Below are 144,179 nucleotides of genomic sequence, written 5' to 3'. Positions count from 1 at the left end.
AGCAAGTGCTTTTTATCTGCTGATCCATCTCCATGGCCCTATTCTTTCTATATTCTGATGCATATATCTTTTTTGGGGGGAGGTGTTTCTCTTATAGTCGTGGCTGTCCTGGACTCTCTTTGTAGACCTGGCTGGCCTTGAACTCACAGAGATCCCCTGCCTCTGCCTCCCAAGTGCTGGGATTAAAGGCGTGTGTCATCACACCCAGCAAAGACTTATTTATTTATTATTTATACAGTATTCTGCCCTCATGTATACCTGCAGGCCAGAAGAGGGCGCCAGATCTCATTATAGATGATTGTGAGCCACCATGTAGTTACTGGGAACTGAACTCAGGACCTTTGGGAAGAACAGACAGTGCTCTTAACCTCTGAGCCATTTCTCTAGCCCCATATATCAATTTTTTAATAGTGCCACTTGTTTGCCTATAAGCACTTCAGATTCCTTATCTAATATGGACCTTCTCATCTTCTGGAGATTTCTCCACCAGTTACCCGGCTAGAACTCATCCTGGTTTCCCCCCCCCCAGGTAGTCCTACTTTACTTTTGTAGCTGTGATAAGACACTGATCAAAACCAACCTGGGAGCCAGGCGGTGGTGGCCCACACCTGTAATCCCAGCACTGGGGAGGCAGAGGCAGGTGGATCTCTGTGAGTTCGAGGCCAGCCTGGTCTACAAAGCTAGTCCAGGACCGCCAAGGCTACACAGAGAAACCCTGTCCTCAAAAACAAACAAACCACACCAAACCAAACCAAACCCAACTCGGGCAGGAAATGGTTTATCTCAGTTCACAGGTTATATAGGCTACAGCTGAGGGAAGCCAGGGCAGGCACTCAGGGCCTTAGCTTGCTTGCTTTCCTTTCTCATATAGTCCAGGCTCATCTGTCTAGGAATGACATTACCCACAGTTAACTCATTGCTCCAGTTTCAATTAGCAATTAAGAAAATGCCCCACAGCACGGCCACCAGCATCAGATCTGATCTGAGCTGTTTTGTTTTGTTTTTGTTTTTTTCAGCTGAGGGTCCCTCTTCCTGTTTGACTTTTGTTTTGTGTCAAGCTGACAATTGAAGCTAACTATGACACTCTTGTCAACTTTGATACATATCCTATATCAGTTTCCTGTTGCTGTGACAAACACCATAACCAAAAGCACACTGGGGAAGAAAGGATTTATTTGACTCCTAGGTCACAGTGCATGTTCTGGGGACCCCGAGGCAGGAACTCAAGGCAGGAGCCGGAAAGTAAGAGCTGAAGCTGAGACCATGGGAAACAAAGCTTGTTCTTCACGGCTTTCTCAGCTTGATTTCTGTTAATCAAGAAAAGACCCTGAAGACGTGGGGGGCCCATGAGCCAAACAAATGGAGCCAATTTCTCAATTTAGATTTCCTCTTCCAAGATGACCCCAGTTGGTGTCAGGTTGACAAAACTAACCAGCACACCACCCCAAACATGTCACTTTAAAACCATAACCTCTCCTTTCTTGTTTGTCCCCAAGATCTCACATTATATCATAATATAAAATACGATACAACTTTAAAAATCTTATAGTTCGAGGGAACGGGAAGATACAAGTTAGGGGATAACAACTGGGATGTAAATGCCGGGTGGTGGTGGCACACGCCTTTAATCCCAGCACTCGGGAGGCAGAGGCAGGTGGATTGCTGTGAGTTCGAGGCCATCCTGGTCTACAAAGCAAGTCCAGGACAGCCAAGGCTACACAGAGAAACCCTGTCTTTAAAAAACAACAAAACAAAAATTGGGATGTAATCTGAATAAATTACTTTAGAAAAAAAAAAGAAGTAAAGATTACGTAACCCCTTCCCCCCCCAAAAAAAAACCCAAACTTACAATTCTCAGCTACTCAGAGACACCCTGTCTCCAAAACCAAGAAAAACAAATAAACAAATCTTATAGTTCTTTAAGACCTCCAATGCTGCTCTGGAGAGATGGCTCAGTGGTTGCTGCTCTTCCAGAGGACCTTGGTTCAATTCCCAGCACCCACATGTAGCTCACAACTGTCTATAACTCCAGTTCCAGGGGATTGGATGCCCTCACACAAACATACATGCAGGCAAATTACCAATGCAAATGAAAAATAAATATAAATAAATCATAAAAAAAAGCAAACCCACTGAATGCTTGCCATGTGGTGGTGGCATGTGTCTTTAATCTCAGCACTTGGGAGGCAGAGGCAGGTGGAGCTCTGTGAGTTTGAGGCTAGCCTGATCTATAGATAGAGTTTCAGGACAGCCAAGGCTACACTAAGAGACACTTGAAACCACCCCCACTAAAAACTCAACAAAACAAAATCCATACCTTAAAAAGGTCAATCTCTCTTTAAAATATTCAGTCTCTTAACTGGGTGTGGGCTAAAAATAAATAAATAAAAATAAAATTAAATAATTTTACTTCCAAAACAAACAAACAGCTGGGGCGTAGTGGCACACGCCTTTGATCCCAGCACTCAGGAGGCAGAGGCAGGTGGATCTCTGTCAGTTTGAGGCCAGTCTGGTTTACAAAGTGAGTCTAGGACAACCAAGGCGACACAGAGAAACCCTGTCTCTGGAAAAAACAAACAAACAAACAAACAAACAAACAAAAACCACAAAAAAACAGAAACCCAAACAAACAAAAAACCCCAAAACAAAAATGCTGTAACTCAATGTCCAGCTTCTTAGACTTACTCATGACCTTCTGGTCTTCTGTCTCAAAACAACAACAACAAAAACTAACCAAACAAAACAAAAACCTGCAGATAAATAAATAAATAAATAGATTTTACGCTTCTTTACTGAGTGGCCTTGGGCATTCCTTAGTTCCCCTTAGCCTACCTCCTCATCTTTAACATGGTGGTAAAATACTGCTTTTAAATGAGATTTTACAGCTCAGACAGACAGACACCCAGCACTGTAAGCTGAGGCCAATAAGGACTTAAGGGAGTGGCCTATTTAAGGCCTGGTCGTCGCCACTGATCTTCTCCACCCCTACTAACGTCATCCAAACACTTATCTGGGTCTCAGAACACAGTGTCTACGCCCCTCAGCTTCCTTGCTACATTTTGTTCTTTGTGCCTGACCTAGTTACATTGAGGGCTTGGCTCCTCCCTCCCAATCCCTCACTAAGGATTTGACTCTTTCCTGGGGCTCCATGACTGATAAGCTGACTGCCTCAGTTGGCTGAGCTTTGGGATTGTGGAGGGCTGGAATGTTATAGGTTAAAAGCCCGGACAATCTTGGACTGTTACTAGCCATTTGCCTTTTTTTTTTTTTTTTTTTTTTTTGGGTTTTCCGAGACAGGGTTTCGCCTTAATTTTTGTATCCGGCCTAATCTTGCTATAGCTAATGCGCAGCTGTTCCTAAGCGCAACAGACCCCTAGCCTCTGCCACCCCTAAAGCTAAGAGCACTAGAGAGTAACATGTGAGCGGCAGAGCTGAGATCTTTGGCTCTGCTGCTGCTCACCTAGCTGGTGCCCCACGACGCAGTTGACAAGTGCATTGAATTGTGACCATCCGACATGGATTCCGTGACTGTATAAGCTCATATAACCTCATGTGTGTTAAAGCATGGCATTCAGGGGAACTTGAATCAATGTCCCTGGACTAAGGTTGTTTCTATGTGACTTGGAATAAGCTACTATTAAAAATATTTTTTTAGGAGCTGGAGAGATGGCTCAGTGGTTAAGAGCACTGACTGCTCTTCCAAAGGTCTTGAGTTCAATTCCCAGCAACCACATGGTGGCTCACAACCATCTATAACGAGATCTGGTGCCTTCTTCTAGCCTGCAGGCAGAATGCTGTATACATCATAAGTAAATAAATCTTAAAAAAATATTTTTTAAAGATTTGTTTACTTATCTTATGTATATGAGTGCTGTGTCTTCATGCACCCCAGAGGAGGGATTCAGATCACATTATAGATGGTTGTGAGCCACTACGTGGTTGCTGGGAATTGAACTCTGGAAGAGCAGCCAGTGCTCTTAAACTCTGAGCCATCTCTCCAGCCCCTATAAGCTAGTTCCGTAAATTAAACAGTCACCGTTTTATTATTATTTTCATTCTTCCAGCCAGTCTGTGAGCTTTGGGGGTCTGCCTGCCTTCACCTCCTATCCTGAGTGCTAGGGTGATATATGTGTGCCACTGGGCTTTGGCATTTACATGGGTGTTGGGGACTCAAACTCGGGTCCCCATGCTTATGAACCAAGTGCTTTATCCATAGGGCCATCTCTTCTTCCCCTAGTTGTTGTTTTTTTTTAAATAAAAAGATCCATTTTATAATTATTGTTGTCGTTGTTGTTGTTGTTGTTGTGTGTGTGTGTGTGTGTGTGTGTATGTATGTATCAGGTGCCATCGGCCAGAAGAGGGCATTGGATCCTCTGGAGCTGTAGTTATTGATCATTGTGAGCTGCCTAATGGAGGATAATGCAAATTGTACCTGGACCCTTTGTGAGAGCTCTTAACTGATGAGCCATCTCTTAGCTTTCCATCCTGTTTGTGAGACAGGCTCTTGTTATGTAGCCCCAAGATACTAGTCTTGAACTTGCTATCAAGGCTGAGCTTGAAGTCTCAGTGAGACCCACTGAATAGTGGTTATACTTTGGACTATCTTTTTTGTTTGTTTGTTTTTTTCTAGACATAGCTCTGGCTGCCCTGGAACTCACTCTGTAGACCAGGCTGGCCTTGAACTCAAAGATCCACCTACCTCTGCCTCCTGAGTGCTGGGATTAAAGGCGTGCGCCACCCGGTTTTAGTAACTTTTCAAAAAAAAAGGTCTCATGTAGTCTAGGCTGGCTTCAGACAGTATGTCACCAAGGATGACCTTGAACTGTTGATCCTCCTGCCTCCACCTCCCATGTGCTGAGATTACAGGTGTGGGCCGCCATGTTTGGCTTTTTACTGCTTGTTTCTTCAGCCCTTTCCAGCTACCCATTATCATCCCAACACATTCAAATCTCTAAAGCTAAAAGCCTCAGCCTGGCCTTGACCAGATTTCTTCTTCCTACCTTTGTCGTCTTCTTCGCGTTGAGAATATCCCGAAAATGAATCCATGCTATGCTGCTCTACTCCTTTCATCCCGCCTCCTTCTTTGGTCCATTCATCACAGGATGGCCTTTGCCTCCAGACGCCCCTAAGCCATCTCTCTCAGGTAATGAATGCTCTCTCCCATTGCCACATCTCTTGGCTGCTCTGAAAACAATTTGGATGCATCTTCCATTGCAGCTGTATCAAAAGGGCTCCCTAACACTGCCCTCCTCCTATTCACTCCCTTTGGTGATCTCTTTCTCGTGTGTTAGCTAAACCTAACAACTTGCTTCAAATAAACAGAGAAAGACAAAAGTGAGATGGATGGCATAGCTCTGTGGAGAGCCAGCGCTATTTGGCTTCATGCTGCTTTGAGAAATGTCCCCAATAGGCTCTGGTATTTGAATATTTGGTCTCCAGTATTGGTACCCTGTGGGGACGATTAGGAGGTGCAGCCTTGCTGCAGGAAGTATGTCACTGAGGAGAGGTGGTTTTTTGTTTGTTTGTTTGTTTGTTTGTTTTGTTTTTTGTTTTCCGAGTCAGGGTTTCCCTCTGTAGCCTTGGCTGTCCTGGACTTTGTAGATCAGGCTGGCCTGGAACTCACCGTGATCTGTCTGCCTCTGCCTCCTGAGTGCTGGGATTGAAGGCGTGTGCCACCATGCTCTGCGGGGAGCGGTTGTGAGAGCATTTTGTCCTCATCCATGTCCAGCTTGCTCTCGCTGCTTTCTGCTTGCTTTTGAGGATATGAGCTCCCGGCTTCCTGCTCCTGCCTCCGTGCCTGCCACACGCTGCTATACCTCTGCTATCTGCTGTAATAGATTCTTACCCTTCTGGAATCTGAGCCCAAATAGGCTCTCTCTTCCTTAGGGTGCCTGTGGTCATGGTGTTTTATCATAGCAGCAGAAGAGTGACTAATCCAGGCTTGCCTGCTCACTATAGTCCTGCTGAGAGCAGGCTACTTTCCAGCCACTAGTGCGCTCTCTCTCTCTCTCTCTCTCTCTCTCTCTCTCTCTCTCTCTCTCTCTCTTCTCTCTTCTCTCTTCTCTCTTCTCTCTTCTCTCTTCTCTCTTCTCTCTTCTCTCTTCTCTCTTCTCTCTTCTCTCTCTCTCTCTCTCTCTCTCTCTCTCTCTCTCTCTCTCTCTCTCTCTCTCCTTGCATGGCCCTTTGAGGAGGCCCTGCTTCATGAGTTGTGCTAACAGAGACCCACAAGAGAAGGAACTGATGTCCTTAGTCTGACACCCTTAGGAAAATGGAGTGCTGCCAACTGTTTGGGAGAGGGTCCCTTCCCAGGCAAGCCTCCAGATGATACCACAGGCAGGTATTAATTTTGGCTGCTGCCTTCTGAGAGACTTTGGAAGAGAGGACTCAGCTAAGCAATGCAGACTCCTCGTCCACTGTCTGTGTCTAAGGTTCCTGCCACAGACCTCCTAAACCACTTAGAGTCTCCGGAATAATACTACATCCCTTCCTCCTGTCTCCCTCTCTTCTCCCTCCTCTCTCCCCTCTCCCTTTCCCCCCTCCCCCCTCCATCGTCTCTCCTCTTATGTCTTTGTCTGCTGCTGCAGAACGTGAGCTTGCTGGACAACTTGACAATGTCTACTGTCACCTGGGAGCTGGGCCTCTGGAGCATACCTGTGGGGGATTATCTTAAATGAGATGGAAAGGCTTTCCCACTGTGGGCGGCGCCATTCCCTTACCGGGTTCTAGGTAGTATATACATGGAGGAAGGGGGCCGCGCACGTGCGTGCACTCATCATGTGCTCTCTCCTCCTCTGCTGTGACTCCTGCCTCTGGGACTTCCCCCGTGGAAGAAGTGGACTGTGACCTTGAACCGTGAGCTGAAATAAGCCCTTGTCCCCTGAAGTTACCTGTTTCAGAGTATTTCATCACAGTGACGCAAAAGACGCTAACAGAAGTGCACTACCACTGAACTCTATCCCTAAGCTCCCGAGTCATAAGGGTGCCTCTTGTTATTTAGACAAGGCCTCTTTCTAAAAAACTCATATTTATTTATTCCGTGTGTATGCACGCACATGCGCCACAGTGTGGGTGTAGAGGATAACTTGCCGGAGACGATGGTTTCCTTTCTCCATGTCGGCGTTGGGTGATGACATCAAGCTTTCAGGCTCCCTGGCAAAAGCCTAAACCCATTGGGCCATCTTACCATCCCATAATGAGCACCTTGACCAGCATTAAATCACACCTGAGTTTATAAGCCTGAGCTAACTCCCCTCCACATGGAGCTAGTCACCAGAAAACAAAAAGAAACAACAACCACCTCCTATTTTCTGCTCTAAATACCATAAAGGGCTGGAGGATGAGTTTTTGTTTTGTTTTGCTTTTAAAACTTGAAATACTAGATTTGACGAGTTTCTGAGCTGGGGAATGTATCCACATGCCAGGGGGTTAGCATACCCTGATTTCATGGAGGTTAGAGTTTCCTACACATCAGACTTGTCTAGACCTCACCGTGGGAGCCTCCTCCCAATGCTGTCTGTCTTGTGTAACATTCTGGTAGGTGGGGCAAAGTATTTCTTTGAGATCTGTGAGCTGTTTAGTAAATCATCCTGAGGAAGGAGCCCCCAGGAAACTAGGCTTGTACTTGGCATCTGAAGTGGGGCAAGGAGTCGTCTCTGCAGCCCTGAACCCCTACCCTACATTGTGAGGTCTGGCCCTGATTCTAGGCAAGTGGGGCCAGGATTGAGGTTTGGCATAGCTAATTGGCTGTTGGGGTAAAACCCTGTGTAGTTGGTACTTGGAGTGGTCTGTGAATAAGTGCACAAAAAGAGGGTGTCTTATTGAACAAATAGATGACAAATGTGTTTTAAGCCATTAAGTTTGATTTCTTTCTGTTTCCTTGTTTGGTTTTGGTTTTGAGATAGGATCTCTCTGTGTAGCCTTGGCTGTCCTGGAATTTGCTTATGTAGACCAGGGTAGCCTCGAACTCACAGAGATCTGCCTTCTGCCTTGCAGTGCGGCCTTTCTTTCTTTCTTTTTTTTTTATTTTAAATATTTATTTATTTGTTGTATATGAATGCTTTATCTGCAGAAGAGGGCATCAGATCACATTATAGATGGTTTTGAGCCACCATGTGCTTGCTGGGAATTGAACTCAGGATCTCTGGAAGAGCAGGTGGCACTCTTAACCACTGAGCCATCTCTCCAGCCCCCAGCCTTTCTTTTTAGAATACTTTCTATGGCCTTGTGTGGTAGTGCATGCCTTTAATCCCAGCAGCCAGGGAGGGTGGATCTCTGAGTTCGAGGCCAGCCTGGTTTACAAAGTGAGTTGAGGACAGCCAAGGCTACACAGAAAAACCTTGTCTTGAAAAAAAACCCCACCACTTTCTATAGTCAGCTGCAACTCCTTTCCCTCCTAACTCTTGGTGTGTTTCCTAATGTTCTCTTTGCCTCAACTCCAAGTTTTCTTTCCCATCTCACCTGTTCAATGCCACGTATAAGCCAGTGCTAAATTTATATCTCTGGTTCTTTTGCTCACTCACCAGATCCACGTATTGAACTGCCTCAATGACATTCACCACCCGGGCTCTGGTCTCACAGGACCCTCAGACACAGCATGTCCAAACCTGAGTTGATACTCCCTCACAATCCCCGTACCCCACACTGCCTCCAAAACCACTATTGCTTAGTTGTTCAAGGTAGAAAGCTGGGAGTTGCTTTTTGTTTTCTCAACAGTGTTTACTGTGGGGTGTGGTGGTGCCTGCCTGCAGTCCTGGCCTGTGGGAGGCATAGGCAGGAGGATCATCGCAAGTTAGCCTGCTGTTCATAGTGAGATTTTCTCTCTCTCTCTCTCTCTCTCTCTCTCTCTCTCTCTCTCTCTCTCTCTCTCTCTCACACACACACACACACACACACACACACACACACACACACGCAGAGAGAGAAGGGGCGGGGATCAAGCTACAAAGTGCCACCTAATGCTCTAGGCTCAAGGAAAGTTAAATTCCTGTGGGGATGGAGATAGTAAAGTTATAGCCTGTTAGAGTCTAGTATCTATCCATCTCTCTCCCAAGAAGGGCTAAAGGGTGATGGAGAAAAACTGAGCAGACAGAGTAATGGTGTGCAGCGTCTGTTACAGCATCAGGCCAATGAGAACAGACCTCTTTAAAAGGCCAGCATTGTGCTGCATGAATATTTTGCAGCAAAAGGAACACCTGGTCCAGAGGCCTTGATCAGGACCCTAACAGCAAACTTGAGAACAGCAAGGTGGCCCCAGATGGCTGGAACAGAGAGAAACAGGGGAGATTATCAGAGAAGCAGCTGGTGAGCCCAGATCACAGACAGCCTTAACGATTGCAAGGATTTGGGGTTTTACTCTGAGTACTACAGGGACCTGTGGGAGGGTTCTGCTCAGAGAAGTCACATGATCACTCTGGCTACTATGTTTAGCACAGGCTGGAGAGAAATCGGCCCTGTTCTGTTTTTATCTCTCAGCCCTCAGTCTATTTTTCTCACCTGTTTGTTTCACCTCTTAAATATGCAGTGAGCCATCTGCTTCTCCCAATTTCTGTTGTCACTTCTCAAGTCAAAACCAGCCACGTCTCTGAGTTCTTTTATTTGCTCAGGTAACACTTAGGGACCAGCTACTGTGTTCTAGGCTTGAGAGCTTTGGACACAGTCGCGACAAAACAGATTTTGTGGCACCTATGTTCTCCCTTAAATTTATTTATTATTATTATTATTATTATTATTATTATTATTATTATTATTATTATTATTATTATTATTTCTTTTGAGATATGGGTCTCACTATGTAGCCTTTGATGTGCTGGAAAACTTACTATGTAGACCAGGCTGGCCTCAAACTCACAAGAGTTTGTCCAGTGCTGGGATTAAGGCATGTACCACCACACTCAGCTTGAATTTATTATTTTTATGAGATTGTTGTCTCTTAAGTTGCCTAGAGCTTCATTTGGTCACATTTGTTCCTGGTAGCCTGTCCTTAGCCAAGTTGAAGTTTGGGGGCTGGGGTGTCCTTTGCATGAGCAAAGTTTTAGTTCCCCAGCACCCCCCCAAAAAAGCACAAACTCAACCGTAGTATCTAGTTTGTTCACCGTCTATAACCCGAGGGCCTGGAACATCGCTGGTTAAATGAACGAGTGAGTGAAACGCTGCAACAGTGTCCTAAATGATTTAACTCCAATAGCTTGAAACTTTTTCTGTGGGACTAGAGAGACAGCTCAGCAGTTACAGGCAGCTGTTGCCAAACATTAAGCACCGTGTTCACTCCCTGGGACCCATATTACAGAAGAGAACCAGTTCCCACAGGTCCTTTTCTCGCTTCCCTGTGCACACCATGCTGTGCCACCTAATAAAGAAATAAAATGTAGTGAAAAATGACCGTTCTTTGATGCTGACCCATGGCAAGAATAGCACGTTACAGTATGAGCAGAGAGGCTCACATGGAGGCGCATGTGCAGGGGTGTGTGTATTGTGATGTGGAGGCGTGTCCCTAAAGGTCCTTCAGTGATTTGGACCCCGGTCTATGGCACTAGTGAGAGATGGTGGCTCCATTAAGAGTGGCAATCGGAAAGCCGGGCACGGTGGCGCATGCCTTTAATCCTAGCACTCAGGAGGCAGAAGTTGGTGGATCATTGTAAGTTCAAGGCCAGCCTGGTCTACGAAGTGAGTTCCAGGACAGCCAAGGCCAACACAGAGAAACCCTGTCTTGAAAAACCAATAAATAAATAAATAAATTTAAAAGTAAATTAATAAAAAGAAGAGTGGGAGGTAGGTGTGGTGGCACACACCTTTAATCTGAGCACTTGGGAGGCACAGGCAGGCAAATCTCTGTGAGTTCGAGGCCAGCCTGGTCTACAAAGTCCAGGATAGCCAAGGCTGCATGGAGAAACCTTGTCAAGAAGGAGGAGGAGGAGGAGGAGGAGGAGGAGGAGGAGGAAGAGGAGGAGAGTGGGAGCCTGGTGGGGAAAGAAATGTTGGGGCTTCTGTTTCCTTCTTTTCTTTCTTTAACATACTGGCCATGAAGCAGAGGCAGGCACATCTGTGAGTTCGAGGCCAGCCTGGTTTACATTGAGAGTTCCAGGACAGCCAGGGCTATGCACTGAGACCTTGCCAGTTGCTTTAACTTGGCCTCAGGTGCACAGATGCTTTTGATGCTCTCTGCTGACACATGCCACACACATACATATAAATAAAATAGAGCTTAAAATGTTTATTATGGGCCGGAATGGTTGTGCACACCTGTAATACCAGCACTTGGGAGGCAGAGGCAGGCAGATCTCTGTGAGTTCAAGGCCAGCCTGGTCTACAAAGTGAGTCCAGGACATCCAGGACTACAAGAGAAACACTGTCTTGAAAAACAAAAACAAAAAAAATTATTATGTAGCAATAAAACTATTTTATTGTATAATATGCTAACATCATAAATGTATCATATGATATATAATTTTATATTATACAATGAATACTTTTTATTGTTAATCTATATTATTACATATAATTGAAAGGAATAAAAGTTATATATTATAAAACTCTATAATAGTTATAGAAGTAGGTAATAAAGTTATCTATTATACACAGTGTTATATACAATAAAATTCTCATTCTTTTTTTATTGCATTAGATATGTACATTTTCTCACTTCCTAAGATTCTGGATAATTTGCATGTCCCTGAATGCAGTGCGTGTTTCTGGCAGCTGGGCTTTCATTACAAAGGCCATTTCTTCCTCTCCAGCCCTCCACCTGCCCCTCCCTTGCCCGGCTCAGCTTCAATGTCACCTTGGGGAAGCTGTTCTGGCTCTGGGTTGGGCCGTATCCTCCCCCAGCATCCTGTGCCCATCCCTGGGTTAGAGTGAATTTCCTGGACTGAATCACATGGTCCACTCCTCCAACTGGATGCTGTCGTTTCTTACCGTGGTGGAAGAGTGTTCTTGTTAGTCATAGCCTTTTTAGCATCAATTACCAGACGCTCAACAACAAAGTGGTCTGTGAACAAAGAATCCCAGTGGAAGTATTATTCTTTTTGTTTGTTTGTTTTGTTTTGTTTTCTCGAGATAGGGTTTCTCTTATAGCCCTGCCTGTCCTGGACTCACTTTGTAGACCAGGCTGTCCTTGAAGTCACAGCGATCCACCTGCCTCTGCCTCCCCAGTACTGGGATTAGAGGCTCCTATACTGCACTTTTACACTGACTTTCTGAAACAAAATGTTCCAAATAGTAACTGTCCTTGCTGACGGGGCTATTTGTGTATGCCAGCCATTTGTATATTGTATCTGTCTCTGCTTAGAGAGGACACACAGGCTTGAGCATATGCAGGCAAATGATGTGTGGCCTGAGGACAGGTGGGTAATGATTTTAAATAATTGATTTTTTGGTGGGGTTTTTTTGTTGTTGTTTTGTTTTGTAGCCTTGGCTGTCCTGGACTCCCTTTGTAGCCCAGGCTGGCCTTGAAACTCACAGCGATCCTGCTGGCTCTGCCTCCCGTGTGCTGACATTACAGGTGTGCACCGCCACGCCTGGCCAATAATTGATTTTTATTTCATGTGCATTAATGGTTTCCCTGCATTTGGTCTGTGTGGGGGTGAGTTGCCAACAGTTGTGAGCTGCTATGTACGTGCTAGGAATTGAACTCAGGATCTCTGAAAGAACAGTAAGTGCTCTTAACCTCTGAGCCATTTTTCTCCAGCCCTGAGTAGTGATTTTAACAGTAATCCGAAAACTTACCTTCTTATTGTTTTTGTTGTTGTTGTTTTGTTTTTTTTTTTAAACAGGGTTTCTGTGTGTCACCCTGATCATTTTTATTGTTGTTTGAGTCAGATTCTCATGTCATAGCCCACACTGTCCAAGAACTCACTATGTCCACCAGGCTGGCCTTTAATTTTCAGCAATCTGTCTGCCTCAGCCTTCAGAGTTCTGGGATTATAGGTGTGAGCCACTACACTGGCCTGAAAGTTATTTATTTATTTATTTCACAAACAAAACAAATCTCAAACCAGCTGATGTTTGAGCTTTTCTCTGTGCACCGCCTCCCTTTTGAAAGGGAGTAACAAAGCTTACAGAGATGCGTAATCTTTCAGAGAGAATAAAATGGCTGCCTCCAGGAAGCAGTGCTTATTAAAAAGAAAGTGAGTCACTGCATGGCGTGTGTGAAAGGGGATTTGCCTCGGGGTTTAGACGCCTTAAATCCTGTCTCCTGCAGCAGTCTGTGAGTTTAGTCTAGCTCCCCTCTGGACCATAGCAATGGAGGACTTTCTGGCCTTGGTCTTTAGGATTTGGGGCATAGGAACTGAACCCAGGCAGCGACTTACTCTAGCGTTGAGCTTTACCCCCAGCCAAACCCTTCAGTTCTGTGTGGCTGCGTAGTTCTCTCTCTCTCTCTTTTTGCTTTTTTGTTTTGTTTGTTCGACACAGGGTTTCTCTGTGTAGCCTTGGCTGTCCTGCACTCGCTTTGTAGACCAGGCTGGCCTCGAACTCGTATCGATCCACCTACCTCTGCCTCCCAGGTGCTGGGATTAAAGACGTGCTGCGCCACCACGCCGGTGCTACATAGTTCTCTTTAGGAAGGTATGAAACAGTTGCTGTTGGGAAAAACCAGCCAATGAGTGAGGATGTAAAATAGGGAGCACTTCTTGCTGTGCCCCCCTCCCTTTTGGTCCCCGCTTTCCCGTGTCCGTTTACACCACATCGTGGACCTTAGGGTAACCAATACCTCCTTTACCCTTTTTAGTGTCTTTTCACTGTCTTCCACATGGACTTTGTGTTGATGAGTATTAATAATTAATATTCAGTCATATAATTTAGTAAAACCTTACCAGGCTCTGGAAGTCAGGGGAGTTGAGGAGAAGGTGCAGGAAAGAGGAGAATGGATGGATTCCAGACACAATAATAACGCAAGTACCTGGGACCCTGGATGGGAGGATGGTAAGTTGATGGGGATAATAGTTTAATTATTATGTTCACCTCTGTGCTTAATTTTGAATGAGTCATAGTCTCTATACATGGTTATCTGGGAACATTATTGAAATGATGAATAAACAAGGCTTTACTAGATTTATGACTAAATATTAATTATTAATATTCTCAACAACTTTTAATAAATACTTAGACTGAATACTGGTTGGTAGGAAGTTTGTTTTGGTTTTTCAAACCAACCAGTCTTTGTGTTGATCTAAACAGTTGCGTAGTAACAGGGTAACTTTAACACACTTTGATAGTTTTTGTAAAATTTATCACTGGCTTGATGGTTTCCAGCCTACTAAAGGAATTGAGCTCTAGGTTCAGGAAGAGACCCTGCTTCTAAGGACAGAAAGACACTGGGTGCCTTCTTCTGGCCTCTACACATATGCACAGGTAAACATACTTGTGTGGTGTGCACACCGGCATGCAAAAAACATACACATGTGCACACACCCACACACCTTAGCAATAAACAAATTGCATGAAATCTTTATTTTTTTGCATTAAATTTTTTTTTTTTATTGTCAGAAATTGTACTTATTTAGACAGAATCTTATGTAGTCCTGGCTGGCCTTGAATTCTCCATGCAGCTAAAGTTAACCCTGAACTCAGGATCCCTCTGCTTCCAATCCCAAGGACTGGACCTACAGGCATGATGATCTGCTGTACCAGTCTTTGAAATGTGTGTTGTTCCTTTACTTTTGTTTTAAGACTGGTTTGCTTACACTAGCCTCACAGTCCTAGACTTAATTGGTTCTCCTGCCTCGGCCTCTCCAGTGGCTAAAACCACACAGGTGCTTACTACCCACACCCAGCTTAAACAGGTGGAATCTTTACACTCTAGAAAAAGAAAAATTCTGGTGTCAGGGGGTGGGTGGGTGGGGTGGGGTGGTAGCACATGCCTTTAATCCCAGCACTTGGGAGGCAGAGGCAGGTGGATTGCTGTGAGTTCGATGCCAGCCTGGTCTACAAAGTCCAGGATAGTCAAGGCTGACACAGAGAGACCCGTCTCAAAAAAACCAAAAAACCAAAACCAAAACCAAAAACAACAACAACAAAACCAACAACAACAACAAAAAACCCCACCACTTTGAATTGACATTACTTCTGCTTAAATAGAAACCCTAGCTTTAATGTGGAAAAGAGTAGTCAGCTTGTCTTCATTGGGCTAAACCCTTGTCAGGCACTAGGTCTGTCTTTCCTTCCTTCCTTCCTTCATTCCTTGCTTCCTTCCTTCCTTCCTGACAGGGTCTCATTATGTAGCTCTGGCTATTCTGGAACTTTCTATATATACAGGTTGGTCTTGAACTCACAGAGATCCACCAGTCTTTACCTCCCAAGTGCTGGCACAGCACAGCAAGTAACTTTACAATAGGCCAATTTCATTAGCCTTACCAAATTGTTCAGCCAAAGAACATGTTCAGAGCCTGGCGATGGTAGTGCATGCCTGTAATCCCAGCACTCATGGAGGCAGAGGCAGGCAGATCTCTGTGAGTTCGAGGCTAGCTGCCTGGTCTATAGAGCGAGTCCAGGACAGCCAGGACTACAAGAGAAACCCTGTCTCAAAAAAAACAAAACAACAACAAAGAAAGAAAGAAAGGCAGAAAGAAATCCTCTGAAAACTGTTCTATATTTTTTTCCTGCAACTTCATTGTTTATTTTGCCCTCAGTCCTGAGTATGATTTCCATGCTAAACACTCTGCATATTTTCTCACCCAAAGCATATTTCTCATGTTCTTTTTGTGGAACTGGGGAGACATCTGTATAGATTTTGTATTTTCTCTCACCCCTGTCTACTTGCAAGAACTTTTTCCCTTTCTTGAATCTATAAATTTTAGTTTGGAGAAATTTGGACTGCTGTGTGGTTTTTTGTTTGTTTTTTTCAAGACAGGTTTTTATGTGGCTCTGGCTGTCCTTGAACTCTCTTTGTAGACCAGGCTGGCATTGAACTCAGAGATTCCTCTTCCTCTGGAGTGCTGGGATTAATGTAGTGTGCCACCAATGCCCTTTGGCATACTGTGGGCTTTTTTTTTTCCGTTTGTTTGTTTTGTTTTTTGTTTTTTCTAGACAGGGTTTCTCTGTGTTAGTCTTGGATGTCCTAGACTCACCTTGTAGACCAGGCTGGCTTTGAACTCAGAGCAATCTGCCTGCCTCTGCCTCCCGAGTGCTGGGATTAAAGGTGTGCGCCACCACACCCGCTTTCTTTCTTTCTTTCTTTCTTTCTTTCTTTCCTCAACTTTTCACTTGTGTGCTTGCTAGTTTTATGTCAACCTGACATAGCTGGAATAATTTGGGAAGCAGGAACTTCAGTTGAGAAAATGCCCCCACCCGACTGACCTGTGGGCAAGCCTATTGTGTGTTCTGGATTGATGACTGATATAGGAGGGCCCAGCTCACTGTAGTGATGACACCCCTGGGCTGGTGGTCCAGAATGGTGTAAGCAAGCAGGCTGAGCAAGCCAGGAAGCAGCACCGCTCCATGGCCTCTGCATCAGCTCCTACTCCTGCTTCCCTGGATGATGGGCTACAAGCTGTAAGAAGAAATGAACCCTTTTGCTACCACGTTGCTTTCGGTCATGGTGTTTCATCACAGCGATAGAAGGCCCAAGATAACTTCTATTTTCCTGGGGGTGGGGGGGTTCTTCCAGATCATAATAATCTCATAGTCAGTGAACTTTGGTGTAGATGTAAGAAACACTTTTTTTGTTTTTGTTTTTGTTTTTTGAGATAAGGTTTCTCTGTTACACAGAGCCCTGGCTTGTCCTGGACTCTCTTTGTAGTTCAGGCTGGCCTTGAACTCACAAAGATCCCCCTGCCTCTGCCTCCTGAGTGCTGAGATTAAAGACATGCCCTACCACACGCAGCTTTTTTTTTCAATGATGTATTTAATTTTATTTTATGTGCATTGGTGTTCTGCCTGCTTGCATGTGTGTGCTTGATGGTGTCATATCTCCCGGAACTGGAGTTAAGGACAGTTGTGAGCTGCTATGTTGGTGCTGGGAATTGAACCCAGGTCTTTTGGAAGTGCAACTAGTGCTCTTAACTGCTGAACCAACTCTCCAGCCCAAGAAATACTCCTTTTTTTCCCCCCCTTAAATCAAAGTTAGTCAATAAGTACTCATATTTCCTGAGCCTTCCCTTTGTGCGGATTAGCCAATGGCGTCAGATTGTGACATAGAGCTTCCACAGATGGGGTAAGACTTATCCTGGCGGCCTGTCCCAGATAAAAGATAGGAGCTATGTTGGCCTCAGTGTGTTGCTAACCCTGACTGGGTTTTGGCGCACCCATTTCACAAAAATAAGTGAGTGCTTTGCCAAGTTACTTCCTCTTTGTGTGCTCCTTTGTGCAATGCCAAGGATTCTCTGTTTCTAGCACAGCCCAGAACCTTCCAGAGCTGCTTCTGAGATGCTGTGGGCGTTCTACTGTGTAGGACTCAAGATCTGACCTACGCCCCGTCTTTTGAGTTGGAGCGAGCAGGCCATTTAATTCGTTTTAGAGGCAGGATGTACCTTTCTTAGTATCTGTGGGAGGAGGTTTGTGGACCCCAAATCTGCATGTGTTCAAGTTGCTTATATAAACTAGCACTTGAATCCAGCTCTGGTTCTTCTAATACCTCACACAACTGAATATGGCAACGCCTTTTATCCCAGCACTCAGGGAGGCAGAGGCAGGTGGATCTCTGTGAGTTCGAGGCCAGCCTGGTCTACAAAGTGAGTCCAGGACAGCCAAGGCTACACAGAAAAGCTGTCTCGAAAAACAAAACAAATCTATGTTATAGGTAGTGTTTTCCCTAAATATTTTCGTTCCTGAGTACTTGTGTCCACTGATATAGATAGCGCTGACAGGGGTGGAGGCTGACTGCTTAGCACTGACCTTGAAATGCCCTTCCGGTCTGAAGCTGGGGACCCAGGTAACAAGGGTTCTCAGGACAAGCTCGTGGGACTGACAGATCTAGTGAAGGAGGCTCCTATGGTCTTGAATTTCATGCTCTGAAAAAAAAAAAATCCAAGTTTTCTTTCCTCCAGGTGGAGCTAGCCCTGACAAATGCCCTGCCAGGCAGCCCAGTGGGCAGAAAAGTAGGGGTCCATATTGTCCTGAGCCTGAGTCCCAGGAACCTCAAAGACAGTTAGCTTAGGAGGCTCTGCAGGTCCGGAGAAGCCGTTGGGGATTGGGATGGAAGTACATTGCTCTGCGAAAGAAGCCAGGCCATCAAGATCTAAGCAAGTACATTCCAGAGGTGGAGTCCCGAGGGACCGTGGGAGGTCCTGCAGTCCTCTCCAAGCTGCTGTTCTGTCTAGCCCTCTGCTTGTTGGGCCACACCAGAGGGGGAGACACCGGTGTCTGTCAGGAGCCTGGATCTGGCCCACAGACATACTCTGTCTGACATGGTTCTGTCATGGCTCCAGAAGTGGGATGAAAGCTGCACACGCCTAAGATCATGCATGGCACATGGAGGATAGAGGCGGGTGGATCAAGGGTTCACGGCCAGTTTGGGCTATGTGAGACTTTCCCCAAAACAAACAACCAGAGAAGCAACAAACAAACAAACACAAGCTGAGCAGTTGGTGCACACCTGTTAACCCAGCACTTGAGGGTGAAGGCAGGAGGATCCGACGCTCCAGGCCAGTAGTGCTACATAGCAGGTCCAGGTCCCCTCCTTCCCCCTCCTCCCCTCCCACTAAGCTGCCCCCCACCCCCCCATTCCCGAGACAGAGTTTCTCTGTGTAGCCTTGGTTGTCCTGGACTCGCTTTGTAGACCAGGTTGGCCTTGAACTCATAGCGATCTGCCTGCCTCTGCCTCCCAAGTGCTGGGATTAAAGGCGTGCGCCACCATGCCCGGCCATTTGTAGCAAGCTTTAAGGCAGCTTGAGCTACATGAGACTTTAAAACAACAACAACAACAACAACAACAACAACAACAACAACGGCAGGGGGGAAGCTGAAGACTCACTAGCTGCTCTTCCAGAGGACCCAGGTTCAATTCCCAGAACCCACATGGCAGCTCACAACTGTCTGAAACTCTGGTTCCAGGAGATCTGATACCCTCACATAGACAAGACATGCAGGCGAAACACTAATGCACCTAAAAGTAAATGATTTATTAGATAATAAAGTTACTACTAACTCACCCTCAATTTAGATTCCTAATTTTTCTGGGGGCTGGAGAGATGGCTCAGCAGTTGGATCCCCCACTTCCCTTATTTCCTCACTTTCATGTTCCTAACCTGGGAACGTCCGCTGGTACCGAGCGACTGTGACATTTAGACTAGTTGGAACACACTGTCTTTTCCGTCTCCTTCACTATCAATCTTTTCCACATTTGCTTCACTCCCTTCCCCTCACCTGCTTGGTTTGTTGCACATGGGACCTGCTGCTCGGGTTGCTCCCGAACACCTTAGTTAAATCTCTGCTGCATCTCACCAGTAATTGCTAGACCCATTTACCAGAAAGATCTTAGCGCCATCTCAACAAGGAAGTCAAGGGCCAGTAAGATGGCTCAGCTGGTAAGGGTGCTTGCCACACAAGCTTGGTGACCTGTACTTTCCGTCCCTGGGAATGCAACACAGGTGGGAAGAGAGAACTGACAAACTGTCGAAGGAAGTTGTCATCTGACATCCGTAGGGTGGCACGGCATGAACTGCACCCGCCTCGTGCCCACACAGATCCAAGGAAAAGACTAAAGAGTTAAAGGACACAAACTGTACTACTTTAAGAGCCCTCCTAACTTGTCAAAGGATTGTTTCCCCTGTCATGGGAGACGTTTCAGTTAAAGGTGTCTGTGCACTTTCACAAACCCATTAGTGAAAGCGGGATTTAGGAGAGTGTGTCCCACTCAGCAGTTAGTGTGGAAGAGAAGAAGCCTTCATTTGTTTTGTTTTTATAAAAGGAAGAGAACTGAAATAATATGCCTCTGTGGAATGCTATAACATAAAATCAACACCACCCACTGGAGAATGCCAGCAAGGATGGGGAAGGACTAGATTTCTCAAACATTGTTGCTGGACGGGACCGGACAGAACCAGGGCTGAGGTATCTCAGTGGCAAAAGGCATGATGACCTAAGTTCCATCTCTACCGACCCACACAGTGGAGGGAGAGAACTGACCCCAGGAAGTTGTCCTCTGACGTTTATGCATTTGACGTGGCATGTACCCCGCAGCCACACAAATAAATGTAATAAAATTATTTTATAATGCTAATTCACTGAGGATCATAGTATAGTGGTTTCTTTCTTTCCCTTCATATTCTTTCTCTCTTTCCTTCTTTTCCTCCTCCTCTTTTTTTTTTTCAAGAGGGTTTCTCTGTGTAGCCTTGGCTGTCCTGGACTCACTTTGTAGACCAGGCTGGCCTTGAACTCACAGCGATCCTCCTGCCTCTGCCTCCTGAGTGCTGGGGTTAAAGGTGTGCACCAACATGTCTGGCTCTTTTCCTCCTTTCTTTAACAGACTCTCATAATCTCCCAGAATAGCCTTGGGCTCAATATATATATATTTGTGTGTGTGTGTGATATGTATATGTTAAACACTTTATGCTTACCTAGCATTTTCTAAAGGGCTGAAAACAAACAGATGGGTAGCAAAGAGAAGGAGAATAATTACTTGAGATAAACAAAGGAGGAATGTGGATTTTGACTTGTGTCTTTGGGACATGGTGAGGAAGAAGCTCATGCCAAGTGGTACAGTAGCTGCTCAGCTCATGTGGCTAAGGGAGAGGAAGGCTGTGTCCAGGACAAAGCACACTCTTGAAAGGCATATGGCCTGTTTTGTCCAACTAGGGCTTGCTTCCTATGCTTTCTCAGTAGTATGCTAAACTATGACACTAATCCCTTGCTAAGGTGAGAGCACGGGCCCTCCTCTGAACACCAAGGCACTGAGGACCAAGTCTTCAACAGGTGAGCTGCTCGGGAGAGACAGTCAAACATTCAGACACAAACTCTTAACAGGTGCTATGAGGGGGTTCTTTTGTAATAAAAATAGTGGCTCTTTTTTCTTTTGATTTTTTAAGACAGGGTTTCTTTTCTTTTTTCTCTTCTTCTTCTTCTTCTTCTTCTTCTTCTTCTTCTTCTTCTTCTTCTTCTTCTTCTTCTTCTTCTTCGGGGGGTAGGTTTGAGACAGGATTTCTCTGTAGGCCAGCCTGGTCTACAAAGTGAGTTATAAGATAGCCAGGGCTATACAAAGAAACCCTGTCTCAAAAGGACTCCAGGTTAGCCAAGGCTACAGAGAAACCCTGTCTTGAAACACCCCCACCCCCCCCAAAAAAAAAAGAAAAAAAAAAGAAAAAAAAAAGAAAAGAAAAAGAAAGCCAGATGTGGTAGCACATGCTTTTAATCCCAGTACTTGGGAGGCAGAGGCAGGTGGATCTCTGTGATTTTGAGGCCAGCCTGATCTACAAAGCTAGTCCAGGTCAGCCAGGCACACACGCGGAGGCTGAGAGGGCAACTTTGTGGGATTGGTTCTCGGTTCTCTCCATCGATCTTTAATGGGCATAGTGGTTTGGCTGCCAGTGTTTTGAAACAAGTGCCTTCACTAGATAACCCCTCTTGCTGGTCCTTTTTAAAAAAGAGTTATTTTCATTCATGCATGTGGTGTGTGCCTGTGTGTTATCTGCCATCTGTATGCAGGTTCTTTCTCTCTCTCTCCCTCTCCCTATTTTGTTTTTTGTTTTTGAGACAGGGTTTCTCTGTGTAGCCCTGGCTGTCCTGGACTCGCTTTGTTGACCAGGCTGGCCTCGAACTCAGAGATCTGCCTGCCTCTGCCTCCCAAGTGCTGCGATTACAGGCATGTGCCACCACACCTGGCCTGTATGCAGGTTCTCTTGGAGACCAGAAAACAAGAGTCAGATCCCTGGAGCTGGAGTAATACAGTGGGTGACAGGAACCAAATCTGGGTCCTCTGAAAGAGCAGTAAGTACTCTGAAATGCTGAGCCATCTCTCTAGCTTCTCCTTATTGAAGAAAGGAAGCAAGCTGAGTGGTTTGAAACTGGCACTGGGGGGCCGGACATGGTGGTGCAAACCTTTAATCCCAGCACTCGGGAGGCAGAGGCAGGCAGACACCTGTGAGTTCGAGGCCAGCCTGGTCTATTTACAAAGTGAGTCCAGGACAGCCAGGGCTACAGGAAAAATTCTTTCTGAAAACAACAAACAAACAAACAACACCCCCCACCAAACCCAAACAAACTGGCATTGGGAAGGTAAGCAACAGCAGTATGGGTAACAACGCAGCCAGGAAGTATTTTAGAGGTTTAAGCTATCATCAAGGGCCGACACTCTTTGTTGTGGTCTGTAGTCTTCTATGCTCTGCCCATTTTAGATGTTTGTTTCTTCATTGCCTCTTCATTATCACAGAAACAAAGAATTAGATCTAGGGCTGGAGAGATGGCTCAGAGGTTAAGAGCACTGGGTGCTCGTCCAGAGGTCCTGAGTTCAATTCCCAGCACCCACATGATGGCTCACAACCACCTATAATGAGATCTGGTGCCCCCTGCTGGTCTGCAGGCCTACATGCAGGCCGACTACTGTATATATACTAAATAAATAAATCTTAAAAAAAAAAAAAAGAATTAGGCTTCCAGTTCTTTTTACTTATTAGCTTCTGCACAGCTTAAAACTTAAAGTTGGCTTCTTTGCTGCCAGAGATTTTTTACATCCGAATTTGATGCCATTGCAGTTGGTAGAAGTTGCCAGAAGGCTGTCCTCCAGATAACTGTCTCTTGCTCTAGCTTATATTGATGTTACAATTACAATTCAGAATATGCACTGTCATCTTATTAAAAAATATATTATATAGAAAGATGGAAAGGAAGCAAGATTATATATATATATATATTGGAGAAAGCCCATGTGAGTTTATTGTGAAGCAGTTGGCTCATCCTTGCTTTTCTTAGTTAACTGTGTTTGAATTCAGCTCAACTTCAGAGCCTCAGCTATTTCAAACTCGCACACCATGATTTACTAAGGTTAAAGCCTGGAGGAATATTAACCTTGCAGACAGTAATCTAATTCAGTGTCATCACAAGTGCATAACGCAGGAGTTTGGAGTTTTACCAAAAAGCACTATTCAAATGAACATTCCGGGGTGGGGAGGTGGGTGTGGACAAAGAGAATTCCAGAAATGGTTATGTAGATATTTTAATGTCTTTTCCCTCTCACCTCAAAGGTTATGTTTAAGTATTGCAGAGAGGTGCTAAATAAAACCTTGAGGTTGTGATGAGAAAAAAAAATCATGACGGTGCTCCATCTCTCACCGAGTTCCCGATAAATGCACAATATTCACTGAACATATTAGGTTACCTAGCTGACTAGTGTGTTGGTACAAAGGTGAGTAATTGTAAGCCCTCCTTTAGTAGAGGCGACCCAGGCATTGATGGTAGTTAAACGTTTTAGTGAAGGTCACTAATGGCCTCCAGACAACTAGACAACAAAGCGACCTTAGGTCTGTATAGATCATAACCAAGTCTTTGTTGGCATGCAGACCTAGGTTTGGGCCCAACAAAGTCCTGACGGGGATCTCTTCCTTTTTCTTCGTGCCCACATCCTGCATCAAGGTTTGCAGACTCCAATAAGGTTTCTTAGTTTCAAGGGTGCAGGGTTGCATCTTCCGGAAAAGGTGACATTCGAGGTCGCCGAGGAGAAGCTAGATAAGAGGCTAAAAGGAAGATCCAAGAAATCCTGGCTAAACCTTTCATCTACGTTCCCGCCCCTTCCACTTCTCAGGGCCTGGACTGCTATGAATCCCCGTTTCTCACTTCTTGGGGCGCCAAGCACACAAGCCTCTAGAGGAGGACGTTCCTCCCAGGAGCGTTCACAGCTCCGATCTAATTCAAAGCGTCTTCCTTCCAGGCCCATCAGGGGTACCCGCGGCGCAGGGCCAGCTTCCCCGGCCACGCCGCGCTGCTTGACACGCAAGCGCCGGAACCGAAGCCACGCTGGTTCTCGCAGCCAGGTCTCCGCGCCAGGCGAGGGCGGGCGGCCCGGAGCGCTTCCTGTCTGCGGGGCTTCCCACAATGCTCTGCGCCGGCAGCGGCGGCGACCGCGGCGGCGCTCTAGCCGCGCCATGTCTGCCTCTCGACTGCTCTGGGAGGAGGAAGAGAAGGAGGAAGAGGAGGAGGAGGAGGGGGAGGAAGAGGAGAAAGGCGCAGGGGTGGGAGCTGTCGCCGGAGCTGCCACTGCAAAAGTTCTCTCCCCTCCCCCTCGCCCTCCTCGCCGGGCCCGTGGGAAGGTCGGAGCGGCCGCCGTCTGCAGTCAGTGACCGCGCGCCTCGGCGCCAGCCCGCGGTAAACGCTCGGCCTGGAAGGCCCGGGCCCGGGAGGGCGGGGGAGGGGAGGGGGCGGCGCGCGTTGGGGGGGGGGGGGAGCGCGGCGGCGGCGACGGCCTGACCCGCGGGAGCGGCGGTCCAGCCGGGGGGCGGCCCGGGAGGCGGCGGGCTCAGGCCGCGGGAGCGCGGGGCTGGGGGACGCGAGGAAGCGGGGCGAGGATGGTGGGTCGGGGCTTGGAGAACGGAGAATGACGGGGGCGGCGGAGGCGAGCGGGCGGCCTCCGAGGCCTGCGGCCGGTGTCGGGTAGGAAGGAGGTGGGATGCTTATGGGGAGGCCTCGGGGTGCCAGGCTGTGGGGCGAGGAGGCCGGCCAGACCCCGGAGCTCTCGGTCTTCTTGGTGCAGTGCTTTATGCACCGCAGGCCTCGGTCCGCCGCTGCTGCCTCCGTGTGCTCTTTGGCTGCAGGGAAGGGCAGGGGCTGGAGAAAGGGGATTGCTTGCAGGAAGCATAGTGGGAGTGCGAAAGGGAGAAAGGGGCCGGAGGGAAGATGCCGGATAGGCGGAGGAATGCCGGGGGTGGCTGTGGAGCAGTCGAGGATTCTGGGGGTGTTCATTGTGCAGATCTGTTAGGTGTTACATTATGGAAAGAACCGAAGCGTTTCCAAGGCGAGGCAAGAAGGCTCGAGTAGTTTCTGCGGATAGAAGGGAGACGCGTTTGAAGCCACAGGAGTGCTAAATATTAGAGAAGATGCAGGGAATGCATAATAGAATAGGCAGATGTAGCGTAATTATCAAATGCTGGCCCAAGGTCTAAAGAGTTATTCCAGATGGGCCAGAGTGGCCTAGTTCGGAACCTGTTTGGGCTCTTCAGTAGATGACATCCGGTAAGTGTGGGTCCCCGCTGTGGTTGGGGTCATTGAGGATTAATCACTTAGCCTGTAGATTGGTTTGAGACATTTTTAGTGCCGCACTAGTGAACTGAAAATCTTTGAAAGAGACCTTGAGAAACCGCCTGGCCGACGGGAATTCTTTAAGGCCAAGGAGTTGAGACTGTTAGCGGACTGGAGTATTGTCACTTACCGGAGGCTGGGTGAGCATCATCCTGGCAGACGCTGGAGTAGGAATTAACTTGGTCTGGCGGTTTTCTTCACTGCCTAGCTTACATGGCTCCAGAAGAGCTGGTGCCGTATTTCAGTCTAGGTTTCAGGACACAAGATTATAATTGTCGGGAGTCGAGAGTTGGTGCATTACAGTCGCTTTTGGAGGCTCTGTTTGTAGCCCAAAGGAGTCTAGTTGAATTGGTTCTATACCTCGGATTGGCGGGAGATCCTTTTCCATTCACAATTGCTGAGTCTCTGTCACCGAGGCATGGTGTTATTGAGGAAAATAACAGCTGCCAGCAAAATGTAGGCATGTAGAACGGAGGATCTGGAACATCTGTGTGGATCTTAGGTTATAAGGAGGTCAAGGGTGGTTATCATGATGGGTAAGGAAACCTTAAGTGACAGATGAGTCTAGGTCTGACGAGGAGGGACAGTTAGCACCTCCATGTCAGGAAATGAAGTTCTTGATTACTGAATGCCATTAGACCTGATTTTTCAAAAAGGAACACTGGGTGACAAAAATGTCTTGCCCTTTTTTGTTTTGTTTTGTTTTTGTGTTTTCGAGACAAGGGTTCTCGGTGCAGTTCTGGCTGTCCTGGAACTTGCTCTGTACACCAGGCTGGCTTTGAACTCAGATCCATCTTCCTCTGCCTCCCTAACGGCATGCACCGCTTGCTGGCCTGGGACATTGTCTTAAAACCTACTTGGATAATTCACCTTTTGTTATTAAGAGAAATGACATACATAATATGTTGTAATATCATTTCAGCTGAAGAGAAGATAAGTGTGTTAAATGTGACAAATCTTTTTATAGAAGTTGAAGGAAAAGAGACCACTGTGGGGGAGATGGAGTGAAATTTGGGAGAGGGAAGGGGAACTCAGTTGTCATTCGTTCCTTTAGCAAGAATTTCATTTCTTTAGCCAAGATAGTACTTAGAGTGGGGAGATTTCTTTCATTAGCAATTTTTCTTATATAAATATCAGAATTTTTAAAAAAAACTTGGAAACTTTGCTGTCAGTTCATTTGGATTTGCTCAGTTTTAAAACTTTCATTTTAACTTAAGTGTATGTCGTTTGTCTGTGTGAACGTATGCCTTGGGTGTCCAGGTACCCACGGAGGCTGGAAGAGAAGGTTGGGCCCCGGAGCTGGCACCACAGGCAGGTTTGAAGTTTTGGGTGCTGTTGGCAGGGCAGGAAGCACTCTTAACCTGATTAGCCGATGTGGTCACTTTAAAAAGGGCCTATTTGGTGCGATGCACCCATTTTAATAGTCTCGCAGCTCGATGAGAGCTTCAGCTTCCCTCTCTTGCTCTAGTACTGTGTCTTGTCAGCTCTTGTACTACAGTGCACCTAAATACAGTGTGTTGTTTTTCTTATGCAAACAATATGAACGAATATATATGTGATTTTAAAACAGTTCTAAGGGGACTAACAGGGAAAAGCAACACCTGTTTCCCCCCTTCTGAGACAGGGTTTCACCGTGTAACTCTGGCTGCTTTGGAACTGGCTTTGTAGACCAGGCTGGCTTCAAACTTAACAGAGATCCACCTGCCTCTGCCTTCCAGGTGCTCAGATTAAAAGAGTGCATCACCATGCCCAGCTTACTTTGTTGTTGTTCTTGAGACAGGGGCTTTTGTCACCCAGGCTGGCCTCAAGTATGTAGGGAAGATGACCTTGACCTTCAGAACCTTTTGCCTCCTTGATTTCTGGCATTACAGGTGTGAGTTCCACATCTAGTTTTATGCAGTGCTGAGAACTGAACTCAGGACCCCACCCGCACTCCCCTCCCCTGAACCCCCCTCAGCTCCCCCCTACACCCCTCCACCCCACACCAGGGTTTTTGTATGTAGCCCCGGTTGTTTTGGAACTTATTATGTAGACCAGGCAGGCCTTGAACTTGGAGATCCACCTGCCTCTGCCTCCTGCATGATGGGACTAAAGGCCTGGCTGGACCCAAGGCTTTTTTTTCATGCTGGGTAAGCACTACCAGCTAAGCTGCAACTCCAGCCCACAATTTTTCTTAACCTTACTCTCACCTTAAGAAAATAAACACACTTTATACAAAACAATGGGTCACCTTATGGCGTTTTCATACATGTACATAACACACTTTGATCTTACTTATCGCTCTGTTACCTTGCCTTGTGTGTCCCCTCCCCCACATTTGTCCTCTAGTACAGGCTGCTATTTCGAAGCATTATTTATTTATTTATTTATTTTATGTTTTTCTCCAGCTCTCACAGTAGTTAGTAGGCTTATATAATTTCTGTCCTTTGGTTTATGTAGCCCAGATTGCCTTTAGACTCCTCTTGCCTTTTCCTCCCAGGTGCTAGGATTATAGATGAATGCCACCGTGCTTTGCTCCCTGGGTTCTATCAAAATGACATCATCACTTTGGATAATGACTACAGAAGTCAGCTTTCCCAGAGTGAAATGGATGAGTGTCATTGACATTTGTTCTTTTTCATCCTCCATTCTGATCTTTAGTTATTAGATGCCTTATGCTTTCAAATGATGTACTTAAGTCTTGATATTAAATTTTTAATTTTTATTTTAAATTTAAATTTTATTTAAGTTAAAACTATTATTTCATGTGTGTAGGCACAAGGTGAATGTGTGTAGAGGTCAGAGGACAATTTTAAGAAGTTAGTTTTTCTCAGGTCCTCAGGCTACATCATTAAGCCGCAAAGCACATTTACTCACTGAACTATCTTGCTGGCCCTACCCAAGCCATGAGGTTTTTGTTTTTATTTTTTGAGACAGGGTTTCTTTGTGTTAGAAGAAGCTTTAAGCTTCTAACTTTAAAGAGGGCTTTGTTAAAGTAGTATTGGGTGAGATGAGAAAGGGAAGCTTGAACCCAAACAAGACTTGTAGAAAACACCATCTTTGCCGTATTAGATTTGGTCGCTAGAGATGAGTTGCTGGAAAGTAGTAAGTGCTTCTTCATTTTGGGATTACCTACCAGGGTTATTTGATAGTGTTCTGGAGAGTTTTAGTTGATGAAATGTGGGAATGTGTTAAAATGACCCTTACTGTTCATTTCAGGTATCTAAGGTGTTTGTTTGCTCATTCATTCATTTGAAATAGGCCCTTGCTAAATAGTTCAGACTGGCCTGGATCTTTCTTTTTTTTCTCCTCAAGACAGGGTTTCTCTGTGTAGCCTTGGCTGTCCTGGACTTCCTTTGTAGACTAGGTTGGCCTTGAAGTCACAGAGATCCACCTGTCTCTGCCACCCGAGTGCTGGGATTAAAAGTGTGCGCCCACGCCCGGCTGACCTGGAACTTGTTAAGTTGTCCAGGTTTACTTAGGTCTTGAAATCTCTCTTCTTCCGTCTTTTGGATTACTGGCACACCATGCCTGGCTGTAATTAAAAAAAAAAAAAAATTTTTTTTTTTTTTTGAGACAGGGTTTCTCTGTGTTACAGTCTTGGCTGTTCTGGACTTTCTTTGTAGACCAGGCTGGCCTTGAACTCACAAAGATCCAACTGTGTCTGCCTCCCTAGTGCCGGGATTAAAGGCGTGTGCCACCACAGCCTGCTTGTAATTTTAAAAATTGCATTCATTTATCATGTTATTTATTATTGTACCATGCACCATGGTACAAGTGTGGAGGACAACTTGAGCGAGTCAGTATTACCTTGTGGGTCTGTGGGCTTAAACTTGGGTCACCAGGATTTGCAACAGATTTCTTTCTTCACTGGATGATTTCCCTGGCCCCTCGCTATAACTCTTATATTTTTATTAAGTAATGGATTGGTGGGAACATAGAGTGGACAAATCCGTGCTGCTCGTTTAGAAGAGTGGCGTCATTAGGGTTGGTGAGATTGCTCAGCTGGTAAAAGTGTTAGCTGCCGGGTCTGATAACCTGAGTTCAATTCCTGGGACCAGCATGGTAGAAGGAGACAGCTGGCTCTTGCAATTACCCACTGTCCTCTACATGCAAGCGGTGCCTGTGTGCGCATGCACACACAGAATAGATAATAAATAATAAAAAGAATGGAGTTAGTGTTTCAAAACTGTGTGTATGAAGTTCAGGTTGGCAGCATAGGTATGGGGAGCAGGAAGACACTGTTCTAGTTCCTTCAGGAAATCTTGTTTAGGTAGTTGTATGTCTCTTAACTTGACAGAGTTTCTCCGTATAACCGTCCTGGAGCTCACTTTGTAGACTAGGCTGGTCTTGAAATCACAGAACCTGGTCTACCTCTGCCTTTCTAGTGCTGGGATTACAGGCTTGTGCTACCACGCCTGCACTTCTCTTCCTGTTAATGTCAAGGTTTCTTTCACATGCAGGTGTGAATATTGAATATTCTATTTTATGTATATTATTCACTTAAATTTTTTTTTTTTTTTGGTTCTGCAGATTATATCTAGGGTCTTGTGCATGCATGTTAGTCGGGGATTCCGCCACTGAGCTATCTGTATTCCCTTTGTATGCTCGTTTGTATCAGTTCTCTACTTTGCCTTCTCTTTGAAATTTGAAAATGCTAACTAGGTTGAAAACTGTTGTAGAGCTGAGACTTCGGGCTGGAGAGCACTGACTGCTCTTCCAAAGGACTTGAGTTTAATTCCCAGCACCCACATGGCAGCTCACAACTGTCTGTAACTCCAAGATCTGACATTTTCACACAGATATACGTGCAGGCAAAATACCAATGAACAGAAAGTAAAAACAAATAAACGAGAACTGAGATTTTATTTAATTTTTGGTGAAACTGAACAGTTTGGTTTTTAGTAAATACCCGTTGAATGATTATAGAAGGTAGTATTGAGTCTATAATAATATGACATTTGAAATTACTGACTGGGTAGGCGTGCGGTTGACAAAAGTATATAGCTGAGTGGTTTTGGTACATACCTTTAGTCATAGCACTTAGGAGGCAGAGGCAGGAGGCCCTCTGAGTTTCAGGCTATCCTGGTTCATATAGGGAGCTCCAAGATGGGGCTACATAGCAAGACCTTGTCTCAACAAACCAATACAAATCTGTGTCTGTGAGCATGTGCGTGTGAGAACACAGAGGACAAAACGGGCATTTAATTGGAGACTCTACATTCATGGACAAAGACGGATAGACTAGTTTGTAGCTCTAATTCTGTGTAAACATTGAAGGGTGACACCTCTAATCTGAGATGGTTTGATCTGATCTGGAGAAGGGCACTGGTTTTAGTTTGTATATTCTTTTTGTTTGCCTGGATTTTTTGAGACCGGGTTTCTGTGTGTAGCCTTGGGTATGTTGGAACTCACTCTAGACCATGCTGGCCTCTAACTCAGAGATCTACCTGCTTGCCTCTGCTTCCTGAGTGCTGGGATTGAAGGCCTGCCCCCCAACTCCTGGCAGTTAGTATTTTCTTTTCTTTTTTCTTTTTCTTTCTTTTTTTTTCTCTAAATAGGGTCTCTCTGTATTAGCCTTTGCTGTCCTGGACTCGCTTTGTAGCCCAGGCTGGCCTTGCACTCACAGAGACCTGCCTGCCTCTGCCTCCCGAGTGCAGGGATTAAAGGTGTGCGCCACCACTTACCTCTTACTATTTTAAGGTTCTGATTTAAGGGTTAGGGAGATAAGTCAGGGTAAGAACCTTGTTGTACAAGCATGAAGATCTGAGTTTAAATCTGCAGGACCCATAGAAAAGGCTAGTGTGCTTGCACCTATGCCTGTAACCCCAACACTCTGTGGGGTTGGTGGGGTATGGGGGGCTAGGGGGTGGGCAGAGACAGGAATGGCTAGGTAGTTGCAGATTCACTGAGAGACCTTGGCTCCTGGGAGTAAGGCACAGAGCAGGACAACTGACCTGTCATTCTCTGGCCTCCAAGGACAAACCTGTGAGTGGATACACCACCCACCCACCCACCCACACACATACACACACACACTCACACTCCACATACATACACACATCTACACACAGAGACCTACCCACATATCTACACCTATGTACACACATACGTACATACACGCACACAACACACATACACACATATACTACACACACCCCTACACCTATATTCACACACTACACACACACACACACACACACACACACACACACACACACACCCCTATACAAGCACACACATTCACACATACCAAAACAAATTAAAGGAAGAATCTGACTTACCAGGCATGATGACACAAGTCTGATATTCCAATACTCTTAAGAGGTGGAGGGTGAGGCAGGAAGATTGTGAGTTCTGAGTCAGCCATAGTTACAATATGAGACTATGTCCTTCTTTTCCCCAAGCCTCAAACAATTTAATTCATTTTGGGGAAAAACTAAAACAATAAAAATAAATAAAAAATAAAAAAGTTTTTTTTTTCCCTCTGTGAGGTGAATTCTCAATTTCTCAATTGTGGAACAATTCAGTAAGATTTCAGGAAATTGCACGGTGTGGTGGCACACATGTTTAATCCCACCATTTGGGAGGCAGAGGCAGACGGATTGCTGTGAGTTCAAGGCCAGCCTGGTCTACAAAGCAAATCTAGGACAGCCAAGGATACACAGAGAAACCCTATCTTGAAAAACCAAACAATAACAACAACAACAACAAAACAAAATCAAGAAATTGGTTTTTACATTTAAAAAAATTATTTATTTTGATGCATGCATGTGCACATGTGCCACTGTGCATGTGGAGGTCATGGGACAGCTTGCAGGAGTTCATTCTCTTCAACCTTGTAGGTTCCAGGGATTGACTCAGGCTGAGGCCTGGCAGCAAGTGAGCTGTCTCACCAGCCTGAAGCTGCTCTTTTAAAATACAAATATCTTCAGACGAGAGGGTTAACATTTCCTAATAGTGCTCAGACCTCTTGGGGAAACACCTTTTCTAGTTACCTTTCAACCTTTAGGACCACTTTATACAGCTGTTGCTGAGTGTCTGTTATGTGCTGTTGGGGGAGGATTGGGTTTTTTGTTTGTTTGTTTGTCTGCGTAGCCTTGGCTTTTCTAGACCTACTTTGTAGACCAAGCTGGCCTTGAACTTACAGCGGTCTGCCTGCCTCTGCCTCCCGTGTGGGGGCAGTTTTTAAAGTATACTTGAGATGTGGCCCTTATGAGTACGTAATTCTTTCAGAGTGGTGCATTTAGAAGTAGGACCAAGGGTAATAGTTTGAGTATCCTCAGTGTTGACAAGTCTATTTAAAAATATCTTTTACATTTATTTATCATGTGCATGTGGAAGTCAGAGGACAACTTGTGACAATCTTCTTCCACCATGGGGATCCCAGAGATCAAAGTCAGGCTGTCAGGCTTGGTGACAAGTGTCATTACTTGATGGGCTATCTACTGGCTCCTGACAGGTCTTTTTTTAACCCCAAAAGTTTTGATTTTTAGAAGTGCTAAAGACCAATCAATATCAAATAGAGAAAACAGAATAGTTTAATTTATAATTCAGTTAGTCAAAGACATGGGAATGATTTTCTTGGTTGAGTTATTAACTAGCTTTGGAAAAATGCTCTCAAAGAGAAAGCTGGGAATATACTGGGTAGAGGTGACCACATACAGTTAGGCACACTTCTAAGTGTTAGTGAGCAGATCAGGTGGTTGGTTGGATGGATGGACTGAGTAAAGTAAGGGGTAGCTTTGTTTGTGTGTGCTTTGTCAGGGTCTCATTGTGTCTCTAGCTGTCCTGGAACTCTGTGTAGACCAGGCTGGCCTTGAACTGACAGTGGTCTCCTGCCTCAGCCTCCTGGGATTAAAGGTGTGGGCCACCCAGCCTGGCTGGACACTTTTGAACACTGTCAGAGTTCAGAGTGTTGGGACTATTGCTTAATAGTTTGGGGAAGGACGGAAGAGGATGCTGCTGAGATGCTTGTGAGAGAGTCCCTAGGGGTTTCAGAGGGAGGCAGAGGGCTCCAGGCTTCTAGGGCAGCCATAGAGTGAGCCTAGGCACATGACTTTATTCCCAGCAGTTGGGAGGCAGAGGCAGGCAGATCACTGTGGGTTGGCGGCCAGCCTGGTCTACAAAGTGAGTCCAGGACAGCCAAGGCTACACAGAGAAATCCTTTCTCGAAAAACAAAACAAAACAAAACAAAACAAAACAAAAAGATGTTCCACAGTAAGAAATACAAGGCATATTTCAGTTAATATGTGTGTATACAAATGTGTGTATATAAAACAAAAAATTCACAGTACAACCAAAACCATCCTTAACAAGTTGGATTTCCTTATAATAGTATACTTCTTTAAAAAATGTTATTTTATTATTTTATGCGTATAGTGTTTTTGCCTGCATGTGTGTCTGCACCCATGTGTATGCGGTATCCCTGGAGATCAGAAGAGAGCGTTGGATCCTCTAGGATAGAGTTAGAGACAGTTGGAAGCTGGCATGTGGGTGCTAGGGATTACATTAGGTCATCTGAAGGAACAGGCCATGCTCTTAACTGCTGACCCTTCCCTCTAGCGCTTCACCTCTCTTTTTTAAAAGATGGGGTGGCTTACTATGTGTAGTCCTTACTCACTGTATAGGCTAGGCCTTGAATTCAGAGATTTGTCTGACTCTGCTTCCTGAGTGCTGTGATAAAAGACATGTGCTGCTATGTCCAGGAAAATATCCCTGCCTCCCAAAACAAACAAACAAATAAACAAAACCCCCAAAAATCTGGCTTAGGGGTTTGGGATAGGAATCTGATTTCATGTATAAAGTGGGTTTCATGAGTTGCTAAATAGCCACAACCTGTAGTTTAAGTAATTCATGAGTAGAGTATATTATCCTTTAAAGCGGGAATAGTTAGTTTTGGTTGGATGTAATGTGGGGACTAAGTAGGTAGTTTGTATTTGATGTGAGTGAGCATTGTGCTTTGTAAGCAAATAGAAGCTGGGTTTTTGTCTTGGCTCTCAGACTTAACCCAGTCTAGGATTGTAGAGAATAATTTCCTTTCCTGAACCTCCACTTTCTCATCAGGAAATTGGTAATCATGTACCTTTCTGATGAAGGTTGTAGAGATTTGATTAAAATGTTAGCATATCATTGAAGTATGTTAACATATCATTAATGTATAGCTATTGAATTTTGAGAATTAAGTCAAGAACTATATATTAGACAAACTGACTGACTTACTTCTTCCTTCCCTTTTTTTCTTCCCTTACAAGCTAGGCAAGTGCTCTACCACTGAGTTATGTCCCTAGACATGTGTTTAACCTGCCAGTAGCTATGCCGTACAGCTTGGGGCAGTGTGGTAGTACCATAAGCTAGCAGAGGAGCTGAAGCTCAGAAGGGCTTGAGTTAGGTAGCAGTAGGGTTGGAGATGAGAGGATGGGACGGGATGATGGCAGTGGAGAGCCTGGGTGACAGCAGCTGAAACTGGATTTTATTTTTGGGTAGCATACTGGGTGCATTACAGCAATTTAATCATTTGTTGTATGATTAAATATGCAAACCGGGATGGATTGTAAATAGAAATAGCAGTGAGTAGGATATGAGGAGGGATTAGATTACAGGCTATTTTTGATGGTCTGTCAGAATTTACTCAAGAATCTTTGTACACTTAAACTATGCAAGGTTTTATGGTAGGCAATGAAAGGATACATCTATGTTTATGAATGCATAAACCATTTTCTTCAGGAGTTTATCTAGGGACAAATTGTTTGACAGCTTTGATCAGGCTTTGGAGGAATTGGAGTGTAGCTTAGAACCTGAAGGCTAGGGATGACATTACACACGCGATGACGAGAGCGACAGAAGTGACGACTTCGGGTGTGTTTAGGGCTTGGTGGTTTAAATCAGCTGTAGTTAAGGTTCGTGCTGAGGACCAGAAAGAAATAAAACTAGAAAACAATACCAGGGAGAGCTCAAAATCCAGACAAAAATGGTTTAAAGCATTTTATTTAGTAGATGGCTACCTCCTAGCTTGATATGTAGGTGGTTTCTAACATTTCTTACATTTCCATAAGGTCCCTCTCCCTGTGTGCCACCAGGGAGTAGGGAGATGTCTCCTCCAAACCACAGTAATTATTCTAATCTCTGTTGTAACAGAGCAGTTCTGTGGGACTTTAAACTTTTATTTATTTATTTGTTTGTTTGTTTTTGGTTTTTGGAGACAGGGTCTCTATTTGTTAGTCTTGGCTCTCCTGGACTCTCTTTGCCACCATGCCCATCTTGAACTTCTCTTTTTTCTTTTTCTTTTTGGGTTTTCCAGACAAGGTTTCTCTGTGTAGTCCAATTTACAGAGATCCTCCTGCCTCTGCCTCTGGAGTGCTGAGATTAAAGGCGTGCAGCGCCACGCCCGGCTGGACTTCTTATAAACAAAGTCATACCTATGTCTGTTTTCCTTTGCTCAAAATTATGGCAGTGAGATCCATTTCTGTTGCATATAGCAGTAATGTATTGGTTTTCACTGCCTCCTGTGTCACTGTTCCACAGTGTATTTACCCATTCTACAATTGTTGGACAGTTGAATAGTCTATGCTTTGAGGACCTTGAAGGAACTTGAATACGACTTAAGATGCAGTGGGGAACCATTGATGAAATTGTGTTTTCCCCGATAAGTTTCGATGAGGGAAGTAAGAGGGGTTTGAGGATGGAGTCCTGTGTGATGGAGGCGTTACTGGAAGACATTTACAAGGCTGTGGCCAAGTGTGAAGCGCTGAGGATGTAAGTTGGCAGTAGTGCTAGTGGGAATAAAAGGTGACTGAAGACTGATGCTGCTAACTGAAATAAGTTGCTTACTTAGCACTGTTTCAGTGTCTTAGGACATTGGAGCAAGTGTCGGGGTCACACACCTGTAGTCCCAGCACTAGAGTGGCTGAAGTAGGAAGATGCAATGAATTTGATACCAACACAGTGGATTCAGAGACACCCTGGGCTATACAAGGAAATCTAGTCTCAAAACAAACAAAAGGAAAACAAAACAAAACAGAAACATAAAGGAATTATCTAGAGGAATTAAAATTACTGGATGTAGAGCCACAAGGCCCAACAGAGACGTGAGAATACATGTGTGGGTTGGTAATTGACACTGCTACTGGATTTGGCAGGACAGTCACTGATGGTTATACAAAAATTTGGACTGAGCTGGTCTGTGATATTTAATCCCTGTGTTCGGGAGGTAGAGGCAGGCGATCTCTTGAGTTCAAGGCCAGCCTAGTTGACAAAGTGAGTTCCAGGACATCAGTGGCTACAACAGAGAAACCCCGCCTCAAAAATAAATAAATTAATTAAAATTAAATTAAAATAAAAAAAGAAAGAAAAGAAAAAACTTGGATTGATAATTTAAGTGTTAATTGAAGCACTGTATGGGGGTTGAGAGGTAGCTGAGTGGTTAAGAGCCTTGCCTGCTCTTCCAAAGGAGCCAGTTCGATTTCCAGGACCCACATAGTGGCTCACAACTGTCCATAACTCCAGTCCCAGGGTATCTGTCACCCTCGCTTCTCCATAGGCACTGCACACATGTGGTGCACAGGTATACACAAATATAAAAACACCCATACACATACATAAATAAAACTTTTTTTTCATCTTTTTATTTATTTATTTTTGGTTTTTCTAGACAGGGTCTCTCTGTGTTAGCCTTGGCTGTCCTGGACTTGCTTGGTAGACCAGGCTGGCCTTGAACTCGCAGAAGTGATGGATGTAGGGATTGTATTGAGTTAACTTTAAGAAGGATGAATACCTTCTTCTGAAACTGGAGGCAACAAGTAACAGATGGGTGAAGGGAGATACAGCATTTTAGAAGCTGAAGAGGATTATAAATGCCAAAGGTATGATCTGAGAATTTCATGGAAGGACTTGAGTACTTGACTAGGATTAAACATTTAAGTATGGAAATGATTTAGATTAGTTGATGGGATGAATAGTTATATTTAGGATAAATCATGGAAGATTTAGTGGCTTTCTGCTGATGCTTTTAATACCCAGTGTGTGAGTGTGAAGAAAACAGGTGAGGGTGGTCGCTCTCAGCTCTCAGGAGATGCATAGTAAGGATAGGAGACAGCGACGCTCTGAGGAGGGTGGTACTGAAGCGCCTGCTAGCTTCACGGTGTGTGCGGAACACGTGAGCCTAAATGCCACTACAAAGTAGGGGTGAAGCCAGGCACATGCTTGTGACTCCAGCACTCAGTAAGCCGAGGCAAGAAAACAGACGTCTCTATGTTTTATAGACTTTCTGTGTTGTGGGCTTTGCCATTATGAAGCACATTGAGTTGCTGGGCTGTTTTCCAGTATGTATGTGTGGATTGCTGACGGGTGGATTCTTGAGGAAATGAGGAGGGAACTGAAGAAAGTTCTGAGCGTGTTCTTGAACTCACTGACAACAATGTCTATTATAGAACAAAGTGGAATTGAAGTCATTGGAAAAGGACAAGAAAATATTTTAGAGATTGGTGGGTATTGCAGAGGGAATGGTTGAAGTGCATAGTGGGAACTACACAACCTTTTTTTTTCCCCCCCGGTTTTTCTAGACAGAGTTTCTCTGAGTAGCCTTTGTTGTCCTGGACTCACTCTGTAGACCAGGTTGGCCTCGAACTCAGATCCGCCTGTCGCTGCCTCCTGAGTGCTGGGATTACAGGTGTGCGCCACCACTGCCCGGCTTCCACAACCATCTTTAGTGATACAGTAGTAAAAGGAGAAACAGAAAGACACTGTATCATGCTGAAGGAGTAGGAGAATGGTACTTTAGACACAGAAGCAGTGTTTTTGTTTATTTTTTAAAGATTTATTTATTCATTATTATGTATACAGAGCTATGCAGGCCAGAGGAGGGTATCAGATCAAATTATAGATGGTTGTGAGCCACCATGTGGTTGCTGGGAATTGAACTCACAACCTCTGGAAGAGCAGCCAGTGCTCTTAACTGCTGAGCCATCTCTCCAGCCCCTGACACAGAAGCAGTTTATGCAGGAAAGGACAAGTTTGATAGAAGAGGAAGTGGTCACAACAGTCTGCTCAAGAGTTCAAAAAGTCTTAGATTGTTTTTGAGGTATGGGATTGAGAGAAATAGACTTGTTATATTTACCAGTTCTTTGATTTTTCTCTACAAAATAACATTTGTAGAATCATAATTTTTCACATGTAATATATACAGATAAACTTAGCTGAGAGATATGTGGGTTAGAAAGGAAACATTAAACATAAGATAGGAGTATATCAAAGATGAGATAAAAGGTTTTTTTTTGTTAACTGTAGAGCATTGACAAGGCCTCCCCTGTTTTTTCTTTTGTCTTTTTTGAGAGTTTGCCAGCAGTAGTAGCCCAGGCTGGCCTTGAGCTTGCTATCTGGTGGAGGATGACCTTGAACTCTGATTCTCCTGCCTCTCCCAAGAGCTAGCTTTACAGGTTTGTATACTTCATCTGGTTTTATGTGGTACTTGCATCTAGCTACTGAGCCACATCCCCAGCCAGGATATGGACAGGTTAAGTTGATAGAAGCTAGTGAAATCAGTGCTTCTTGGCCTGTGGGTTGCAATCTCTTGACAAATCTCTATCCCCCAAAAATACTCACATTAAAAATTCATAACAGCAGCAAAATTAGTTATGAAGTAGCAACAGAAATACTTTTATGGTTGTGGGTCACCACACCATAAAGAAAGAGTCACAGCATTAAGAAGGTTGAGAACTGCTGAGTTAAAGTAGATAGGCTGGAAATGAACGAGAAGGTCAGAGAGGACCGGAATATGATGAAAATAGTGAGGAGGAGAGAGCAGAGCAGCTGCATGAGAGCAGACGGGAAGACGTACTAGTGCTACCTAGGAATGCATACAGTGACGTTAGCACAGCTTAGACAGAGGAGGGCCACCCTGCTGAGGAACCTAACCGTCTCATGCCTTCTACCTCATATATATTTTCTCTCCCTCTCTCTGCTTCCCTCCCTCCCTCCCTCCCCTCCCTCCCCCTCCCTCCCTCTCTCTCAGCTTTTAAATGAGAGCCAGTCTTCTTATTCTTCCTGAAATTGCAGTGCCTGTCTGTGAACCACCCTCCTATCCAGTGGCTGAGACCGTGCATTCCATACCTCACTTACGTCATGCATTCTCTCAGTTTTAGGAGTTTGCTTTTCTTATTTATTACCAATGTATAGATGCCTCCCTCACACAATTCTAAATATGTTTTCTTGGCTTATTCTGTTTCTTTAATTTTTTTTTATAATTTTGTACATGTATATTTTAGTCTTCTATATTGAACATCTCTGAAGGCATTGACTTGCTAATCTCAAAGACAAAATATAATTTAAATGGAAACGTTGCCACCTAAATCCTTTATCTTCTTCCATACACTTACCGTGATTGAGGAAAGATATTTAAGACCCAGGCCAGGCTTCTATCTCTGCTCCCAAACTCAGCCCGTCCAGATCTGTACTCATTTTTTTTTTTGTCACCTTTTTATTTTACTACCAAGGATACGACTCTTTAAAGAAAGTGCTTATTAGTGTCTGTGTGCATGTAGAGGTTAGAGGCAGACTTTGTCTCCACCGTTCTGTGGGTTTTGGGGATGAGTGCTTCAACTGACTTTTTAGAATTGTTTGTTTTTCGAGACAGGGTTTCTCTGAGTAACACCGTTGGCTGTCTGGAAGTCAGAGCTGTAGATTTAGCCGTGAACTCCCAGAGATCCACCTGCCTCTCTGCCTTCCTCCAGCTTAGATAAAAGTTTTAAAGATTGATGTTAAGTTTTTGAGGGCAATGTTGAGATCTAGTGGTGGAATGCTTTTCTAGAATTCCTGCCCTTGGTTTGATTCTATCCCTAGCACTACCAAAGGGGAAAACAAGGGGAGGGGGGCGAGACATACCTAGAAAATGGATTTAAAAAAAAAAAAAGACTCCTCTCTGGAGTAGTTTGTATGAGCATGAGCATGTTAGTTAAGCTTGGAAATACTAACTTTGAGAGAAGGGAACAGAGCAGAAAAATAAGTGATGGAGGAGACTATGAATTATTTAGCAGGAGCTGGTACAAATTATAAAAGTTAAATTTGGTGAGATTTTGAATAGCAGAGCGAGAGTGTTAATGGAAGAGACTTAGGAAACTTGCTAGGTAAAAACTTACAAAGTAAATGGAAAGATGGGTTACAGAAAAATTTCCTACAGAAAAATACAGTTTTTATGTTAAAACCAGAGGGAGGGAAGACTAAAATGAGCAAATTAAGGGATTGAGAAGTAAGAGTAAAAGCAAGGACCAAAGTTACTGAAAAGTTTCCTATTTAAGCTGTGTTCTACCATGTGCCTGGTTGCTTCTGAGGACAGGCTGCGGTCTGTAAGGGTGCAGGGTTTTATCAAAGCTCCTGAAGCCTCACAGTTTTCATTTTAGACACCCGGGAGTAGGGAGTCTTCAAGTCTCCTGGGCTTTTGGAACCCTGGACAGATTGGGGAGCCTGGCCGACTGAGCCAATCAGCCGAGGCGAGCACAGCCATGCGCCCGCGGGACCCACGCGCTCGCAGCCAAGGCCCCTTGGCGGCGGTCAAGCGAGCTAAGTGAGCCGGGAGGAGGAGCCTTTTGTGTGGAGCGCGTGCGCCTGAGGCCTCTCTGCGTTGCTTCCGGATCGGCGGGGCCGCTCTGCCAGTGTTCCTCCGTGCGGTGTCGGCCAGGGGCCAGGGGCTGCTGCTTCTCCTGTTGTCTGCACTGTGCTTGCAGCTTTATGGTTCGTGAGAAGGTCAGGCCGGAACTCGTTTTACAAGACAACCTAAAAAAAACAGAACTTGGACTTAGGCAGAATTTGTGCGCCGCAGTCCTTACGTGGACTGCTCGTAAGACCTGCATGGCTAGTGGTGAGACCGCTCCTGAGGCCTTTCCAGGATTAGGCTGTGGGGCAAACTTCTGCTCTCCAGACTGTGAAGTGCTTTTTACAGTTACAGAGAACGGCTGCTTGTGTAGTGGCCTCAAAACTAAAGTTAGGAAATGCAAACTGGAAGCTCTCCCCTCCCGCTTGCGTTTAAGGCTTTTATATAATTATGACTTGTTCAATTTTTCATATAGAACTTAGAAAAATCGGGCATGATTTAAAAAAGACTCACTAGAACCATGATAAAAGTACCACATGGTTTGGAAATGTCGAGTTTATGAAATGTTACTATAAGTAAGTTATACAGAAGCTTAGAACTAATAAATCTAAAAACATGTTTGCAGTCGTCTTTTGGGTGTCAGGGCAGCCCCTGTCCTCTGCATTTCTGGATAGCAGTATCAGCATGGTAGGCGTGTGGAGCCTCAACCCGAGTGAGCACTGCTTGAGATTACCCGAGTGTTTAGCTGCTGGGAATAGACTCTGGGTCTCTTATTCCCAGTCTGGTGACCTATCCAAGAATAGACTAATGAAACTGGCTATTTATCTGTTTGGAGGGAAATATGGCTGAGCTGGTTTTATAGTAAGCATTAAAAAGCTAAGAAAGTGAATGTGGCAATATTTAGTTCATTGTTGAAATGTGTTAGCTTTAGTGTAATTTATTTTCCTTTTTTTTTTTTTTTAACATAAAGGCCTTGAGAATATTCCTTAGTGTTACTTCCTTTTATGGGATTTATGCTGCATTTATATTTGGTTAAATAGATCGATGTAGATGCTGTGGCATTTAACTGGGTGGATGTGTTTTTCATGTGGATATTCTTAGTGGTTACAAGTAACTTGAATGCCTTTAAAAATGCCAAGGAGAAGAGGAGTTGTGTTAATAGTAATCTCAGTTTAGTACTTGCCAGCCTGGCTGTTGACAGGACCGTGATGCCAGAACTCAGGGGGCTTGAGGCAGGAGGATTGCCGCTTCCAGGCGAGTCTGGGCTACATAGCCAGGCTGTCTCAAAATAAAAAAGGAAATAAAACCTTTGGATCTCTTTATTGAGGATGCTTAACAAGGTACACAGAAATATTTATGAATGTCTCCTACAGCTTTTAAAAACACATAAGATATTTAACTTTAAAAATTTCAATTTTTAATGTGTATCTGTGTTTTTCTTGCCTGCATGTCTGAGTGCTGGAGGCCAGAGGCAAGGGTGCAAGATCCTCTGAACTCGAGTTACAGCTGATTGTGAACAGCCATGTGGGTTCTGGAAATTGAGTCTGGGTCTTGTGGTAGAGTAGCAACTGTTCTTCACTGTGGAGCCATCTCTCAGCCTCTCTCCCACAGCTGGATAAGCTGGTATTCTCTTTTTTTTTTTTTGGTTTTTCGAGACAGCGTTTCTCTGTGTAGCCTTGACTGTCCTGGACTTACTTTGTAGACCAGGTTGGCCTCGAACTCACAGCAATCCGCCTGCCTCTGCCTCCCGAGTGCTGGGATTAAAGGCGTGCGCCACCACGCCCGGCTAAGCTGGTATTCTCATTTCCACACTGGCCCTACAACAGCATTTGCTTAATGGTCTTTTCGAGTGTTTTGAGGCAGGGCTTCTCTGGGTGATGGGCCTGGCTGTCCCAGAACTCACTCTGTAGACCATGCTGCCATCTACCTGCCTCTGCCTCCCCAGTGCTGGGACTAAAGGCGTGTGCCACTGTAGCTGTAGTTTAAATTTACGTATTTTATTGAAATTACTTGTAATCGTCACTAAAGGAAAGAGTAGTGTCTGTCTCTGTGTCTCTGTCTCTGTCTCTGTCTCTGTCTCTGTCTCTGTCTCTGTCTCTCTCTCTCTCTCTCTCTCTCTCTCTGAGACAGGGTTTCCCTGTATAGCCTTGGCTGTCCTGGAACAAGTATCTGTAGGTGAACTGTGTTCATATTGTGTAATCAGTGTATTGTTAAAGGAGGAAGTATCAGCAGGGTTCTTTTTATGTTAAACCCTCATCCCATAGTGTTAAAAAAACAAACAAGCTCATCCCCCACCCACCCAATCAAGAAAACAAACGCGCGCGCGCGCGCGCGCACACACACACACACACACACACACACACACACACACACACACACACACACACACCTCTCCACATACAGACAGTAAAAGAAGGAAAAATACAAGTTATTAATTTAACCTGCTAAAAGTGATTACTTTATATTTAAAACTTAATTGTTCTGTAATTATGTATGATATGTTTGTGGGTACCATGGTATGTATGTGTGAGACCAGAGGACAGCTTTGTGGAGTCAGTTCTTCTCTTCTCCCTTTGCTTGGTTTTTGGGGACTGAACTCAGGTTGTTGAATACAGGAAGTACCTTTACCTAATGAGCCCAAAAATCATCCTATAGAATCACGTTTATTTTACAGAATTGAAATGCATGTTAGGAAAAGAAAAAACAAGAATAACTATTGTTAATACTTTGGTTTGTAGATGGAATGGCTTTTTTACATTTTTATTAACTTTTATTGTGGATAAATTTTAATAGAGGCAAGCAAAATCTTAGGAACTCTACAGTTAGCAAATTTTGGCCGTTCTTGTTTCATATAGCCTTCTACCCTCTTGTTTTTTCCTTTAGGATTTTATGTGTTTACTGTGTGCACGTGAGTGTATGGGTGCATATGCTTTTACATCAGCAGAGGCTGGATGAGGCTGTTAGAGCCATTGGAGCTGGCGTTAATAGGTTATTTGCGGCTTTACATAGATAGGTGTGTTGGGATCTGTACTCCAGTCTTAATGATTCTGCAGCAAACACTTAACTACTGATCCATCTCCCTATCTCTCCTTTTGTCTTTTGTTTATTTACTTGGTGTGTGTGCTAGCTTGCGTGCGTGCTTGCACTGGAGCATACACACTCATTTTCCTGGTTTACCTGTTGAGGTCAAAGGACAGCTTCTAAGAGTCAGACCCTTCCACCACATGGTCCCCAGCATCACAGTCTCGGGTCCATAGGCTTGGCATGCAAGTGCCTTTCCTTGCCCAACCTGCTGGCTCCATAACTCTTACTATTTTTAGTATAACTTTATTTTGAAAAATTATAGGAAGTGTCAGATTAGTATAGAAGGCTGTGCAAGTGGGCGTGGTGGTTCACACCTTTAATTCCAGCACCAAGGAGTCAGAAGTGGACTTATCTCTGTGAGTTTGAGGCCAACTTGGTCTACATAGCAATTTCCAGACCAGCCAGGGCTACAAATTGAGACCTTATGTCTCAAAAAATAAAAACAGAAAAAATGTTGTGTTTCTTACATTCAGACATCTTTTAAGTTACCAAACTTAGAAAGTTGACAGTGGTTCTTGACTGTTAACAGTACTACTGAATTTGTAGTTTTCACAAATTTTAGACACACACCTTAATTGTCTATGTATAATTTTGTGCTATCGTTTTTCTCGTGTTGAAATTTATATAGCTACTACTGTGAAGATACAAAACTCAGGTTACTACAAAGGCCATCCTCCTGCCACACCCTGAAACAGTCCCTTCCCAAGGTTGCTCCCTGACCCCTGGCAGCATGTCCCCTAGTTCTATGGTTTTCTCCATTTCTAGAATGGTATGTAGTTGAAGTTAAAGATAGTTTGTGTAACCTTTCACCTGTTGATGGACTCCTTGTGTGTGGTGTGGGTGTGCGCGGTGTCTGTACGTGTGTGTACGTGCTGAAGCCAGAGGGAGGAGTAGCACTCTTGGTCCTCTTTGTCCCATTTTGGTGAGACAGGGTCTCTTGCTGAACCTGGAGCTAGGCTGGCGGCCAGCAGCCCTTTCTCCACCCGTCCCCAGTGCTGGATTGCAGGCACACCTGGCCTTTCATGCGCGCTGGAGCTCTGAGCTCAGTTCTTTGTGCGTACAGAGCTCCTTATCTGCTGAGCCATCCCAGAGCCTTGAAGGATGGTCAAGATTTTGCATTGTAAACCAGGGGCTAGTGAAAATTTGTGCTGGAAATGTTAGGATTTTATGAAAATAAAAGTTTTTCTGCCAAGCTTGGTGGTGCATGCCTGTAATCCCAGCAATCTCAGGGAGGTGGGTCTCTGAGTTTGAGGCCAGCCTAGTCTACAAAGTGACTCCAGGACAGCCAAGGCTATACAGAGAAACAAAACAAAACAAAACAAAAAAGGTTTTCTTCCCCACTTCCCCTTAAAAAATAGGTGTCCAAGGATGAGATTGCTGAGTTGTGTGCTAAGTGTATGCTTAGTTACTTGGTGTGATGGCTAATGATTTTGATCATCTTTTTATGTTTTCATTTTGCTTAGCTTTTTCCTCCTTCAGTGAAATGCTTGATATCTTTTGCTCAGTCAAAATAATTTTCTTATTTATAGAGTTGTCATTTAAGAATTTTTTGGTTTTTTTTTTTTTTTTTTTTTGAGACAGGATTTCTCTCTGTAGCCCTGGCTGTCCTGGAACTGACAGTGATCCGCCTGCCTCTGCCTCCCAAGTGCTGGGATTAAAGGTGTGCACCACACTGCTTGACCTATTATGTAGACTTGGAATCAATGACTAGTAATTCCTGTTTATTTAGATATTTCCTGTCATTTGTGAAACGCATTTTAGTCACCATTGAGTTTTCTTTGAACATATTTGAGGTATTTCTAACATACCATGTAACTCATCTATTTATAACAGATTGATAGGGGTTTTAGTATAGTCACAGAGCTATATGGCTGTCACCATACTCAATTAAAGTATTTAGAATATTTTCATTACCTTAAAAAGAAACTGTCCTTATTTCCTTTTCTGCTTAGCCTCTAGAGGTCGCTCACCACACTTCCTGTTGCTAGGAGTTTGCCTGCTTTGGACATTTCATTCATCCATTGCTTTTTCAAGGGGGGGAGCTGAAGGAGGGTTGGCTGTCCTGGAACTCTATATAGTCCAGGCTAGCCTCAAACTTAGAGATCCGCCTGCCTCTGCCTCCCCTAGTGGTGGGATTACAGGTGTGCGCCACCACGCTTGGCTCTTGTTTTGAACATTGTAATGGAATCAAAGTGGATGATTTTGTATGTCTTGTTTATTACGCTCTTACATGATGTGAGATGTGTCAGTAGTTGATTACTTAATGGATTAATTGTAACCGATATGAATATACTACATTTTGTCTGTTAACTGATCAACACTTGGGTTGGTTAGACTTTTTAGGTATTTTGAATAATTATATTTTGACTTATGTGTCCTTTTCATTTATGGGTTTTTTTTCTCCTTTTTTGTTTTTGAGACAGGATTTCCCTGGATAGTCCTGACTGTCTGGACTCAGTTTGTAGACGAGGCTGGCCTTGAACTCACTGAGATCCGCCTGCCTCTGCCTCCCAAGTGCTGGGATTATAGGCATGCACCACCATGTCCAGCCTATTTTTGGTTTTTCTTTTTCTTTTCTTTCTTTTTGTTTTTTTCGCGACAGGGTTTTCCAGTGTAGCCTTGGCTGTCCTGGGCTTGCTTTGTAGACCAGGTTGGCCTCGAACTCACAGTGATCCGCCTGCCTCTGCCTCCCGAGTGCTGGGATTAAAGGCGTGCACCACCACCGCCCAGCTGTTCTTGGTTTTTCAAGACAAGGTTTTTCTGTGTAGCCTTGGCTGCCCTAGAACTCCCTACGTAGACTAGGCTGGCCTCTAACTAATAGTGATCCATCTGCCTCTGCCTCCCGAGTGCTGGAATTAAAGGTGTGTGGTAACACTGCCTGGCTTGTGTCTCCATTTTTTAAAAGAGGATTTTTTCCCTTTTGTGTACGCTGTGTATATATGCATATTTGCATGTTAGTGGGCATATTTGTGAGCTGAGACTCAAGGTTGATATCTGGGAGCTTCCTGATCACTCTTGCCCCTTAATGTAGGCAAGTTCTCTTAGTCAAACCCAGAGCTCACTACTAGTCTCATTAGCCAGCTTGCTCTGGGACCCTGCCTCCAGTCTTCAGTTTTTGAGACTGAAATTGCAGGTGAGCTACTATACCCATCATTTGCTCTTAATGTGGGTTCTGGGGATCTGACCTCTGTAAGTACTTTGACCACTGAGCTGTGTTCCCCAGATATCTCCCCCTTCCCCTTCTTGGTGAGACAGAATCTCACTATATAGGCTACGTAGGCTTTGCTGGCTTGGCTATGTAGTCAAGGCTGGGCTTGAACTCACAGAGGCCCACCGGCTTCTCCTGGCATTAAAGACATGCATTACCATGCTCTGCTGACAAGAGACTTTAAAAATGGAAGTTTGACAGGTTCTCTACAGCTGAGCTACATCCATAGCCCCTGGTTTTGGTGCCAGCCTTTGCTTTCATTGTTTTGTGTATGTGCCTAGTAGTAGAACAGCTGAGTATTTGTATCGCCTCAATGTTTAGTCGTTTAAGAGAGTGCAGTCTTTTCCAGAGTGACTGTCCTGTTTTACTTTCCCATCACAATGTAGGAAGCCTTCAGTTTTCCCATGTCTTACCAATATCACCCGAATCTCCCATCCTTTCCCCCCAAGTTAGCACTTGCTCCAGACTGAATTCAGTTTAGGATCTTCTTACTCCCAACTTCCCTAGTGCTGGGGTGACAGGGATGTACTATAGTGCCAGGCTAGTAACAGCCTTTTTGATTATAGCATTCTTTGTGAGTGTAAAGTATTACTTAATGACGTGGTATTGTGGAATGTATATTTGGTCTTTATCCATTTCCTGATATGTAACTGCTAAAATGCTTGGAATCTTCAATAAGTTTCTTTTGTATTTATTGAGTGTAGTGAGGTTATAACCCCCTAGCTAGTTCAGGGTGGGGACCAGTCACAGGAAAGAAGAACACGTTTCTTTGAGAAGATCATCATTGGATAGTGGTATGTATAATAATTTATGCTTACGTAGTGAGACCTCCTTTTGAACCCCAGAGAGTTGAGTTTGGGGAGCTTCTGGATAGCTCAACTTGTGGAGGAGGTCCCTGGAACATATTGTGCTGGAAAGGGCATGTAAACAAGGCTGTACTTCCCATACTCTTTATGTGAACATGTCTCATCTGATGGTTATTGGTGTCTTTTGCAATATCCTTTGTAGTAGGATAATAATTGTGTGTTCCTGAGTTCTCTGAGAAGCTCTAGCAAATTAATTGGACCAAAATGAGTTTCATGGAACCCTGATTTATAGCAGGCTAATCACAAGCCTTAAGACGACCAACCTGGGGGCTAGAGAGATGGCTCAGATGTTAAGAGCACTGCCTGTTCTTCCAAAGGTCCTGAGTTCAATTCCCAGCAACCACATGGTGGCCCACACCATCCATAATGAGATCTGGTGCTCTCCTCTGGTGTGCAGGCACCCGTGTGGGCAGAGCACTGTATACATAATAGAGAAATAAATCTTAAAAAAAAAAAAAAAAAAAGAGGACCAACCTGGGAGTGCATAATTAACATGTACAGTGAAGCAGCTTTTCCGTGTCTTAGAGTGCTCCCCCGCCTCATTGCTGTAATGAAACACCATGCCTAAGAACAACATGGGCGAACAGGACCCAGCCCATCAGTAAGGGGAGCCAGGGCAGGAGGAGCTCAAGGCAGCGTATGGATGCAGGGCCTGAAGAAGACGCTATGGAGGAATGTTGCTTACTGGCTTGCTCCTCATGCTTGGCCTGCTTTCCTACACAATCTTGGACCAACTTCCAAGGGGGACACCCTCCTACTGATTAATCAGTCATTAATCAAGACAATACCCCACAGACTTGCCCCACAGGCCAATCATATGGGGACATTTTCTCAATTAAGGCTCCCTTTTCCCAGATATGTTTATGTTTGTGTCAAGCTGACAAAACCAGCCAGCACAGATGCCCAGGTATATCTGCTGCAGAGTTTGGAGAGATCCCTCCCGTACTTCTTGGTGACTGGAGGTCAGAGTCTTTGTGTATTCTGATATGGTTTGTACATACTCCTCTGTAAGTGTTGTCTTTATTTTCCTCCCCCTCCTTTCTTTTTCTTTTCTCTTTTTTCTCGAGACCTGGAATCACTTTGTAGATCAGGCTGGCCTTGAACTCAAAAAAGATCTGCCTGTCTCTGCCTCTCGAGTGCTGGGTTGACAGCCGTGTGCCACCATGGTACTTTTTACCTGATTGTTTTTGTTGATTAGTAGACTCCTTTTAGTTTGATGTAGTCTCACTTAACCTATTTTTCCCTTTTGTTGCATATGTGTTTTGGGGGTCATGTTCAAGAAACCATTGATGTATCATGAAGTTTCCCTCCTCCCCTTTCCCACTGGGAGATTGATGGTTTCAGGTCTTCTATTTAAGCCTCTAAGGGAGGAGGTGGCGGCGGCAGCAGGCATGCTGGGGTTGAACCTACAGCCTTGCCATGATACGGGTGTGCTTTACTGAGCTGCATTCCCAAGCTGCAAGGTTTTGTGTATTAGTTGCATTAAATCTGTAGATGAGTTTGGTAAAGTAGTCATCTTAACAGTACTAAAATTTCTGATCCATAAATACCAGTACATGTTTTGATCTTGCTTAATTCCTTTCAGTCAGGTTTTGTAATTTTCAGTTAAAAGTACCTTTTTGTTAACTTTGTAAGGAAGTACTTTATATACAACTGGCCTTGAACTTTTGAGTCTCTGTCTCAGCTCCTGAGTGTGCATGTGCCTGGAGTATAAATGCACTCCCCACCCCCCCAGGTTTCATGGTGTTGCACACGTTCTGTGCCACTGAGCTTCATCCTTAGCCAGTACAGGAAATATAATAGGGCTGTTTGCTTGTTGTTACTGAGATGGGGTCTGGGAATCCCAAACTGGCCTTGAACTCACTGTGTAGCTGATGATGACCACGAACTTCTGATGCTCTTGCCTCATCTCCTCAAGTGATGGGATCACAGGCGTGCACCACCGTGCCTGGTTTATGTGGTGCTGGAGAGCAAACCCAGGGCTTTGTGCTACCATCTGAGCTGCATTCCCAGCCTGATTCTTGCAGTTGTGTTGCATTATGCAATCTTGTTGACTTTATTGGTCCTAGTATTTTTTATTGGGTTCTTTAGACATGTCTGTCTTCTAGAGCGTGCCACCTGGAGCTGTCTTACTTCCTTTACAATATTAATGACTTTTATTTAATTTTCTTGCTTAATTGTCTAATTACTCTATAACAGTGTTTCTAGAAATGGCAAGCACAGACATCTTGTTTTGTTTTGTTTTTTTTTCTGATCTTAGGGAGAAGCATTTACTATTTCAGCATTAATTATGATGTTAACTGTGGCTTTCTGGTTGACAGTGTTTATTAGATTGCAGCAATTTAATCAGTCTGTTCTCTTTCTTGTGTGTAATGGTGTGAGCATGCAAAGGCAGTGGATTGTATACATTTTTTCACATCACTTGAGATGATTTGTTAAAAGTCATGCTCTGACCTCTAGTTCTTCATTGTTTTGATGTTGTGTATGTCTTAAGTTTTTTTAGGGGGGAGTGGGGTTGCTATGATAAAACACCATGATCAGAAGCAACTTGGAAGGATTTATGTCATCTTACAGCTCTCAGGTCACTGAGGGAAGTCAGAGCAGGAAGTCAAGGCAGGACCCTGGAGGAAGAAACTGAAGCAGAAGCCTTCGAGGAGTGCTGCTTAGTGTCTTCATGACGTGCTCAGTCTGCTTTGTTAAACAGCTCAGGCCGCCTGCCCGGGTGGCACCTTCTCCTCTAGACTGGGCCTGTGTGAATCAGGACCATGCCCTATGGACCCGAGCCTCGGGCAGTCAGGGTTTAATTCAGTATGTGTAGGTTTGTGTCAAGTTGACAGAAACAAACCAGCACAGCTTATTATTACATTGATTATCAGTTTAAACCAACCTGGCATTTCTGAGATGACTTTTGTTTGGCTGTGCTGCATAATCCTTGTGATGAATTTTTCATCTGTATTCATAAGTGATATGACCTGTCTTGTCTTTTTTTGAGGCGGGGGAGGGGGGATGGTTTCTGAGACAAGAGTTTTTCTGTATAGCCTTGGTTGTCCTGGACTCACTTGGCTTGCCTTGAACTCACTGCCTTCTTTTCACCCCAGAGTGCTGGGATTAAAGGCTGCACCACCACTGCTCAGCGACTTGTCATTCATGTGGTGTATTTGCCTTGTTTTGATATTTATTTATTTGGAATTTTGAGGTAGGGTCTCTCTGTGTAGCCTTGGCTGTTCTGGAACTCTTTTTTTTTTTTTTTAAAGTTTTATTTATATATTATTATGTATGCAGTATTCTGCCCTGCATGTACACCTGCCGGCCAGAGGAGGGCATCAGATCACATTATAGATGGTTGTGCGCCACTATGTGGTTGCTGGGAATTGAACTCATGACCTCTGGAGGGGAGCAGCCAGTGCTTTTAAACCACACTCACCCCCCACCCCCCAATATGAGCACAGCCTATATCAGATCTCATCTGGATAGCCTGCTTCCCCTTCTGTGTGCTTAGTTTTTTGTTGTTGTTGTTGTTTTAAGAAGTGTGTGTGTGTGTGTGTGTGTGTGTGTGTGTGTGTCTGTCTGTCTGTCTGTCTGTCTGTCTTGTCTGTCTCATGTTCCACACTGCAGACGTATAAGTTAAGAACTATTGGACCCTGGGGATTGAACTCAGGTTCTCAGGCCAAGTGACACCAACCTAGCCATCTCCCTGGTCCTGTGACTCATCCGTCCGTCCGTCCATCCATCCATCCATCCGTCCATCCATCCATCCATCCATTCGTCCATCTATCTCTTTATTCATTTATCCATCTACTTATTTATTTTGAAAGCTCTAAGATTTTTAGAATCTTATCATTTTATGTGTCTGGGTGTTTTGCCTGAATGTATGTCTGTGCACCTCTTGCTTGAGAGGGCCAAAAGAAGGCATCCAATCTCTGGAAATGGAGTTTATTTAATTATGTGTGTGGGTATATGCATGTGAATGTAGGTACAGGGCAGGCAGAGAGACCTTTGTTTTCTTAAAGTTAGAGTCACAGATGGCTGTGAGCCATCTGATGTGGGTGCCGGGACCTGAACTCTGGGATTCTGCAGTATGTCTCCAGCCCCCCATGTAATTTTTTGAGACAGAGTCTCTCAGTGGATTTGTAGTTCACTGTTTTGGCTAGGTTGGCCATCCAGTGAGGTCCAGGAATCCTCCTGTCTTCATTTCCTAAGTGTAGGATTATGTACACGTGCCACAGAGCCTGGCTTTTTTATGTGTGTTCTGGGGGCACAAACCATGGTTCCTGTCATTGTCCCTAACAGTTTGCCAACTGAGCCAGCTTCTCCCTTTTTGTAGGTTTTTTTTTTTTTTTTTTGGTAGCTAAATAATGTTGATTTGAGTTGTGTTTTTAATGTAAGCATTTAGTGCTGCTGATTTAAAACAGAGTTTCTTACATTTACTTGTTGTACGTCTGTGTGTGTGTGTGTCGTGATCCCCATGTGGAGGTCAGAAGACATCCTGTGGAGCTGCTTCTCTCCTTCACTCATGTGAGTCTGGGGACTGAACTCAGGCCGGCTAGCTTGGTGGCTGTTTCAGTTTTTAAAAAATTATTTTTTAGTTGCGTCCCTCATACTTGAGGCCCTCTGTTTTTACTTTCATGTTTTTTATATTCAAAGTTTTCTTTGACACTCATTTGACCCATGAATCAATTCTCCCTCTCCCTTCCCCTCCCTCCCTCAAACTCATGAACTTTTTAGAAATGTGCTTTATTTTTGTGTAGTGGTTTTTGTTTGTTTGTTTGTTTTTTGGTTGTTGTTGCCTCTTACGTATTTCTAGTCTTGGTTGACTACAGTCAGAGAATAAACTCAGTTTTCAATACATTTTCCAGCTTCAGTGTGTGAGCCAGTGTGTGGTGTGCTAAGGGTAATGTTTCATACGTGCTTGAGAAAAACGCATACTCTGCTGCTGCCTACTGGAGCATTAACTCCTCTCGGTTGATGAGATGGCTTAGCAGGTGAGGGAGCTTGCCTCCAGTCCTGGTGATCGAAGTGTGCTCCTTGGAACCCACTTCATGGAAGAACACAGACTCCTGCAAATTGTTCTCTGACTGTCACATACATAAGTGCTGTGTTGTATGTACACATACATTTTTGTTTGTTTGTTTTGTTTTTCGAGACAGGGTTTCTCTGTGTAGTCCTGGCTGTCCTGGACACTCTTTGTAGACCAGGCTGGCTTCAAATTCACAGAGATCCGCCTGCCTCTGCCTCCCGAGTGCTGGGATTAAAGGCGTGCACCACAATCTTCTGACAACACCCACCATTTTATTTCCTCTGTCTTTTACTCCCACTTCTCCCTTGCTCCCTTCAGTTTTGGAGACAGGGTCTCACATAGTCTCTCTGTGCAGCTCCTTTTTGGTATTCTCTGACACTGTGTGGCTGCTTATCCCAGGGTGATCTTGAATTTAAGACCTTCCTGCAGCTGCTTGCTCAGTTAAGGAATTATAGACATGGCCCCACACCTGGCTCCATTAGTGCTTGCCTTCTTGTGAATTACTTGAACAGTTCCTGGGATTCCATCATTATCTATGAAGTTCTGGAGTCTTTTGTATAATGTTCCTAGTGACTGTTCTCCTCATTACAATATGCACATATGCCTTAAAGCTGTCTTATTTCTTAGTCTGTTTTACCTGTAAGATATCTAAACTTTACTTTTTGTTTTTCACCTTGTTCAGTTTTTTTGTTTGTTTGTTTGTTTGTTTTGTTTTTCGAGACAGGCTTTCTCTGTGTAGCCTTGGCTGTCCTGGGCTTGCTTTGTAGACCAGGTTGGCCTCGAACTCACAGTGATCCGCCTGCCTCTGCCTCCTGAGTGCTGGAATTAAAGGTGTGCACCACCACACCCAGCTGTGCTTTGTTTTGTTTTGGTTTTGGTTTCTGATTTTTCGAGACAAGTTTTCTCTGGGTAGCCTCGTAGATCAGGCTAGCCTCAAACTCACAGAGATCCTCCGCCTGCCTCTGCTGGAGTTACAGATGTGCTCCACTGCTCCCGGCTCACTTTGTTCAGTTTTAGGTTGACTTAAGAGCAGGTTTTTCCTGCTGTTGTTGTCCCTTTTTTCTTTTTTCTTTTTTTCTTTTTTTCCCTCGAGGCAGGATTTCTCTGTGTAACCTTGGCTGTCCTGGATTCACACTATAGACCAGGCTGCCCTGGAACTAACAGCGATCCACCTGCCTCTGCCTCTCCAGTGCTGCGATTAAAAGTGTGCGCCACCACTGCCCAGATTTTTTTTTTTAAAACGGGGTTTCTCTGTGTAGCCTTGGCTGTCCTGGACTCACTTTGTAGACCAGGCTGGTCTCGAACTCACAGCAATCCACCTGCCTCTGCCTCCTGAGTGCTGGGATTAAAGGTGTGTGCCACCACCGCTTGGTGTTACTAAATGTATTTTTAAATCTTGGTTGGCAGGTATTTGAAAAAATACAATTCCACATTTATTTTTGGTTTCTGGTTTCAGATGAGAAATCTTGGTGTGTGTGTTTGTGTATGTGAATGCAGTGCCTGCAGAGGTCTGAAAAAGGAACCCCATGGAATTAGAAGCCGTGTGAGCTGCCCAGCTCACATGCTGGGGACTGATCTCCAGTCCTTTGGAAGAGCAGCAAGCTCTCTTAACTGCCGAGCCATCGCTCTAGCCCCCAAGCCCAATTTTTGAATAAACATTTTTCATATTAAATGTAACAGTTTTAGTTTTCTTCTTGACTTTTCATATTGTTTGCCTTCTTTTTTTTCATTTTTTAGACGGTCTTTTTTATGTAGTTCAAGCCCAACTGGACTTGGGATTGTGCTGCTGCTGCTCAGCAGCTTCCCAGTGCTGATATGCTCGCCATGTGCCACCCTTCCTGGCTTTAGAAGTACTTTTATTAGTACATGCCTTTTGTTCATGAAGCATTGACACATTTGGATTGTGTCGCACATATGCAGATGGCAGAGATTTATATCAGGTGTCTCTTACTGCTTTCCACTTTATTTTTGAATCTTAAAAAAAAAAATCACGCCGGGCATGGTGGCGCACAGCTTTAATCCCAGCACTCGGGAGGCAGAGGCAGGCGGATCTCTGAGTTTGAGGCCAGCCTGGTCTACAAAGTGAGTCCAGGACAGTCTAGGCTACACAGAGAAACCCTGTCTCCAAAAAACAAACAAACAAACAAACAAAAAATCACATACTTATTTCGTTTGTGTGTGTATATACAGAAGCATGACATGGTGCACATGTGACCGTCGGGAAGAGCGTGTGGAAGTCGGTTCTCGTCTTCCACTGTATGGGCCCTAGGGATCACACTCAGGTCAGCAGGCTTGACAGTGGAGTGGCCCTCCAGCCTGTCTTTCCTTAAAAAAAAAGGGGGGGGGTTTATTTTATTTTTGTTTGTGTATATTTGCACAAATGGAGCTTGAGTTAAACAGCAGGAAGTTATAAGCTATCACTGTGGGCGCCAGGAATACAAGGTGGCTCCTCTGGAAGAGCACTCAGCTCTTACAGCTGCTAAGCCCTCCATCACCAGCCCTTTCTCTTCAATTTTTTGAGATAAGATCTCTCTCTAGGACCCATGGATCACTGATTGGCCAGGCTTTTAAAACGGCACTAAGCTAGATAGGACTGGCCTACTACTCTTTACATAGCTAAGACTGATCAGGGTGTATTTGCTACAGTGTTTCATAACTTTAAGTGGACTCATAGCCTTGCAGGATCTACTGTGAAGACCAGAGCCTTTGAAGGGAAGTTTCCAAATAGTGAGCCTGCACTTACTAGTTGGGTGTTTTTGTTTTTAATAAATTCCAGGAGCCTCCAGTCCTTTTACTTGTAGAGTGTGAGTAATGTGTAGTAACAGTAAGGACTGAGTGTCCCTGACTTGAAATTCCTAGGACCAGAAGTGTTTTGGGTGGTGAGGTGTGTGCTGATTTCCCTCCCTTCCCTCCCCCCTTCCACCCTTCCTCCACTCCCTCTCTTTCCTTGAGAATATTTGAGAGCTTGAGATTGCAAATATTGAGAGAATATTTGCATACATGTAATGAGATATCTTAGGGATGGCATCTAAATCTAAACATGAATTTCATTTATACCTAAAGTACATACAATAAAGGCTCTTTTTTTTTTTTTTTGGTGGTGGTGGTGAGTTTTCAAGACAAGGTTTTTCTGGGTAGCCTTGGCTGTCCTGGACTCCCTTTGTAGACCAGGCTGGCCTCGAACTCATGGCAATCCACCTGCCCTTGCCTCCCGAAAATGAAGGCAATTTTATATAGTGTTTTAAGAAATAATTTTGTGTGTGGAAAAAAGTTTTATGGCATGGAATTTTTTATTTGCATCAAATTGACACTCAAAAAGTTTGAGAATTTAGAGCATTTTGAATTCCGCATTAGAGATACTCGCCTCCTGTATCAGTTGTGGGTTTATTTCTTGGACACCTGTAAGCTCCTGTGAAGCTCAGCGAAATCCAAGTAGTGTTTCCTGCATTCTTGTATGTGAGGTCAACATTAAGAGGTCATTCTTTTTTGGTTTTGAAAAGTAAGCAGAGGCAGATTAATTACTCCCACTTTGATTCTTCCTGTGATAAATTGCTTAAACTTTTGTTATAGGATGTAGTACTTTGGTATCCCAAACCTCTACTGTCTATGTACACACCATTGCAAAATGTTAATACCTTTGGACAGTGTCTTAGTCTTTTCCTGTGGCTGAAATAAAGTTCTAGGACAAAAGCAACTTATGAGAGAAAGGGTTATTTTCTGGTTCACAGGTCAAGGTACGCACGGCTCACTGTGGCAAGCAAGGAGGTCAGGGCAACAGTAGCTTGAGGCAGTGTTCATATGACATCCACAATCAGGAAACAGATGAATGCGCATACTAGTGCTCAGTCTTCTCTCTCCATTTTATACAGTCCAAGACCCCAGCCCTGGGAGTGGGCGCTACTCACAGTGGCTAGGTGTTGTACCTCAGTTACCTTCATAATCCCTTCCCAGCAAGCTCAGGGATGCAAACATACCCTCCTTCGCTCTTTCTCTCCCTCTCCCACTTTACTGCCCCCCCCCCCTTTTAAATTGTTTGGTTTTTTGAGACAGAGTTTCTCTGTGTAGCCCTGGCTACCCTAGAACTCACTTTAGGCTGGCCTTGGTCCACTGGTCCACCTGCCTCTGCCTCCTGAGTGCTGGGATTAAAGGCCTGCGCCACCATGTCCAGCCACATATGCTTTCTTTCACAGTAATAACAATAACAATATTTTGTGTTATGTGTAGCATGCTTCTTTTTCCCTCTTGCTTCATTAATTTAATTTAATTTTTTTGTCTTCTTGAGATAGGGTTTCTCTTTTTAATAGCCCTGGCTGTCCTAGAACTCTCTTTATAGACCAGGCTGGCCTCGAACTCACAGAGATCCCCCTGTCTCTGCCTACCCAGTGCTAGTATTAAAGGCGTGCACCACCACACTTGGCTTTATTTTTATTTTTAATAAAGTTAGTTTTATTCTTTTATATGTGACTTTTACTTGATATGTTCAGTAAAAAGTTATGTAAGAAGATGAATATCCTTTTATGAAAATATTCTGTGGAACTTGTAACATTTCAGACCCATTTCTGAGCTGGGTGTGGTGGCATATGCCTTTAATCCCATCACTCAGGGAGGTAGAGGCAGGTGGATCTCTGTGAGTCCGAGGCCAGCCTGGTCTACATTATGAGTCCAGGACAGCCAGGCCTACACAGAGAAACTCTGTCTTGAAAAACAAGCAAACAAATCAGAACCGTTTTTCTAGGCAATAGCTGTTAACACATTTTGTGATTAGATAGTAATACTGTCGCCATTGTGGAGGAGGTATATTAAACCAACTGTTAAGAAGGCTCAGATGTAAATGTGGAGAAATATTTGTTAAAATTTTGTTTTTGTTTTTTTTTTTTTTTTTTTTGCATACCAGCGTATGCCTGTATGTCACTAGGTATGTGCTGGTGCCTTGGAGCTCAGAAGAGGGGTCACATCTCCTGAACAGGCGTTACAGATGGTTTTGAACCACATGTGGGTGCTGGGAATTGACTGTGGTTCTGATGCAAGAGCAACACGTGCTCTTAACCTTTGAGCATCTTTCTTAGCTCCAGAAATCTAGAATTTGATAACAGCTTTATTATCTGTAGATAGACTTCAGTTCTTTTTATATTTAGTCATGCAGCTATGCTAACAGTTGTAAAGATTGAGTACAGTGATTGATGTAGGAATAGAGAAAGTGTGTTCTTTTCAAATAACACCAAATTAAATTTATTCATTTACTATTTTGGTGAGAATGTGTATTCTTTTTCTTCTTTTTTTTTAGTCTTGAGACTATATTCTAATAGGCTAGAATAGGATGGTGAGTGGCAGGTCAAGTGTAGTGCAGATACTCCTCAGTGTAGTTTTGAGTTGCATGGCTTCCATTGTTCTGTTTTTCTATTACTGTAGAAATATATATTTAAAAATAATTTTGAGTGTGGCACAGTAACATGTTTCCATAGTTCTGGATGTTTGGAAGCAGAGGTGGGAGGATTGCTTAAGCTCAGGTATTTGAGATCAGCCTGGGTAACGTAGTAGGACTCTGCTCCAACAGTACTAAGCGCAGTTGAGACAACTGGCATGTCGGCTTTTTTGAATACCTGACTTCGGGCCAGGCAGTGAACCACGTACTAGGAAATTTTTGTTGTCGTGCTGTGGGCAGAGCTGTTGTATGGCAAAACTTCTGGGGAGACACAACACACACATCTGTTCTCCCCAGATAGGGATCCCACTGCAGATCAAAGTACGGATCCCACCAAAGTCCAACGTGGTGAGCCAATGAGCTTTACTGAGGTTACTTACAGGAATATGGGTAAGGGGTTACTTACAGGAGCAGAAATAACTCAAAGACAGTTGCATCACCAAAGCTCACCCCAGCTTGGGTGACAGCTCACAAACACTGGGATCTTGGAAGACATTGCACAGCCAGAGTACAGCTCAACCGGTTGGAGAGTGTCCTTTCTAGGTGCCGCAGTTGGCCTAAACCTCTTTCAGTTTCTGCTTCTTCCAGGCAGATGGTCTGGTCTCAGGCTCTTCTCTCCTTGCCTGAGAACCTTTTTTTTGTTTTTTTACTGCTTATTCTGTTACAGAGGGGCCTAGTGAATCTTGTCAGTTTACAAAATTCTGGGCAAGTCACCCATGCTGGGATGACCTTTGGTTTGTGGTGGGATCTCTTATCTGGGGTGACAAGGTGTGTGTGTGTGTGTGTGTGTGTGTGTGTGTGTGTGTGTGTGTGTGTGTGTGTGTTTATGATTTTCCTAGGAAAAGTCGTCTCACACAAGAGCTCAGCGTGTTCAGCACGCTAGGCAGGTGGTCTTCCACTTAGCTACATCATTGTCCCATGAACTACTTTAAAGTAATTGAGAAAATAATCATCACTAGGTCAGCAACTGAGCTACTCACTGGCTAGAAAGTGATAAATTGCCAGAAGGAACTTTTTGAAACTCTTTGATAAAACTTATATCAACAGAATTTTTGATTACTTGCTTATTTCATAGTTATGACATTGATGGCTTTTATTGATTTGCAGGATACTTACTAAGGCTTAAAAATGGGCTAGAAGTGAGGAGATGGCTCAGTGGGTGAAGGGCCTGGGGACCTGAGTTCAGGCATGGTGGCTGTCGCTAATCCCAGGACTTGGGAGGCAGAGACAAGGAATCCCTGGGGCAAACTGGCCAGCTAGACTTTTCAAATTGTCCATCTCTAGCTTCACTTTGGAGACCTTGCCTCAGGAGAGTGAGTGACATCAACTTCAGGCTTTTACACGCACATGTGTGTACGCCACATGCACATGTGTGTACGCCACATGCACATGTGTGTATGGCACATGCACTGGTGATACTTCAGGGTTACAGATGACAGGTGAAGTACCATATCTGTTGTTTCAGAATATAATTTACTTTTGGTCTATTCTGTGTCTGAGAATTCAGGTTTTATTTAAAAGTCATAGCATTCCTTTCAGACACCTGGAAAAATATCCCAGTTAATGTGAAGAAAGTGGATCTGTCCTTATCAGCACAATGCAAATGGAACATTAATTTTCTTAGTTTTTGTTAAAAAATTGATTATTATATGTAAATTTTTTGACATTATTAAGTAATTTTTGCTACGATTTGCTACCACTTTTATTTTAACTGAATATGTGGTGTGTGTGTGTGTGTGTGTGTGTGTGTGTGTGTGTGTGTGTGTGTGTGTGTAGGTGGCTTCAGGTGCCTGTGAAGTCCAGAGAGGGTATTGGATCCTTTGGAGCTAGAGTTACAGGTTTCCCAGTATGAGTGCTGAGAATTGAACTTGGGTCCTGCATTGAGCCATCTTTCCAGCAGTGTTGCTGTGGGTTTTACCTAGAAATAGTATCATGTGATTAATTAACTCTTTGAGAGCATCAGTGTATTCTTTGTTTTTATATTTTTATTTTTGAGACAAGTTTTTTGTAAGCACACCAGGCAGTTCACAACTTGCTTGTGATCTTCCTGCGCTACCTTTTTTTTTTTTTTTTGAGACAGGGTTTCTCTGTCACCTTGGCTGTTCTAGACTGGCTTTGTAGACCAAGCTGGCCTCAAACTCACAGAGATCTTCCTGTCTCTGCCTCCCAAGTGCTGGGGTTAAAGGTGTGCCACCACCCCCTGACTCTGTACCAGCCTCTTTATACCAGCAACACATTTGTTTCTTTTTTCTTTTTTTAAAGATTTATTTATTTATTGTTTGTACAGTAAGTATTCTGCTCGAATGTGTGCCTGCAGGCTGGAAGAAGGCACCAGATCTCATTATAGATGGTCATGAGCCACCGTGAGTTTGTTGGGAATTGAACTCAGGACCTTTGGAAGAACAGACAGTGTTCTTAACCTCTGATCCATGTCTCCAGCCCTCTTTTTTCTTTTTTAAGCTTAAAATGACTCAAAATTTTTGTTCTAACTTTTAAGATAAGATGTTATTAATTAAATTATTAATCCTTAATAACTAGAACTTTGATGAAGTCCAACTTACCATCCTTGAGAATCAGTATTGATGGGCTGGTACAGTTGAATCATTAGCTGTGAGTTGTGTTTAATCCAATAGTGTCTACTTAGGAAAAAATTCTGTTAGATTTTTCATATTTAGTTAGAACTATTTTGCCTAGCTGTAAGAATGTGTTGAGTTAAATTCTTATGGGCTACTTGTATTTTCATACTTTTACAGACTAGAAGAGAAGAATCAGTGACTTGGAGTTTCAGCCCACTGACCCGGCGGGATGGGCATTGGCCTGACACATTTTGTAGAGGTAATTAATTCATCATTGCTTTACCAGGCCTTTGACAGTTGTCCTCGTGCTTATACAGGCACTCCCTTTACTTCCTGGGTCGTGCCTTTATCGTGCTTATGCATAACATAAACCTCAAAGAACAGCATGGTAGTGCCACATGCTTTGCTCAGCTGTAAACAGAAAAGGATGAATGTACTTGACTTGTAAGGTGAAGTCCATGGTCTTTCTCATTTAACTAGATTCTCTTTTTAGCCTCTGTTGTTGTTGTTGTTGTTTAATGTGAGGACATTGATCCTTTGCTTTCTTTGCATCATATCTTGATGTTTGTATTAAATCTGTGCCTTTATCAGACACGAAAGTAAATGAAATACTTAATAGTCACAAGGATATTTATGTACTGCAGTGACACTTATTCTTTTTATTTTTTATTTTTTTATTTTTTGGGTTTTTAAATTTTTTTGTTTTTGTTCTTGTTCTTGCTTTTTGAGTCTCTCTGTGTAGCCTTGGCTGTCCTGGATTCGCTTTGTAGACTAGGCTGGCCTTGAACTCACAGTGATCCACCTGCTTCTGCCTCCCTAGTGCTGGGATTAAAGGCGTGCACCACCACTGCCTGGCTGAGAATGGCTGGACAGATAGGCTCAGCCATTAAAGGCTAAGCTCACAACCAAAAATATAAGAGAAATCAGCATGTGAATGAATAAAAGTATGTTCACAGTCCACAAGAACATTATACTAACCTATAAGCATTTAAAAAATTTGTATGTGTCCGTCTATGTGAGTATATGTGCATCCTAGTTCCCAGAGGCCAGAAGAGCACAGTCAGTATTCCTCTTTATTACTCCCATCTTTTTCCTTTGCGGTAGGGGATTTGTTTTCTTGATTAAGCTGCTCTCGCCGTCACCCTTGAAGCTGGAGTTACAGGCACTTGCAGGGATGCCTAGCTTGTGTGGGTGCTAACTTTGACCATCGTGGTTTTGGAATAAACATTTTAAACTGTTGAGTGATCTCTCTAGCCTCTACTGCTTAATTTTCTAAGCAAATAATTGTTGGGCCAACGAGTGGTGGATGATTGACAGTTTGGATGAGTGTGCACCTGTCCAGAGTATGCCCAACATCAATAATTATCAGAGCGAGCACCTGTTTATCTCTTTGACAACACCAGCAAATGATTTGTTTGTCCATGTGATATATTTTCCTGGTATATTTGTCTCTGAGGGATGGGATCCTTGTCATTATGCTAGGAAAATTATTTTCACTTAGCATATGCTTTTTAAACATTTTTGGTTTTGTTTCAGTACTACAGAAGTTAATTATTTTCTAAATAGCTAGATATTCCTTATTCTTGGGTCTGGTAAGTGTAGGGTGGAGATTTCTGTGTGAACGTGAAGAGATGATCATCCCTGACTATGGCTGTACGTCCCCCTGCGTCATAACTCTGCGAATGACCCACATCCCTAACTGTTCTAGTTTGACATTCTTTTTTCTCTCTTGGTGATATAAAGTAGTGTGTATAATAATAGTTTTAGACTTAGTAAACTATGATGCTTAAAAAGTCAACAATAGACTACAGAAATAGGAACATAGAAAATACAGTAAGTGGGCTACACTCCGTGGTGTGCATCTGTATTTCCAGCACTTGGGAGGTAGAGGCAGAAGCAGGAGGTCAGGGCTAGTTTTGGATACATCATAAATTTGAGGACAGGCTGGGCTACTTGAGACCATGTCTCCAAAAAAGGGAGAAAAGTTAATAAATGATAAATTTGATGTTTAAAAAATATAGAAAAGAAAACAATAATGTACAAGACCTCTTTAGCTGACCCATCTGCATTTGTGGCTGTTGCCATAACTGCTGCTGCAGCCCCAGCCACAGTGAAGCCAAGGAAGAGTTGGAGGAGTCAGGTGAGGAAATGGGATTTTTTTTTTTCCCCTTTAATTCATCTCTCCAAAGCACCCAACTCAGCCAGCTTTATTTGAGAAACATGGAAAGAAAGGCTTACTTCTTACAAACAGACAAACAAACAAACAAAGGAAACAAGTAATCTGGTAAACAAGTCACAATAGTTGGCTCATCATTTGGAAAACTGTAGTGCTGGATCTCTGCATTTATTACCTATATAAAGATATCTATAAATTCAGATTTTATTTTATTTATTTTTTGGTACCAGGTCTTAGTGTGTAGTCCTGGCTGGCCTGGAACTCACTATGTAGACCAGGATGGCCACAAACTCACAGAGCTTGCCTGCCTCTACCTCCCAAATGCTGGGATTAAAATTGTGTGATACAATGCCCAGCTCATAAATTCAGATTTTAAACAATTCAAGTTATAAAAAGTAGTAGAATATTTACTTGTCCAATTTGAATTCATCACGGTACAGGAAAATACTTTGTAGGAGTTTAGTTCTTTTCATTTTATGGAAGCTGCCTTACTGCTTGGTAGACTGTCTTAAACTTTAGCCTGGTGTTCTGCTGGACATTGTTAACATAGTATGGTCTCTGCTGGGGAATATGTACATTTAGAAGCAATATTTCCTTTGACTGTCAGCTCACACTCCTCTGTGGGTCTGTGATTCTACCATCTCCTGACCTCTGTTGTTACTGGTTGGAAATTGATTATTAACGTTCTTGATGGTTGCATTAGAGTTACTTCTCTGTTGCTGTGACAAAACACCATGGCCACAGCAACTTTTAAGAGAAAGCATTTACTTTGATTTATGGTTTTAGAGGGTGAGAATTCATGAAGATGGAGCAAACACAGGGAGGCAAGAACAGCTGATGGCTCTCGTCTTCAACAGAGAGCATACTGGCATAGCCTAGTCTTCAACCCTCAAAACCTGGACCAAGTATTGAAACATGAGCCTATGAGCCATTCGCATTCAGACTACCACAGTGATTTCCAGCACATGCACTACATTTTCCTTTTCTGTTCTGTAGATCTTTTTCTCCTTGTGTTTGCTTTCAACATTTTTTTTTTTTTGATGGATCTAGTAATAGGCCTTTTTGTATCTGTTCCAATGGAAGTTCATTGAGCCTTTTGGATTTGTAAGTTTATTTTGTTTTGTTTTTCAAGACAAGGTTTTCTCAATGTAGCCTTGGCTATCCTGGATTTGTTTTGTAAACCAGGCTGGTCTCGAACTTACAGAGCTCCGCCTGCCTCTTGCTTTAATCCCAAGTGCTGGGATTAAAGGCGGGTGCCATCATGCCTGGTTTATAAGCTTTTTTTGTTTGTTTGTTTTTTGTTTTTTTGTTTTATGAAACAGGGTTTATCTGTGTAGCCCTGGCTGTCCTGGACTCACTTTGTAGACCAGGCTGGCTTTGACTCACAGAGCCCCACCTGCCTCTGCCTCCCAAGTGCTGGGATTAAAGGTGTGTGCTACCACGCCTGGCTGATAAAGTCATTTTTTAAAAATAGTCAAATTTGAACAATATTTGGCTTCTGTTTTACTAAATTTTGCTTTTTAATCTTTGATCCTTATATTAAGAAATGCTGGTACGCGGGGTGTTGGTTCTCATATCTCTGGAGCGCTCTTCATTTTTCTCGCTATATTTAACTGGGCATTTTTTTCTTTTTTCTTTGTTTTTCAATAAAGATTAACTTACTACATTTATTTATTCTTGTTTGTGCATGCATGGAAATCAGGCTACAATTTGTAGGAGTTGCCTTTCTCCTTCTACTCAGGTCACCAGGCCTGCACCTCACTGAGCCATCTGGTCAACCCTAATGAGTAATTTTTATAGATGAACAGTTAAGGCTACTGATTGTTTTTTGCAGTGGTGGTTGGTTTTGAATACTTGGCATACATTTCATATTTCAATAACCATATTCTTTGATCCCCAAATTTCTATAGGTCCTTTGAAATAATTTCTTTGCTTTATTGAGAATTTTACTTCCTAGCTGATTGTTTTCACAGTTAAAGCAAAATTGAAATGGGAGTTGAGTTCATAATGTAATAAATGTTTTGAAATCTTTGTTTAAACTAACCCATGAGAACACTTAGAAACAACTTACGTTGCCTGTTGCTTTTGATGAATATGTGCCTGCCTGCCTGTCCTCCTTCCTTCCCGTTTCCTTCCCTCCCTCCTTTTTCCTTCCTTCCTTCCTTCCTTCCTTCCTTCCTTCCTTCCTTCCTTCCCTCCCCTCCCTCCCTCCCTCCCTCCCTATTGATTTTTTGAGACAGAGTCTGTCTATATAGCCCTCACTGTCTTCTTGGTACTGGATGTGTATAAACCAGTCTGCTCTTGAACTCACAGAGATCTGGCTGCCTCTGCCTCCCAAGTGCTGGGGTTAAAGGTGTGCACCACCACCACATCTGGGTTTTGTCACCTTTTTGGGGGGCTATTCTAGGGACTGAGCCTAGGCCCCGTGCATACTATGCTGGTTCTCTACTACAACCCATTAGTATGAGTTACATTTTCTGGTATTTTTAAGTGTTTTATGATTGTTGAAGTGGGTTTTTTACAAGTCTAGAGTATTGTTCCTCCTACTTCTCATGTGGTTATTTTTCATATTGTTTATGTATGATAACAGTCCTGTTGAACAAGAGAGCAAAAGTGCGTTTTATTTTGTGTGTGTTTTGTTAGGAAAAATAAATAAGTATAAATATTCAGGAAAATTTAGGAGTAGAGTACTAAGCATGAATAGGTTTGTCTTTTAACTTCAGAGTTTATAGAAGTTTTCTTTTATTTATTGGAACAGGCGTCGCTGTAGGCCTGGCTGGGTTGGAACAAACCATGTACGTTAGGCTGTCCCTGCTTCCCAGAGTACTCGGGAATTATTACTATTCTGCTTTAAGTGGGCAAGGTTATTCTTGTTGCCTTTGTACCATTGTAAACATGTGTAGTCATAGTGTTCTGTAAGTCCCATGCAAACCGTCCGTGGACTCCATAGGTTAGGAAGTATCATAAAGTCATTAGCTTGATACTATCTCAGAAGTACTTGCTGTCAGTACGTTTTCTTTTGTGTAGCCTGTGCTTTTTAGTGAAGGTTTTCTGCATGGTTGTTTCCATCTTTTATCAGCTGTTTTTCATCTAAGACAACCCTGATGATCACGTTTTTATATCTAGATGCTTAGATGATTTTCAGATGGTTCTCTTTCTATTATGAATACAGTCACTACTTGTATTTGTTATTTTTGAGACCTACATTTGTTCGCTTCTCTCACTTCATGTACTTTTTTGGGGTGGGGGTGGGGCAAGGTTTTATTCTGTACGCTTGGCTGGTCTGGAGCTCACTATGTAGTTCAGGCTAGCCGAGAACTCAAAGAGATCCACCTCCCTCTGCCTTTCTGTGCTGGGGCTAGAAGCACGCACTGCCACGCCAGTCCACAGACCTAACAGAGTAGATACAAAGTAGTCTTTGTTCGGTTGCTTAATCTTTGTTTTTCATTTTCTTATCTTTTAGTTCTGTAGCTCTCTGAAATTTGATGTAATATTTCATGTCTCAAAGTGGTAGATTCCAGGACTAGCAATTTATATTTGCTTAAAATCTTGCCCATCCCTCCCTCCCTCCCTCCCTCCCTCCCTCCCTCCCTCCCTCCCTCCCTCCCTCCCTCCCTCCCTCTCTCCCTCCCTCCCTCTGTGCACATAACATGTGGGGGTGGGTGAACTTGTAGAGCTCTGAGGTCACCTTGCTGGAATCAGTTCTCTCCCTCCTTCATGTGGGTCCCAGGAATGAAACTCAGGTCATCAGGTTTGGCAGCATGCGTCTTTACCTGTTGAGCCATCATTCTGGCCCCAAGGCGAATTTTCTTAAAACCCCAGGTTGTTTGTCATTTCCTACCTGTCACTATTGTATTTTCTCAGTTTCATACCTGAAAACTAAGTCTGCATTCTCATGCAAGCTTTACTCACTAGATTTACATTAATCACTTCAGTATTGATGCAGTTTGCATACACGGTGTCACAGCATTTTTCCCTCTCTGGAAGTAATAGACTTTGCTTATTGTGTATGGATTCTGTCCTAGGAATTGGATGGCACAAGTGACTGAGAGGAGCTTGAGAGTTTCTGGAGCCTGTGAAAGGTAGAAACTCAACCATGATTTCTTTCTCAACTCAACAGCATTCCCTTCCTTGAAGTCTTCGTTTTTACTTCAGCCTCAGGTAACTTTATTTCTCATAATCTTTGTTTGTTTGTTTTTTTGAGACAGGGCTTCTCTGTTGCCTTGGTTGTCCTGGACTCACTTTGTAGACAGTGATCTACCTGCTTCTGCCTCCCTGAATGCTGGGATTACAGGCGTGTGCCACTGCTTATTTCTCATAATCTTGAAGAAGTACATTTATTTATTTTTTAAACTGTAGTTTGGGGGGCTGGAGAGATGGCTCAGTGGTTAAGAGCATTGCCTGCTCTTCCAAAGGACCCGGGTTCAATTCACAGCACCCACATGGCAGCTCGCAACTGTCTGTAACTCCAAGATCTGACACCCCTACACCAATGCACATAAATTAAAATTAAAAAAAAAAAAAACAACTGTAGTTTGGTTAAATCATGAATAAAATCAGCACACACATTTGAAGTGGCTATTCTAGCCGTGTAGGGCACTGATGTACTGTTTTGGACTGGGCAGGTGTTTTGAGTGGCTTCTTAAACCATCAGTGTTGAAGAAATTACTTTTTTCAAATATATATAAACACTTATTTGTTGGATGATAGATTTCGTGTTGGGTTTGTATAGTAGTTTCTGTTTGAATTTTTATATCTGGAGGAGACTTTAATATATTTATCTATGTGTCTGTCTATCTATCTGCCTGCCTCCCAAGGGCTGGGGTTAAAGGTTTGCTCCACTACGTCTGGCTTCTTAAGTTTTTAAGATGAAACTAATTAATATATTGTGTAATGATAAATAGTCCTTGTTTTCTTGGTTAATCCTCTTTAACAGAGATTACACTTTTTACCCCACTATCCCAGCATTACATTTTCCAGGATGTCTAGATAAACTTTTTATACCTGAAAAATATTAGACTATTAATATAATTGTATCTGCCATATAGTTTTTGAATATTGGTAGAAATGTAAGTAATTGTTAATAATGTCAACTTGTTAGGATCTTGTTGGGTGAGGAGCAGGGTGGTCAGGGAAGAGGTCAGGGATGTGGTCAGGGAGGAGGTGGGGGTGGTCAGGGAGGAGGTTGCAATTAGTGTGATTAGTAGGGCTCAGGCGTTGGTATTAGACGTGTTGATTGCTTCGATGATTAGGTCTTTGGAATAAAATCCAGTGAGGAATGGTATGCCGGTTAAGGCTAGGCTTCCGATAGTTAGGCAGGAGGTAGTGAATGGGAGAGTTTGAATTGTATTTCCTATTTTTCGAATGTCTTGCTCATCAGGTGAGGGGCGGTCAGTGAGGAGGTGAGGGGTGATCAGGGAGGAGGTGAGGGGCAGTCAGTGAGGAGATAAGGGGCAGTCAGGGAGGAGGTGAGGGGCAGTCAGTGAGGAGGTGAGGGGTGGTCAGGGAGGAGGTGAGGGGCAGTCAGTGAGGAGGTGAGGGGCAGTCAGGGAGGAGGTGAGGGGCAGTCAGTGAGGAGGTGAGGGGTGGTCAGGGAGGAGGTGAGGGGCAGTCAGTGAGGAGGTGAGGGGTGGTCAGTGAGGAGGTGAGGGGCAGTCAGTGAGGAGATAAGGGGCAGTCAGGGAGGAGGTGAGGGGCAGTCAGTGAGGAGGTGAGGGGTGGTCAGGGAGGAGGTGAGGGGCAGTCAGTGAGGAGGTGAGGGGCAGTCAGGGAGGAGGTGAGGGGCAGTCAGTGAGGAGGTGAGGGGTGGTCAGGGAGGAGGTGAGGGGCAGTCAGGGAGGAGGTGAGGGGTGGTCAGTGAGGAGGTGAGGGGCAGTCAGGGAGGAGGTGAGGGGCGGTCAGTGAGGAGGTGAGGGGTGGTCAGTGAGGAGGTGAGGGGTGGTCAGTGAGGAGGTGAGGGGTGATCAGGGAGGAGGTGAGGGGCAGTCAGGGAGGAGGTGAGGGGCGGTCAGGGAGGAGGTGAGGGGCAGTCAGTGAGGAGGTGAGGGGTGGTCAGTGAGGAGGTGAGGGGTGGTCAGTGAGGAGGTGAGGGGCAGTCAGGGAGGAGGTGAGGGGCGGTCAGTGAGGAGGTGAGGGGCGGTCAGTGAGGAGGTGAGGGGCGGTCAGGGAGGAGGTGAGGGGTGGTCAGTGAGGAGGTGAGGGGTGATCAGTGAGGAGGTGAGGGGCGGTCAGTGAGGAGGTGAGGGGCGGTCAGTGAGGAGGTGAGGGGCGGTCAGTGAGGAGGTGAGGGGCGGTCAGGGAGGAGGTGAGGGGTGGTCAGTGAGGAGGTGAGGGGTGATCAGTGAGGAGGTGAGGGGCGGTCAGGGAGGAGGTGAGGGGCGGTCAGTGAGGAGGTGAGGGGCGGTCAGTGAGGAGGTGAGGGGCGGTCAGTGAGGAGGTGAGGGGTGGTCAGTGAGGAGGTGAGGGGTGATCAGTGAGGAGGTGAGGGGCAGTCAGGGAGGAGGTGAGGGGCAGTCAGGGAGGAGGTGAGGGGCAGTCAGGGAGGAGGTGAGGGGTGATCAGGGAGGAGGTGAGGGGCGGTCAGTGAGGAGGTGAGGGGCGGTCAGTGAGGAGGTGAGGGGCGGTCAGTGAGGAGGTGAGGGGCGGTCAGTGAGGAGGTGAGGGGTGGTCAGTGAGGAGGTGAGGGGCGGTCAGGGAGGAGGTGAGGGGCGGTCAGGGAGGAGGTGAGGGGCGGTCAGTGAGGAGGTGAGGGGTGGTCAGGGAGGAGGTGAGGGGCGGTCAGGGAGGAGGTGAGGGGCGGTCAGGGAGGAGGTGAGGGGCGGTCAGGGAGGAGGTGAGGGGTGGTCAGGGAGGAGGTGAGGGGCGGTCAGGGAGGAGGTGAGGGGCGGTCAGGGAGGAGGTGAGGGGCGGTCAGGGAGGAGGTGAGGGGCGGTCAGGGAGGAGGTGAGGGTCGGTCAGTGAGGAGGTGAGGGGCAGTCAGGGAGGAGGTGAGGGTCGGTCAGTGAGGAGGTGAGGGGTGGTCAGTGAGGAGTGAGGGGTGGTCAGTGAGGAGGTGAGGGGTGATCAGTGAGGAGGTGAGGGGTGGTCAGTGAGGAGGTGAGGGGTGGTCAGGGAGGAGGTGAGGGGTGGTCAGGGAGGAGGTGAGGGGCGGTCAGGTAGGAGGTGAGGGGTAGTTAGGAGATGAGGGGCGGTCAGGGAGAATGTGAGGGGTCGTCAGGGAGGAGGTGAGGGGTGGCCAGTGAGGAGTTGAGAGGTAGTCAGGACTGAGTAATGGATTTGCGACACTGAGTAGTGGTGTCGGAGTTAGCCTCAATAGATACTGAAAAAAGAATGAGCCCAACTTTTTGACAGTTCTAGGGCCTTTTTGGCTCTGGAAGTGACTTGATGTTAAAAAGTACATTGAATCAGAGAAGTTTCATTTTAATTTCCAGTTAATTTCTAGCTGTGCAACCATATGAATGCCTGGGTTCTTTGTTAAAAGAGGATTATTATCTTCAGGGCTATTAAAATACTGAGCAAAGTAACCTATATAACAATGCCCAGCCTAATGCTTTGTACCTAGTAAATCATCACACACATTAATTGTCAACACAATACTTGTCCTTCCTCTTTAGTCAATACTGTAATGATTTATAATACAGATACAATCCAGCTCATGACTTTAGAAAGATAGTTTTTATATTATTTGCATAAAGTTCCACTAAAAACTTAAAGCTATTTTAGTGTCTTGTATAATGGCTTAAAACGAGGAATGCTCAACTTGTCTAGATGAGACCCTTCTGTTAACTTCTGACTCAAGCTCCCTCCCAGACTCCCTGAGTCTTAGAAGTAATTAATTAGGACAAGTGCTTGTATTAAAAACTCATTTTAGCTGTGCATGGTGGTGCACGCCTTTAATCCCAGCACTCGAGAGGCAGAGGTAGGAGGATCTCTGTGAATTTGAGACCAGACAGATGGTCTACAAAGTGAGTCCAGGACAGCCAGGACTACACAGAGCAACCCCGTCTCAAAACCCACCCACCCCCAACCCTTACAGTTTAGCCAGTCATGTGGTGCAAGCCTTTAGTCCTGGCACTTGAGAGGCAGAGGTAGGCAGATCTCTTGAGTTCAAGGCCAGCTTGGTTTATAGAGTGAGGTCCCTGCCAGCCAAGGCTACACAGAGAAACCATGTCTAGGGAAAAACAAAAAAAGCAAACAAAAAACCCAAACTAAAAACCAAAACCATATATTTTAAATTTTTTAATAAAAGCACCAATGCAAATCTCCTTTACTCTGTCTCTTTGTAAATCTGTACAGCTCAGTTTCTAAGGACTCTGCTATTTCCTCAGAACATTCACTTAGACGAGAACAGTAGGAGTCTTCCTGAAGGCAGCAGAAAATGCTGCTAATTGATGTTCTCCGCAAGCCTTCAATTCTCCACTCTAGCCTTAAAAAACTAGAATTACCTAAACTGCTACTGTAAAGATGGTTTCTACATAGATGAGCCAAACAGTTGTCAATAAGAAAGGCTGGTAGATGTGACAGAGAGGAACACACACACACACACAGACAGAGACAGACACACAGACACACAGACACTGATTGAGCTCTATCTGTACAAGCTTGAGGAGGAGGAGAACAGGACAGGCCTAGGACACAGGGTCTCAGAGAGAGCTCTCATGTGCTGCCTTACTGTACTTTCAAAACCTAAATGCAACTGCAGCAGGAATCTACTGTCCTGTCCCCAGCACTGGAAGAGAACACGAAACAGAAAGCTGGTGCATGGTTTGAAAGAGAATGTCCGTGGCTAGTCTTTTTCTATGAATTTTGTGTGTGTGTGTGTGTGTGTGTGTGTGTGTGTGTGTGTGTGTGTGTGTGTGTGTGTGTGTTCAGGATAGGATTTCTGTGTGTAGCTCTGGCTATCCTGGACTCACTTTGTAGACCAAGCTGGTCTTGAACTCACAGAGATCCATCTGCCTCTGCCTCCTGAGTGCTGGGATTAAAGATGTGTAACACCATGCCTAGCTTCCAATGGATTCTTTATTAGTTCATTTTCAAAATTTTTACTGTTGTTTCTTTATAGGGGAAAAAAATCTCCATGATAATGCTTGATCCGAGTTATTTATTCTTTAAAGATGAATGCATTTAACATTCTTCTTATTACCTATGAAGTCACCTTAACTCTCATTTGTTTTCTCCTATGGAACCATTATAGACAACTAATTTCATTCCCTTTAGTGTGTAGGCGTTCTATTGTGTGATGGGTGAATTCAGGTCTCCTGTCACTGAGTACTTGGGCTGTGGTTTTTCCATTAAAAGGTTGCAGTAAGCATTGCTTTGTGTAGATCTTAGGTAGGCTTCTGTGAATAGAAACACAGCTTGGGTATCTCCCTTCGCCCTAGCAGTTAGCTAGGTAGATGTGATAGTTACTTTTGGCTGCTTAAATCAGATACCTGGCAAAACTTAAAAGGAGGAAAAACTTACGGTCTTGGGCAAAACAACACAGGAGTCTTTTGAAGATAGGAAGTAGAGAAGGACAGAGATATTGTTCCCAAAGACCCAGCCCATGACCTCCCTGCTCCAGCTAGGTCTCACTGCTTTAAGGTTTCTAGAATCTCCTCAGATACTACGCCCATTGCGGTGCCAACCTTTTAATAAATAAGCCTCTTGGGGTAGGGGGAGCAATTCATAGCCAAACCATTTTTTTCTCTTGATAGCTATTTCCAGGCTTACTTTAAAGTCTGAGCAGTGACACTGATACCAAAGTGTTCTCTGATACTGCAGAGAAACTGTCCAACACAGTCTGTGGCTGCCCAGTTTATGGCTAAACATTTGGCTTAACTGAGAATTGTAGGAGTGGGTAACCATGTGCACAAAGGAAGTCTTCATCTGAGCATCTAATTGTTTTCAGGAAGATGTTTGGAGAGGCCAGGTCTATTTTCTACTTGAATTATTTCTCCTCATTTTTAATTTACTCTATTTGAAGCATGCTGTTTCCTGTTTAAGATCCTCCTGAAGCACTGGGCGCTTCTCCCATGCCCAGCACGTGTTATCTCTAAAGTGCTTCCTGAATCGTTAGTGAGTCAACTGGATGCTTTTTATTGATAAACAAGAACTGAGTTTCTTCTAAGCCATTTGCTTAGGTTGTTTTTGTTTTTAATTTCTTTTACATCTTCCATATTCTCTAAAACGCACAAGTTTTGTTTCTTCCCCACCTCCCCCTTCCCCTTCTTTCTTTTTTGTAGCCCTGGCTGTCCTGGTCTGTAGACCAGGTTGGCCTTGAACTCAGAGATCTGCCAGCCTCTGCCTCCCAAGTGTTGGGATTAAAGATGTGCATCACTACTGCCTGGCTTTTTTTTCTTTTTCTTTTTCTTTCTTTTTTTTTAAATAATGGTATTTGTGACAGCAGATGCAGTAAAAGGTCTCTTGTGTATGTGTAAATTCCTGTAAGTTGGGAGCTTTTCATGTTCTTTGGCGGGAAAAACAGTAGATAGTTTAGAAACAGAATAAATGGTTTGCAAGGATTTCCAAAGAATTGACCAGAACAATCAACTTTTAGTCCTTTAAATAAGATTTATTTTGTTGTAGAATAGCTTATTCTCTAAGAAATGTGTAAAACAGAACATGAAGATGGCAGATATTTGGTAATATGTTTAAAACAATTGACCTTTAAGAGTCTGTTTGCTATGTGAAGATTTTGAAAAGTAAAATTGAATGTTGTGCTTTGGTCATATCTTCCAGACTGATAACATCTGGTACCTGGGAAGGCAAGAAAAGCAAGTCTGAATTAGCCTTTTGTGTACTCTGCTGTTTATAAAGGTCTATAAAGTGTTCCTTTAAGAAAAGGTCACTCCTTGATCCTAGCTAGCTTCAGTCAATGAAAGGGTATTTTGATTTTAGTAGTGATTGGAATTGAAGGTACATTTTGGTCTTCCATCGCGAAACTGAAGGTGCTCTTCAACACTGTCTTAAAGAGGAGACACCGAGACTAAAGCCCAGTGTTCTTCCTCCTTGTAGGCTTTCCCTTGGGGACTGACGGTCACACTCACTTTGTGTAGTGTCATGTCCTTCAGCTTGCAGCAGCAGTCCTGCCTCCTCGGTGCTTGGCTTGCAGGCACATGAGTGCACCGTGCCCATTTTACACTGGGCGAGGACTTTTGATGCATGCTAGCAAGTGCTATACTAAACGAGTTGTATCACTGCCCTTTCCTGGGCTTTATGAGGATCTTTGTTTGTGTTAGTGGTTTTCCGGGTAGTGTTCTCTGTCAGGTTGTTTTACTGAGCTCTTCATTTTAAATTTTATGACACTATAATATGTTGAGACCTGACAGTTCTTGAACTGAGGCTACAAACACTTCCTCTAATCTAGTTTGTGTAAAGTAGATTAAGAGTATGTCTTAATTTCAAAATGAAAACTTGTTTTACTTTTCTAGCCTCTGGTAATTATATGAATAAAATTTTCTATTTGAATGCGTACCTTTTATAATTTGAAATAAACTCCCAAGTTAGACCTGTAAACTAATTTGTTATGCTTTGTTGCCAAACTTGGTCTTTCTAGGCAGTTATACTTAAGCATGAACATTGACGACAAACTGGAAGGATTGTTTCTTAAATGTGGCGGCATAGACGAAATGCAGTCTTCCAGGGCAATGGTTGTGATGGGCGGAGTGTCTGGCCAGTCCGGCGTGTCTGCAGAACTGCAGGAGTCAGTTCTTCAAGATCGAAGTTTGCCTCACCAGGAGATCCTTGCTGCAGATGAAGTTTTACAAGAGAGTGAAATGAGACAACAGGATATGATATCACATGATGAACTCATGGTCCATGAGGAGACAGTGAAAAATGATGAAGAACAGATGGAAACACATGAGCGGCTTCCTCAAGGACTGCAGTATGCACTTAACGTCCCCGTAAGTCCTAACTCTAAGACAGTGAACTATACTAAGAATGTTAAGTAACCCTGGTGGTCACCAAAGCGATTACAAAGTTTAGAGGCTAATTGTTTTTAATAGACTGACGGAGCTGTGAACAGTTACCGCCATAGTTTAGAAATCTATCTTCTAACATTTACCTTTTGGTCAGGGTTATGTGTGTACTGGATTTTATGTGCTTTTAGCATTTAGCATTTGGTTTGTTTGTTTTGATTTTTCAGGCAGGGTTTCTCTGTAGTCCTGGCTAATTTGGAACTTGCTCTGTAGACCAGGCTGGCCTTAACATGTTTGCCTGCCTCTGCCTCCTGAGTGCTGGGATCACCGCCGCCTGCCTAGCAGCTAGGTCCTTAAAGAGCACGAGCCCGACTGTTAAACATATTAGAGAAAGATCATACCCTGGGGTATTTGTGCATATTTTGTTTTTGTTTTGGGAGAAGGGTTCATGACAGGGTTTCTTTGTGTAGCCTTGGCAGTCCTGGACTCGCTTTGTAGATCAGGCTGGCTTCAAACTCATAAAGATCCACCTGCCTCTGCCTCCCCAAGTGCTGAGAGTACAGCTGTGTGACCCTGTGCATCTTATTCTTGCTTTTCTCTTGAATGCTGTTAAGATTTGACCCCAGGGCATCATGTGCACGAAGAATGCGCTGCACCCGTTTCTTTCTTTTCTCCGGATGCCCTACTTGTACACATCTGGCTGACTTCTGTCTCTGGGAACTGCATTAGCCCTATACTCTTCCTTGTCATGGACATTAGGGTTCAGCACCCAGGGTGTTCTGTTTGGCTTTTTGTTTGTTTTTGGTTGATATTTGTTTGTTTTCTTGTTTGTGTCAGGCTGTCATTACGTAGCCCAGGTTGACCTAAAATTTGCTGTGTGGACCAGGCCATCCTTACACTTGCTGACATCCTCCTGCCTTGCCTCCTTAGTGATGGAATTATACCCAGCCCCAAGAGATTCAATTTTAGGCATTCATGTCTTCTTCCTTTATATTTACTTATATTTCATTTGTTTTGACGAAGATTATTGTTGTGTAGCCCAGGGTATCTTTAAACTCCTTGGCAATCCTCTTCGTGCAGCTTTCTGCCACCTCCAGTACTGGTGTTTATAGGCTTGCTGACCCCATGCCCAATTGTCTATTTTATTTTCACTCAATGATGAGTAAAACCAGAACTGTATTCTAAGCCTTAGCTCTTCGACCACTAGTACTAGACCTTGAGGTTTTTTCTCACCTTTACAGTGCAGCACTCTTTCTTTGCTTGAGGGCCATCATATGCCTAAATATTTACTTCAGCCATAACTCATTGCCGTTTTCCCGTATAAATAGTGTATCTTCATCACCATCCTGCACTCCTAGGGACTCTAGGTTGAGCCCTGAAATAGAGACTTGTGATGACTTGTTCAGTGTCCACTCTCTTGATAGACGGTGGATTCTAGAAAGCAGCGGTTCTGTCTGTGTTCTCTGTAACCTAACTGGAGAACTGTTGGCAGTTACGCATATGTGCACTGACTTGTACCTGGCCCATTGCAGAGGCTGGTGCTTGAGTGTTAAGTCAGCTTCACATGCCTTTAATAAATCTCAGTATAATTCTTTTTATACACTGCTGGATTCGATTTGATTTTTCCCTCCAAGACAGGGTTTCTCTGTTTAACAGCCCTGGCTGTCCTGGACTCACTTTGTACACCAGGTTGGCCTTGAACTCATAGCAATTGGCCTGCCTCTGCCTCCCAAGAGCTGGGATTAAAGTCATATACTACCATACCTGGCTACATCATCATCGTCGTCGTCGTCATCATCATCATCATCATCATCATCATCATTATTTTAACTTAACAGAGGGTAGCCTATAATTCTCTTTGCCTGTAATGTCATTGCTTAGTTTTGGTGTTTTGTATTGCTTGCCTCACAATGAGTTAGGAACTATTCCTTGTTCCTGTCTTTTAGAAAAGGTAGGAAAAAATTTGATACATTTCCCCTTTAATGCTGGCTAGAATTCACCAGGATCTTGTGCTCTTTATTTTGGAAGACTTAGAAAATCTTTAACAATTTTCTATTATAGATGTGGGCCTATTCAGATTATCTATTTCTTCTATGAGTCTTGGCAGCTTGTTGTAAGAAACGGGTCAATTCTGCCAAAGGTTTCTAATTATTGGACACAAAGCTATTCCCAGTTTTTGTTTGTTCTTGCTTTTGTTTTTATTTTTATCCTTTAAATGCACATGGAGTTGCTTTTGTGTTTGATACTAATAGTTTGGTATTTTTCTTAGCCTGGCCATCTGCTTGGTTCATTCTTTAGTTTAAATGCTTGCTTAAACTTTTACCTTTATTTACTATTCTTTTTACCTTTAAAGGTAAAACTTTTACCTATCCCACCTTTACCATTCTTAAGCTTACATTTGAGAAGTGTTAAACCATATTTGTAGTGTTGTATAGCAGGTCTCTAGAGCTTTCTTGTTTTCTAAAAGTGACACTTTATCTGTTGAGTACTGCTCCGGGTCAACTCCCTCCAGAAGTGACTTACTAAGTTTATTGATACTTTGAATGTGTGTGTAGGAGTGTGTCTGTCATTATGTGAGTATGGGTGATGCAGAGACCAGAAGTCCTCTGATCCACTGGTAACCACTTAGCCATCTTTCCTGCTCCTGATTTACTGTTTTCAATTCATTGCTTTCTGCTGTGGTGTGTGTGTGTGTGTGTGTGTGTGTGTGTGAGAGAGAGAGAGAGAGAGAGAGAGAGAGAGAGAGAGAGAGAGAGGGAGATCCAGAGAGAGAGAGAGAGAGAGAGAGAGAGATCCAGAGAGAGAGAGAGAGAGAGAGAGAGAGAGAGAGAGAGAGAGAGATCCAGAGAGAGAGAGAGAGAGAGAGAGAGAGAGAGATCCAGCCCAGTCTGGCCTTGAACTCTGTAATTGAAGAGAACATTTTGTGGATGCATGGAGGTCAGGGGAGAACTTGCAGGAATTTATTCTCTCTTTTCACTCTGTGAGCCTGGGGATCCAACTTAGGTTACCAAACATGGCAGCAGGTGGGTGCCTTTAGTGGCAGAGCCATCTCATGTGTGCCCCCCTCCCCTGCTTTTTTGTTTTGTTTTGTTTTTTGTTTTTTGAGACAGAGTTTGTCTGTGTAGCCTTGGCTGTCCTGGACTCACTTTGTAGACCAGACTGGCCTCGAACCCACTGAGATCCACCTCTCAGAATGCTGGCATTATAGGCTTGCATCGCTGAGCCTGGAGGCCCTATTCTTTCTTATGTTTACTTTGAGTTTAATTATGTTATAGACGTTAGGCCTTCTTGCCTGACAAACACCCAGTACTGTAAGTTTCCCTCTTTCTGGCCAGACGGTGGTCTGCCTTGGGACGCTTGAAAAGTGTATACATTCTTCCGTTAATTGTCTCTATTAGTCTATAGGCTGCAGCACCTTTTACTGAATAGCAGTAGCCTGAGCTGTCTTTGTTTTTTAGTTTCTGTAGTGATTGTTTTCAAATGAAATGTAACTTCTTACTCCTTTAATAAAATGACGTTTTTGAATTTTCATTGTTGGGCAGCTAAAATGCACTTACTTGCATAGATGGAAATAGTTATTGGGTCAGGTCTCTTAGGTACCTTCCTTCACAGCAGGTTACTATACTCTCCTCATTTTTCATTTTAAGCATATCAGATTACATTAGTTCACCAGGTCCACAATGACATGTTTTGTTCCTTTTGTACATGGCGTATGTATGCCTGCAATATTCTTGTTGACATCGCAGCTTTTGAAAGCTTTCTCTTTGATTTTTATTATCGTCAACTTACTTTGTGTTTCTTTACTTGTGTGTCCATGTCGTTTTCCAAGACAGAGTTTCTTTGCGTAGCCTTGGCTGTCCTGGACTTGCTTTGTAGACCAGGCTGTACTACTGGAACTCTCAGTGATCCTGCAGCTACCGGCCTGCCTCTGCCTCCCTGCTGGGATTAAAGACATGCACCGCCACCGCCTGGCTCCTGCTTGTAAGACTGTTGTTATTATCCTTTAAGGTTTATTTTTTGGTTTTGCCTTTAATTTTTATGTTCTTCCCCCACCCCCACCCCCACCCCCCAAGACAGGATTTCTCTGTATAGCCTTGGCTGTTCTGGACTTGCTTTGTAGACCAGGCTGGCCTTGAACTCACAGAGATCCTCCTGCCTCTGCCTCCCGAGTGCTGGGATTAAAGGCATGCACCACCAACACCCGGCAGATTTTCTGCTCTTAATACTTGGTCTATAGGGGACAACTCAGGTTTTTGAGTAAAGATGGTTTTGTTTTTAATTGAGGAAAGATTTAAATTGAAAAGCTTTTATCTACAGTTCATACAGCTGCATACATTTCTAGAATACACAACCTGTCAGAATATAGAACAGTTTCATTATTCTAAAAGTGGCTTTGTAATTGTTCCTAGTCACTTACCTCCATAATTGTTGGGCTTTATTTCAATCATAGTTTGTGTTGTCCTACTTGGACATTTCATGTAATGGAGTTTAAATATAGCTCTCATGTCTGGATGTGTTGTGAGGCCTGTTATTCATTTATCAGTGTTGACTGCATATTAGTGTTTCATTGTTTTTCCTTGTTGATGAATGTTCTATTGTTTTAATATCCAAACATTCACTGTCTTTCTCCCTTGTGTGTGCGTTCTTATTTTAATTATTAGAAATAGTGCTACTATTAAATGTATTTACTGCATTCTGGGCGGTGGTGGCGCACGCCTTTAATCTCAGCACTCGGGAGGCAGAGGCAGATGGATCTTTGTAAGTTCAAGGCCAGCCTGGTCTACAAAGTGAGTCTAGGACAGCCAAGGAAGGCTACACAGAGAAACCCTGTCTCGAAAAATAAAAACAAAAAAAAAATTACTGCACTTCTGTCTGTTCTGCATTTTTGTATGCCTCTCTGGGGTTTGGTTTGTGTTTGACTAAGTGTCCATCTTTAAGTCAGAGTCACTTTTCTACTCCATCCTCCGTAGTAAGCTTTGAAATCAAATAGAGTAATATCTCCAGTTTTGTTCTTCGTGAGACTTTTAGGACAGTTTATGTCTTAGTTTAGAGCCAGCTGAATTTTTATTTGGATCACATTTATTCTAGGTATTGATTTGATTATAATCAACATTGTTTTGATTTCTAATTCAAATTCATCAGTGGTTTCTAATTCATCAGATGGTATACGTCTCCGGGGTTTTTGTTTTTGTTTTAATTTACTCCAGCATTGTCTGTAGTTTTCAGACAATGTTTGTTTGTTTAAAGTGCCAGTTTAGTTGGTTACAAAGATAAAGACCTGCAGTTGCTTATCCTGTTGGCTCTGCACTCTGAGACACTGTGACAGGCACCTGCCAGACCTCAGAGTTTCACTACATAGTCCATATGTTTGCCACCCAGTGCCTGCTGGAGCGTCCCTTCTTTGTGGAGAACCTTTTTGCCTGGCCTGGATCTGCCATCTTGAAAGACATCTTTTAAGAAATTTAATTGTTTCTAGTGAGTGCATTCGGGACCTCAAGCCTGCAAGGCAAACACTACCCTTGACCAACACACCCAGGGTCTGGCTTTGGCATCTGGTGTTGGGTGGGCTTCCCATGTAGTGCCCATCTTACAGCTCGGGGGCTGAGAGGCTCTTGTAGGTGATAGGGAAGAGACAAGAGCCAAGCCTTTGTAATCACTCCCTACCCAACTCCTAACTCTGCTCACCTCAAATCTGGTTTCCACTCTGTAATTTGGTCATTTTGAGGATTTTTTTATTAATCAAATCAACAATATGTGACATTTTGAGATGGGCTTTTCATACACACACACACACACACACACACACACACATACATACATGAATTAGAACTATCTTATCTGTAATCCATTTTTCTTGTTAGGACACAGGAGAACAAATACCCTCCCCCCTTGGTTTTTCAAGACAGGGTTTCTCTGTGTAGCCTTGGCTGTCCTGGAACTCACTCTGTAGGCCAGGCTGGTCTCCCACTCGCAGCCTCTGCTTTCTGAGTGCTGGGATTAAAGGTCAGTGCCATCATGCCTGGAGGCAATCCCTTACTGAAAGAACATTATGGTTATTTTTCCAAGTTTAACTAGTACAAATAAAGCTGCTGTGGACATTTATTAGTACACATTAGCACTGGCTTTGGTATGAGTACAGGTGCTGATACCCCCGTGTTCATGACCATCACCGGCATATGATCACTCCTAACATTTTGCTTGTCTGTGTGTTTTTCATTGGCATATCACTGATAGGATTGTGAGAGGTTTCCCTCCCTATCAGCACATTTGACCTTCTCACAACTCCTTATCCTTTTAAAATGTCTGCTTGATGCTTCTTTGTATGGTTACCCAAACTGAGTTGTTGCTCCTTAAAGACACTGATAAGTGAATCTGAAAAATAGGTCATGCCATTTAACAGATGGTCAGAATTTGGGATTCATGTAACATCGTTTTATAATGGGATGCAAAGAGACACGAGGGGTTATTTCCCTTCTTAGTCATATATTACTGTTGGTGGCAAGGGTAGGACTTGGGATTTTAAGTGGGCATTGTTTTTCATTGAAAAGGGAGTTTCACCACAAACAGTATGCTCCTGTTTCTCAATGTGTATAGACTCAAGAGTAACAGGCCATTCTCAACATTCTTTCTAGAATGTGTTTTTAAAAATTATATGAACACGGTAATGGTTTTCTTCTTTCCTTTGCTTATTGACTTGGAAATCACAAAGAACTCCTTTTCTTAGTTTAGAATTAACAGTTGAGTTTTCTCAAATTGTGAATGACTTAGTAATTCTCTCTAGTGTCTGTTGAAAATTACAGTTAAAAATTATGTGTGGCAACTTAGTTCTTGGGATTTATTTTGATTTTCTACTCTGAATTAGCAGAGGCCAGCCTTTTAGTATGTTTCTACCCATTGGATATTTGTCCTCTGATATGTGACACTTAAATTATGGTAAAATATGTTAAAGTAAAACTTGAGTGCTTGGCCTTCACTGGGGATGCTGCGGGTATTATCAACTACATGGAGTCTGTGCTGGGCAGTGTCTATGCAGGCTGTTCCATCACTGCCTCTGTCTCACTGGACAGTGCTGTGTTACACGCTCTGCAGCTAAAAGCTAAGTTCATCTCAGAAAAGCTCATTCTTACCACGTTCATCAAAGAGGATCTGAGAACTCATGAGCTTTATGCTCTTTTCTTTCTCGGTTAATAACAAGCATGTCAAGAGGAAAGGCTAAGGCTTGTGTTCACAAACTGGAGCAGATTATCACCAACAATAATACATTTGTCTTCTGATAAAACATTGGACCGTATGACTTGAGTGAAAATATTTTATAAATTGGGAGCCATGTAAAAAATGTATGTTTTTGTCATATAGTGGTATATCGAAAATATTTTTAGGAACACAGAACTCCAGAAATATTTACTTCAGCATCTATTTAACATTCTTTTAAACATGTTTTAAAAACGTATGTGAAGGGCAGAAAGACAGCGTGCAGGAGTCAGTTCTTATTCTCTACCATGTGGGGCTCGGGAAGCGAACTCTAGTTACCAGGCTTGGAAACAGGCAATTTTACTCCCTGAAGAGTCTCAGCTTTGTGTGATATTCTTTCCTTTTTGTTTTATGAGACAGGATTTCTCTGTGTAGCTGTGGCTGTCCTAGACTCATTTTGCAGACCAGACTGGCCTCGAACTCACAGAGATCAACTTATTTCTGCTTCCCTGAGTGCTGGGATCACAGGCATGTGCCACCAGGCCAGGCTTCTTCCTCTTTCTTCTTTTTTCTTTCTTTTTTTAATAATGTATTTTTATTTTATGTACACTGGGTGTTTTAGCTGCATGTATGTCTATGTGAAAGTGTTGGAGCCCCTGGAACAAGAGCTACAGACAGTTGTGAGCTGCCACGTGGGTGATGAGAATTGAACCCAGGTGCTCTGGAAGAGGACTGCTGAGCTATCTCTCCAGCCTCCTTTGAGTGACATTCTTAAATTATATATTTCTGTGCTGTAAAGCAGCACGATAGAATTGCAACTTTACTTTAATGGGCCTGGAAACTGAAAATGTACTTGGCCATTGGAGTAAGGCTTCCATTTTGCTTTTCAATTTTAAAAATTTCTGAAATCCTATCATTAAGGAAGATGACACAGGCAGTTACAATTATATTGTATGCCTTTTCAGACTCATTTGTAAGTTATAGTCTGTTCTTAATTACAATTGCATTTCTTTTTCAGATTCATTTAGAGGGTTCAGTAATAATTTTTTATGTTTGTGGGTGGTTGATTCTTGACTTGAGGGCTCTGTTTCAAGAGGTTTTGTTTTGTTTTGTTTTGTTTTTAGAGACAGTTTCTCTGTGTAGCTTTGGCTGTTCTGGACTCATTCTGTAGACCAGGCTGGCCTGGAATTTACAGAGATCTGCCCGCCTCTGCCTCCCGAGTGCTGGGATTAAAGATGAGCACCACCAAGCCTGGTGAAAATATGTATTCTTTATCATTTAAATATTACTTCAGTATAATCTGGATATAATTTTTAGAGGCAGATGAGTTAAACTCATGTCGAGTAGAATAGGTAATAACAATTTGTCCGCTCCAGATTTTTTCATAGTATTTTGCTCACAAACTCTTGGAAGCCTTACTTGACAAGAGGCAGTTTCTTAGTAGAGAACATACTGGCTGAATACTGAACCTTCTTAGTCGTCGATGAGAGTATGTTATTGCGTACAACTGCTGACTTCAGTTCTTTCTATCAATTAATTAATTAACTTAGGTATTTATTGAAGCAGGGCTATATACTGTGTAGTCCTGGCTGGCCCAGAACTCACTATATATAGTTCTAGGCTGGCCTCAAACTCAGAGGCAGGCCCATCTTACTTCAGTTTGTGAACACGGATGAACGTGTTTTCAGGTTGAGATACTTTGTCTGTAATGGTTGTATTCAGAAGCATTTTAGATCTTGGCCTTTTCATTTGGATTGTGGAATATTTACATACAAATTGTAAGATTTTGGTAATAGGACCCAGGTTAAACCAGGATAGTCATTTTTGTTTTATGTACTTGTTGCACAAAGCCCGGAGATAATTTCATGCAATATTTTTACTGTGCATTTTGAGTGCAGCCTTTTACATGAAGTCAAGGTCACGAGGTTTTACTTGAGGCTTCATGTCAGCACTCATGGTGAAGATTTTGGAATTTGGAATATTTTGTAGTTTTGGATTAGGAATTCTCGATTTGTAGTTGATTGTTTTAGTGAACAAACTCAACAGTTTCCTTTTCACCTTTTCCTCTGTACTTACGCTAATCAGACCCAATGCACCATCCTTTTACCCCCAAAGATGGATGCAAATTACTAATAGATTTGTCTCTAGATGGCTTTGTGAGGATTTATAAGTTGGATTTCATTTAGGCCAGGGCTAGAGGCTCAGCTCAGCTAGGTCGTATTATTGTATAGTTATTACAAAAGTTAAAATATTGTGCTGAGAATAACAATGCACATAAAAGGTAAGAGTTCTTTAGACTTCCATATAGCTCAGTGCTTACCTAGGATGTGCAGGGCCCTGGCCAGGGTGTCTCCAGAAACACAGCAGAGACATGCACGCATGCACACACTACTGTGCCTGGATTGATGGGTGGGGAGTCCTTGTTTCTACCTTTTGCCTATTTGGATTACAAAGAGACTATCCTAGAAAAATCTTAATTTGTAAACAACATTGGTATATTTTATTTCTACATGCTATTATGTAAAGGATAATTCCATCATATCACATTTGAAATTGTGTTTTTAATGATATTTTATATAGATTTTCATGCCATTGTATATAAAACTGCTGTTTATTTTTAATAGACAATTAAATGATATGTTATTGTTTACTTGACATTTATGTTATTGCTAAGTCTGAGTGAAATAATGACAAAAGGAATGCTTGTGCATGTATCTATACAAACATATTTAGACTTTCTGTACATGTATGTATATTTATTAGATCACAACATTCGTAAAGAAAATAGGATAAATTGTTAAGTTCATAAATTTAAGTTCATAAATTTAGTCACAAGTAACTCCCATGTACCAAGACCAAGACATCATTAGTGACCCTGAGACCTACCCCGCCCCCTCACCCACTACTGTTACTTTGATGCTTTTATCTGTTAGCTTGCTTGAGTTTGGAGTGGATATAAATAGAACCACATACACAGTGTACTCTGGTTTCGTTTGTTGCTTATGAAAACCATGGTCGCATGCATTTAGTAGGTTATTCTCATTCCTGAACATATTTTTCATTCTATTATTGCAGACTGTTTCTAGAGTGGGCTATAGGTGTGCTCATTGTACATGGTTTGCCGAGCTAGCGCATGGGGCTGGTTTCAGTCCCCAACACATCTTTTTTCCTCCCCAACAAAAGATTGTTTCTATATATTGGTCATTCTGAAAAGTGCTTCTTTGAGTGTATATTTGTACTCACTGCTTTTGCCTGTTTTCTCAGGATACAGTTTTGTAGCTTGGCAAGTGTTCTGCTTACTGTCGGAAGTTTGTGATTGGTTTGGCAATTTATAAAAATTGCTCCCTATCCTTAGTATCTGGTTTGTCATGTACAAGATTTTAGCTGAAGACATTTTAGTTGTACAATGTAATGAGATGTGGTTTTAGTTTTCATTGCACTGGTAACTAGTGAAGTCGCTACCTTGTCATGCTTAGTGACAGTTCATGTATTATTGTTCCAGTAGAATTTTTGCAGGTAATGTGACAATGGAAAAAATGTTTTTTCCTGATTGTTGTTTAGTTTTTTAAAACTAACTCAGAGAGATTTTCGCGTAGTTTCCCATTGGTAGCAGTTTGGGCATAGAAATGTAAGGTAAGGAAATGTCTAAAAGGTTTTTCTCCCCTTCACGCCTTTGCCATTGTCTCTCTGGCTCTTTCTCCCTCCATTTCACTCACTTCTCTCCCCCTCCCCCTCTTACTTATTTATTCTTTTATTATGTCCAGGGTGTCATGCAGATTGACCTCAAGCTCTGTAGCTGAGGATGGCCTTGAGCTTTCCTTCCCTTGTCTCCATTTCCCTAGTATGAGGATTGCAGCCATGTATGATTCCTCAGGAGTCTTTCCTTGCAACAGTGAGGACTTGCACTAGACTGGTCTTGATGCCATTTTAGGATAATAAAATAATACAGACTTACTGAGCAAATGGTGAAGGTTTTAAACCATAAAAAACACAAAAATGGCTGTAGGCTCACGGCCTACTATTAATGCTTTTGTGGTAGGGTTTTAGTATTTCTTTTTGTTGTTCTCCTGTGAGGGTATTTGCATGTTTGGATAGTTTGCTCCAAAATTTGTATATTTGTTTAAAGTTTTAAAACATTTTTTCATGTTTAGTTGTATTTGCCACTTACCCTTCACCATGACTATTTCTGTTATTTATGTTAGTCAGATGTAATCTTACTAGTAACAATACATAATAAGTGTAGTTTGCTATTGAGTATTAGAGTTTGTAGTTGTGTTATTATAAATAATACTGTAATGTTATGTGAGCATTGTAATGTTTTTTTTTATTTCTTCAGTATGGGTTGCTTTTGGCTTTGGCTATATATTGGTTACCTTATAATTCACACACACAAAAAAATCCCAACGAATTTATAGTTGTATTTGATAATTTCAACTTAATATCTTTATATATGATATAGCAGAAGAATTTTAAAATATATTTCTGTGTTCACACATAATCCCTAGAAAGTAGTAAATGTTCTCACAGACTAGAGAAGAGAAGTAAAAGAGAATCAGTACATGAGAATCAATCAATCTTGTCTGTGTCTGTCTGTCTATGTATATATGTGTATGTATAATTTTAAATTTATTTTCTCTGGAGTAGGGATTTGGTCAGAGGACTTGGTAGAGTCATTTCTCTCTACTTTTGTCTATACGTGGATTCTAGGCTCAAACTCAGGGTGTCAGGCTTGTGTAGTAGCATTTCACCTGCTGAACCACCTTGCCAGCCCTGGAAATGGATATTATATTGAAAAGCAGAGAAATTGGAAGGGTAATCTATTCATTTGATTTCAATGCACATAGGGATTTTTTGCCTGCATGCATGTCTGTGCACCACAAGTGCACCCAGAGAGTTTGGAACACCTCCCCCCCCTCCTGGAACTGGAGTTAAAGTTGTGAGCTGCCATATGGGTGCTGGGAATTGAACCCTGGCTCTTGGGAAGAGAGTGGGCAGTACTCTTAATCTGAGCCATCTGTTCAACCAAGGAAGGAGAATTAAATGGAAGGAAAGATGAATGAGCTTTAGCTGTATTAAACTTTACGAAGATGGGGCTTTTTGTAGTTAGTAGCCCTCCGCATGTCCAAGAAGCCACACACCTGCAGTGTGTGATGATGATTAATGGCAGATATGTTTATTGATGCCTTAGGATTTTGCAAGTCCTCTTTTTGTAATATTGTTTGATTTTGTTTTTTTATTTTTTGGATAGGAAATGGCTATTACTGCACTAACAGACAGCTGAGGAGATGACTAAACTAATGAGTAACATCATGTATCTCTTGTATGTTGCTATCAACTGTTCTTTTTCTGTCCCTCTGTGTGTGATGTGTGGGTGTTTGGAGAGCCATCAGTTTAGTAAGGGTTGTTTACGCAGCACAGGTAAAGGGCAGCTAACTGGTGCCTGTACCATTGAAGGAAACGCCTCTTCCCTTCCCTAGCAACCTCAGGGAGGGATGGGGCCTTGTGAGCCCTCCCTCCTCTGTGGACAGTGAGAGGCCCAGATGCGTGCAGCCTGTGCAGATGTGTCAGGAACTGCTAGTGTGAGTTACTGAGTTCACTGATGGTCTTGGTCCTAGTTCTAGTTTTGAAATTTTATAGTATGGGTTGAGCGGCCTCACTGAAATTCCTTATTGGCAATGTGAATATAAGAAGTAATTCACAGAGCTGGGTGTGGTAGCTCACACATTTAATCCCTGAGGCAGGCAGATTGCTGTGAGTTCGAGGCCAACCTGGTCTACAAAGGGAGTCCAGGACAGCCAAGGCTACAAAGAGAAACTCCTTGTCTCAGAAAAAGAAAGAAAGAAAGAAGTAATTCATAAAACATAGTAGTCAGGGCCGGGTGGTGGCGGCGCATGCCTTTAATCCCAGCACTCGGGAGGCAGAGGCAGGTGGATTGCTGTGAGTTCGAGGCCAGCCTGGTCTACAAAGTGAGTCCAGGACAGCCAAGGCTACACAGAGAAACCCTGTCTTGAAAAACAAAACAAAACAAAACTCCACAAAAAACATAGTAGTCAGGGTCTTATGTGCACATGGACATAGAAGACTTGGATTTAAATTTTACGTTCTCTCTTAATACGGTTTTAAACATTAAATTTAATATTTTTGGACCTTAGTTTTATTTTCCAGTGGTTAAAATTTAAGCTTAGAGTTATTGTATAAATGCAATTCTACAGCAGTCTAGAAACTATGTATTACCTACCCACCACTCCAACACACAGTATCCTTAAGTAGACAGATGCTCCCTGGGACATGGAGCCCAAAGCTCTGCATTTTTGACAGTGCCACAGCTATGATCTGTAACGTCATCACTTAAGACTGTATTTGTCAAGTTTCCCCACTGTAAAGCTAATGGTTTTTGTTGTAATTGTCAAATATTTTTGAGGAAATACTTTGACACACTGTATTTATCATTTCATTATGCATATTTATTCCATTGGCTTATAATCTAGTACAGCCATTGCTTTTTGCTTGCTCCTTTTGTTCCAGTTTGGGCCTTTAGGAATTCTTTCATCCGGCTCCTTTGACATATCCTGATCCTTTTCTAAGCACTTGAGCTTCTGACACCACCGTGTTTTAGTTTTGGACACAGACTGTTTTGTTTTGTTTTGTTTTGTTTTGTTTTTAACTAAGACAGGATTTCCCTGTGTCCCCTTGGCTGACAAGGACTGGCTTTGTAGACCAGGCTGGCCTCAAACTCAGAGCGATCCACCTGCCTCTGCCTCCCATTTTAGATACGCAATTAGCTGTTTCCTAAGTAGTTGTGAGTCTGTTATATGTAGATAGAGATAAGTAAAAAGCAGTTTCTGGGTGCTGGATGTAGTGAGTGTCATCCCTTCTTGGTGATCTCAGCTGATAGAACTAGGAAGTACAGACATGGCTGCTCACCCACATGTGTGTGCAGCCTTCATACACGTGCCTTTGTTTTGATGGGGACAGGCATTTCTAGGAGAAGAGATTGGGTGAAGGAGGAGGAGAACAACATGGTTGATGTGTCTAAGTCAGTTGTCATTCTGGTAGTGGGACTCTTCACACTCTTGAAAAAATTGAGGACTTGTTAGGCTTTGCTGTTGATTACATTAGTATTTACTCTATTAGAAAATTTAAAATGAAGCATTTTTAAAAGTTTTATTTTAATGTATCTCAAACATATTTTAAGTAGTAACTTCTTTATTAATAAGAAACGTTAAAACTTTTAAGATTTATTTTTTTTTTTCTATTGAGTGCTTCTTGCATGGATGTCTTTGTGCTGTGTGTGTACCTAGTACCCATGGAGGTCGGAGGAACTGGGACAGGAGTGACAGTCCCTCCTGTAACTGGGTGTCACTATGTGGGTGTTAGAAATCAAACCAAATACCATGTGTCCTATACAAGCAGCCTATGTTCCCAGGCACTGAACCATGTTTTCAGCTTCAACCATTTGTTTTGGTTTTGGTTTTGCTTTTTTGAGAGAGGATTTCTCTATGTATCCTTGGTTGGCCTAGAATGTGCTATGTAGACCAGGCTGGCTTTGAACTCAGAGAGAGCCACCTGGCTCTGCTTTTCAAGTTCTGGGATCAAAGGCACGGCCTTGTCCTGTTTTAAAGATCTGTTTGTTACTTTTATTTATATGTGTATGTGTGCACACGTGTAAATTTCTGTGTACTATGTGCATGTAGGTGCCCTTGGAGGGCAGAAGTCATCTGATCCTCTGGAACTGGAGGTACAGGTGGTTCTGAGCCACCTGATGTAGGTGCTGGGAACAAAACTGAAGTCCCTTGCAAGAGAAGTCAGCAACCTTAACTTCTCTACAGTCCTGAACAGTAACTTTCATAAAACAAAAAGTTTAATGAGAAGTGACTTATGCATTTCTGTAGCTCTCTTCATTGTCTGGATCAATATAAAATATTTGGATTCTCTTACTAATGCATCTAGTCTTTGCTACTGTCATTTGTTAAACAACCATAAAATATACTGTCATCATCAGAGTACATGCGAGTAAAGGAAGTATTGTTGTGACAGTTGTTTGATCAACAAGCGTGACATGGAGAGTATCAGGGTCCTTCAGGAGGACCCCACACTTGAAAATCATTGATTTAACACTTACGGGGAGGGGATTATTGAACCAGTTCAAAGCAGTTGCCAGGAGGCAAAGGAGAGAACTTCAGTGGATACAATATCATGGAGGTTAGAGGAGTAGAATTTCCTACTAGAAGTGATCAACATTGCCTCTTAAGATAACGTGATTTGAGCCTGCTGTAGTGGCCACTTGCCTTTAGTCCCATCACTCGGGAGGCAGAGGCGGGGGGATCTATGTGAATTTGAGGCCAGCCAGAGAAACCCTGTCTCAAAAAAACAGGAAGAAGAAGAACAACAACAAAAAACCCCACAAACAAACAAACACCCCCCCCCACACACACACACAAAGGCCTAGGCAGGCAGAGCTCTATGAGTTCGAGGCCAACCTGATTTACAGCTAAGGCTACACAGAGAAACCCTGTCTCGAAAAACCAAACCAAAACAACAACAAGCTAACTTGGTTTACTCACTTGTCATTGGAAGATGCTGCTGTAGGAAGCATACTTGGGAAGTAGACAAATGTTTTACCTGGGATTGCACAGCCTCCTCAGAACCTTAGCTGGCAGAGGAGTTCTGTACAGGAGTTTGCATAACTGTGGGTCAGGCAGAGGGGAGGGTGTGACTCATAAGCACAAATGCCTGCCCATCCATGCTCTATTCTGTAGCTTTGGGATCTTAGGATTTGACATCTTTCTATTGGCTGGTTATATTAGTTCTGTCAAAAGTGTCCAGAGTCAGTCACTCTGTTTTTCTTCTCTTCCTCTCTGCCCCCTCCCTCTGTCTCCTGCCTTAGATTTCTCCTCTCCTATATTTCATAAATATGGCAAGCAGTGCTAACATTCTTTGGCCCAGTATAGGTGCAGTGCAGGTAATTGTGTCATAGCTTCCTTTTCGCACTTAACGCTTGTTAGACTTGTAATCGTCTTGATTCAGCTTGTTTCCCAGACAGTGTTTTGAGACAGTTTCCTTCTGTTCCTTTTAACATAGCTATGTAATACTTTTACTCAGTATAACCACTTTTTCTAAATTTGGAGTCAGTTATTTGTCTATATATTCCAGCTGCGGATTATTCTTTCAATATCTTTGGCCTTTAGAAGGATAGCAATTAGAAAAATTTGGGCCCACAGGAATTATAGCAGCCAGTGAATTGTGTTTCTCAGAAGTAGAAAAGGAGCTGGTGGAGCCAGCGATGGTGCTGTAGGAGGCAGGAGGCAGCGGAACGTGGTGATGGGTGAGGGGGGCGGCAGCTGGGCTAGAGGGAAGTTCAAAGATACTTTTCTTAGTGCCTGACAGTAAATGAGAATTCAAAATTTGACGTTGAAAATTGACAAGACTATATTGCTCCAAAAGTGGAGTCATGGGTAAAACCGGATGTGTTTGCTGGTAGATCACATAAAATCATGAAAGGTGGGGTTAGGAGCTGGTTATTGATTCATCGACGGCAGCTTAGTATTACCCTATTTCTCACTAAAGACACAGTTCATATTAAGGTATTTGTAGAAGGGTCATAATGAGAAGATATCCTAAGTTAGCAGAGTTGGTGGTGCAACTAGATTTGTATGTGGAATGTTGGGAATGAGAAAAAGGGGCGGGGCCCAAACGATTTCAAGGAGCTGGTTATTTTTTTGGGGGGGAGATAGGGAGAGGAGAATAAGTAAAATTTTGTAGACCTTATTAATACATCAGCTGGCATTTATGTGTTACATTAGCATTATTGGGTCTGGGGAAAGAAAGCTGGGGAGGGAGGCAAGTTTAGAAGTAAAAATTAAACAGAATATATAATGACAGACTTGCAAATCTAACTAACTCATTTCATCCATGAAACCTGTCAAGTTGTCTTTTCCTATTCTCCCTTTGCCATTTTTTCTCTGTACCATTCATTCATTTAGTTAATGACATGTGCTGTCTTGAAGTATTAGTGTTTTGTTGTGCATCAGAACTGTGCTGTTTGTACATTTAAAGCCCTGGTAAACAGAGACCTCGTGTTTAGAGTGTACTTTATGTCTAGAATGGTACTTGCACAGATGAGCTCAGTAGGTTTTTGTTTTATTCTTTTGCTGTACTGAATTTAGTAGCAAGCAGGCACTTAGTAGCTACCAGATGGGTACAAAATGTAGGAAATTACAACAAAGAATGTTTTGTATAAACGTGGAATCTTTAAAGATAAGAAAGACATTCTGGACTCGGAACTGAGTTAAAGTCCAGGCTTTAAGAATTAAGGGAAGGGTGTTTTAAGTCTATTAAGGCTCCTTTATGTCCAGACATGCAAGAATAAAGAGAAGCACAGGGGAGAGCAGGGAGTGGGCAGTGCATCCTTTGCGGGACGTGGGACCAGGGCAAGAACAGCAGGTGTAGAGTTTTAGGTACTGAAATATTTGGGTCTGGTTAGTGGGTTTGGGAGTCATGCTGAGGATTCAGGCTCTTAGGAAGCCGTGAGGGCGCTGTCAGAGGACTGGGGGCATGCCTGAAGTAAAACAACAAGGAACACTTAGGGTTTTGTTTATTATTATTATTTTTTAGTTTGATATATTTTATCTGAGTGGTGGTGACATATTCTTTTAATCCCAGCACTCAGGAAGCAGAGGCAGGTGGATCTCTGAGTTCAAGGCCAGCTTGGTTTACAGAGTGAGTTCCAGGACCGCCAGGACTATACAGAGAAACTCCATCTTGAAAAACCTCTCAAGGAAGGGGCAGGGTGACTTACAGAATATCTCTTGTCACATTTACAAAGTTTTCTTGTTTTTATAGATTACTGTTGTAGCTTTGTTTGGACCAGGGAAGTCTGAAATCCTTTCATGCATTCTTTCACCTTTTGTACTTTTCTCTCTGACTTTCTCAGCATCTTTGAAAAATTTACTTTTAAATATTATCTGTCTGTGTATATGATGTATGTATGTGAGCACACATGCCGTGGCGTGTGTACAGAGTGTGTGTGTATGTGAGCACACATGCCGTGGCGTGTGTACAGAGATGGAGAGGACAACTTTGTGGAGTCTGTTCTCTCCTTTCTGTGGGTTCCAGGGAAGTGATCCCATGTCTCCAGGCTTGTTCAGCAGTGACTTTACCCCACTGAACCCTTTCCCCACCCGTCCCCCCATCTTTTTGTAAAAGGATAGAGTGACGAGGGGAGGGCTGAATGTAGTTCGTGTTTGCGATAGACCCTGTGCTTAAGACTGGAGCACAGTTGCAAGTTACATGGAGAGGGAACTATTTCATTCCATTTTGAGTTACAAACATGTTGCACCATTCTGAAACTGTAATCTACTGTCTGCCTGGGTTTGTGCCTTTTTTATGTTGTAAGTGTCCCTCATATTTGAAAGTGACAGTCTTAATTTGATCACTTTCCATGAGTGTGTTGGTAAAACTGCACTCTTTTAAAAGACTGTGCTTGTGAAGACTTGAGTTGTGCAAAGCTGCTGCTTGCAGAACTTGCTTCTGAGCCTGTCGTAACTCTCTATTTGAGTTCCCATTGCTTTCTCTTTTCTGTTTTGAGTTTTTGAGACATGGTCTGTTTAGTCTTGGCTATCCTGGAACTCACAGAGATCTGTCTGATTCCCCAAAGCTGGGATTAGAGACCACCGTGCCCTGTGAGTTCCTCTTACTGCTGCATGTTATATTTTCGTGTGTTTTTTTTCCTTCAGTTTATAAACTGGGGGGGTGGGGGGAGTGTTAGAACTGCCCTTTGGAGCCCCTGTGTAATTGGAGCAGCCCCCCAGCTGTCTTATGTCTCTTACCACTGCTTGCCTAGCATCAGCCTGAGTGTGTGGTTGTGTTTCAGGGACCTCCGTGCTGAGGTGGTGACTCACCATTCTGTGCCTCCCTCCAAACAGCTGGCACCAAGGCAACCCTCTTATGCTGTAGCCCAGTAGAGTTATTAGCCAAGGAATATTTTGCCTGTTGAACTATGGTTTCACCAACTTCATTTCAGGAATTCATGATCGACACCATTTCCTTATTTTGCCAGTCAACCCCACCTGGCTCACATCGGTTAAGCATTCTTCTCAGGAATCTTTAACAGCTACCTGTCTTCCAGTTGACTCTGTAAGGTGGTCTTAATCATTGGTGCCATATCTTTTGTAGAGTTTGGAAAACATAGTCATGTTAACTGTTGTTTTGGGTCCACAAGCCTGAGCATTAGTGGCCCTAACAAATGAGCTAACAGAAGCAATAATGAAAAGCACAGAGAGGAAAGCCAGGCTGAGAGGAGGATTCAGGAGAGTGCATCATTGGGGTTCTGACATGAGATTTAGGTTTAAACAGAACAAGAGCATCCTGAGGTGGCCCTGGTAATTTGTCGAAATTGTGTGAAATTCCTTTCCAGGAGACACATTCCTCCCCTGGCTGGCACTTTGCACTTTAGTTTCTGATACTGTGTTGACTTTTGTTGGAACATAACCTTTCTTGTGTTTGTAACCTCAGTATTAGTTTCTTGATTGTGGCAGTAACCTGTATGCTGGTAGGTCTTATAAACATCCCTTTCCAAGACTTCATTAATCTTTTTTTTTCTAGTTCAACAGCATTTCTCAGTTTAATATACTCTGTTATTGTTTCTCAGCTGCCTACTAATTCTTTAGCAGTTAGTTTAGTTGGTGTACATATACATATAGTCACTCTGAAAACATTTATGTAAAAAGAATTGGATGCAGTTTGGGAGTGGGTAGTCACAAAAGGCTTTCTGTGTGTGTGTGTGTGTGTGTGTGTGTGTGTGTGTGTGTGTGTGTGTGTGTGTGTGTGTAGCAGGAAGAGAACTGGACAGAGGTTCAGTGAGTTAAGCGCCTTGTGTGTAGTGCACTGACACGCGGGTTAGGTTTAGAGGAGTTGGTGTAGAGGGTAAGAGGTAGTTACAGTTAAGCAGTGCTGTCATAGTGCGCTCCCACCATTGATCTTGAAGAAGTCTCACACTTACAGGGATTGGTGGCTATCAGGATAGGGTTACTTCTGCTCCAGGGAACTCTGTCCTGTGAGGATGTGCTATCCTAGGTATCTAAGGTGACTCAAGAAGAAAGGCTAAGGACATGATTTTTCTATGCTATCAACCATCCAGGAGATGAGGTTGCTACACAGACACTGCTGGACAGGAAAGCAGGTAGCCTAAAGTAAAGGAGACAAACATAAAACCAAACAGAGAAGCCAGACTTTTATCCAAATTGTTTTACCTTAAAGACCAAGTGAGGAGTCAGTGCTTTTTAGCAAAAACAGTTTCTAAGAGCCTGTTATAATTCTCCCCTTGTGTGTGAATATTCTCAATCTTGGGAGAACTAGATTACCAGCTAATCTAGGCTTATAGATTTCCTGGTCCAGCGATAAACTAGTGCATGAGAGCCAGCAGACTCTAATGACAGCAGCACATAGGTGAACAGAGCAGGATGTTTGTGCCTGAAAGTACAAGTGCCCCTATAGAGCAGAGCCAAAGAAGATGGAGCAAGTTCTACTTGTTATTACAAGCACCATTAATGAGAACTCTAGTGAAAGGAATTTGGTGTCTGGTAATCATTTGTAAAATGCACTTCCCTCTAACTTCCTAGCTGGACTTACTCTCGGAAGAGTTAACACAAAGTGATGTTGTTTTGTTACTGATGTTAATACAAGGTTTTGGTGTGTGGTCTGGGCTGGCTTTACCCTCATGATTTAACCCCCTTTTGCCTCCCAAGTGTTAGAAGTACAGGCACATGTCATCATGCCATTTTAGTTCTGGCGCCCCACGCCGACCCCTTGTCTCTGAACAGTTTTCTCTGACAAAGTGACTAACTATCCCATGGTTTGGTTTTCCTTACCGCTCATCACTAGGGAGTTTATCCTGATGGGAGTTTATCCTGATGGGAGTTTATCCTGATGGGAGGTTATCCTGATGGGAGGTTATCCTGATGGTTTGATTTAGATCCCATGTGTAGGGAGAGGGATAGATAGATGACAAGGAGTTAATAACCAGTCAACCTTTCTGGCTAAACTCAAACAATTTGTGAAGTGTAGAATGAGTCTTCCTTGGTGTCCATCCTCAGGCTTAGTTCTCTCTGTCCTGCAGGTGATGCCCTAGCATCCCCAAAATACCCCTCAGGTTATCCTGTTAGAAGTTGTACCTCTGCAGAATGCACACTGGACTTTATTCATTTCTAAAATCAGCTTTGTTTTTTTTAAACAGATAAGTGTAAAGCAGGAAATTACTTTTACTGATGTGTCTGAGCAACTGATGAGAGACAAAAAGCAAGTCAGAGAGCCAGTAGACTTACAGAAAAAGAAGAAGCGGAAACAGCGCTCTCCTGCAAAAGTAAGAGAACGTGTTAAGGTGTGGTCACTAACCTTTTCTCTTTACACTGTTGGTTTGTCTTGTGGGCAGGAACACGGTTGGGCCTTAATCTAGATGTAGACATCTTTTTTTTTTTTAAAGGCATTTATTTATTTATTTATTTATTTATTTATTTATTTATTTATGTGCTCTATTTCATTATAGGTGGTTGTGAGCCACCATGTGGTTGCTGGGAATTGAACTCAGGACCTCTGGAAGAGCAGTCAGTGTTCTTAACCACTAAGCCATCTCCAACCAATGTAGACATCTTAATGTGATTTAGTGGCTGGTGTGTTACACCAGCCTCTGCAGCAGGCAGTAAAGAAGAGAGATGCATACCTGTGTGGGGATGTGGTGGGCCATGACTTTTAATTTCTCTCTCCTTTCCTTTCCCCTCTTCCCTCTCTCCTTCTTTCCCTTCCCTCCCCAAGATATATAGGGGCCTTTCTCGTTTGTATTCTTACTGTAGGTGTTAATGGTTCATGAAAGTTTACACTGATTGTTCATCAGAGACACCTTTAATAGACTGTACGCTCCCTGAGAGCAGAGACCTCATTTTATCACAGCTGTATCAAGAGCCTGAAGTGGGAAGCTAAATGAATGCTTAATAAATGCTGTTAGGAGCCAGCCTGTTTGGTGGCTTTCTCTTGCAGGGGCATTGTCTTGGTGTTCTGTAGCATGTAGCATTGGCAGTTCATCTTCATAGTTCTTCCCCCCCCCCCCCCAACCTTTAAAGAGAGTCTCATATAGCCAAAATCAGCCTTGGACTTAATGTGTAGCCAAGGATGACTCTGAGCTTCTGACTTTTCTGCTTCTACCTCCTGCCTCTAGGATTACACAGGAGTGGACCCCATGCATGCTGGACAAGTACTTGTCCTGAGCTACATCTTCAGATCCCCCTTTTAAACTTTCTTTGAGACAGGATCTTGATACAATCAAGATTCCTTGAGCTTGGAATCTTCCTGCCTCCATCCCCTGACTGCTAGGCTTACAGGCATGAACTACCATGCTGATTCAGTAGCAGGGTTTTTTTTGATGGCTACTTCCTGTATTTTTATTTAAAATCATAGCCACTACCTGTCTTATTCTCTTGTATGCTGTAGTGGGCTAGAACAACTAGTACCAGCTTGCGGAAGCGAGCAGTCTGCTGAAGTGTCAGCAGGCCGAGAGCTTCCTGCTCTTCTAGTCCCCACTGTTAGCACAGCCCTTGCTGCTGGCTTAGGGACACAGAGCACGCGCTTATAGTATTGTACTATCTACAACAATCCAGTTACGGTTTTGGTTCTCTGTCATACTCCCTTTCTGTCTTCAAAATTTAGTGGATTTGTGAAAATGTAATTTCTCATTTTTCAGCTTGTAATGTATGTTTAACCCATTTTTGTACTTAAACTTAACAATAGTCATTTTTGTTTGTTTTACAGTGCTAGGGATTACACACACGTGCACACATGCACACATACACACAGTACCATTGAGTCATATCCCTAGCTCTGTAGAGTTTTTAAAGCATTTTTATTAGCTGTGTAATGTTGCTGAGTGTTGCTGTGTTGTTGTGTTCTCTCCATTTTAAGTCAGTGCTGTATATTTATTATTGAGTTGTGGAATCAAAGGAGACCCACTTGATTTCCCAAATCGAGTGGATGTGACTGTGCTGCCTGAACTCTTGAAAGCCTGGAGGGCCAGACTTGACTTTTGTCCCACTATGAGTGTCATACTGTAGTTGGAATCTGCATTTCCTTAGTTTTGGGTCATACTAAAGGCTTCTTTTCCATTTGTCTGATATTTTGTGTTTCACATTTTATGGAATTTCCCTTGTTTTGGAGTCTTTTGATCTTTTTATTGTTATTGTCCTTTACATTAACAAATCAGATTCCTCAGAGTAGTTTCAGGGTTTATAAAAAATTTAACTTATAAAATTGTAATAATGGTTGACTGTGCTACTTTCTGCTCCCTGTTTGCCTACAAGAAATCCGCTTCAAGGTTTATTTGTGTATTTATTGATTGATTGATTGTGTGTGTACTAGTGTTGTGCTTACATGCATGCCTATATACCACATTCATGCCTGGTGCCTGTGGAGGCCAGAAGAGGGCGTTAGATCTGCTGAAGCTGTGAGCTGCCTTGTGAGCACTGACAGCTGAACCTGGTCCTCTGAAAGAGCAGCAATCTGAGCCATCTCTTCAGACCCTCTGTTGCAAGGTTTAAATCAACATATGTGCTAACATATTTTTTTCTAAATAATTTTATAGTGCTATTCTGTAGTTTAATTCTTTTTTTTTTTTTTAAAGGATTTGTTTTCATTATTTCAATTATTTAAAGGAAATTGATTTCCTGAGGGTATGTATGTGAATCACATGCAGCCTGGTGTCTGTAGAAGTCGGGATCGGTCAGTGGATCACCTGAAACTGGAATTACAGACAGTTGTGAGCCACCATGTGGGTGCTGGGAACCAAACCCATGTCCTCTTCAAGAGCAACAAGTGCTCTGAACCACTGAGCCATCTTTTTAGGCCCCATTTTTATTATTTTTAATTATGTGCGTGTGTTTGCATATGAATGCTGGTGCTCTCGGAGCACAGAAAAGGGTATTGGGTTCCCCACAGCTGGAGTTACAGGTGGTTGTGAGCTGTCTGACATGGGCACTGAGAGTCAAACCCAGGTCCTCTGCAAGAATGGTACGTGCTTTTAGCCACCGTACTCTCCAGGCCGGCTTAATGCCTTCTGAAATTCCCACTGAAGCCTGGATTATTACTGTCCAGTACCCGGATCCCCAGGACCTGTTTTGGTGATGTGTTCTCTCTAGGCCTTTGGTGGGTGGGAGGAGCGTGCACTGGGTCAAAGCCAGGCCTCATCTCACTGAAGCAGGCGCTGCACTGCTGAGCTGCATTCCTCGACCTGCTGAGGCATGTGCAAATACACATCCGTTTTCAGAGCCTTTCTTGTCTAAGTCAGTTCTTTGAAGATTTCTAAAAGCACCACCAAGATGTTTTGTCCCAATCAGTGTAGTAGCCAGATGAGAGACAACCATTCTCAGTACAATATACATGAGAGGGAATTTCAGGGCTGTCGCTTCAGTGAATTCTGAGAACAGTGAAATACTATAAACAGTACAGAGCAGACGCAAGTGAGAATAACAAAATAGTTACTTTAAAAACTATTCCCAGCAGGGCGTGATGGTGTATGCCTTTAATCCCATCACTTGGGAGGCAGAGACGGGAGGTGAGCTTGAGGCCAGCCTGGGTCTCCTAGTTCCAGAACAGCCAGGTTCTGTAGAGAGACCCTGTCTTCAAAAACAATGGAACAGCATCAGTTGTTACGTGTAGCTGGCAGAGAAAAGCGTAGCTAGCTTTAACATGGCCTTCAGTTTTCCAGATGAGTAGTCTGTGTCTGAAGGGTTAGGAATTTGAGGCATAAACTGAGTTCTGTTACATCTTCTCAAAAATACCTTAGTACCATATCCTGATATTTTATTGAAGTAACTTATTTTCATTCAATTCAATTCATTTTCAAATGAAGACAGATAAGTTTATGTTGGGCTTATAGTTTGTAAATTGATGTGTTGATGATTTAAGTCTTTTTGCTTGTTTGCTTCTCAAAGTTTGAGATGTAATCTATGCTGAGAGAGTGTTTAAGAAAGTTGCCGGAGGGTGGGCTGTTTAGGAAATACATAGTAGATGGGTGTGAGAACTAGAATTCATCATTTTTGGAGGGCTACTCTGCACCAAGACCTTTCCCAGACCTTGGCCTTTGCCCATCATCAGTGTCTTTAGCATATGCTGCCACTGCATCAGATGGGACCCTGGCGAGCACGTCAGAGCTCACGGCATGTCCACTGTGGCAGTGAGGGGTGCTGCGCTGCTCTGCCATCAGCTGGCACACGCCCTAAGGAGTAGTCATCTTAAAAGTAGGCGGGGTGCTTTGTAACTGAATTGGGGAATATTATCTAGGTTAAGGTATTTTCTCTATTGTGATATAATCTGTTAATGAAAATAGAGGAAATTATAGATGCTTGTTTCTTTCAAATGTCAATTTTTTTCTTTGGATGAGGGGTGTAAAGATGCTTTGATTCAAGTAGATTGAGTTGAACCCAGAACCTCATACATGCTAGAAATCACTGTACTGCTGAGCTGTACCCCAGCCCAAATATTATTATTTTAATCAAAATAGTACATTTAACTGTAACCACCCTTTGGTGTTTCAGTGCTGATGTTTAAAGCTTTTTAAAGCCATACACATTGTAAAACAGTTCTATGAGAAGACAGTGGAGACTCAAGCATTAGACTTGGACATGTTCCCGTTAACTGCTTGTGATTGCTTCACTGCCTCTTTCCTTAAGGACAGGCTAGGCTACTCACTGTTACATCACTGTCTCTGTGGGCAACTCAGCATCACTTTGTTTTGCCTCTTTAAATCTGTTTTTGTTCTGTATTAATGGATAGCTGAAGTGATTAGAAGCCTGTGAAGTCTGTGTAAATGTAATGTAGTATCAGTGTGTTTATGTCAGTGGTTATCACACACACACACACACACACACACACACAGTGTTTGTTGCCTGTGGTACATTTTCCAATCACAGACAACTAGCTCCATCTCCGAAGAGTCTCCTGGGAGGGTGTATACATACTTGAAAAGGGCATAAGGTGATTATGATGTACATGGACGCTTAAGACATTTCACTCTTGATAAATGAAGTATTAACATTTGACTTTGCAATTGACCTTCGTGAGACGTTTTCTACCTCAGAAAATTTTATCATTGTTTCCTTAACATTCATGAATTCTAAGAAAACTTTTTAATAACATTTAATACTTCTGTAATTAGGTATTATAAACAATTTCTAGGCTTTTCAAACTATTTAGTAATTAACTAAGAAAGAGCAGTATGGTTTTAGTTACTTAATGCTTTTAGTATTTCTCCTTCACTTAACAATAATTTGAGTGCCCAGTCTTGACAAGAGCTAAAGGAAGGGAGTGGGTTGCTCTGACTGGAAGCTGCTGAGAACGCTGCTGGACTCTTGAAGGATGAGCACATTCCACACACACACATCAGGAGCTCCATGGTCCCCTCCCAGCGGTTAGCCTGCGCCATTGGTCCCAGAAGAGAACTGAGGTTTGGGAATCAAAAAGATTGAAGGCACAATGATTGTTCAATGAGAAAAAGGTATTTTAGAACAAGCAGTAATGGAGACATTTGTCACACTTTCTTCCTCTCCTTCTTCCCTTGGTTTTTGGAAGAACTACCTTTGAAGATGTACTGATTGTAAGACTAGAGATAAAAATAGGAAATCAAACACAGCGCTAATGAGAAAACACAGGAAGAAAATTAGGAAAATAATATACTAATTATCATTCTGGTTTTCTTATAGAGTAAATGAATTATGGGAAAATTATTTTCCATAGAACTGAACCATTAAAAAGATTCTGACAATAGAAAAAACTTTTAGAGACTGTCACTTACTTCTTTAAACGCAGGAAAACAAGAAAGGACATTTCTAAAGCTAACAGTCAGAGGCTAGTGACATGACTCATTGGGTAAAGGTACTTCCACCACATCTGCCTCTCTGAGTTTGATTCAGGACCCACATGGCAGGAAGAGAAGACTGACACCTGCATGTTGTCCTCTGAGCGCGCGCGCGCGCACATCTTTTTAGCACTCAAGGGCAGTATGCTGAATATGAGTTGTGTTCCATTCTTATAACACAGTGGGGTTCGTATTCTGCCACTGGTAAAGCTTGCCGTTTGAAAATGAAAAATTCAATGTAGCATAGAGACTGAAAAGATTGTGAAGGTGGGGGAGTAGCTCTTCCTAGCATAGTCAGATATACAGGTTTCCCTCTGGATGACCTTGGTAATATGCCTTTGGAGTTGTATTCTTTTGGAGAAGGAAGAAAATCCTTAAAGTCCTTCTCCCATCCTCAGTATTTAAGCAAAACCTCTCATTATTGATGAGAATTTAAATAAGTGGTTCTCAACCTTCCTAATGCTGCAGCCCTTAATACAGCTCCTCATGTTGTGGTGACCCCAACCATAAAATTATTTTCATTGCTATTTCATATCTGAAATTTGCTACTATTATGAATTTACTGATATGTAAATATCTGATATGTAGAATATCTGATACGCAGCCCCTGTAAAGGGTCATTTCCACAGGTTGAAAAACACTGTTTTAAACCATCTTGGGTTTGAGTGGCTTAAATGTTGATGTTGGTTGATGTTTGTCATTAGGTTAAAATATGACTGCATGGATAATTTTAGCAGATACACATAGAGTGCGAGAAGAACCTTTTCTTTTGGCGGAGTATCATACTGATCTGGAAGTGAACTCTTAATTGACTAAACAGAGTTTAGAAGAGGTGTGTTAGTAAGACAGCCCGCCTCACTCCTACACCTCTTCCAGTCTGTGCATGTATATATGTGTGTGTGTGTGTGTGTGTGTGTGTGTGTGTGTAAGTAACTATAACACTAGGAACAGATTTGTCTCAAAACAAAAAATACATAGTGAACCATGAGATTAGGGACACAGAAAAGCTAGGAAATTGCATTTGATGCCAAACATTCTTTTTCTGTAAATTTTAATTTAACACTATTAAACATACATGAAACCCACAAGAGTGGATATTTAAGTATTTGCTAATTTCTTCTCTTGGTAAGACGAAAGCCTGATTGCTGGGTCTTGATAATACACTGTGCTAAAGTAGCAGAGACTGGAGGAAGTTAAACCCAGAGCTGTTGCTGGCAGGGCCCACAGTTTTGGGGGACTGTAAACAAATATTCTGACCTGCAAAGTCAGAATCTTTCTTCAAAACAGAGTTCCCAGCTAAACTAAAAAGGCCGTCTCCCACCTCCTAAACACGAGCCTTCAGCCTTTTCTGCTCTAATGGTGATCATATGTTGAGTGGGGAGCCAAAGCAAAAAATGTTTTTTGGTACTAATAGCAATTTAAGACTGCTAATCTTTTGAGCAAATGTCTGCCCCAAACTGTTGGTCATAATTTGAAAAGATCCTGAAAGGATATAAGTTAGATCTATGCGGAAGAAGACAGTTTGGCCTGAGTTAATCTGCTGCCCGTTCTGTGCCTGCACTTTGTCTTGGATGCTCACCTTTCTCTGGTACCTAGTTAGTGGGTGAGCCACAGGCCAAAAGGTGGAGAAGCACATTTTTAGCAAAGCTTTTTTTGTTTGTTTGTTTAAAGAGCAAAGTGGTAGCTTGTGGGGGGGCTGTGTAGTCTGGATAGCAGGCAGCTGACTGTGTCAGTGATAGGTGCAGAATCTCCACTGTGTCCCAGACTCCAAGTTTGGACATAGGAGTTTTAGCAGTGAATAAAACAGGCAAGTTCATGTGGATGCATTTCAAACAGATTGCATGTTGGAAAAGCCATTGATGCTTGTTTGTGGCAAGATGGACTTTGTCCTGTAAACAAAATATGTGTTATACTGGCCTAATAAAGGAAAGTTAAATTTAAAGTGTCCAAGGATTTGATAGTCTAAACTTATAAATGTGTTCAATTCTTTTGTGTGCTTGCCCATAATATAGTAGTAGTATCTGTTTCAGCCGTATAATTCTACCTTGACATAAGACCTGAATGAACACAGCATGGCTTCCAGTGCAGAAAATATTGACCCTAAACTCTTAACTGTCCATAAAGATCTGTGTACAGTCACGGGTTACACCTCTTCCCAGTGAGGCCTGACAGAGCCGTGCCTTGCAGCTGCTATGCTGCAAAAAACCATTGGACTACCATGGCTTTTGGCACTCATCTTGTTTTTATCAACCTATGTGAAAAGAAGAAAGCCTAGTATTATCTTAGTTATGATATATAATACAGAGCATCATTCTGTTTTGCATATTTTGAATTCTATTTTAAGAGGGTTTGTGCATTTTCTTTTTGTACAGTGTTAACTTGCATTATTATTATGTGAAACTTGACTGGCCAGAAATCAAACCTTTATATTCACTGACTGTTCAGGAAGCTGTGACACCCATTTCCTTTCTCCTGCCAAATGTGTCCCTTCTATGTCTTGGGTGCATAGACTTAAAGCATTGTTGACCACATTGGCAATTTGCCCAGAACCCAAATACCCTGTATAATTTGCATACTAATTATCATTGATTTGCATGTTGTATAGGCTGAACTGTCTTCCTGAATTTAAAGTAAACAGATCCTCTAAAGAGTAAAGCTATTTATCCTTCCCTACTTCTCTTTCCTAGGTTGAAGAAGGGATCATAGCTATGTGTTTGTAGGCCCTAGTCAGTTTCCATGGTCCTTTGTATTTCTTAAGATGCTACCCAGATTCTCTTCACTATTTCAGACAGTCTCTCTCTTTGCTTATTTTCTTTATCTCTTTCTTTTTTATTTTGTGTGTGTAAGGGGAAGTGTTGAGACCATCTCCTTGGCTGTCCTGGAACTCTCTACAGACCAGGCTGGCCTTGGACCCACAGAGATCCTCCTGCCTCAGTCTCTTGAGTGCTAGGTTAGTGTGCCACCATTCTCAGCTTACTTTCTGTACACTTCCTAAGTTGTTTCCCACCTCCTGGCTACGTGCCTCCAGGTCTGATCCGGCTTTTCCTTCTCTGCTTCAGGTTCTTGCCATGTAGCCCAGGCTGACCTTGGGATCTTTATTCTCCTGCTTCAGACTCCTGATCGCCACCATACCTGGCATTCTCTTGTGGTTTTCTGTGCTTCTTCACATAGTGTTCTGTTGTCTTTTTTCTCTCCTTGGTAATGACAAAAGGAATCGTTTGTTCTTATCGCTCTGCCGTGTATCTAACAGGAGGTGATAAAATGCTACATGCTGAGTAAGTTGTTGGTAAGTTAGAATTTGTGAGGCCGAAGATGAGCTCACACTGGTGACTGTCCAGACCATGCTCACAGTGTTCTTAATTGCAGGACACCGGGATGGTAAAATTGGTTTCTTTTCTCCTATCTTCTTCTCCACTACTACCTTTATTTATCTGACAAGTGTTTTTAGGACATGTTTAGCAGTGGTAGTCCTACAGTATCCTCACAGATCCTAGCCTGAGACAATCCAGACTCTACTGTAGGGTTACTGGAAAACTTAATTTTCTCCTTTTTAAAATACAAGAAAATAATAACAGTTAAACTCTTACCTGACTCAAAAAAAAAATGTTTATCTGCTCATCTTTTATCTGCTCAGTTCCTCATCCCTCAACTCAAGGAGTACATATACAAGTAAAAGTATATTCATACACATATAATCATACATACGTACATACATACATACACACACACACACACACACACACAAAAGGACACTATATATCAATATAGATAGACACTATCTATCTAGATCTATAGTATCCTTTTGTGTAGCAGAATTATACACTGGGTTCTGAACTTTTTGAATTGAGAAAATCCTGATTTTTTTTTTCCATTTGAGTAGATAGAATTTCTCAATTTATTTACAGTCACTTAAAGTTAAGCTGAATTGGTTTTCTGTGCTTTAGCCATTCTCTTTTGTTGATTGATACTTGACTTTTCTCCCTGTATACATGAGAATTTGAAATAGAAAATTAAACTGTACTCACTCTGGCAGCCCCTTAGGGATTTTGGTAGCCACCAGCATTACAAGGGAGGTGGCAGAGTGCTTCTAAGGTTTAACTACTGATTTTTACCTAATCCAAGTCAAATTGTACTTTCCTACATTAAAGGTACCACTATTTTAATAGTCTTTTCCAGATTATTTCTGAAAGAAATTTTTTTACAGCCTCTAGTGACCATTGCTTATATTGTCCTTTTAAAGCATAGTATTTACATTTTAAAAACTTTGTTTTGTTTTTGCCTTTTTTAAAACTAGATCCTTACAATAAATGAGGATGGATCACTTGGTTTGAAAACCCCTAAATCTCACGTTTGTGAGCACTGCAATGCTGCCTTTAGAACCAACTATCACTTACAGAGACATGTCTTCATCCATACAGGTACTGAGTCAAAATGGGCTTGCAGCTGTTAAAATTGTTACCGTTGTTATTTTCATCTTCGTATAAATGTCATCCGTCTTAAGACCATAGCTAACTTGGTATTGTCCGTCAGAATCTGGAGCCAGACCATCAGGAGGAAACCAAGAAAGACGAGAAGTTTTTAGCACAGACATACACATTTAATAGTCTTCACTGGGTACTTACTTGGCTTAAAGCACTCTTTAACTAGAGAAACTGCTTAAGAATGCATTCATCTCTCTGCGCTAGGTGTAGGACCAGCACAGGCAGTGTTTAGAAATCAGATATTAGAAACGATAGCAACAAAAATTGAAGTTGTTGAAAAATAGAGCTAAAGACAGATTATTGCATACCTCTAGAAAAGCAAGCGAGAGAGCTTAGGTGACTTGGTGGGTGAAGGAGAGAGGAAGTAATGAGAGACAGTTGGTGAACTAGAAAAGTACAGTGATGGCCAGAAGCTGAGGGAGAGGCCGTCACATGGTGGCTGGGAGCTGTGGACCAGAGGAGCTGGTGGGGACACACCTGAGACTTGAGACTGCCCTTGTAGCGTGTGGTGGGAGGAAGGGGGCGTGTCAAGGAGCGGAGCAGCCTTGAAGCCAGGCTTCCAGGTGTTTATACAGTTCTGAACACTGAAGAAAATAGGTAAAGGGCAAAGGGGCATGGCTAACCACAGAGAACAGGGTGGGGTGGCCTTCAGATAAGGAAGAAGAGAGGTTTAAAGCCCACCCAACTAGTCTACAGAGCGCGTTCTTAACTTGTGTATCTTTTAAGTTTTGTTTTCTTTTTTATTAGAAGGATGTGAATCAAGTTTTATTTTTGTGTGATTGTGAAAATGTAAAACTTTAAAATCTGGATGAAGCTTTTGAGGGAAAGTAGAACTGTTAATGAAAAATGTTTTTTTTAAATCTAATGATGGTGTTTTAGAATTTTTCAAAATCTGGGCTTCTAAGACTTATATATCCTCAGAAATAGTGACTTAAAGTGTTGTTTTATTCATTAACTAATGTATGGATGTCAAATTATTTCAAGGCGAAAAACCGTTTCAATGTAGTCAATGTGACATGCGTTTCATACAGAAGTACCTGCTTCAGAGACACGAGAAGATCCACACGGGTGAGTGCTGCGTCCGCCCTGAGCTCATTGTCACGCGCTCAGGCCGGGGGAGGGGCCTCTTCTTCCATAAACTGCACTGTTACACCCGGGCTTTAATGTCCAATCCTAGTAAATTACTTTGAAATAGTCCCATAATAACCTAAATAATGTATTCTAAGTAACCAAGGAGGACACTTTCCTGAAATAGCTGCTTTGTAAGATGAGTAAAATGACCGCCCCCACTAACCAGCTTGTGGCCTGTTGTTAAGCATATTTTTAATAAATGGAAAACCAAGTTTCCTAAGTAACTTTGATTTATTAGACTGCTGACTTAAATTGTAAAAAGATGTTTCTTTGAAATTGATTTACAGTGTTTTGGGGTGACTGTATGCATGTTGGGTATGTATGCAAGTCTATAGAGCTTTGGGTTTTTATATTTTATTGGAATTGAGAATGAAAATGAAAATACCTCAACAGTAAAAATATGCAGTTCTTAGGTTTCTCTTTATTACTGCTCACCTCAGTTGGCTCAGTGCCTGCCTGGTGTCATTTAGATGGAGTCTTGCAGTGCGTGCAGCGTTTGTGAGATGGGACCCTTGGACACTCTGTCAACAGAAACAGCCTTTTCTGTCAAAGCCTTCCCTGCAGCTTTGTTGTCATTAGAAAGAAGTGTGAAGGCGGCCATTCTGCGGCATCGCGGTGCCAGCCGTGCTGTGCGTCTGGCTGGGTGTTTGGTTTTATTTTGAGACAGGGTCTTATTCTGTAGCTAAGATGACCTGAAACCCAAGTCTACCCAGATGCTCGAGACTCCTGAGTGCTGGTACTTTCAACATGAACCGCTATGCCTGGCTGGATGGTCCACTCTTTAAAATACTATTTTGTACATCACTGAGTAAACATTTTTCACTTTAATATATACTTAGGAAGAAAAAATTGTGTAGCTCTTATGTGACTTAATAGTTAAATTGAGATTTCAATGCAATAATAAAAATGTCAGATAAAAGGTGAAAGTACTTACATAATTTCATTTGTTTATTAGATTTTGGTGATTTATTCATTTAACAAAAACTTAGTGATTGATCCTCCAGTGTTTTTCAGGTACTAGGAGTACATAGAGACTGTAAGGGTTAGGCCTTTGAGAATCACTCAGGGGAGCCTCAGAAAAGCAGTGTGAGGAGGCTAAGTTAGGAATCTGTGTGATCAGTGGATGAGTGAATGTGATCTGAGAAAAACAAGACACGAGACTTACTGCTTATCCTTCCATCACGCTGACATGTTCACTGGGTGAACTCTTAACACCCTGGTCACAACCATGTAACAGTTCTGACCTGGTTTCCTCCCAGTTCCCAGCTGCAGCCTGCTGTAGGCAAGTCAAGGTAAATGAATGCATACTTGCCGGCTGGTTCAGTGCTCTCTCACTTCCAGGATCAAACCAGGAATGGAGCTCCTCACTTTTAGGCTAGGTCTTACCACATCAATGAATGTAATTAAGAAAATGCCCCACAGACATGCTCACAGACCAACCTGACTAGACAATCCCTCATCAAGGCTAAAACCAAGTCATACTTCCTGTTTGAAAATCACCTGTGCTAGGCTGTGGGCCATTTTGGACTAGTGGAGTTTGATGAGTAGTTTATTGAGAATTTACTAAATACTGGGTATTGTCATTTAGCCCTCACATTAGTTTTGAAAGGCAGGAGGTATTACTGTCCCCATCTTAACAGTCAGGATAGAGTGGGAAGCAGAAAGGAGCTAAGAACTTCCTTAACTTTCTATTGTCTAGTAAATGATGTTATCCAGACTCCAGCTCAAGGCTCTGTCAGCTCTAAGGATCAAGACGTAATCATCGAGCAAAATGAGACAGGAAGTAGAAATACAGCTTTTGGCTCTTTGAATTTTTCTTCCTGTCACTAAGCCAGCTATGGCTTAGCCTCTCTGTGTGTTGAGTAACATCTTAAGGGGGTGTAAAGCAAAGGCCAGGGTTCTCATGTTACAAAACATATGGACTCCAGAGGCATCACAGCAAGGCCAAGCCACTAGGACTCCTTCCTCAAGGAAAACTAACACACACACACACACACACACCCTCCCTCCCTCCCTCCCTCCCTCCCTCCCTCCCTCCCTCCCTCATGCACACACAGCTGATGTGAGACTGAGTAGTGAGGTGAACCATCAGTTTTTAAAGGCTGCATCTTCTTTACTGCCTTTTGCATCCTGGCAGACCGCATTACATTGTGTCCTCCTGTTCCCTCACTGCGCAACCCATTCTCTGCTCCTTTGTTGTTGTTGCTTTTGGTTTGTTTTTGGTTTGTTTGTTTTTGGTTTTTGGAGATAGGGTCTCTCTGTGTACACTTGCATGTCCTGGACTTACTTTATAGACCAGTCTGGCCTCAAACTCACATCGATCTGTCTGCCTCTGCCTCCTAAGTGCTGGGATTAAAGGTGTGTGCCACCACTGCCCGCTCTCTGCTCCATTTTTAACATGAATAAAAATCATTACTGATTTAGTTGATTTGACAAACAATACAATATTTTTTTCTGGGATTCCTACAAGCCAAGAATATAGTTAGATTTGGTTTTTATATTTCAAACGTTCTAACCTGCTCTGGACTGGTTATCACTTAAGCCTATTCCTGAAATTGGGCTTCTCTGTTCAGCACTATTATAGGGTAAAGTATTCGCTCATCTAGAAGCTAGTCCTGGAAATTCTGGTCTTTTTAGACTAAAGCCCTAAAAACTATCAAACTATCACTGGGACTGCTGTTTTAGGCACTTCTGAGAGATGCACTTCTCTTTAGGAATGTCACAAGCCCTTACTTTGAATATGTTTTGGGGTGTGAGCAAGAAGGTGAGGCCCTGAGGCTGAGGGCAGGGACAGTGAGCTAAAGCTGCTGCCTGGGTGCAGCCATCGTTGTTGTGGAAGGGTAAGCAGGGCTTCTCTGCAAGGTGCCTTCTCCTTCCTTCACACGTTCTTCAACACGAATACCTAGGAGAAGATGAAAGAGTGTGTGACCAGGTGTGGCCTCCTCTGCGGCAGTGCCAGTCTTCCCACTGTGCTGAAGGACTATGTGACATTTTCAGTATTTCTCTGCAGTTCATTAGTAAGCACTGATACAGCTTCTGCTACTCTGGCTTAGCAAACTGGCTGCCTTTTATAGTGGCAGCAGTTTGTTTATTACAGTAAAATAGCATGAAGCCATTTCTATTTATAGGAAAGTTGATATAATCGTCTCCTTCCCAGTTACAAAAATTTTTAAAATAAGCCAAGTTATTGGGAATTATGTATTGGTTAGATAAGAAAATGTATTTCAGAGCCTGGTGAGGTGGCACGAGTGTGTTGAGGCACTCTCTGCCAAGTCTCACAGCTGGAGTTCAGGTGTTGGGACCTTACAGAGTGGGAGGAAAACTGATTCCCACAGGTTGTCCACTGACCCACACGTACCTGTGATAGATGTGCTCCACTCGCAAATAAATAAATACATATAACTTTTTTAAAAAAGATTTATTTATTTATCATATATACACAGTGTTTTGCCTGCATGTACACCAGAAGAGGGCACCAGATCTCATTATAGTTGTGAGCCATCATGTGGTTGCTGGGAATTGAACTCAAGACCTCTGGAAGTGTAGTAAGTGCTCTTAACCTCTGAGCCATCTCTCCAGCCCCAGTAAATAAGTATAAATAAAACTTCACATGGGCTCTTGCACATGTTTTTTCTTTATAAATATAGTAAGTGAATATGATGACACAGCTCTAATCCCAACACTCAGGAGTTGGAGTCTGAAGCAGGAGTTCAAAGCAACCCTTAGCCATACAATGAGCTCAAGGCCCATCTAGGAAGATTCTGTTTTATAAACAAGACAAAACAAAACACTAAGAAACATTGGAATTCATGCTTATCTTCTTCTCTTGACTGTCTCACATTAATAACCATGTTAAATAGCTGGGCTGTGTGATACTCTGTGACAAAACAAACAACAACAACAACAACAAGCCACTGGTGCTTGGGAGACATGGGTAAGGCAGGTAAGCGTAGGGAGTAACCTAGGAACCTGGGGTGTCACTTGGCTTGGGCTATGCACACAGGATGACCTTGAAGTTCTGATCCTTCTGCCTCCATCTCTAGAACACTGGTCTTGGAAACATGTACTAGCATACCTGGTTTTATGAAGTATAGGAACTTGAACCCAGTAGCTCCATATGGTGCTGGGGACATCATCTCATCTTATCCTTATAGCAATCCTGCACGGCGAAAGGTCTTCCTGTTTCAGAAATAGGGAAACCTAAGTTTTAAAACAATGTTAGTAATTTGCTCTAATGTATACAGCTGGCTCATGAAACCAAGCAGCTCTTGAGTTCATGCTGTTAACCAGTTGCTTCTCAAAGGAAAGTTTGAATCAGCAACTTTGGCTTCTAACAATAGAAGCTTTAATTTTGTTCATTCAAGAACACTGGCACTCCTGCATCTGGCCTGTAGTCGGTGGGTAACTGGATGTGCTTGCCTAAAGTGAAGTCTGTGGAGCAGATTGTATCTAAGATGGAGTGGACAGAGGCAGGAAGGATGGAGGGAATGTAAGTGTTCATTCTGACTCAGCAGGAGGGGTGGGTAGATGAGGGATGGGAGGATAAGAAAGACTGACTGATAAAGAAAATTATGTTGGCTGATCTTGATGTCAGCTTTCTTCTGTGAGTGTTGTGAAACACAGGGCATTAAGCCATTGCATTTAGGAGAACAGTGGAGATTATGGAACTATTGGGGATATTTTATTACTTGTTATTTATATGAGACTCTTGCAAGCCAGATAATTGCCAATGTATTAATCATATTTATCTTTAGACATATTTTTTTCAAGCCAATAAGACAGAATTGCTAAGCTCCAGCCTCACACAGGTGTAGTGCTACCTGAGTTTGAAAATGAGACAGAACACTTGGTGTGGTGGCTGGCACACGCCTTTAATCCCAGCACTTGGGAGGCAGAGGCAGGCGGATCTCTGTGCATTCAAGGACAGCCAAGGCTACACAGAGAAACCCTGTCTAGAGAGGTGGGGCGGGGGGAAGCTACAGTGTTGGATACGACCGATCCTTCTCCTTTCCCAAGCTCAAACAAATGGAGAGACTTCTCAAACTCAGTACTGACGTTGCTGCTTGCCTGGTTCAGAGCACTCATTAAATGGGCCACCAGCATTAGTGTCTTTCATGTGTTTGCAGACAGACATTTAGATTGGCTGTGAAAGATTTCCTGTTTGTCAATGAAGTTTTTCATTTGTCTTTTAATAACATTTAGTCTTAAAATTCATGTATTTTATTTGAGTTTTTTGTTTTGTTTTAAACCAAACCAAAACTCAGAAAAGCCCTTTTCTTGTATTTACCACTTTGCTGTAAAGAACATAGACTTAACAGCCTGATGCCGGGTGAGTCTGGAAGGATCCAAGTTGGGGTGCACCACCCTCCTTGAACATAGATGAACTGACCACTAGAAGCACTCTGAGTGCAGTGCGTGCTGGGCCTTTAAAGGAGGCTTCAGAACCCGGGAGGACGGGGAGGAGTACGAATCGAAGGCTAAGCAAGGCCCGATCTTTTTTGATGAACAGCTTCACCTTGACGCTGTCTAGGGCCCCACCAAGGGTCAGCACAGTAAAGCAGAAGAGGCTTCTCTGGCCCGGAATCCCCAGGGAGTGAAGAGCTCTGCTTCGGGAGCAGAAGGCACTTACAACACCCATCATGAGGAGGGCAGAGGGATTTTAGGCACTCTGTTAGGAATAGGGGTCAAAGGCCAAATATTGGGACAAAACATGCTAAATAATTCCAGTCTTATCAGGAAAATAAAAGGATTTTAGGAGCTGTTTATCAGAACCTAGAGGCAAACACCAATTCTTAACATTGTCAGTATTGCTAGCCGGATTTCCTCAAGAAGTCAGCACAGACTTTACAGTAACTGAAGAGTCACCCTCTCTGGGACATAGGCAAGAGTGCTTTTAAATCTAGTCACATACTTAAATAAACCAATGCCTTATTGAGTTAAATATCCTTGAGGCTAAAAAACAAAAACAAAACCAAAAAAACCCTATTTTTGAAATTTGAGGAAACATTTTGATCTAACCTGAAGTGAATCTCAAGTTTTAGTATAACTGACAGTGGGAAAAATATCTACATTGAGCAGTCAAAATGTGAGCAATAGAGCTGTTTAAAGTCAGGGTTTCATTGTGTTGTCTGTGGGTCCTGCCCTGTGGAACACTTGAAACCTTGTGCACTGAAGTAGGGAGTCAACGTGAGATCTGTTTGCGCTAGTGACTTAGCTGTCACTGGCTGTGAGCCTGACACCAACTGCCATGTAGACGTAGGTGTTTTAGAAGCGTTAAAGTCTTAGTGCGAGTTTTTTTAAGCCTTTATTTATGCATGCATGTGCACACCATGGCAGTTTAGTGGGGCCTTTAATCCCAGCACTTGGGAGGCAGAGGTAGGTGGATCTCTGAGTTTGAGGCCAGCCTGGTCTACAAAGTTAGTCTAGCATAGCCAAGGCTACATAGAGAAACCCTGTCTTGGGGGGAAAAAAAACCCAAACCAAACAAAAAAAAACAAAGGAAGCACTGTTCCACTAGGAGGAAAAAGAGCACTGCCTTGTTGTTGATCTTTGATTATCTTCCACTATAAAAGAGAATCCAATCTTTTCACTAGTATAGTTTGGACTTTATTAATTAAAACTTTGTAGAGGTTTATCTTTTTATATCTGTATACATACAATATCTTTGATTACTTCTTGGACCACAAAATCTAATATATTTACTGTCTAGTCTTTATAGGAAAAATGTGCTATCTCACTTCTCCTCTTACTCTCTCAGTTCTTAGACATCTGCTTCATTGATGTTCCTGTCACCCACCCACCCATCCATCTACTCATCCACCCACCATCTATCCATCTACCCACATATCCACCCACTCACCCATCTATCCACTCATCCACCCACCCACCCATCTACCCATCCATCCACCCACCATCCATCCATCCATCCATCCATCCATCCACCCACCCACCCACCCATCCATCCACCCACCCACCATCCATCCATCCATCCACCCATTCACTCATCCACCCACTCACCCATCTATCCACTCATCCACCCACCCATCATCCACCCATTCACCCACCCACCCATCCATCCATCCACTCACTCATCCACCCATCCATCCACCCACTCATCCACCCATCCATCCACCCATCCATCTATCCATCCACCCATCCATCCACCCATCCATTCATGCATCATAATGAGACAGTGTCTCCCTGTGTATTTCCAGTTGGCTTTTGAACTCAAAAGAGACCCACTTCTTTCTTACAAATGTTGTATTAAAGGTGTATGCCATTTCACCTGGCCCTGTTATTAATTGATTGCTCTCATGGTCTCTCCTTACACTGGTCATTACTAAACTCCAGTGTCTATGATTTCCATTTCCTGGCTCTATGTCTTGCCATGTTTGCTCACACTGTTAGTACTTGGATTTTAAGAGTCCCTTCTCTCTACTGGGAGGACCTACATACAATTCAGCAATTCCACCTCTTTTTTAATTTACTTTTTAAATTTACTGTTGCTGGGATAAAATAATGATCAAAAGCAGCTTCTGTAAGAAAAGGAGCTTATATCAGTATACAAATTACAGTCCACCATCAAGGGAAGCCAAGGCAGGAACCAAAGGGGAGACCATGGAGGAAGAACGTTGCTTACCTGGTGTCCAGGGGTGACACCAGCCACGGAGGACTGGGCCTCACAGACATGGCCACAAGCCCATCTGAGGAAAACAGTTCCTCAGTTGTGTTCTCTTGTCTCAGGTTTGCATGAAATGAAGCTAACTGTGACATTTCACTTTGTCAGTTTTGTCACACAAACTTTAAACTATAATTTCCCCTTTTTCCTTCTCAAAATCTCATATTAATTTCATAATATAAAATACTCTTAAAAGTCCTACATTCTGTAAAAATTCCAGTGATTTAAAAGTCACAGATCTCTTTTAAAATAAAATAAAAAAAATCCAAAATAATTAATATATTTTCTTACTCCAAAAGCGAAGAACTGGGCCATAGTTGAATTCAGGTAAAAGTAAAACCAAAATCCAACAATGTAAATAATTGTGTCTGACATTTGGGACTTACTCATGATCCTCTGGACCCAGAGGTGTTGAGTGGCTCCATCTCTCCAGCTCTGCCATCCCCAGTACACCCAGCATTGTTGGAGGGCTCAGGCCAGCTCTGCTCCACACCTGCTGCTGTTGTAGTTGGTTATCCCGTGGTTCTGGTGTTTCCAGTATCCAGGGATCTTAATAACAACCGATGCTACATCTACAACAATGACCCCTCTTGGCTTTTCTTCTGACATGGTGCAAAACTTACACTTCTCCGTGGCCCCTTTGGTACTGTGGCTTTCTCGCCACTGGACCAGTACATCATGTGATACTCTGCTTTGGTCCCGTTTGGATCACAGCTTCTGTATCCAGCCCTAAGAAATAGTTCCCAGAAGACTTTGCTTCAGTAATGCTGGTCTCTTAGCAATCCCAACTGATTCTTTAGCTCCAGCTAACCAGCATCCATTGTCCCAGGGAAGCACAAGTTTCACTTTGACGATGCTGGTCTCTTCTGATTCTTCAGCCACAACTGATCAGAAACCAGATTCTTTATTCAAAATCTAACATAAGTGGCCTGGTGGCCTTTGCTTCCTTCTAAAAGTTTAAAACACAATCCTCCTTTGTCTGCCTCTCAAGTGTTCATTTGAGCTCACACGAAACAGCCCATAGAGTTCTGAGTACTCGGTGGCTTTTCTGTCTCAGAGTTCCAGGGGCTTCTACAATCATCTTATGAAACAACATGGTCAGGCCCTTCACAGCAATTCCCTGCTGTCTAGTACCAATCTGTGTTTCAGTTTGCTTTTCTATTTCTGGGATTAAACACTTTGAACAAAAGCAACTCGGGCATAGTGCTGTGATTGAGGGAAGCTCCTGGCAGCAGAAATCGAAGCAGAGCCTGAAAGAAAGCTGCTTTCTTCCTTGCTTCCCCCTGCCTGCTTAGCCTTCTATTTAAAATTTATTTTTATTTCATGTACATTGCTGTCTTGCCTGCACATTTGTCTGTGTGGGGGTTGGGCCCCTTGGAACTAGAGTTACACACAGTTGTGAGCTGCCATTTGGGTGATGGGAATTGAACCTGGGCCTTCTGGAAGAGGACCAGTGCTCTTAACCACTGAGCCGTCTGTCCAGCCCCTCAGCTGTCTTGTTTAAGGAGTCCACCTGCCCAGGTGTAGCACCGCCCACAGTGGACTGGGTCCTCCTACATCAGCTAGCAATCACGAAAATACACTACAGGCCAGTCTGATGGAAGCAATTCCTTTTTCCCAAGTTAACAGCTGAGCCTAACTGTGATGACCCCTTTTATCATTTCCCACACATCTTTACTTAGGTAATTCTGTCATTTATCCTTTGCTCATATCCATGTCCATTTCCCTTACATTTGAAAAGTGAGTGTGTGTGTGTGTGTGTGTGTGTGTGTGTGTGTACACGTACACACTGATGTTTTGCCTGCATATGTCTTTTCACCACTCGCAGGCATGGTGACTGAGGAGGCCAGAAGAGGGCGTCAGATTCCCTGGAAGGAGAGATATAGATGGCTGTGAGCCACCATGTAGTGCTGTGGACTGAACCCAGACCCTCTAGAAGAACAGCCAGTGCTCCTAACCATTGAGCTAGCTCTCCAGCCCCAACTGTTGTCCTGTCTTCATTTAGGATGACACATGCCTGTAATCCCGGCACTCTGGGAGGCAGAGGCAGGGGCAGGCAAATTGCTGAGTTCGAGGCCAGCCAGGTCTACAAAGTGAGCCCAGGGCGGCCAAGGCTACACAGGGAAACTCTGTCTCAGAAAAACCAAAAAGAAAAAAAGGGCTTTCTTTTGTGTGGCCTGAGTTGCAAGAGTTGAGCTCAGTGCCCTGTGTGTCCTAGGCAAGCACCCCTCAGCCCAGAGCTGCATCCTTACTCTCCCCACCTCTCTCTTTCACTGCGCTTGCTTGACTGAACTTGATTGAAGTTAAATATAATTGTGTGGTTTTGTTCATTTGACTGTTGGAATAAAAAGCTATGCCAAATTAGAGTCAGTTTATTTCATTGGTATTTTATTTTCACATTTTTATTTATTTTGTAAGAGGGCAAGAGTGGAGTGTACATGCTACAGCTCATGTATAGAAGTCAGAGGACAACTTCCCTGAGTTGATCTTCTCCATCATGAATATCAGATTCAGGCTGTCAGGCTTGGCATCAAGCATCCTTGTCCACTCAGCAATCACTGGCCCCATGGGGTAGGATCATTTAACAACGGGTTCTGAATACCTACTGTGAAAGGTTTCTTTAGTTCACTCATCTGGAATGGGTCTCTACTTCAGACACTGGGCCATTTCACCATCTGGTGCTGTAATCAACAGAACTTGTATCTACTTTTCACTACGTATCACCCAGCAGAGCTGAGTAGTGGGGCAGATTGTATGACCCTTCAAAGGCTTTGAAACAGTTTGTTTGTTTGTTTGTTTGTTTGTTGTTTAGACTGGTTCTCATCTAGTTCTGGCTCTCGTGCAACTTACTGTGTTACCAGGCTGGCTCCAAACTAAACAGAGATTTGCCCACCTACTATGCTGAGGTTGTGTGCACCACCAAGCCTGCCTGTATATGGTTCTTTTAACGGAAACGCTCACCAGCTTTTCTCTCCAAATGAGTTTTCTGACTTTCTCCTTTCTCTAAAATGCCAGTATTTCTGCCTCCCTTCTCATTTTTGGTTGATTACCTATAATGAATTATTCTGTATAAGAAAGAAGATTGGGTTACTCAGACATTGAGATAAATGCCATCCATGTGTTGGAACTCTTGGCAGCAGGTGAGCTAATAACCCTCCTTTGAATGTTGACAGTTGAGTACATAAAGGTAGTAAAGGTTTGCAAAGTGAGGGCAGTGAAAGGTCTAGACTCGCTGGGTCGCAGGGTGACATCTGATAAGCAGTGACCAGAACAAGCAGGGATGGTTAGGGGGTACTTACTGGTTGGGAAGATTTATTGTATTTTACACAACATCTGAGGATTTTCAGTGGTTTGTATAGATATGGATAGAAACAGATTTTTATCATTCATTCATTTGTGTTTTTTTGAGACAGGGTTTCTCTGTGTAGTTCTGGCTGTCCTAGAACTCACTCTGTAGATCAGGTTGCCCTCAAACTCAGAGAGATCCTCCTGCCTCTGCTGGGATTAAAGCAGAACATTATTTAAATGAAGCTGTGTGATGTATAGTCCTAAACTTGACTTCTCTCAGCATTGTAAATTGGAGAGTCTTTTGTGTTTTTGATGAATTAGTAATTTGTTCTTTTTTGTTGCTTTCCATTTTATGGATTGTGGAATCATATTTAGAGTTATGTTCAACTGTAAACATTGCATACAGGAACTAGAAAGATGCTTTAGTGGTTAGGAACACTTGCTGGAGGGCCCAGGTTCAATTCCCAGCACCCACATGGCAGTTCAGGAGATCTGATGCCCTCTTCTGACTTCCACAGGCACCAGGCAGGCACATGGTGCACAGAAAAAGATGTAGACAAGTATCATGAAATAAGTATTTTTAAAAGTTGGATGTGGCTTTTTGGTGAACATGTGTTTTATTTTTGAAAGTATCTTAGAGTGGAATAACTGGTCCATACAGCAAGTGGACATTTGATTTTGTAAGAAACCAATACATTATTCTAAAATGACCGTGCCATTTCACATTTTTATAGTAACTGATGAGTTTTCAGTTTGTTCTGCTTTGCTTATTTGTTTTTGTGACGGGCTTTACTATGTAGGCCAAGCTGGCTTCAAGCTCATGGTCTTGCTGAGTGCTAGGATCGCAGGTCTGTACCACCATGCTAGGATCACAGGTCTGTACCACCATGCTAGGATCGCAGGTCTGTACCACCATGCTAGGATCGCAGGTCTGTACCACCATGCTAGGATCGTAGGTCTGTACCACCATGCTAGGATCGCAGGTCTGTACCACCATGCTAGGATCGCAGGTCTGTACCACCATGCTAGGATCGCAGGTCTGTACCACCATGCTAGGATCGTAGGTCTGTACCACCATGCTAGGATCGCAGGTCTGTACCACCATGCTAGGATCGCAGGTCTGCACCACCATGCTAGGATTGCAGGTCTGCACCACCATGCTAGGATTGCAGGTCTGTACCACCATGCTAGGATCGCAGGTCTGTACCACCATGCTAGGATCGCAGGTCTGTACCACCATGCTAGGATTGCAGGTCTGTACCACCATGCTAGGATTGCAGGTCTGTACCACCATGCTAGGATTGCAGGTCTGTCGTGCCCCACTTGATCTGCATTCTTGGCATTGTCATACTTATTTTGGCCATTCTACTGAGTTTGTACTTTGCATTACTGTGGTATTTTAATTTTAAAACTATTTTACGTGATGGGTGTTTTGCTTGCAAGTGTGTCTGTGCATCATATGCATGCACACCTGGTGCCTGTGGAAGCCAGAAGAGAACACTGGATCCATTGAGACCGGAGTTAGAGATAGTTGTAAGCCACTCACCATGTGGGTGCTGGAACCTGCACTCAGGTTCTATAGAAGAGCAGCCCATGCTATTTGTTCATAATTTCCCCAGGCTCTAAAAGGCAGGACATCCTTTTTTATGTTCTTACCTGTTGTGTTCCTCACTCATTTTTCAAAAAAATTGGATTATTTTCTTACTGTTGAGTTTTGAGATTATAATTTATATAATTCTCACCTTTTCTGTTGTAGATTGATGGAAAAGGACCTCAATCTTTTCCTGGGTAGTACAACAATTAACATTATTTATCAATAACTTTCTATTTCTTGCTGTGCAATAGAAAAGAAGGATGATGAATTTAATACATTTTCTGAAATATGTAGAAATTTAAGTCTAAAGCTTTGACAGATGATTAGGTTTTGATTTTCTTCTATTATAATTAGAACATTTGAATATTGGAACAATTGAATATTACAAATGTAAGAAAAGGCGTGGAGTCCAAGTTTTATTATTTACTTCAAAAACTAAGATAAATGGGCTTTAGTTTATTGCCTCTGTCCCCACCACTCATGACTGTGAGCAAAGGCCTTTGAAGGGCCACTGGCTCGTATGCTAGCCTCCAAGTATGGCAGCCAACTCCTCCACTGGCTCACTTGTGGCCACTAACAGCTGCTACCAGCATTGCCTGGGCTCTGCAGCCAACAACAGTGCCTGCAAAGTGCTGGGACTCAGCACCTAGTGTCTCTGCAAGGTGCTGCCCCATCTGATGATAAAGGGGCCTGCTTCTTTGGGAATTTCACTTCACAGTCCTGTCCTTAGTGTTGAATTCCCCTGAGCACTTGACAGAATACCCCAAGACCTCTCACAGCTAGTCATCCAGCCCAGTGCCAGGCCAGTGCCAGTCCTGGCAAGTGTCAAGACCTGACAAGAACCACCAGCCTGGGCTTTCATGTTAATAGACCGAAAGCCAGGCTTTATAAACCAGGTAGGTTATGGTATACAGTGGGCACTGGCAGGAGCCAGGAGGTGCCCCCTCCTTCAGCTGCCTTGTACAAGCACAAAATGAAGTACAAACACATCTCTGAAAAACACATGCATGTGGGCGTGCACACACTCGCACATTAGTTTATATTTCGTATATGATACACACTTACATAGCATATTTGTCTAGAAATCTAGTTAAACTTCGTTTATTTATTGAAATCCAACTGAAGCACTAAAAAGAATTTAAATTGGTCAAGCATGGCGGCACATTCTGAAATCTCAGCATTTGGGAGCCTGAGGCAGGAGAATCACTGCAAGTTTGAAGTCAGCATGGCCTGCATGTTGTATTTTCAGACAGAGCTACAGAGCAAGACTTCATCTAAAAAATAGATAAATAAATAAATATTAAAAATAAATCTTATTGAATATTGCCATTGGAAAATATTTTGAGTAAATGACTATTTTATACTTATTATAATTGTTTAGAAAGATTTATGCTATACTTATAACCAAAATGCAGTTACCACATTAAATGTGAAATTACATTGTAATTGCACTTAAAGACCTGCGTTTATGTTGAGTAATCGAAAAGTCAATTAAAAAAAAAAACTGTGAACATTTGCTCCTATGAAGATGGTGGAGAGAGAGAAACAACTCCCTAAAGTTGTCCCTTGACCTCCACATGCACACTGGATACATGTGTACTGTGTGCACATACATCATACACACCATAATGGAAAAAAAGAAAACATGGAAAGACAGGAAAAGACAGTAGAGTGGCAGAAACATTAAATATGTGGCTAAGGAAAAGTAAGAAATTCTACAGAATGACAGTGCCTGACAGACTTGAATTATCTTAACATTGAAGTGTGTAGCAGTTCTAAGAGAGAAGAGTCAAGCAAATGGAGCTAACATTCTAAACCCCTTGTGCTGGCATGGAAGATGGTAGTAACCTGTATTGGCATAAAAACTTACTTTCACCATAGCCACTACAAGAATAGTAAAACAAAGCCTAGTGGTTTAACCCCAGGCAACTGGATCTGTGTGAGTTTGAGGCCAGCTTGTCCTACGCGGCAAGTTCCAGGACAGCCAGAGCTAAATAGAGAGACCTTATCTCAAAAACCAAAACAAAATGCAAAAAAAAAAAAAAAAAAAAAAAAAAAAAGAGAGAAAAGAACAGTAAAGCAAGTTATAGTCAATATATTCAAATAGGAAAGAAAAAAAAATGCTAAGAGATACAGTTTGAATGTCCTTTACCCTGAATGCTTGGGATCCAAAGTGTTTAAAATTGAAATGATTTTAGATTTTGTAATACTTGCTTTTGTATAAGATACCTTAGGGTTGGGCCCAAATAAAACAAGAAATTAATTGTGGTGACACATACAGCCTGAAGGTCGTATGATAAGACCTTTAACCTGCCTCTACTGTAGCGCAGCATACCACGGCCTCTAAGTGTAGATTGCCTCCTGTTTTGTTTTGGCACTCAGAAAGTTTTGGACTTTGGAGTATTTCAGATTTCAAAATTCTGGGTTAGAGGTTCTCAGCCTGTGCCTGATTTACCCAAAAGCAGTCGAGAGGAGCAAAATGAGCAGAAACCAATGGTCAAATAGCAAGTAAATAGTGTATGATTATGTTTAATCCAAAGTAGTTGAAAAAGTGTCCAAATGTAAAAAGCTTAAATACTCCAGACTATACCAAAACAAAGCCCTGTGATCAAGAGATATATTTGGTATGTAAGGACCAATAAGTAACATGAAACAATAGAAAAGCATACACTATCTAAACAGTTGTGGCCACAGTAAATCCAGTCAAAGAAGAGTTTTCAGGCAACACACATTAGAGATGAGGGAAAGCAAGTCACGGTGATAACAAGGTTTGGTGACACCAGAAGACTGAAGGTTTTTAAATGTGTATGTGGGACAAGCAAACACTGAAAAGAAAGTGTAAACAAGTTTAGTTTTAGGCTACCGTGAGCCATCAATCAGCTGATAGAGAACTGGAGCCGTGACCCTAAGGACCTCAACTGCTCACCCTTTTGACATTGAGATATGTAGTATGTCATCTACAGCTGTGTTCACCCACATCCATAGCAGTCATGGGATGTGTGCAGCCTTGGGCTGTAGCGTGGACATGTGAGAGACATGTCAGAGACATCCACATTGAACTGCACACACATTCAAGTATCTGGTGATATTTGTCAAAAAAGGTACATTCTACCACAAGCCAGGACTCTGCAAACTATCAGTGTTAGTCCATAGCTAGGGTGCATATGTGTATGTGCTGTAGAGCTAATGCAAGCATTAAAACACGGGAAACATGACAGCTCTGTTTTAGAGACCTGAAAATGTAGCCTGGGAGATGGCTCGGAAGGTAAATGTGCTTGCCTGGCAGACCAAGCCTGCTCACCTGAGTTTGGTCTCTGAGACCCACAGAGTGGAAGCAGAGAAGTGACTCCCACAGGGTATCCACACACTGCCTGTGTGGAGGTCAGACTCAACTTGTGGGGCTCACTTTCCTCCTTTAACGTGTGGAACCCAGGGGTTAAATTAGGTTCCCTGCAGTGCTTGTTCCTTTTATTTTTAGCTACTTGACAGCCCAATACAGAGAAGAGATGGATGGCTTTAAAGTGCCTTGTTCTGAGCCAGAGTATGTGGGTTCTTTGTGCAACAGCAGTGTTCCCACTCTATGAGCAGCAACATATAAACCGTTCAAACCATATTTCGTAAATGTAGTGTATATGCCTTAACTAGTGAGAGACCAAACGAACTTCACCATAATAAATACTGTATAGTGTAGACTAGAGCCAACATTGTATTAAATGAGAAAAAACTGAGCATATCTGTGTAGTCTGGAATGAGACAAGAGTATCCACTGTCTCCACTCTTACTCAGTATACCAAAGTCTTAATTAAATGTAACACTATTTACCGTAGCCAAATTACAGAACCAACATAGCTATCCAACAAGGAGAATGCATAAGGAAATATGATAAATATACAGAATGGGCTTTATTTCAACAATAAGGAATACAATTGTTGTCTGGTGGTGCGCCTTTAATCCCACTACTTGGGAGGCAGAGGCTGGCTGATCTCTGTGAGTTCAAGGCCAGCCTGGTCTACAGAGCGAGTCCAGGACTACACAGAGAAACCCTGTCTCAAAAAAAGAAAAGAAAAAAAAAAAGAAAGAAAGAAAGAACAAGGTTGTTCCATATGCAGGGAAATGAGTACAACTGGAGATGTGCACATGCACATCCACAAAATAATATTCTTCAGTACTTTATTATGGCTGCTCTGTTCTGCCAGAGTCCCACGCGGTTATGTTTATTGGTTTAAGTTTTGTTTCTGGTTAGCACACATTAATTGCATGTTTTTATGGGGGAGAGTGGTGCTTCAGTACCAGCTACAGTGTGCAGTGATCAGACCAGGGCAGCGGCACACTCATTCCCTGAAACACCTATCCTTCTTCCTGTGGGGACACTCCAGGGTTAATGTCATCCTTCTTAACCCTGCTGTGCTGTTGCCATTAGCCATCTCTCCGTCCCTGCCCTGCCCCCTTCTCAAGCTTTACTCTTTATCAGTTTTTTTCACTTCTCTGAAATAAACGTTTTTGGTATGTGTGGGGAAAAAAAGTCAGTGTGTGTGAAATACAGTGTAAAGTGCAGTTAATATGGACAGGTGAGTTTTTTGTTATAGGAAATTATAAGACATTAAGGGGCAGGGAATCAACAAAGTCTGAGGGCCCTAATTAAGGCCGTGATTAGGAAAAACATTTAGTGATAAAGTTTGTTTTTGAGGATTGCTTTTGATCCCTTGATACTGTACGTAATTCATAAGGAAAAATAGCAAGAAGACCTAGATTCCTATCTACAGCTTTATACGAAGAGGAGGAAAACAGCCTGGTGAGGGGGATTTGTTTCTTTTTAGGAAGTCAGTTAACCTTCCATGCTGAGTGCTGTCTTCAGGGCACTTACTGTTGATAGCTGGCTGCAAAGTTTGCAACGGGCTAATTTGAAATGCTTGGAGTCGGGATAGGATTTGCTTCGGTACTCTAAAGTCTGTGTTTATGTTTTGGAATTACACGATCATTTCTTCTTGGCTAAGCACGTAGAGATAATAGCAAACCCGTCATCCATTTTACTAGTTCTTAGTGATGCCACATTTAGATGGCATTCTCCATAAACTAGTACTCCGCCTTGAGTTAGGTCTGCTAGGTGCTGTTGGGATGATAGGTACTTAGTGTTCATAGGCTAAAGTACTTATTCCAGTGTGTCCACCTACTCTGCAGCTTGGCTGATAGAAATGTGACGTCTTAACAAATGTTGGTCTGGTGGCGCACACTTGTAATCTCAGCACTCTGGAGGCACAATATTGTAAGGATTCATGTTTGGGCGGTGGGGGAGGTGTAGGATAGAATATGTAGCAAAGGCTGTGTTCACGTGTCATTCAGCATCTGAGGAAGGACAGTGGACTGTCTGTCTGTTTTCTATTTTTCATACGTAGTTTCTAGACCAGTGGTTCTCAACCTGCGGGTCACAACCCCTAAAAGGGGTCACATAGCAGATATCCTGTGTGTCAGATATTTATATTACAGTTCATAACAGTAGTAGAATTACAGTTATGAAGCAACAACAAGATAATTTTATGGTTGGGGGTCACCACAACATGAGGACCTGTGTTAAAGGGTTACAGCATTAGGAGGGTGAGATCCACTGTCCTAGACAGTCTTCCAGTTATTCGAAACTATGGATAGGGTTTTCTTGGCATTTTTCTCTTACTTAAGGTTATTACTTTTCTAGTCTTGTTGCTTTCATAGAGGAGATATCTAAACTGGAATCTTGAGGAGCTGAGAAACAGTTCTCTAATTAGCTGTTTTATCCTCAAGGACCCAGGGCTAGACCACATACACAGTCACCCAGGGCTAGACCACATACACAGTCACCCAGGGCTAGACCACATATACAGTCACCCAGGGCTAGACCACATACACAGTCACCCAGGGCTAAACCACATATACAGTCACCCAGGGCTAGACCACATACACAGTCACCCAGGGCTAGACCACATATACAGTCACCCAGGGCTAGACCACATATACAGTCACCCAGGGCTAGACCACATATACAGTCACCCAGGGCTAGACCACATATATAGTCACCCAGGGCTAGATCACATACACAGTCACCCAGGGCTAGACCACATACACAGTCACCCAGGGCTAGACCACATACACAGTCACCCAGGGCTAGACCACATACACAGTCACCCAGGGCTAGACCACATACACAGTCACCCAGGGCTAGACCACATACACAGTCACCCAGGGCTAGACCACATATACAATCACCCAGGGCTAGACCACATACACAGTCACCCAGGGCTAGACCACATACACAGTCACCCAGGGCTAGACCACATACACAGTCACCCAGGGCTAGACCACATACACAGTCACCCAGGGCTAGACCACATACACAGTCACCCAGGGCTAGACCACATATACAGTCACCCAGGGCTAGACCACATATACAGTCACCCAGGGCTAGACCACATATACAGTCACCCAGGGCTAGACCACATATACAGTCTGTATAAGTGAGAGAAACTCACGGATGAAACTCTACTTTTCATTCATTCGTGTGTTCATTCACTTACAGACCACACCTTTCTCTGTAGCCTGTGTTGCCTTGAATTGAGTTCTGTAGCCTCAGCCTCCTGTCCTACCAAGTCTGGCTCTGGCCTATGATAGATGGTAGATAGTTAGATGATAGAGGAGGAGAATGGTGATGATGACAAAGTGGTCGTTGCCTGTGTTTTTCTTGCCTCCTTTCATTGTAGGCAAGAAAAAGCATTCTCTATCAGAAAGATAGGTCTTGAAAGTTGCTTCCCACTAAAGGTACTTTTTTTTCTTCTTTTCTGAGACAGGGTTTCTCTGTGTAGCCCTGGATGTCCTAGAACTCTCTCAACTAGGCTGGCCCCAAACTCACAGAGATCTGCCTCTCCTCTTGAGTACTGGGATTAAAGGTGTACATCGACACTGCCTGGATAATATCACTTTTTCCACTGAGGAGTTTCAGGCCACAGTCCTGTAGCCAGTGTACTTGAACCGACATTGAGATGCTTCCATGTTACTGTCTAGTTTTTCTTTAATAAGCTGATTTCCACTTCATGGGTTGTAATTTGTCTCAGTTGATTTTCTATAGAAATGTAAATTCCTGGGTAATGCTTTTCCAACTCCTGAAAGGACTATATTAAAACTCAGTCTTAGTGCTCCCAAAAGTTAGGAGCAAAATTACTGTGAATTTGCGAACTAATCCATGTGTTGAGTTCAGTAATTCTGGTTTTATCTTTGCCCAAGTTCAGTTTAAGAATGTTTTCGTTTGGCATGTATGACTACTTGCTGAATTAAAACTTAATTAATTTGTAGATGTAATATTAATTTATTACCAGCCTCTTCATTTTATTGTCAATAGCTAATAACATTTTCATGAATTACTGTATTGTGTTAGATTTCATTCTCAAGTCACCACTAATTTTCTTTACTTTTTCTTTTTAAGATGTACTTATTTATTATTATGTACACCTGCAGGCCAAAAGAGGGCCTCAGATCACACTATAGATGGTTGTGAGCCACCATGTGGTTTCTGGGAATTGAACTCAGGGCCTCTAGAGAAGCAGTCAGTGCTCTTAACCTCTGACCCATCTCTCCAGGCCACAACTAATTTTCATAAGTGCCCACTTAATGTTTGGTTCTGAGACATGCCCAATGGTCTCATTTTACAGATGAGAATATCAGCTCTGGAGGTTTATATAACACCCACAGTTTCTTAGCTAAATATTGAGACCAGCCTTGAACCTAGCTCTTGGCTGTAGAACCTGTACTCTGAAGTACTATTTTATGTTGCTTCTCTTAATACTACATAATTTTAATTTTGGCATAATAATTTATTTTCCTAGTATATTTAAATGTCAACTTTTTAAAAGACTTTTTTTAAAAAATAAATTACACCAAGCATGGTACCTCAGGCCTGTAATTCCAGCACTTGAGGCTAAGACAAATGAGGTTGAGCCAGCCTGGGTTACAGAGTGAGACCCTATCTCAAAAAAGCTAAAAGTTGTAGGAAACAGCTCACTTTTCAAGTATGTTTTACTAAGACCAAGTGAACTTTCGTCCCCTTTGGTGGAGGAAGGTGTTAAACAGGATCTCTCACAATTCAGGTGACCTTGAACTCGCTCTCTAGCCAGAGGCATGCTTGAACTCACAGTTTTCCTTCTTCTACCTCCCAAGTACTAGAGTTTTGAGCCTGTGCCACCATGCCTAGGTCTCAAATATATTAGACCTAAGTTTTTCATAGAGTTAATTATTTAAAAGTTTTACTCACATTGTAGTTAATAATAGATACATTACTATCAAATACCCGCCATTTGTTACAATAAAGAACTAATTGGGAGGGGTATTGAGGTGTGCAGAAGAGTGCAAGTGGCAGATTTTGGAACTGAGGAAGGGTTAGAGTTAAGAAAGCAAAAGACAGGGACCAAATAGGCTCAAATTTTCTTTTATTTTAAGACCATTAGAAAACCACTGATAAGCTGGGTGGTGGTAGCGCACGCCTTTAATCCCAGCACTCGGGAGGCAGAGGCAGGCGGATCGCTGTGAGTTCGAGGTCAGCCTGGTCTACAAAGTGAGTCCAGGACAGTCAAGGCTACACAGAGAAACCCTGTCTCGAAAACCCAAAAGAGGAAAAACAGGAAAGAAAAAAGAAAACCACTGATAAACCCTGCCATAGTGACACACACTTTTAATCCCAGCACTAAGAGGCAGACAGAGCTCTGTGGTTTCAAAGCCAACCAGGTCTACAGAGTGAGTTCCAAGACAGACAGGGCTAGAATGCCTCCTCCTCTCTATTCTTCCTCTCTAAAAAAAGATGGCCACTGATAAGCCTTTAAAGCGATCAGTTTCATCTCTGTCAACAGTCTCCTGGTGTGCTGTGGAGTTAGAAGAGGAAATGTATTTTGGCAGAGCTACTGGTGTTAGGGTTTTAAAATGAAATGTTTTCCAGAAGGCTTCTATGTTGAAAGCTTGGCCCTCAGCTGATGGACCCACTCACTGAGAGCTGACTCAGGTATGAGGGCTCGAGCCTAGTCGATGGATTACCCTTTGATGGATTCAGAGACAGTGAAGCGTTAAAAGAGGACCTAGTTGAGGGAGGGGGATCATGGGGTAGTACCTTGGAGGGATACAACTTCTCCTGTTTGCTTCTGCTTTTCTCTGCTTCCTGGCCACCATGAGGTGAGCAGTTTAGTTTCATTAGCCCTTTACTTTTAAAAGTACTTAATTTATCATTGCTGTGTGTGTATATGTGTGTGTGTGTGTGTCTGTGTGTGTGTGTGTGTGTGTGTACCGTATGATGTGAACATGAGTTTGGGCATGCATGTGCCATAGCACACATGTGGAAGTCAGTTCTCTGATTTCCCTCTGGGTTCTGGGGATTGAAGTCCATTTGTCAGGGTTTTGTGGTGCTCTAGTTTGTTTTTTCTGTCAGTGATAAAATACTCTGACCAGAAGCAACTGAGAGGAGGAAAGGGTCCTTCTGGGTTACACTTCCAAGTCACAGTCCAGCACTTAGGAAATTTGTGATAGAAACTAAAGCCAAGACCATGGAGGACTGCTGCTCACCCCGTCACTCAGGGTTCCATGCTCGGCTTGCTTTCATGCGCTCTCCAGGCCCCATGTGTAGGAATGGTACCATCCACAGTGGGCCGGGCCCTCCCGCATCAATTGTCAGGCAAGACAGTCTCAGGCCAAATGGTGGAGGCAGTTCTTGTGTTAAGGTTTTCTAGGTGTGTCAAGGTGGTAATAAAACTAGTGGGAACTCATGACATGTGCCTTTACTACCAAGCCTTTTCAGTGGCTGCCACTACTGCCTTTAGACCTGTTTTCTACCTCATCACATACACACAAACAGTGGAGCCAGCTGTGGACTGAATCCTGGGAAAGTGAGAGCCAAACAACTCCTCTTCCTTTTACTTTTTTTCCCCCTTGGTTTTTTTTCGAGACCGGGTCTCTCTGTGTAGCCTTGGCTGTCCCAGGCTCGCTTTGTGGACCAGGCTGGCCTCGAACTCACAGCAATCTGCCTGCTTCTGCCTCCCAAGTGCTGTGATTACAGGCATGAGCCACCATGCCCAGCTCCTTTTACATTATTAACAGTTAGTCAGGAGGACATGCTATCATTTTCCAGGCCAGGAGATGTCTTGAACTTGAGTGAAGGCAGCGGTGAATTGAAAACAATCAATAGGATCTGTCAATTGGGCAGATATGGAGAGAGGGGAAAGATGTACAGGCTCCTGGCTTGGACAGCTAAGTGATTAGTAAAACCATTGTAATCTTAGTTGTAGTTAAAGATCTGAAGTTTAGTAAGAGATGCAATGTATTTGAGACCTGCAAGTATTAGAAATGTCAAGAGGAGAGAGATGGCTCGGTGGTTAAAAATCACTGGCTGCCTCGCGGAGGATCCAGGTTCAGTTCTCAGCATACACACAGCGGCTCCCAACCGCCTGTAACTTTAGTTCCAGGAGATCTGACACCTAATTCTGCCTTCCTCCATCGCCGGGCTGACATGTGGCAAACATATGTACATGCAAGCAAGTATTCATACACGTAAAATAAAGGACTCTAAAATGAAAAGGAGTGAGGTATGCTGAATAGACAAAATGGAGGTTTGGGTCTGGAGGTAAAGTTTGAGCATAATTAAAGCCATGACAATAGATCGGCTTCACTCTTGCCAAAGAAAATAATGTGGAAGGAGAAAGGCGGAGGCCCGGGGATGATCTTCCAGTGTAAGAGCATGTGCGTTTGGGAGGGTTGCCTAGAGACAGCACCAAGCAGGAGCACCCAGAGGAGCTGTCCTAGAAGCCGGGTGCAAAGTGCAGTCCACCTCGCTGAGGTTCAGTAAGAAGATCAGCAGGGTAACTGGAGAGTGAGTTGTTTGAATTAACAACTTTATAGTGATTTGCAAGAACCACTCTGAGCCTGCTGTGGTAGTACCTGCCATAATCCTAGCATTTGGAAGGCTGAGGCAGAAGAATGGTAAATTTAAGACCAGTCTAGGCCTAAATAGCAAGCTTTAAGCCAGCCTGGCCAACCTATCAAGACCCTATTTCAGACAACAAAACAATACATCAAAAGAACCATTTTGATAGGATGGTGGCTGGACCTAGTTTAAAATAAAGTTTTTTGTTTTTGTTTTTAATTTATTTATTTATTATTATGTATACAATGTTCTGTCTGCATGTACTCCTGCAGGCCAGAAGAGGGCATCAGATTACATTATAGATGGTTGTGAGCCATCGTATGGTTGCTGGGAATTGAACTCAGGACCTTTGGAAGAACAGGCGGTGCTCTTAACCACTGAGCCATCTCTCCAGCTCCCTAAAATAAAGTTTAAAGAGGAATAATTAGTTCAGATTATTATGTCAAACTGTAGAGTAGTTAGATTGTGCATGAAGTGTAGGTCCTTGTAATACTCACACGTATAATCTACCTTAATAGCTACTGTTGTAGGATGCAGAAGTGAGGTAACACTGGCTGATGGGTACCGCATAGAGAAAGCAAGCAAGCTGTGTTAGGTTGCCATTTGGAGGCTAAAAGTCAAGACTATGTAGCTCTATTCACTTGGCCTCTGGCGAGGGCCCCTAACCACATCACGTCATGTTAGGTGGCATCATGGCAGAATGCGTGTGACCTGAAGGCGAAAGAGGAGGCCAGAGCAACTGTTTAGTTCCCTTGTAAGAAGTAAATGGAAGGGCTATAAAACATATGCTCGTTCCTTTTGCGAGTGTTGTCCATGATGATGTAATCACTTCACACTAGGCTCTAGTTCTGAAAGATTCTGTCCTGCCTCCCAACACCATTACATTGAGGATCAAGCTCCCAACGCGGGCGCCTTTGTGGGACACAGTCTAACTGTAGCATAGGCTGCTGATGGTCTGCGGTAGCCAGTGGAATATCACAGTCGGGAGCCCTTGGGCGCTGGAAACTCAGTGTTTGTGGAATACACTGAGATGATTTTTCTCACCTGTTACGCTTTCCAGAATGATTTCTGTTTTGTTTTGTTTTTTAATCTTGCACTTACTACTTTTCACTTAAATTTTATGTCAGTCTTAATCATTTAAGTAGCTTATATATATTGGCTTCCTTTTCCAAAAGAAGCTCTCAAGCCCTCCAAGGGAAAAGCATTAAAGAGATTTTTATCCAGAAGAAATTTCATTCAAGCTTTAAAATTTTCAAAGAACAGATGTATCTTTCATTTTATTTCCATTTGTCTTCAGCAATAACAAACACCAAAATGCCCAAGTCAGGAAAAAGACATTAGCTTTGCTGCTTTTTCAGTTACTGTGTAGAAACAGTAGCTAGCAAAATCGCATCAGAGAGACCCAGGTTAGATGTCTTGTTCTACAGGGCACATGGGCTACATCGTGAGGCCTTAGCTCAGGGAGAAAATGCAAGAGTCACCTGAAAAAATAGTACAAACAAATAGGCTCATTAACATAGTAGAAAGATATACCTCATGCACACATACATGGGGTATAGGGAGAGAGAACATAGTAACAAAAACATTTGTTGACTGTGTGGTAGGGAGCATCAGCTTCCTGGAGAGCATTCAAGGTGACTCTGACGCCTCCTTTTATCAGTATAAGCTATTTGAACTCTCAGTAATGTTTCTCCACGGCTAAAAGCTCTTAGGGAGTAAAGAAAGGGCAGTGAGTTGTGTGTCCAGTTGACAGCACTCAATCTAATTCTTTCCACAGACGACACAAGACTCAGGTTTGAGTTACGAAAGAGAAGAAACAAACCTTGCTTTGGTTTGTTTTTGCAGTTCTGGGCATGAATCTCAGGACTGTGTTGCAGCATGCACACCACAAACAACTCCTCCAAGCCCAGACCTCACTTGGGAAATTGTGTCCCAGTACAAATTACAGCTTGTTAGTGAGCTGATTTAAGAGACACTTAGGATCCAGATTTCCTTTGCCCACAAGTGCTTTGAAGGGATTAAGAGTCATAGCAACCCTAGGGCCTGCATGATGGAAGGAGAAGCCCGATTCCCTTGAATATCCTCTCACCTCCACACGTCCATGGCAGGCATATGTCTGCCTCTGATGCACAGAAGAGTAAACGTAATTTAAAAATTAAAAAGAAAAAAAAAAAAACTAAGAATGGAATAGCTATACCCAGGGCTACAAGATAGCTGAACCCATGTTAGTACTTGCTGTTGAGAGCCTGAAAGTTCAAACCCTGAGGCCTCCTTGCTGAAGGAGAGAGCCGAGTCCCACAAGACGTCTTGCGACCACTGTCTGTGTGCCAAGGTGTGTGCGGCACATGATGAATGAATAAATGAAATCTCCAGGTGTGCTGTTATTTTAAAAATCTGTGTTGGAGTGTATTGATGACACTCTTTAACGTGTCTTTTCAGCCCTTAGTATATAAAAGGCTTGTTGTCATCTAAAAGGAGCACATAATACTAAAGCTGTTTATGTTAAGAGTTTCTTTCGGCAAAGCAGTCCATACTTTTACAATGTTTTGTTTTAAATTTCTTAAATCATGTACTAGGTGAAAAACCATTTCGCTGTGATGAATGTGGCATGAGATTCATACAGAAATACCACATGGAAAGGCACAAGAGAACTCATAGTGGAGAGAAGCCGTACCAGTGTGAATACTGCTTACAGGTAAGTTAGGCAGTTGTGGGCCCTCCTACCTTCACTGCCATGTGAGATCACCAACAAGTTAGGCAGCAGCCAGTCCTAGGACCGCTGAGATGTTTAAACTCTAGATTTACAGTAAAAATTTGATCAGTGAATGGGTTTGGAATTGTTTATATTGTTATTAATTATCTTGTTTCTTTTCTTCTCTTCCTTGTTGACAAAAAAAAAATCATAAAAACAACAACAAAAAAACCACTTCCAACATCTGGTTTCAACAGTATTTTTCCAGAACAGATCGTGTATTGAAACATAAACGTATGTGCCACGAAAATCATGACAAAAAACTAAACAGATGTGCTATCAAAGGTGGCCTTCTGACATCAGAGGAAGATTCTGGCTTTTCCACGTCACCAAAAGATAATTCACTGCCAAAAAAGAAAAGGCAAAAAACTGAGAAGAAGTCTGGACTGGACAAAGAGAGTGCGTTGGACAAGTCTGACATGAAGAAGGACAAAAGTGACTACCTGCCTCTCTACTCGTCGAGCACTAAAGTGAAAGATGAGTACATGGTCGCCGAGTATGCTGTTGAAATGCCGCACTCTTCCGTTGGAGGCTCCCATTTGGAAGATGCTTCTGGAGAGATACACCCACCCAAGTTGGTTCTCAAAAAGATCAATAGTAAGAGAAGTCTGAAACAGCCCCTGGAGCAAAGTCAAACCATCTCACCCCTGTCCACTTACGAAGACAGCAAGGTTTCAAAGTATGCCTTTGAGCTTGTGGATAAGCAGGCGCTCCTGGACTCAGAAGGCAGCGCTGACATGGATCAGGTGGACACCCTGCAGGAGGGGCCCAGCAAACCTGTGCACAGCAGTACTAATTACGACGATGCCATGCAGTTTCTGAAGAAGAAGCGCTATCTTCAAGCTGCAAGTAACAACAGCAGGGAGTACGCACTGAATGTGGGCACCATAGCGTCTCAGCCTTCTGTGACTCAAGCAGCTGTGGCCAGCGTCATTGACGAGAGCAGCACAGCGTCCATCCTGGATTCCCAGGCGCTGAACGTGGAGATCAAGAGCAATCATGACAAAAACGTTATTCCAGATGAGGTCCTGCAGACTCTGCTGGACCACTATTCCCACAAAGCTAATGGGCAGCATGAGATTTCCTTCAGTGTTGCAGACACCGAGGTGACTTCTAGCATATCAATCAACTCTGCCGATGTACCTGAGGTCACCCCGTCAGAGGATGTTGGATCCAGTTCCCAAGCATCCTCATCAGATAAAGCTAACATGTTGCAGGAATACTCCAAGTTTCTGCAACAGGCTTTGGACAGAACTAGCCAAAACGATGCCTATTTGAATAGCCCGAGCCTTAACTTTGTGACTGATAACCAGACCCTTCCAAATCCGCCAGCATTCTCTTCCATAGACAAGCAAGTCTATACAGCCATGCCCATCAATAGCTTTCGTTCAGGAATGAATTCTCCACTAAGAACAACTCCAGATAAGGCCCACTTTGGACTAATAGTCGGTGACTCACAGCACCCGTTTCCCTTTTCAGGTGACGAGACAAACCACGCCTCTGCCACATCGACGGCAGACTTTTTGGATCAAGTGACTTCTCAGAAGAAGGCTGAGGCACAGCCTGTCCACCAGGCTTACCAAATGAGCTCCTTTGAACAGCCCTTCCGTGCTCCGTATCATGGATCCAGAGCTGGAATAGCAACTCAATTTAGCACTGCCAATGGACAGGTGAACCTTCGGGGACCAGGGACAAGTGCTGAGTTTTCAGAATTTCCCTTGGTGAATGTAAATGATAACAGAGCTGGGATGACATCTTCACCAGATGCCACAACTGGCCAGACTTTTGGCTAGGGAAAAAAAATGTGTAAATAATACTGGCACTTTAGAACAGATGAATCGAGAGTGGGCTTACTCTGTGTAAAATGGAGTGCTGTACAGATCTAAGAGCAATGCGTCCATAGCAAGCTGATGAGAATAGCAAGATAATCCAGGAACTGCATTTCGTTTGGTTAGTCCGCATTCCTTGAACTGCCTTACGTGTCGTCACCGTTAGAGAAGCAGTGCATTACCTGTTTTAGATCAGAGCCTTGCTATTCACCCACACCAAGAGAAAAGGAAAAAAGACTTTCGCACAATTGTTTCCTAACTGATACCAGTGTACATTCTTAGGAGAGTAGTCATTGTGTGAAACTTCCTCATCCTGTTTCTAAGTTTTGAGCATAGTATTGCACTTCAGCAGGGAATCCGAGGCTGTGTCACAGACGGTGAACTTAAAGTTTCAATGTCAAGAGTATGGCTTAAATAAGTAGTTTGTCCTATGGGGGGAATAAAAAGAAACCACCTTTAAAAAATGATATGCCATATACCCTTGATCTTCATTTTGCATTATATTGACATGTGTCTTTTTTTTTTTTTTGAAGAAAAAAAGTAATAAAGACCTGATAGTCTAAGACTCCACTATTTAAAAGCCTAATTACTTTTAAAGTATGCATACTTTCAAAACTTTTACCAAAACACACAACTGTTAGAGCACCCACTTCTTTATGGAAGTGTGCGTATTGGCGTCAGTTTCTTTGTACAGGTATACTTAGATATTTTTTATGATTTTTCATGTGCAAGTATCAAGGTTTGAAGTTTTAGTAAAAAAAAAAATATTCTGTAGATTACATTCCCAAGAAAATAATGCTTACAAGAAATGTATATTCCACGTTTTGAAGCTGAAATGTATTTTACTTTACACACTTCAGTTGACATAGAGCACTTAGAATTAATCTGGTATTTTTGGTTTCTCAAAGTAAAAAGAAATAGATTTTTTTTTTTTAGGTTTGATATGGTTGTGTCATAATCATCTCGTAATTGACAATTTTGCTTTTTGGCAATAAAAGGAAGTTGGGATATCTTTGGACTGTAAAACCTGGTTTAATTCTTCTCTTTCTGGACTCTTGATAGATTGGATAATTAAACAGTATCCCAAGAAACTAAAGAAATGGGCATTTTAATTGCTTACCTAAGTTCCTTTTAAGTGAATCCTGCTCATGACAGTTTGACATTCAGAAGTGCTCACTGATTCCCGTAACCGCAATTTCTTCTTCAGCTAGATGAAGGATCGGAGACTTTTTTGTTGCATTTCAAAATCTAAATAAACTACAGACTTTATCCTTATACCACGAATGTTCTTTTTATATATGTATACTTTGTCTTAAAGTAATACAGCATGGTACAATAAATATTGCTTTTATATATATATCTCTATATATACTTTTATGAAGAATGATGGTTTGAGTTACACATTGGACAGTTTTGATTTTTGGAGACTAACATTAGTTACGTTGACTCTATTTTATTTGTTCCACCTTTTTGGGTTTTGTACTTTAAATTTCTGCCATCTTTATCACAAAGCCCCAGTGGCAGTCTGAACCTAGTGCCCTGTGAGATGAAGCTTGTGTAAACTCCCATTTTGACTTTGCTGTTGACCCTGCAGATCTACGTGCTTCGTTTCACTGTTGAGTGTGTCATTCATTTAAATTATTTTTCTTTTATTTAATGTTATCCCAAGACTTTTCTCATAAAGAAGGGGAACAAAGAGATATGCTCCCCCGTATCCTTCACTTACACTCATTTATTTTTTTTTAATATGTTGGTGTCTTATAACAAGGAATATAAATTATGCTTAATGTGGTTTCCTCTACACTTTGTTAAGAACTTTGCTTGAAATCATAGTTCTCCCATTTGACGGCTTTGCTGTCAGATCTTCAAGAACTTTAGACTTCTTTGAAGTGAATATCTTAAGTTCTGCCACCACTGACCTGAAGACTGACGTGTGTCTGTGGCGCGTCACATGACCACAGGAGCGCTTCATCAGATGAGGTGTGATGGGACCGTGCGCACCCTAGATGGGTGCTTGTATTTTTCTCCTAATACTTTTGATAAGAGCAGACTTTTATTTCCTAAGTTGAGCCTGACTTAAAAAAACAATGTGGTTCCACTGAGAACTTGATGTGTTTCTTGTACAGCGTAAGAGTCTGTCTTTGAACATCACCAGCACAGTTTAAAGAATGTGACAGTTGCTGAGCGGTTCAAGTAAGCTTAGGAAGAAAAAGCCTTTGAAAACGGAAGTTCTGTAAGCAGAATTTCAGGTGTTGCATTCCCGTCTTAAACCACACTTCTTTAAATCCACACAGTGGCAGACTTCTCTACCAGGTTATAAGCTTTTGAGATGACCGATAGCCAGCATGACTTATTGACTCACCAGTTAAGTATAGTCATCACTTACTGTGAAGTTCTGGATGCCTGCCAGGCTCAGCTTGTATCTTCAGCATCTGAGAAGCATCTCAACAGTCTGGGTTTCCCTGCTTTTGTTCAGAAAGTTCTGGCTCCTGCCTGGGCATTAGAGAAGCAGCCTTGTGTGCTGCTTTGGATGGAACCCTGGAGGATAGGAGATACCCTGTCAGTTCACACTTCTCATTTCTCTCAGTGAGCAAGTTCTCCTCGAAGAGAAACTGCTGCCACCAGTCAGCTTTTGCCCACCATGAGCCTGTTGTGCTTTTCCTCACAGGCCCTTCCAGTCTGGGCTTGGGAGACCTCTCACTAGACAAGGCAGGGGCTCTCCAACTCCGAAAGCATTGTTGCTTTTTGAACTTAAGTTCTTACTGCACATGTATTTCATTGCGTTTGGAATAGCTGAGTGGCTCCTGCTTTTGTATTTTTTATTTTTTGGATCTACAGTGCGCATGTGCTGCCTAGTCAGGTAGAAATCTACCATCTTAGCTCTGACTCAGGGTGCCAGCAGTAGGTCACTCTATCTCTTGAGAGGTAGAAGAGGCCTTGCGCTCAGGGCAAGCTTTCATTCCCACAGATGGGGGACACTTGCAAAGTGCCAGCAAGGTTAGATCTTTTTGCCACTTCTTTGATTTTTATTAATTTGGGCTTTTAAAGGGCTGTTTAAAAAAAAAAATAAAATAAAAAGCCGGGAACCTTTAAGTAGGCGCGCTGCACACTGCGATCCCTAGAACCTTTAAACTAGAGCTCATCTTTTTTTCAGTGTATTTACTTGAAGAAGCACTATTATAATCAGTGAGAATCTATTTGAGTCTGCAACTTAATTTAAACCTTCGTTTCGAATTGCTTTATTTCAGGGAAATAATTTTCCAGTTGTTCTTGCTATATTCTGCAAATAAAAACCGTGTGTTTCCTTTTTTCCACCTAAACTTTGGTAGGAAACAAACTAAAGCGGACAAACATTTCTTGTTGTGTTTGTTGCTTTCTTTAATCCAATGGATAAAAAAAAAAAAAGTAAAACCCTGTAAACATTATTTTATTTTTTTATGCAATACCATGCTGTAAATAACGGTTCATCGAGTAAGGACGTACCTACCTATGATTGAACCTTTGATTCTGCACAGTTAGAGTTTATATATAAACGTGTCTTGACAATCAAGGACTTGATGTGAGTCTTCCTTTATGGTGTTTATTAATGTTATGCATTCCATTTGTTTGAAGTGAGTACCAATGTGCTAATTTGTATTGTCTGAAAGTATGTAATGTTTTTACAGCTTGTTTTTAAGACTCTGTAAATATGTACAAACCAGTCACAGGACCGCTTCATGTTAGAAGGCGTGATGTTGTACTGTATGTAAGCAATAATACATAGCAGTGCTAACTTTACAAGTAGCATCAGGAACGTTCTAGAGAAACATTTCAGAGTGTTTAGTTATCCTTACTTCATCTAACAATGATTATCTTTAATCAGTTTTTATAAGCAAATTCCATTGTTCCTCCTGTTGGAACGTAACACTGTTTACACAGCATAATTGACGTTGCAGGGGAGACAGGCTAGATCTGGCTTCGTCTGTGCTCTCGCTCTTCGCTAAGCTTTGAATGGCCTCACCACTCTTGTGTGCAAAGATGGGGGAAGACTGCAGAACTTAGTGCCCATCACACTGAAGGAAGGGATGTGGGGGTTTGTTTTGTTTCTCCTGCTTTTGTGCCGCTGCCTAACTCTGTGGTTTGCTTTGGGTTTTAATACGTGTTTCTGTTCTAGATTCAAGCCCGTAAGTGTTGAGGTGACTTCAGTTTAGTTGTGAAGTAGATAAATCTCTTCATATTTCATAGCTACATTTCAAACGATTCTAAACTTTCTACTTTGGTTTTTAGATACTTGTTTTTCAAGCTTGATTTCTCAGCTGACCAGATGAATTTACTCAACTTCAATACAAAGAAAGACAAACTTATAGCTCGAAGTGAGTAGATACCACACCGCACAGAGCAGCTCTTTGAACACCGTCACTGCTTTAGAAATGAAGCCGCCAATTTATAAGTGATTATGACCTACATTTTATAGGGAAATGTTTTTAATGCTAGTCATTTATATACTGTGCTTTGAAGGATTTGCTAGTCCACTCCCGTCACTTTTTAGTACACTGGTACCTTTTCTATGTAATGTATGCTTTTTATTATTGTAGCAAAGCATTTCAGTAGAAAGAATTTTGCAACAATATGGGGGAAATTTTTCATTGTCGGGTTTGAATTATACTGGATTTTATCTGTCTGGGTCTTACTTGTCTTTATTTTAATGCTGTCTGGAAGGGACCTTGGTACCCAAATAAAGCAGGTTAACCTCATTGCTTCAAGGGCACACTGTGTGGTGCCGAGTGTCACCTGGAAATCTGATGACTTTGAAAAGAAAAACACCTTTATAAAAACTGTACAGAAGAAATTAAATGTGTGATGGAAATCCTGATGGTTGAGCACGTTGAATTTCCTGAGACATAGTGTTATTTTCCTGGAATCCCTTATGCCTTCTTTGTATTCCAACCAATAAAAGAAAACCTTGTCGTTGAAAGTGGTAGGCTGATAGGATATTCTGGTTATACAGTATTAACTTTCCTGTCCTAGTCTCTGACCCCTTCTCAATCACTGTAAATTTTTATTTTCTATTTCCTATTGCTAATTAAACATGTATATAATGTAGAGGCTGTTGTATAGAACTGAGTGAATTGGGTTGCTCTGCTTGAATGGTAGCTACGTGGAAATATTTGATGGATACTGAGACTTCCTAAGATACCAGAGTAAATTTACGTGGGAAAGGGGACGTCTTTTCTTGGGAAGGCCACCGCAGATGGTTCCTGCATCCCTAGGGGGTCAGTAGGAGACTCAGCTGCAAACTCAGTACCAGACACAGAGTGGGGCTTTCCTACCCTTCCCCCAAAATATAAGCACTAGATTTCAAAGTCTACTCAGGTGAAATCGCTTCACAGTGAAACTTAACCACATTGAAATTTTCACTGTTAAATACTATATTTGTGATATTTTTAAATACAAACTTTTACACTGCGATCAGCAGCCTAATGATTGAAATTTAGCCAAGATATTTTAAAAATATAGTTATCCTCCATATATGATTGTTTTTAAACAATTGGGAGGATTTTTTTGTTGTTGTTGAAAGATTTTTTATTATTGTTAAAAAAAAATCTCACTCGACCCCACATTATACCACGAGTGAATCACTGAGCCATTCGAATACAGTGGCGGCTTGTCGCATGCCTGGTCACGGGATGTGAACTGACATTGCAAGGTCTAATGAGTTTATAGCTTTTGGCACTGTCGTCATAGGGTTCACCTTGCCTCTTGGAGTTTATAATACCGTTTTATGTATTGTGATACTAAAGAAGTTGTTTTACTTTATTTTACATTGAATTATTAGATTAATTTATATTTGCAAATTCTGCATTTTAAATGTGGACACTTGGCTGTTTGAAAATAAAATACAGAATACAAGTTTTATGAATAATTTTCTAGCTGAATTTTTCACAGTACTTCGAACCAAATAACTAATGGTAAATATGCAAAAAACATATTGTGGTACATAGTCACTATAGAGGAAAGGCTGTCCATATGGAATTAAGTTCCTTGGGTTGAGTGGCAGTACCAGGGCCTTTACTGTAGACTGCTGTGGAATGATGTTAGTTCTGAGATCACATCACTGTTAAGTGTCATTAACTATTTCAGACTTGAGCCAAGTTGAGCATAGAATTAAGAATACGTGTGGCGTTTTCTTTACAGATAAGAGTCCATTAGCCTTTCATCAGTAGCATACATGGGATTCCCCCTCCCCCACCCCAGTTAGTGTAGCTAGATGTGTTTTCATTTACCAACCACCTTGCCAGGACCTTGTCTTCTTCTGACAGTGGGATGCATTGTAAGAAAACAGTCTGCAGTTAAGAGTGCTGCCTCTGTCCTTGGGACAAAGTCAGTTAACTGGCCCTTGCAGAAGTCAGTGCTCAGACCCTGGCTTATTAGCACGGTGCTGTAACCAACTGTACGTAATGGTACCACTGATGGTCTACTATTCATATCCTAGATCCCAGTTCTTGAGTGATTCGGCTTGGTGGGGAGAGGGATGGGGAGATACTCTACCTGACACTTCTCCCACCTTCTGAAGATTATATGAAAAAATAAAATTGAAGTCACTTGAATTCATGTGTTGTCGCTGAGTCTTACTTGATAATGTATCGCTCACAGAATGGTTTTCCTGATAGTGTCTGGGTAGACCGACTACACTTCCCCTCTGTTCAGTTCCCTGCCTGGCTGAAACTTACAGGTACTAGGATAAACAGCACCCACTTCCTGGAGGTGAAAGTGAAGTAAGGCGAAAATGGGGGGGGTCTCATAATTTTAATGGGTTCCTAGCCCCCGTCTTGTTAAGATTAAAATGGGTAATTAGGTAATTTTTCCCCTAATTGTACACATTTTTTAAATTTCCAAACAAATTCCAGTGACACATACATACTAAGTAGACAAGACTTTTTGTCCATAGACTTAGGCAGACATATACATGCCTACCTGTAAAGGCTGGGATGGAAAAAAAAGATGTGACACTGTAAATAAGAATGGCATTTTCAAGTGCCTGGGAAAATGCAAATTTTAAAAGAGCCCTGACTTGTAAAGTGGGGAACACTGATCCTTTGCCTGTTTACTCATACAGACAAGCTTTTAAAGTTGTAACCTTAACGTTCCTAACTTCTCATGTCCTTAAAGCTGAAACAGATGTTGCTCCCTTGTAGGGAATGGAGCCAAGAGAGATTCCCTGGGATAGGACTTGTGTTTCCTGTTGACCTGGATCTTCAGTGGCTGGGGCACAGAACCTTCGCCCTGCAGCCGTTCAGCACCCATCACCTACCTACTTACCAGACACTGCTAAGTGCAAATAACAAATGGCTGAGGCTACTTCTCTCTGTGTCTCTGTGTCTCTCTCTCTGTGTCTCTGTGTCTCTCTGTCTCTCTGTCTGTCTGTCTCTCTCTCTCTCTCTCTCTCTCTCTCTCTCTCTCTCTCTCTCTCTCTCAGACTTATGTGTTTTGCCTGCATGCATGTCTATGCACCATGTGAGTGCATTACTAGGGGAGTACAGAAGAGAGTGTCGGATCCTTTGGAACTGGAGTTGCAAGGGATTGTGAGCTGCCATGTGGGTGTTGGGAATCAAGCCTGGATCCTCTGCAAGTGCAGCCAGTGCTTTTAACCACTGAGCCATTGCTCCAGCCTGGCTACTAGCATCTTAATCTGAAACGTTGTGGTGTCAACTGCAGATTACATGTCACAGTGTTGTACTTTGTATGATTAAAGCAAACACCGAGTTTAAAGATGTTTTGGTCCTGAGCCACACACCTTAGGTCACAATTCCTCAGTACATGAGTAAGTGGGAAAGCGTGGTAGTTCTCTGCTTCGGCGTGATTTCCCAAGAAAAATGCAATTTAACAAACCAGCTCCAGAAAATAGAAGACTGGAGACCATTCTAGAGGAAACAGAGAACACTGTCAAAAGTAACCCCTGATGGAAATGACCAAAGTTATGGGTTGCATTCAGATGTGGAGTGTGCAGTTGGGGGGAAGTAGTCTGAAGGCCTTGGCCAGTTACAGGCCTGGGTGATCACTGCTCTACAGATTTACAAGCAAGGGGGAAGCTACCCAGAGGATCACCTCTTAACACTAGGACCACGGAAGCCGGTACTTTGCAAGGTTCTCAAAGGTGTTCATCTCACAGTGTCAGGCTGCCTCCCGTAAGCATGTGTAAGTGATGGCACGTTTCACGTGGTAGAGAACACATCAAGGCTGCTGCTTGAATTAACCAGAAGTGGCATCAGGATGAGGCCGTGATCAGGTAGAGATGCTAGAATTCTGTGCTTAATGCAGGCTTCTAAACAGGATGTCCAAAGGCAGGGCGAGGATTCAGGGTCAGATAGAAGTGGAGTATACCTGTAATCCTAACATTCTTGAGGCTGAGGCCAATGACTTTGAGTTTCAAGGCCAGCCTGGACCCTGTCTCAAAACAAAACAGAAAGAACCCA

At 42.9% G+C, this 144,179-nt stretch overlaps 2 protein-coding genes across 9 annotated transcripts; one reads left to right on the top strand and one right to left on the bottom strand.

The window, feature by feature from the left end:
• Positions 1-23,064: 23,064 nt before the first annotated feature.
• LOC311609233 (uncharacterized protein) lies at positions 23,065-24,007 on the bottom strand (the record flags this gene model as incomplete). The annotated part of the gene is made up of 2 exons (XM_084802192.1): positions 23,065-23,597; positions 23,698-24,007. The coding sequence occupies 2 exons, from the start codon at positions 24,005-24,007 to the stop codon at positions 23,527-23,529; spliced, it is 381 nt and encodes a 126-aa protein (XP_084658318.1). The 3' UTR covers positions 23,065-23,526.
• A 32-nt stretch (positions 24,008-24,039) lies between these two features.
• Positions 24,040-140,808, top strand: ZNF148 (zinc finger protein 148). 8 transcript variants are annotated; one of them, XM_084802117.1, is made up of 9 exons: positions 24,041-24,225; positions 61,069-61,150; positions 67,093-67,228; positions 74,604-74,952; positions 96,392-96,535; positions 106,347-106,470; positions 107,518-107,601; positions 133,722-133,840; positions 134,095-140,808. In XM_084802117.1, the coding sequence occupies exons 4-9, from the start codon at positions 74,620-74,622 to the stop codon at positions 135,688-135,690; spliced, it is 2,400 nt and encodes a 799-aa protein (XP_084658243.1). In that variant the 5' UTR covers positions 24,041-24,225; positions 61,069-61,150; positions 67,093-67,228; positions 74,604-74,619; the 3' UTR covers positions 135,691-140,808. The 8 variants fall into 8 exon arrangements, with proteins under 8 accessions (XP_084658247.1, XP_084658243.1, XP_084658246.1 ...); XM_084802120.1 differs by having other exon boundaries at positions 24,042-24,225; positions 96,392-96,517; XM_084802119.1 differs by lacking the exon at positions 24,041-24,225 and adding an exon at positions 24,410-24,428.
• The last annotated feature ends 3,371 nt before the right edge of the window (positions 140,809-144,179 follow it).

This window comes from Acomys minous, assembly GCF_964271855.1.
Source record: "Acomys minous genome assembly, chromosome: 11".
Lineage (NCBI taxonomy): Eukaryota > Metazoa > Chordata > Mammalia > Rodentia > Muridae > Acomys > Acomys minous.
The sequence above is the reverse complement of the archived record's forward strand: the minus strand, read 5'-3'. Positions and strand labels throughout refer to the sequence as shown.

Bases quoted from the DNA above. Each gene is read 5' to 3' on its own strand.
- ZNF148 (XM_084802117.1), top strand. From the start codon at position 74,620: ATGAACATTGACGACAAACTGGAAGGATTGTTTCTTAAATGTGGCGGC. The intron at 74,953-96,391 runs GTAAGTCCTAAC...TTTTTTAAACAG, and splicing joins AGTATGCACTTAACGTCCCC to ATAAGTGTAAAGCAGGAAAT. The intron at 96,536-106,346 runs GTGTGGTCACTA...TTTTAAAACTAG, and splicing joins AAGTAAGAGAACGTGTTAAG to ATCCTTACAATAAATGAGGA.